Genomic DNA, 144,179 nt, shown 5'->3' on the forward strand with positions numbered 1-144,179 from the left:
TTCACATGAGAATTAAAATGACTTATGCTATAATTGTGTGGCCTTGCTGACCACCAGAGAGCTTAAGAGGTCTAGCCTCTGTGATTGAAGCATACTGGTCGGGGAGAATGAGAGTTCCTGCTCCTGCAACCAGAAATCAATGATTTGAGGTTTTCTAAATTAATTATATGACATGCTGTTAAGATTTTACTAGATAACAATAGAACTAGTAAAATGTCAGTCCACAGCAATCATTTAAACAAAGAACTATTTAAAATTTAAAAGTTTTAATATGTTCACAGATATATATGGGTAGACCATAGCTGACAATTTGATTTCCTCTCAAATAATATTGTCATCAAAAAACCACAGAAAACTAATCTAATGAATGGACTTAGAAGCATCTGGAATGCACTGTTGGTAAAGCAGTGATCAGTAACTTGGTATTGACTCATCACATACTCCCCTAGGAAGAAGCCACAGAGACTCTGCACCCCTGAGTTAAACCGTACAGTTGAAGGCTGCGTGTGACTGGGGTTCTGGAGCTGTGCAGGGTGCAACTCTCACGGCGCTTGGAGCCCTGAGAGCCTGTAAAGGGCTTAATATCAATGTTTGGATCAGTAGTTTTGAAGATAGAAAATGGGATAGTATGACTGTGATATGACTCTCAATTTTATGTCAAGATTGTCCCTCAGTTTGTTAAGAGAAGATTTACTCAGTCTCATTCAGAGAACTTCTAAGTCACTGTTTGTCAAGATCAGCTTTTTTTTTTTTTTTTAATTTAAAAACATTTATTTTATTGAAGTATAGTTGATTGACAATGTTGTGTTAATTTCTTCTGTACAGCAAAGTGATTCAGTAATACATATAGATACACATTCCTTTTCCTATTCTTTTCCATGATGGTTTATCACAGGATATTGACGATAGTTGCCTGTGCTCTACGGTAGGACCTTGCTGTTTATCCATCCTATAGGCAATAGTTAGTTTGCATGTGAAGATCAGTCTTGAAGTGCGTTCAAAATTTTACTTTCTAGCAAAGCACTCAAGTATGTGCAAGATTTGCTTGAAAAATAAGTGACAGTAGATCCAAGAGTCAAGATTCTCCATACAGCGGTGTCCCTTAATCTGCATGGCAGCGTTTCCCTGAGCGGGAGATGAGGAATGACGGCAGCCTGAGCACCAAAGGGCTCTGTGAACCGGCGCCCTGTCCTGTCTGAACCTCACCCCCACTAGACCACGAGCGTGTGGCTCGGGGCACGTCACTCTCCGTGTGGGGCAGACAAGGAAAAGCATCTCTACTCCGAAGAATAAATTCGACGCTCAAATTCAGACCAGTCAAGGGAGCTCAGACCTCAGAGAACTTGTAGTCAAGTAGTGCAGACAGGGGTAAACAAAATGCTGCAATAAAGCATCTAAGTCCTAAAACTCATATGAGCAAAACAGACAAGACGCAGGCTCAACTCGTGTTCAGGTCTTGGGCGTCGAAAGGGAAGACCTCACACATGAGAGGAAGTGAGAGCGGGCGAGGGGGCTGCGATCCAGGACGGTGTCAACACCACTCTTGGCCTGTCTGATCTCTGGAGGGTGAGAAGAAACCTCCATGGAAGGGCCTGCAAGGCCCTGCGGCTGGGGCTGCTCACAACACGTCCGGGAGGTGGAGACGCCTTCTGGGGAGACGTACAGACGCATAAGAGAACGGGGTACAAGCAGGGCCCAAAACGGGGGTGGGGACAACAGAACGTGGTCTCTGACTTCTCCCTGGACCACAGATCAGAGTCAGAGGCTGTTGTTCTCGTGCCTTGCCGAGGCCACCATTTCCCCACTCTGTCTTCTGTCTCTATTCTTTACTCCGTTCCAGTCTCGGTTCTTTATTCCTTGCAGCCTCCACACCAGCTCCACTCATGTGCTTTCGGTTCTCCCGACATGCTGCATGTCCTGTCCTCAGGGCGTGCGCGTATACTGTTCCCTCTGTCAGAAACACGCTTCCTTCCCCGACACTCTGTTCGGTTCCCACACAGCCTCCATATCTCAGCTCCAGCTTCACCCCCCCTGACCACGGCTCCACCTCCCACCTGCACCTGCGAAGATCAGCTTCTCCTTTTCTCATACCTCCCTGCACTTTGCCTTCATCGCACTCGGGCTGTTCTTAATTGTGTGGTTGTTGCTTCCCGTCTCACTAACTCTGGAGCAGTCGGCAAGGTATTAAGCTGTTTTGCTCACCGCTGTATTTTGTTAATGTGTATCTGGTCTCGACTTCATTTAATAAATAAAATGATCACCGACTCAAGCTGAAAAAGTTGTCTTTGACCACACTCCTCCCCTGTGTCTCCTTCTGTGAAATTCCCCGTTTCTGAATCTCAGCATGGAATGCTCAGACCAGATGTTTTAGTCCTTTTCCATTGCACCCTCTGTTCTATAATCTCAAATACCCAAAGGGAAACGATCTTGGCTTTTTCAAGAGCAAGACTTAAGGGAAGAATCCTTAGTGTCCACTTTTTCATCTTTGCTGTTCTTTTGATGTATCTAACTTGACAGTGATAAAAATTTTCTTCTGAGAAAGAAAAGCGCTCTGGACCGCAGGCCTTTCTAATGTGGGGCATAGGAAATCTCTGTCATAAACAGAGGAAGTCAGATGTTTCCTTTTCCATAACTTCTAAGAAAATTATTATTGTTAACATCTATTCTCACCTAGGAATAAAAGTAATTTAATACAAATCAAGAAAATTCCTCATCACAGAAATTGGTTCAAAAAAAAAAAAAGAAAAAACAAGAAATTGGTTCGCTCCATCTAGAGAAGCAGATGTTAAACCACGGTCTTATCAGCTTGATGGGGATATTTGCAGTTTGCACACAAGATAGACAAGCATAATTTACTTATTGACAAGACTATGCCATTTTCTGATAACCCAAGGACATGATTTTATATTTATCAAATATTTGGATCTTGTAATGATAATAGATAGTGAGACTCTGTAGATGAAATGAAAGCATTAAAGTCAAACACTTTTCCAGGGCTTTGTAACTGTAGGTGCTTGAGTCTTCTCATATAACTTATAGTCCAAACCAAGCACTTTTGAGAGCCCAAGAGGATACTAAAAATAACTGAAATTATATGACTTTTGAAATGTTCATTTTTTTCTAATAAGACAGCTTTTGTATATTATGGAGATATGTATTTTTTAAAAATATGTCTATTTTCAAAAGCATTTTCTTCTTAAATTAAAAGTAACATATCTGGACAAACTAAATAAGAATGGTATTTTTTTCTATTGTATATTGACTATCTTGACTATAACATAAGCAGAACTTTCAGTCTCAGCTCTGACAGCTCTAAAGAAATTAGAAGTTATCACTCCCATCTTTTCAAGAAGAAAAAGCTGTACTGGACCAGGGTAAGTCCATGGTCTTCAAAGGATCCCCACGCTTTAGTGGATTTCACATCTAGGAATCCTGTGAAGTTCCAAGGAAAATGCCCTCCCAGCTGTGGTTGTGAAACATGTCCGGTGTCTTTTTCAGGGAAAAGGGTTCACCTGACCCTTATCTTATCTGGAGGAAGGGCATTCCTCTGACTTCAACCTTCCTGCGTAACCCAAGGGAGCAAACAAAAGCTGTGCTACTGGAGACGCATTTGTGCAAGTCCCATCCCACTACACGGCTGAGATTTCACCCTGAGATTATAGAATACTTCTCCTCTCCCCCACTTCACCACCACACCAACAGGGCTCTTGTATAGCAAGAGTGGATGACAGCTGAAATTTGCTGCAAAATGCAGCCCAGAATCAAGAGGAGATAAAAACAAGAACGCTCAAGGAATTTGAAGCCTCTGGCACCTACAGCTAAAGCAAACATCAAGAAAACCCCAGTGCTTCTCATAACATAAATCCTCACACTAAATGCCTATTTTCCTTTGTTTCTATTACTCAGTACAACACGTCCAGCTTTCTCCAAAAACTTACAAGGCATGCCAAAGTCAAGAAAAAAGTCTGAAGAAACAAATGAAGTATCAGAAGCAGACTCAGATAGGACACAGATGTTGGAATCATCAGAGCAGGAATTTAAAATAACTAAAATTAGTACGTTTAGGTGTCTAATGAAGAGGGGACAACACGTAAGAACAGGCAGGTAATGTAAGAAGAGAAGTGGGAACTCTAAGAAAGAGTCAAACAGGGTACAAATGAACTTATCTATAAAACAGAAATAGAGTCACAGATGAAGCAAACAAACTTACGGTTACCAAGGGGGAAACAGGGTGGGGAGGGATAAACTGGGAGATTGGGATGGACACATACACACTACTACATATAAAATAGATAACTAATAAGGACCTACTGTAGAGCACAGGGAACTCTACTCAGTACTCTTCGATAACCTATATGGGTAAAGAATCTAAAAAAGAGTGGATATATACGTATGTATAACTGATTCATTTTGCTGTACACCTGAATCTAACACAACATTGTAAATCAACTATGCTCCAATAAAAAAAATTAATAAAAGGATATTATAGAAATCAAAAAAAGTGTAACAGAAATGAAGAATGCTTTTGACTGATTTATTAGTAGAATATGACTCAGCCAAGGGAAGAATCAGGGAATGTGAAGATTAGGTCAATGGGATCTTTACAAGCCAAAATGTAAAGACAAAGAAAGAATGAACAAAAAGAATAGAACTTTTACGAACTGTGGGGAAATTTCAAAATGTATAACGTATATATAATTGGAACGCCAGAAGGAGAAGAAAGAGAGAACAGAGCAGAAGAAATATATGAAGTCATAATGGTGAAGAACATTCCAAAATTAATGACAGACACCAAATCACTGATACAGGAAGTTTGGAGAGCACCAAGCAGAATAAATTTCAAAAAACTGACACCCTGTCATGTAATATTCAAGTTGCAAAAACACAAAGATGAAGAGAAAATTTTCAAAGAAACTGGAGGGAGAGGGGGAGGCAACACCATGTGTAGAAGAATAAGGGTAAGAGTTACACTGGATGTCTCATCAGAAACTGTGCAAGAAGAAAGCAGAGTAAAATATTGAATGCATTAAAAGAAAAAAAATTCACCAACCTAGTATTATATATCCAGCAAAATGAACCTTCATAAGTGAAGGAAAAATAAAGACTTTCTCGGACAAACAGAAGCTGAAGACATCCACTCCCAACAGACCTGTCTAGTAAGAAATGTGAAAAGAAAGAAACAACGAATATATGCAATGAAGAGAAAACAGTTACAGATATGGTGGATATTAATCCAAATATATCAATAAACATCTTAAATGTGAATTGTACAGATACACTAACTAAGAGACAGAGATTGTATGAGAGGATAAAAAAAGACCCAATTATATGTTGTCTACAAGAAACCCACTTTAAATATAAAGAAACAGATGTTAAAAGCAAAGCAATGGAGAAAGATATATGGTAGTAACACCAATCAAAAGAAAGCTGTAGCAGCTGAATAAATCTCAGACCAAGCTGACTTCAGCACAAGGAAAACTATCAGGGATCTAGAGTGGCTTTTGATGAGCAGAAGAAAAGAAATATCAAAAATTATTGCATATTGCAATGAACTTGAAGGTAGGAAACGTAGAGAAAATCAAACCTAAACATGGTCATTTAAAAAGAAAAAATAAAATTGATAAATCTCTCAGCCAGTCTAATGGGGAAAAAAAATTGAGAAGACACAAATTACTAATAACAGAAATGAGAGAGGGGCTATCATTGCTGATCTCACGGACATTAAAGAATGATAAAAGAATATTATGAACAACTCTAGGCCCATAAATTTGATAACTTAGATGAAATGGACCAATTTCTTGAAAGACACAAATTACCAAAACTCACGTGAGGGAAAATAGATAATATGAATAGACATATCTATCAAAGAAATTGAATAACATTCCAGAAAATAAATCACCAGGCCCAGATGGTTTCACTGGTGAACTCTGCCAAACATTTAAAGAATAAATGATAATGATTCTTTCAGAAAATCAAAACAGAAGGAATACCTCCTAACTCATTCTATGAGGCCAACGTGATCCTGATATTAAAACCAGGTAGACATTACAAGAAAGGAAAAGTACAGACCAAAGTGTATAGTATGGAAAGGGAGATGCTGAATGATGGGATTGTGGGGAAGAAAATAGAATATCTTGTAAAAACTAAGTGAATATGAATACACTTTGGAATTTAGTTAATAATTTATTAATATTAGCTTATTAATTATACCAAATGTAGATATTAATGTAAGATGTTAATAATAGGAGAAACTGAACGTGGGGTATGTGGGAACTCTGTGTACTAATTTCTGAATTTTTCTATAAATATAAAACTGTTTTTAAAAATTAAATGTATTTAAAAACAAAGTTTTGCCCTACAAAAGAGACTATTAAGAGAATAAACAGGTGAGTAAATTTACTTCTTATGACAAACATGGTTTATAACTAAAAGTGAACGGGTAAACTTTTCTAAAAAAGTCATATTCACCACAGAGAGTCAAGGAAAATGAAGAAACAGAGGAATATATTCTAGATGAAAGAACAAAATAAAACCTCAGAAAAAGACATAACTGAAGTGGAGATAAGTGATTTACCTGATAAATTGTTCAAAAGGAGCAAACATCTGGTAGTTATAAAATAAATAAATCACAATGAACAGCATGGTGGCTATAGTTAATAATGCTGTATTTTATATTTGAAAGGTGCTGAGAGAGTGGAATTTAAAAGTTCTTATCACAAGAAAAAAACTGTGTAACCGTGTGGTGATGGATGTCAACCAGAGTTAGTGTGGGGATCATCTCACAATATATACACGTATCAGAACATTATGTTGTGCGCCTGAAACTCATATACTGCTGTGTGTCAACTGAAAAATAAAAGAGCTCAATATAAAGGTTATAAAGATTCTCACCAAGTTCAGGAGAACAGTGGATGAACAAAAGTGAGAATTTCAACAAAGAGGTAGAAAATATAAGAAAATACCAAACTGAAGTCCCAGAGCTGAAGAATACAATATCTGAACGGAAAAACACAGTAGAGGGCTCAACAGCACACTAGATAAAACAGAAGGAAGGGCCGGTGAGCTGGAAGGCAGGACAGTGGAACTCATCCAATTAGAGCCGCAAAAAGAAAACAGCACGAAAGAGTGAGGATAGCTTAAAGGACCTGCGGGACAAGGTCGAGTGGTACAGCTCGAAGCCCTTGAAAATACTGGAAAAAATAAGAATGTTCTTTGCCTGTTTTAGAAAATACAATTAAAATAAAATAGCTTTTTGACATAAAATACAGAATAAATATAAATTAAACTTGTTATATGCACACAGATATAGAAATATTTTCTAGCCTGAACAAAAGACAATGTTTATCCAGTGCTTTCTTTACCTGTTCTCAAAGAACTAGCATCAATAACTGTGTTTTTCTTCTATTAAAGGTGTCTGTTTTTGAAGTTTTACCCTCTTTTCTCAACCTAACTTTAATCAGGGCTAAGTTACAGGTATTTGAGCTTAGAATTTTAATTTCTATTTAATAGATGACTCCTTCTTTTGGTTTATGCAAGCATATTTCTAGTACATATGGGCGAAAGGAAAGAGAAGATTGTTTTCTGAATTTTATCCCACACCCTAACCTCCCCACGATGCTTATATGGTTACAGAATGTAACAGGAAGAGCTGCAGAGATGACGCAGGCCCCCCCTCGCCCCATGTGAAGGGGAAGCTAAGACACGGGGTGTTAGAGAGCTTATAATCTGCTAACAGTGGGTGTCCTGGACAAATTGGTGTGACTGCTGTATGTCGAGCCGCTAACCATAAAATAGGTGTAAAGAAGGGCTCACAGGGAAAAGTTAGAAGTTTTGGAAAAGTAACTGAGCAGCTCAAAGTAAAGCGCAAATGATTTATTGGAAATTAATGAGTATCTGAGGAGGGTACTAGTCTGCAGCGTTCCAAATTAGAGCGGCCTTAATATTGAGGCCACAAGAGGTAAAAGTCACCATCAAATAGAATATGTAAACCAGAAACAGTGGTCGTATATTAGCAGTTAACCGACTGCACTGTGACTCACCATGGTGGTGCCTGCTGTTGCGTTTATGCAACCATGCCGTCCTGCCCCGTTCACATGCTCTGTTATGGTTTCTCTGGTATCTATAGCAATGACTCGTTTTGATACCTTTCCTTCCTTAACATTAGGGAAAGTCCAATCTGCTCTCAATTTCTCTCTCTCTTTTCACTGACCCACAGTTGTGGCTTCAAACACAGAAAACCCTGCTCCCCAGAGACCACTGCCCCTGTCCACCACCTTCCCTTTGCTCCAGCCGAGGCACCCCCAGCCCCAAATCTCCACGCTGCACATTCAGGGAGCAAGAATACGACTAACTGTACATCATGACCCTGACCTCGTAAAGATGGGGAAGAGGCCCCTGCAGGGGAAGACTGGAGAGAGAACAAACTGAGAAAAGAGTCCAGATTCGCAGCATCCCACAGCATGGAAGAGGCTGTGAGCGAGGTGAGCAGAGGCTCTGCGGTCAGTAAAGTGTGTCCCCTTTACTGAGACACACGTGTGTGTGTGTGCGGGAGAGTGGCGCGTGCAGGAGGGGCTACTGATGGGGAAGGGGAGTCAGGGACAGCTCGCCGGGAGAAATTCTCCTCCGTGTCTGCTCTTCCAGCATCATTCTTATCGCACGCCCTCCATTCTCGTACATGACTGCAGTTTAGACAACAAATCATGCTGTCAGCCGAGGATCAATCACCCGCTCCGAGCTTTTGAGGAACTTAAGACAGCCAAGAGTTTCACCTACTAAACAATAACTACCTTGTTTTCCTCCTTTTCCATACTAAAGTACAAGTTAGAGTTTATTACTAAATATGTTAAATTATTTTTCATTGTAAATTATTTCCATATTTCAGCTGACAGTTTTTAAAGTCCCGAAGGGAAAACTAAGACATAGCAACTTTACCACTATTACAATGTTTTTTCATCTAGCAACAATCCTCTAACATAGCACATTTCTAGTTACTTTAATTTACCTGTCTTAACTCCGAAACGAATATACTCATTATTTATAGAAGGAAAGAGGGGAAGCACATAGGTGACCATAACAAGGTTCTTCCTGCTCTGCTATAATGAAAATAATCGACTTTATTTGATAACTTATTAAAAGTGCCTGCCTGGATATTGGCTTTTTACTTTCCATGGTGTCTAGGCTAAAATCATTGTTATGCAAAAGCCATCAGTCTCAGACGATTCTTACATCTTTCGGTCTCTGAGTTAGATTACAAACATATGAGAAAAGCAGATGTAAAGTACTTGGGTTTTCGTAATAGTATTTGTTGAATTATTGAAGATAATATAAAACCATGATTAAAGTGTATGAATATAGCTGTGAATTTTCTTATAAGCTTTTCCCTTGCCCTCTTCATTCAGTTTGTTATAATTATCTAACAATTATGTGTGGCCCTTTAGGCAATTTCTGTGTGTGTGTGTGTGTGTGTGTGTGTCTGTGTTTTCACTGTTGGTATTGTCTGGTAGGTTATTATCACAGTAAGAATTTTACTTCTTTTTCTTTTAAAATACATCATAAGTCAAGAAAGGAACCTGAACCAACCACTAAGCAGTTTATTTCCTGAAATTTGAAAATATGTACCTTAGAAAATTCCAGTAAATACAGTAATATCTTCATCTCCATTTCTCTGGACACCAAATCACCCCTCACCCATCCACCTGTTCAACAAACATTGGCACTAGGAACTGTGCTCTGTATCAGGCACCGTGCTGGGCATCTCAAGACTTCACAAGTTTGCTCAGCCTCTCTGAGCTGCAATTTCCTGGTCCATAATATTGGAATAATAATTTACACTTCCACAGAAAATGACGAGACAACCCTGAATTCCCGAATCAAACATCATCAACTCTCTGAAATGAGTCATGACCATCTGTGGGCTCCTAAAGCATCCTCTGAGCATTTCTATTACATCATGCCTCTCACGGTTTCCCAACTACTTTTCTTTTTTTTTTTTTTTTTCAGACATGGTAGCTTTATATTTTTTTTATTTTTATTTTTTATTTTTTTAACATCTTTATTGGAGTATAATTACTTTACAATGGTGTGTTATTTTCTGCTTTGTAACAAAGTGAATCAGTTATACATATACATATGTTCCCATATCTCTTCCCTCTTGCATCTGCCTCCCTCCCACCCTCCCTATCCCAGCCCTCTAGGTGGTCACAAAGCACTGAGCTGATCTCCCTGTGCTATGCGGCTGCTTCCCACTAGCTATCTATTTTACGTTTGGTAGTGTATATATGTCCATGCCACTCTCTCACTTCGTCCCAGCTTACCCTTCCCCCTCCCCGTGTCCTCAAGTCCATTCTCTACGTCTGTGTCTTTATTCCTGTCCTGCCCCTAGGTTCTTCAGAACCTTTTTTTTTTTTTTAGATTCCATATATATGTGTTAGCATATGGTATTTGTTTTTCTGTTTCTGACTTACTTCACTCTGTATGACAGACTCTAGGTCCATCCACCTCACTACAAATAACTCAATTTTGTTTCTTTTTATGGCTGAGTAATATTCCATTGTATATATGTGCCACATCTTCTTTATCCATTCATCTGTCGATGAACACTTAGGTTGCTTCCATGATCTGGCTATTGTAAATAAAGCTGCAATGAACATTGTGGTACATGACTCTTTTTTTTTTTTTTTTAAACATCTTTATTGGAGTATAATTGCTTTACAAGGGTGTGTTAGTTTCTGCTTTATAACAAAGTGAATCAGTTATACATATACATATGTTCCCATATCTCTTCCCTCTTGCATCTCCCTCCCTCTCACCCTCCCTATCCCACCCCTCTAGGTGGTCACAAAGCACCAAGCTGATCTCCCTGTGCTATGCGGTTGTTTCCCACTAGCTATCTATTTTACATTTGGTAGTGTATATATGTCCATGCCACTCTCTCATTTTGTCACAGCTTACCCTTCCCCCTCCCTATATCCCCAAGTCCATTCCCTAGTAGGTCTGTGTCTTTATTCCCATCTTACCACTAGGTTCTTCATGACCTTTTTTTTTTTTTCCTTAGAGTCCATATATATGTGTTAGCATACGGTATTTGTTTTTCTCTTTCTGACTTACTTCACTCTGTATGACAGACTCTAACTCCATCCACCTCACTACAAATACCTCCATTTCATTTCTTTTTATGGCTGAGTAATATTCCATTGTATATACGTGCCACATCTTCTTTATCCATTCATCCGATAACGGACACTTAGGTTGCTTCCATGTCCTGGCTATTGTAAACAGAGCTGCAGTGAACATTTTGGTACATGACTCTTTTTTTTTTTTAATTTTATTTATTTATTTATGGCTGTGTTGAGTCTTTGTTTCTGTGCGAGGGCTTTCTCTAGTTGTGGTAAGTGGGGGCCACTCTTCATCGCGGTGCGTGGGCCTCTCATTATCACTGCCCCTCTTGTTGCGGAGCACAGGCTCCAGACGCGCAGGCTCAGTAGTTGTGGCTCACGGGCCTAGTTGCTCCGCGGCATGTGGGATCTTCCCAGACCAGGGCCCGAACCCGTGTCCCCTGCATTGGCAGGCAGATTCTCAACCACTGCGCCACCAGGGAAGCCCAGTACATGACTCTTTTTGAATTATGGTTTTCTCAGGGTATATGCCCAGTAGTGGGATTGCTGCATCATATGGTATTTCTATTTTTAGTTTTTTAAGGAACCTCCATACTGTTCTCCATAGTGGCTGTATCAATTTACATTCCCACCAACAGTGCAAGAGGGTCCCCTTTTCTCCACACCATCTCCAGGATTTATTGTTTGTAGATTTTTTGATGATGGCCATTCTGACTGGTGTGAGGTGATACCTCATTGTAGTTTTGATTTGCATTTCTCTAATGATTAGTGATGTTGAGCATCCTTTCATGTGTTTGTTGGCAATCTGTATATCTTCTCTGGAGAAATGTCTATTTAGGTCTTCTGCCCATTTTTGGATTGGGTTGTTTGTTTTTTTCATATTGAGCTGCATAAGCTGCTTGTATATTTTGGAGATTAATACTTTGTCAGTTACTTCATCTGCAAATATTTTCTCCCATTCTAAGGGTTTTCTTTTTGTCTTGTTTATGTTTTCCTATGCTGTGCAAAAGCTTTTAAGTTTCATTAGGTCCCATTAGTTTATTTTTGTTCTTATTTCCATTTCTCTAGGAGGTGGGTCAAAAAGGATCTTGCTGTGATTTATGTCATAGAGTGTCCTGCCTATGTTTTCCTCTAAGAGTTTTATAGTGTCTGGCCTTACATTTAGGTCTTTAATCCATTTTGAGTTTATTTTGTGTGTGTGGTGTTAGGGAGTGTTCTAATTTCATTCTTTTACATGTAGCTGTCCAGTTTTCCCAGCACTACTTATTGAAGAGGCTGTCTTTTCTCCATGGTATATTCTTGCTTCCTTTATCAAAAATAAGGTGACCATATGTGCGTGGGTTTACCTTTGGGCTTTCTATCCTGTTCCATTGATCTATATTTCTGTTTTTGTGACAGTGTCTTGATTACTGTAGCTTTGTAGTATAGTCTGAAGTCTGGGAGCCTGATTCCTCCAGCTCCATTTTTCTTTCTCAAGATTGCTTTGTCTTATTGGGGTCTTTTGTGTTTCTATACAAATTGTGAAATTTTTTTGTTCTAGTTCTGTGAAAAGTGCCATTGGTAGTTTGATAGGGATTGCATTGAATCTGTAGATTGCTTTGGGTAGTATAGTCATTTTCACAATGTTGATTCTTCCAATTCAAGAACATGGTATATCTCTCCATCTGTTTGTATCATCTTTAATTTCTTTCATCAATGTATTATAGTTTTCTGCAAACAGGTCTTTTGTCTCCTTAGGTACATTTATTCTTAGGTATTTTATTCTTTTTGTTGCAATGGTAAATGGGAGTGTTTCCTTAATTTCTCTTTCAGATTTTTCATGATTAGTGTATAGGAATGCAAGAGATTTCTGTGCATTAATTTTGTATCCTGCAACTTTACCAAATTCATTGATGAGCTCTAATAGTTTTCTGTTGGTATCTTTAGGATTCTCTATGTATAGTATCATGTCATCTGCAAACAGTGACAGTTTTACTTCTCTCTTCTGATTTGGATTCCTTTTATTTCTTTTTCTTCTCTGATTGCTGCGGCTAAAACTTCCAAAACTATGTTGAATAATAGTGGTGAGAGTGGGCAACCTCGTCTCAGTCCTGATCTTAGAGGAAATGGTTTCAGTTTTTCATCATGGAGCACAATGTTGGCTGTGGGTTTGTCATATATGGCCTTTATTATGTTGATGTAAGTTCCCTCTATGCCTACTTTCTGGAGAGTTTTTATCATAAATGGGTGTTGAATTTTGTCAAAAGCTTTTTCTGCATCTATTGAGATGATCATATGGTTTTTCTCCTTCAATTTGTTAATATGGTTTATCACATTGATTGATTTGCATATATTGAAGAACCCTTGCATTCCTGGGATAAACCCCACCTGATCATGGTGTATGATCCTTTTAATGCACTGTTGGATTCTGTTTGCTAGTATTTTGTTGAGGATTTTTGCATCTGTGTTCATCAGTGATATTGGCCTGTAATTTTCTTTCTTTGTGACATCTTTGTCTGGTTTTGGTATCAGGGTGATGGTGGCCTTGTAGAATGAGTTGGGGAGTGTTTCTCCCTCTGCTATATTCTGGAAGAGTTTGAGAAGGATAGGTGTTAGCTCTTCTCTAAATGTTTGATAGAATTCGCCTGTGAAGCCATCTGGTCCTGGGCTTTTGTTTGTTGGGAGATTTTTAATCACAGTCTCAATTTCAGTGCCTGTGATTGGTCTGTTTATATTTTCTTTTTCTTCCTGGTTCAGTCTCAGAAGGTTGTGCTTTTCTATGAATTTGTCCATTTCTTCCAGGTTGTCCATTTTATTGGCATATAGTTGCTTGTAGTAATCTCTCATGATCCTTTGTATTTCGTCGGTGTCAGTTGTTACTTCTCCTTTTTCATTTCTAATTCTATTGATTTGAGTCTTCTCCATTTTTTTCTTGATGAGTCTGGCTAATGGTTTATCAATTTTGTTTATCTTCTCAAAGAACCAGCTTTTAGTTTTATTGATCTTTGCTATTGTTTCCTTCATTTCTTTTTCAATTATTTCTGATCTGATCTTTATGATTCCTTTCCTTCTGCTAACTTTGGGGTATTTTTGCTCTTCTTTCTCTAATTGCTTTAGGTGTAAGGTTAGGTTGTTTATTTGAGATGTTTCTTGTTTCTTGAGGTAGGATTGTATTGCTATAAACTTGCCTCTTAGAACTGCTTTTGCTACATCCCATAGGTTTTGGGTTGTCGTGTTTTCATTGTCATTTGTGTCTAGGTATTTTTTGATTTCCTCTTTGATTTCTTCAGTGATCTCTTGGTTATCTAGTAGTGTATTGTTTAGCCTCCATGTGTTTGTATGTTTTACAGATTTTTTCCTGTAGTTGATATCTCGTCTCATAGCGTTGTGGTCAGAAAAGATACCTGATATGATTTCAATTTTCTTAAATTTACCAAGGCTTGATTTGTGACCCAAGATATTATGTATCCTGGAGAATATTCCATGAGCACTTGAGAAGAAAGTGTATTCTGTTGTTTTTGGATGGAATGTCCTATAAATATCAATTAAGTCCATCTTGTTTAATGTATCATTTAAAGCTTGTGTTTCCTTATTTATTTTCAGTTTGGATGATCTGTCCATTGGTGAAAGTGGGGTGTTAACGTCCCCTACTATAATTGTGTTACTGTTGATTTCCCCTTTTATGGCTGTTAGCATTTGCCTTATGTATTGAGGTGCTCCTATGTTGGGTGCATAAATATTTACAATTGTTCTATCTTCCTCTTGGATTGATCCCTTGATCATTAGGTAGTGTCCTTCCTTGTCTCTTGTAATAGTCTTTATTTTAAAGTCTATTTTGTCTGATGTGAGAATTGCTACTCCAGCTTTCTTTTGATTTCAATTTGCATGGAATATCTTTTTCCATCCCCACACTTTCAGTCTGTATGCTTCCCTAGGTCTGAAATGGGTCTCTTGTAGACAGCATATATGTGGGTCTTGTTTTTGTATCCATTCAGCCAGTCTATGTCTTTTGGTTGGAGCATTTAATCCATTTACATTTGAGGTAATTATCAATATGTACATTCCTATTACCATTTTCTTAATTGTTTTGGGTTTGTTATTGTAGGTCTTTTCCTTCTCTTGCGTTTCCTGCCTAGAGAAGTTCCTTTAGCATTTGTTGTAAAGCTGATTTGGTGGTACTGAATTCTGTTAGCTTTTGCTTGTAAAGTTTTAATTTCTCCGTCGAATCTGAATGAGATCCTTGCTGGGTAGAGTAATCTTAGTTGTAGCTTTTTCCCTTTCATCACTTTAAATATGTCCTGCCACTCCCTTTTGGCTTGCAGAGTTTCTGCTGAAAGATCAGCTGTTAATCTTATGGGGATTCCCTTGTATGTTATTTGTTGCTTTTCCCTTGCTGCTTTTAATATTTTTTGTTGGTATTTAATTTTTGATAGTTTGATTAATATGTGTCTTGGAGTGTTTCTCCTTGGATTTATCCTTTATGGGACTCTCTGAGCTTCCTGGACTTGATTGACTATTTCCTTTCCCATATTAGGGAAGTTTTCAACTATAATCTCTTCAAATATTTTCTCAGTCCCTTTCTTTTTCTCTTCTTCTTCTGGGACCCATATAATTCGAATGTTGGTGTGTTTAATGTTGTCCCAGTGATCTCTGAGACTGTCCTCAATTCTTTTCATTCTTTTTTCTTTATTCTGCTCTGCGGTATTTATTTCCACTATTTTATCTTCCAGGTCACTTTTCCGTTCTTCTGTCTCAGTTATTCTGCTATCGATCCCTTCTAGAGAATTTTTAATTTCATGTATTGTGTTGTTCATCATTGTTTGTTTGCTCTTTAGTTTTTCTATGTCCTTGTTAAACGTTTCTTGTATTTTCTCCATTTTATTTCCAAGATTTTGGATCATCTTTACTATCATTACTCTGAATTCGTTTTCAGGTAGACTGCCTATTTTCTCTTCATTTGTTTGGTCTGGTGGGTTTTTGCCTTGCTCCTTCATCTGCTGTGTGTTTCTCTGTCTTCTCATTTTGCTTAACTTATTGTGTTTGGGGTCTCCTTTTCTCAGGATGCAGGTTCGTAGTTCCTGTTGTTTTTGGTGTCTCCCCACAGTGGCTAAGGTTGGTTCAGTAGGTTGTGTAGGCTTCCTGGTGGAGGGGATTCATGCCTGTGTTCTGGTGGATGAGGCTGGATCTTGTCTTTCCGGTGGGCAGGATCACGTCCGGTGGTGTGTTTTGCGGTGTCTGTGACCTTATTATGATTTCAGGCAGCCTCTCTGCTAATGGGTGTGGTTGTGTTCCTGTCTTTCTAGTTGTTTGGCATGGGGTGTCCAGCATTGGAGCTTGCTGGTTGTTGAGTGGAGCTGGGTCTTAGTGTTGAGATGGAGATCTCTGGGAGAGCTTTTGCCATTTTATATTACATGGAGCCGGGAGGTCTCTGGTGGACCAATGTCCTGAACTCGGCTCTCCTACCTCAGAGGCACAGGCCTGACACCCGGCCTGAGCACCAAGACCCTGTCAGCCACACGGAGGTTCTCTTTTTTTCCCAGCTCTCCCAGCAATCATGAAGTCTGAGAAAGCCAATTATGTAGACCTGTGATGGAAATTAACAACTAAAGCAGTGCCATTCGAATTGAACTCCAGATCCAAATGCTGGTCCAGGAACCGTTTGATTCTGGTCTTTAGATGGCTTGCATGAAATAGATTTTTGGTCAGTTACAATAAGGCAGAATGGAGGAGACTCCTTGCCTGACAGCAGTTTTCCAGCAGTCAGATGAAGAGACACATAAGGGGTCCTGAACAAAGGATCTCCTGTCCTCGTGGAGTTTGGGGACCTGCACAATGGACCTAGATGACACTTCTTAAAATTCACAGCAGTTAGGTTACTAGGCAACTAATAAAATATTATTGAATCAAGTGAAATAAGAATTAATTTGTTAATTAATTAAAGCATTAGTATTAAATGGCATTAGTTGGTCTCATGAAATGGTAGAATAAATGTTTAAATGTGTGAACTTAATTAATTAATATGAAATGTAATCAACTGAACTAATGTTTCTATCACCCTTGATGCCTTGAGATTTCTTCATCTACCAGCAGCCCATAAGGGGATGCCCCCTGGCAGAGCTGCCTTTCCTCTCAGCCACCTCCGCACAGTGTTCTTCTCCAACCTGCTCTTTTCCTAATCCCATCTCTCTGTGGCCAAACTTCTATTTAATTAACTCAAAACTGGTGGCTTTATTTACAACTTAGATGAGGAAATTTAATATCCTATAAAAAATATATTGTATTTGGGAATTGGCCAAAAACATACTTGTGCAGTACTTGCAATAGTGTTTTCAAGCTTGGCTCTTATGACAGATGGTCTGTCACCACCTGGGCATCAGCCCCGCCCCTTGCTATGGGCTCTTCCGCAACACAAGCAGGGAGCATGGAAACTACGGTTCCCAGAACCCTTCACCAACGGGGCTGAGACCGGCCTGTGACTTCACTGAGGCTTAGACGGCAGAGAGAAAGAGCAGGCATCTGGAGTCACTGACATCTTCCTCCGATCCCTACACTCCTCGCCAAGGCCTTCCAACAGCTCTGTTTAAAATGCATCAAGGGTCAAGTGATGTCTGTTTTCCTGCAGAAAAACAATCTGACACAGGGGTCATAATAAGACTGAGATATTAAAACAACATCCACGACTTATTGGTTAGAGAGTCGGTTAACTCCCTCCCCACCCACCTTCCCATTCCCGGCCCATCATCCTTCTCTGCTTTATTTTTCTCACACCCCATACCACCATCCGATGTCCTATAGTTTTGTTTGTTCATATTTTTAGTTGTCCGTCATAGTGGAAGCACCATGACAACAAAAGTCTTTGTTTTACACACTAAGTCCCCAGTTTCTAGAACAGTGCCTGCTGTGCTATTGGTATTCAATAAAAATATTTTAATGAATGAGTGATTCTGAGAGAACGTTATTTTCTTCTGGTGAGAATTTGTGTTTGCTTCTGCCAGGCTCCTGCGGTGCTCCCAACACAGGACCACTTTAAACTCAGGGTTCTGCCTGCGGAGTTTCAAGCCACGGAATGTCTATGCGTTTCTGAGCCAAAACCGTGCATCTGCAGGCTTCAGATCAGGAATACTTGGGAGAGATTGTGTTCTCCCCATTCTGAGTCAACACTGAAGAGACAAAACACACCTGCAGGATTTCTATTGTGGTATCATTTCCTGTCCCCGCTGGTTCTGTCTTGTCCCCTTGTATCTGCTTCCACTGGCCCAGTCCTCTGTCCAGCAGCTACAGGTGATGACAGCCGAGGAATTCCAGCTACTCTGCTTCCTACCAGTGAAGCCTTTTTTTCTCTTTATTCCTTGCTGCAGCTTGTTACCCCTTCTGGACATCCGGCCTGCTTAAGCCCTAAAATCGTGCTCAAATTGTATCCAGCACTGCCAGGTGTTCTGTACTGGGGGGGGGGGGTGGTTCTCTGTACATCTCCTGAGGTGCTGCAAAGGGAAGCCCCTTTTATCACTTGCATCACTTTTATAATCAGACCAAAGTAGATGCTCTGGAAAGGAAGAAGAGTTTGGTAAGACACTACTTCCCCTAGGTCATATTGTCGACCGTTTAAACACAGTATTTTATAAATAGAAGAGAAGAACCCATAACTGTCATTTTCAGAAAGTGAGATTTCAACAAGTCTGCCTCTGCACAATTCGCAAGGTGATCCCTTAAGAGCATCTTAGTGTCCTTGGCAGTTTTGAGGTCTACGTGCTTCGTGTTTGCCAGAAGGAGAAGCAAACCTGCAACACTTATGAGCAAGGATCAAAAGAAACGTCTTGTCTTTGGAAGTAAAGGGAAAAACAAAAGCGACAGTGGCACCCTTTGGTTAGATGTTTCTGGCACAGATTCATCGGCTCACTAGTACAACACATCACCAGGGCAAGTGAACAGTGGAAATTATCAGGCCTTCCTCCCAGGGGACTGCTCAGTGACAGGCATATTATTGTTCTCATACCGTATTTTGCAGCCTTAAATTATGTAATATTATATTGGAAGCAGAAAAATGTTTATGTGTTACAATATTTGAAAGGAGAGAGGGCACTTTATTGACTAGAGTATACTTTTCATTCTTTTCACCGGTATCTGAAAAGTTGCAAACATGTCTTTCTACACAGCTGGCTCTTTCCCATAGGTCAGTAGGTCGTGTGACTTTGGAATGTTTCTCTTAAAACTTAAGGGCTCATAGACTTTCCCACATTTGTATTCAAATATAAAAACTCTCCTCATTTGGATTAAATGCATTCTTCTAAAAGTGATATTCTTTTAAGGCTGTGATTTTTTTTAACTCTGTTTCAATTCAGCTAATGCAGGATCCCCCTGAAATAGGAGACTCACATCCTGGCAAGGAAGATGTTTGGGAGCTTCACCTGCAGGAGCTCTGGGGTTACTTCCAAGTCCACTGACCAGACATGGCAGGTGCTAAGGGATTTTCAGCTCTTTGTAAAAGGCATACACGTAATTGATGCTTATTTTCTAATATGCTTTGCCATGAAGGGAAGCAGGGACCTGTCAAGCTTTATGACATTTGAAGAATTGGGATAAGGTTACCTGAGTGTGATTTCCTTAATATTTTCTTTTATAAGCAGCTTTATAAATATACTTCCAATGCTTTGCCTACCTGCTTCAGGAATCTTCCTTCCCCCGCTTCCTTCCTTCCTTCCTTCCCTCTCTCTCTGCCTCAGTCTCTCCCTCTCTTTCATTCTATAAATGCATAAATAAATGGAAATGCATTACTACGATTTAGTTAACCTTGCCATTAGGAAATAAAGCTATTGAAACTCATGTTCTCCACTGCTCACATGTAGCTTAAACAAGTCAGACAAGGAACTTAAAGGAGTATATAAACAGTTTGAAGTACGAATGTTGAAAATCCTATTGCATAACGGTGTCGGGAATGTGTCCCCGCCCAGGGACTTCTACACTAAGACAGCTTTACGACCAAGAAATAGTGTTTCTGATTGTGACCCTCAAATATCAGAATGATCTATAGACACTTGTTAAAATGCAGGTTCCTGGGACCTGCCAGTACCCAAAGAATCTGATTTAATCAGCCTGAGCGGGGCTTTTTGTTTTGCATAATTAGTGAGCTCTTTGCAGAATGACCAGAGGCATTCACACCCAGGGTTCCGAACCAGGCCACCTGAGTTTGAGCCCTGCTTTTGCTGCTTGCTAGCTGTGTGATTTGGGGGAAATTGCTTAATCTCCCTATACCTCCATTTTCTTGCATGTAAAGCAGATACAGTAACAGTGCTCACCTCAAAGGATTATTGGAGGAAAGGAGTGACCCAACACACACCGTGCTTGGAACAGGGTCTGATACACAACTACATCTTGCAGTGCGAACTACTATGGTCCTTTCCTGACAATTAACATTTTAGAACCCCAGAGAAGAATTCATTCATCCTTCTTTTAATAACTTTGCTTGTTGTTGATGTTGTTTTCAGCTCTCCTTTTAAAGCCAACTTTATTGAGCTACGCGTACATACGATAAAACATACCCATTTTAGGTGTAAAATTCGATGAATTTCGATAAATGCACCCACCCTCAGCGCCCCTACCACAATCACGATGTGGAACATTCCCAGCACCAAGAAAGTCCCTTCTGTTCCTTTAGCAGCAATTCCCCGCCCTGGGTCCAGGCAACCGGGGTCTGCCCTCTGTCACTACCAGATTGGTCTTACCCTTTCTAGAATTTCATGTAAATGGAAACATGCCATATGTACTCTTCTGTGTCTGGTTTTTTTTTCCCTCAGCACAATGTTTCTGAGATTCATCTGTGTTGCTGTGTGGGTTGGTAGTTTCTTCTTTTCCTCTGCTGAGTTCTATTTCATTGCATGGATGTACCGTAATTTGCTCAGCCAGTCATTAGTTGCTGGATATTTGAGTTGTTTCCAATTTGGAGTTATTATAAATAACTCAGATAACTTCTTTGTTGGCAGCTAGTTTCGTTTTTCTATTTAAGAAAGAGTAAAGTCAAGGACTCAGAAAACAGAATCTGTCTTCATATGATCGATTTTGGAAAGCCTAGAAGTCTTGCAAGAGCAAGATGCAGGGGAAGAAAAAGCAACATTGAAAACTACGTGCATTTTTAAACTAAGTTAGAATGAGAGCTTAACCTTAGCTGTGGACTCTTTTTTTTTTCTTCTCTCTTTACAGAAAACATATCTCTGTGTGGCTGAACTGCTTTTTTTAAACTTGTCAGTTTTGCTCGTGTGAAATATCTTTTACTCGATAGAGTAAACATGGTTACACTCAAGAAATACCTTTGAACTAGTTTGTCAGATCTTTATTTTGCAGTATCCATTAACCCATTCATCTTCGGAACTTTTCATGTCACTGTTTCTACCTTATGCTTTCCTTTCAATTTCCTCTAGTCAATGCCGTTGTAAGTTATTCCTATGGGGGAAGCACTTTAAAAGCAGCATTAAATATATTGAGATCTATAGGATACCATTTTGGCCTACTTTTTTTTAAATTTTTGTTTATTTATTTTTGGCTGCGTTAGGTCTTCGTCGTGGTGTGCAGGCTTCTCATTGCGGTGGCTTCTCTTGTTGTGGAGCAAGGGCTTTAGGCACGTGGGCTCAGTAGTTGTGGCATGCAGGCTCAGTAGTTGTGGCACACAGGCTTCAGTAGTTGTGGCTTGTGGGCTCAGTAGTTGTGGCTCATGGGGTTCAGTAGTTGTGGCATGTGGGCTTCAGTAGTTGTGGCTCACGGGCTCAGTAGTTGTGGACACGAGCTCAGTAGTTGTGGCTTGCGGGCTCTAGAGTGCAGGCTCAGTAGTTGTGGTGCACAGGCTTAGTTGCTCCATGGCATGTGGGATCTTCCCGGACCAGGGCTTGAACCCGTGTCCCCTGCATTGGCAGGCAGATTCTTAACCACTGCGTCACCAGGGAAGCCCCTTGGCCTCCTTTTGAAGCACAAACAATTTATGAATAGCAGGGTTATGTAATGATATCAGGGCCAAAAGAGTCACTATAATTATTACTCTAGGACATCAAATTAAAATATGGGGATCTGTTGAGTCAATATATTTAACAGATTTTTCAAATATGAGAATTAACAAAACCTCTCAGGATCGCCAAAGCACAAGGACATTATGTTTACCCAGAAAAGGGTGGCACGGCATGCTTAAGCATCCAGAGAAGCTGAGGATTTCCCAAATCACCAAGTCCTGGTTCCTTTTTGCTTCCTATCTCTTCCTTCAAGCTGTCTCTCTCCTTTCACCTTTTACAATAAGCAGCAAGAGGAAACCAGCCTGTGTCTTCAACACATTGCTTAGAACTTGCCTCTGGTGAATGTCTAAGTATTCCTCGTTCCCGCATACCTGCGGACTACAATTCTGCTGAGTTCCTGCCACTGTATAAGGATCTCCTTTCCCCCGTTTTCCAATAACGGGTTCATTTCCAGCTGTGCCTTCACTGGCAGTGCTTTTACCATCCCTGCTCTGCCAGCTGACCATTTGTGACCTGTCAGGGATTCTCTAAGGTGATGGGGGTTTTCTCTGCCGTGCTTCTGACTCGTTGAGAGCAGAATGAACGGCCGCACGTGTACTAACAGTACACTCAAAGCAACCTAGGCTTCCTAACAAATCATGCTCCCCAAGATTCTTCCAGCCTGCCCCCTCCAAAGCTACTTTCACAGTTTAAGGTATTTTTTAGAGCAACACCCCACTTCCCAGGACCAAAATCGGTATTAATTGCCTATCGCTGCTGTAACAAATTGCCCAAATCTAGTTACTTAAAACAACGCACGTGTATTGCTTCACACTTCTGGGAGTCAGAGGTCTGAAGCGGGTCTCGCTGGACCAGATGCAAAGTGCTCACGTGGCTGCCTGGCCTCTGGAGGCTCAGCGAGAAGGGCTTTCCAGCCTCACCCTGTCCAGAGGCTGCGCGCATCCCTAGCTACTCACCCCTCTCCACCCTCAAGCCAGCAATCGCTGAGCAAGTCTTCCTTACACTGCATCCCTGTGACTCTCTCTGCCTCGGACCCGGACTTTCTTGCCTCCATCTTTCACTTAGAAGGACCCCGTGATTGGGCCCACATGGGTAATCTGGGGTAATCTTCCCACCTCAAGGTCCATCGGTTACAATCCTAATTCTGTGTGCAAACTTAACTGCCCCTCGCCATGTGCCACAAAACATAAGCTATTCACAGGTTTCAGGGATCGGGACACGGCATCCTGGGGCCGGGGTGGAGGGAGTGAGGCCATTATTCTGCCAACCACCCTACTGAACGCTGATAAACACCATCTGTTTTGAGAAAATATAATGAACTCTATTTCCGTCCCCACTGGAACCTCTTAAAGCCCACGTTGCTTCGTGAACGTGTATATCAGGACCAGAAATTTAGGGGCTCCGACCTCCTGCATTCTGCTTTCCTGAATTAAAACCTCACATTCCAAAAGAGACGTGGGATGCTAATGTGGTCCCAATGATTGATCACAGGTTACCAAGGCAAAAGACATGTAACTAGGTGCGTTTCAAACAAATTGAAAGTAAATGACCTTAAGGAGGAAAAAAGAATAATAAAGAGAAAAACAAAGATTATGAAGTTTGACAAGTTACCTTGATGTGATAAACCGTACGGTCAATGGTTTGTTTGCTAAAAAGTAAAGAGAAGTTCTACCTCTGACATATTTTTTAAAAGTACATGTACACTAGCGTACAATTTCCTCACATTTCTTCCCTCCCACCCTCTCCCTTTTCTCTCTAAATTCCTTTGGTTTGTGAACTTGTGGTTTTTGTTTATGAACTAGACCAAGAAGCCAAAAAGATGAATCCATTAGTCGCATTAGTTGATTTGAACTGATATGGTAATAAAATCCCAGAAAAAAAGAAAGAGGCTTGCTCTAAAAATCCCCAGGTTTAAACAGATTCATAAAACCCATTTCCAGGTGGAGTATACTTAGTGAGCCGACTGCAGACCAGTGCTTCCAAAACTGTAATATGCATACAAGTTACCCAGGATTTTGTTAAATAAAAGTTCTGATTCGGTAGGTTTGGGGTGAGGCCTGAGGCCTGTATTTCTGACAAGATCACAGGTCATGGAGTTGCTGCAGATACACAGGCCACACTCTGAGTAGCAAGGAGTTAGATCGCACCTCTGATTGCCATTGTCATCTGCAAATGTGAAAAGAATACACAGTTGAATGCTTGTGTGCTGTTGCCAATTGTGCATACAGGAAAAACAAAGCATCTTGGGAAGCAAAACTTGAGCTTTTCTGCCTGAGAGACAAAGTCACGGAAAGTCACTTTAAACTGAATACTTGTCCTTGTTAACGTTTTGATGAAGTTGTCATGACAACTTTCCTATTCTCAATAAAGTGGAGGCAAGTAGGTTTTAACCTATACATCATCTGTAAGACAGAACAGATCTCAAAGATGATGAAATATTCAGGTGTTCATTCATCCATTCAATGATTTTACCGAGTCCCTACTGAGATGCATGTTCTTTGCTAAGCACTTAGGCTGGAAAGACTACTTCCCAGCATCAAGGAACTCTTAGTAATTTTTCAGGGCATATCAGTCATCCAGATTAGAGAATGTCTCTCACAATCACGCTTTGGTGGTTCCTGTACCGCAGGTCGGTTGCTTTTCCCACACACCCTATAGAGAATGGGGGAGGACCACAGGCAGACCTCTTTTTAGTACGCTTCCCTTTATTGCGTTTTTTTACAGATTGAAGGTTTGTGACAACCCTGCATCGAACAAGTCTATCTGTGCCGTTTTTCCCACAGCATTTGCTCACTTCATGCCTCTGTGTCACATTTTGGTAATTCTCACAATATTTCAAACGTTTTCATTATTATTGTATTTTGTTATGGTGACCTGTGATCAGTGATCTTTGACTTACTACTAAGACTTGCTGAAGGCTCATTGATGGTTAGGATTTTTTAGCAACAAAGTATTTTTTTAGTCAAGGCAGATACATTGTTTTTTAGACATAATGCTATTGCATACTTCATAGACTTCAGTGTAGTGTAAACATAACTTTTATATGCACTAGGAACAAAAAATGTGTGTGACTCGCTTTACTGTGATATGTGCTTTATTTTGGCGGCCTGGAACTGAACCCACTATGTCTCTGAGGAATTGCCTGCACAAGATACTCTCTACCTGAGAGCTACCCTTGGTGAAACTGGGTAGGTCCTGGTAGAAAGTACTGAGGTTAAATGTAGTCCTTACCAAGGAGTCTGTGTGCCTTAGAATTTGAGGCTGGTAAAGGCAAGAATGAATGGGTCAAGCAAGTCATGATCCAGGATGAAGGGTATGTTGATAAGAGTAATGACAGTAGAGGAAAACAAAAAACAAAAAAACAGGTTTTATATGAAGCTGCAATGCATGACAACTAGAAGGCGGGCAAATGAGGCCGTCTGGACTCAACTTACCTTTCTACCTCATCTGCCTATACTTTTTTTGGTGTACTTTGCAAATGACTCCCTTTTAAATTTATTTTATTGAAGTATAGTTGGTTTACAATGTTGTGTTAATTTCTGCTATATAGAAAAGTGATTCAGTTATATACATACATATACATTCTTTTTTATATTCTTTTCCATGATGGTTTATCACAGGATATTGAATATAGTTCCCTGTGCTGTACAGTAGGACCTTGTTGTTTATCCATCCTATATATAATAGTTTGCATCTGCTAATCCCAAACTCCCAATTCATCCCTCCCCCACTCTCCTCCCCCTTGGCAGCCACAAGTCTGTTCTCTATGTCTGTGAGTCTGTTTCTCTTTCATAGATAAGTTCATTTGTGTCATATTTTAGATTCCATATATAAGTGATATCACATGGTATTTGTCTTTTTCATTCTGACTTACTCTTAGTATGATAATCTCTAGGTCCATCCACTGTTGCTGCAAATGCCATTATTTAATTCTTTTTGATGGCTGAGTAGTATTCCACTGTGTACATGCACCACATCTTCATTATCCATTCCTCCATTGATGGACATTTAAGTTGCTTCAACGTCTTGGCTACTATAAATAGTGCTGCGAACATAGGGGAGCATGTATCTTTTAGAATTACAGTTCACTCCGGATACATGCTCAGGAGTGGAACTGCTGGATCATATGGGAGTTCTATCAATATTTTTAGTTTTTCAAGGAACCTCCACACTGTTCTCCACAGTGGCTGCACCAGTTTATACTCCCACCAACAGTGGAGGAGTGTCCCCTTCTCTCCACACCCCCTCCAGCGTGTGTTACTTGCAGACTTGATAATGATGGCCTTTCCGACCCTTGTGATCGCCACTCCCTTTATGAACATCAGGGCCCTGCCTTCCTACCTCCAAGCCTTTGCTCACAAGTTTGCCTCTGCCCGGAAAACACAGAAGACAAACACTTCCTCTATTTTATCTTTTCCCAGATATGATCTGTGCTGTAAGGCCTGACTCCACTGCCGTCCTGATATGAAATAGTCTCCTGTCAGAAGGTATCTGCATTTCCTCTGAGCTTTCAAATCATTATCTTTATCTTTCTTAAAATACGATGAAATCCTCTTTCAATTATGCGATACTGGGTACTTCTTACTTATTTGTTTCCTCCTAGGACTTAAATTCTCTGAATACAAAAGCCCTTTTGACCTAAGAGATTATCATGCATCGGGTGTAGAGAAACAGATGGTTTCAGAGATGGCAGAGCCAAAAAATGCACACTTACAGTTCTAGACCAGTTGCCCGATACTAAGGCAAATTTTAGTTAAATGCCTTTTTTTCTTATTTAAATGTCTTTTTTCTTATTTAAATGTATGTTTATTCTGACTGATGTTTGCCTTGAGGACAGCATAGTTGTCAAGGCTGCGAGATGAGTCTAAAATGGAGAGATTATGTGGGTAAGTTTAGGGAGAAATATACGAATTGGAGATAACCACGAACAATGTATCTCAGAGTTCCTGGGTTTGAAGAAAGATCGCATAATAATCATGATTAATTATGAATTCAAAATGAAACAGCATAATGAGCTTTTTTGAGGTCGGAAAGGTGACTCAAAACATTTATATAAGAACTTTTTTTTCTGTTCTGGAATACACACACACACACTCACACACACTGCACACCCAACAAACAGAACTAAATGTACCGAGCCAAGCAGAATCAGGACCTTACTGGAAAGATGTAAATGCTCTGCAGCCATAGAACTGCATTTGCAAAGGAGCTGATCGACTTTAACCTGAGAACCAGGGTACAAAAACCATCCATGCAGAGACATCAGTTTCCCAGCAGAAATGCTGGAGTTTCTAACTACGGAGAACTGAGGTTTTTCCGGCCCAGTGCATAGTGGAAAACATTGTTTTTTAAGTCGGCCAAATCTTCCTTGCGTTCCCTCCCTCCTTCTCCTTTCTCTTCCTTTGTCCCTGTTCCCTGGTCGCCGTCTCCACACAGGAGCTGCTGGGCAGGCGACGGGGCGGCTGGAGGACTCAGTCCCCCTGCGCTAGAATGGTCGCAGAGGGTGACACTCAGCCCCGAGCTGGCTTTCCAGGAGCAGGTTTCGGTGCAGTTTCCCTGCACTTCGGCCGCTAGAGTCCACGCGGAGAGCAGGGAGCCGCGCGGGAGCCCCCCGGCCCCAGGCGACCGACACTCGCGGGGAGGGCGCGCCGCGAGCGCACAGGGGCCCGGCGTAACCTCACCATGGTGCGTTCCAGACGCCGCTTTCTTTCTCAGCCTTTTGGTGCAGGGAAGGGGAGGGGTTCCGAGAAGACCGCAGGGAGAGGCGCTGCGAGGGATCCTTGGGGCTGAGCGGGGGGAGGAGAGAGGGAGGGAGAGCGGGAGAGAGAGAGCGGAGCCCGGGGCCGGGGCTGCCTGAGCGTGGGCGCCGCGCGGGAACCGGGTTCGCTGCGCGCCGCGCCCGCCCCGCCTGTTGAGCGGCAGCCGGGAAGAAGCGCGGCGGCCGCCGGCGGTGGGGACAGCGGTGCAGGGACCGGCAGGTGCCGCCGCCGGGCCCCCCTCTGCCGCCCGCCGCCCACTCTCCTCCTGCGCGGGCGGCGCGGAGCTGCGAGGCGCGCCCCGGAGCTGCCGGCGAGCCGGAAACGCAGCCCGAGGTCGGGACGCCCCCAAGTAAGTGGTCGCCGCGCGCCCTCGCCGGCCCGGGCTCCGGGGGCGGCCCTCTCCGCGGCCCCCCGTCCGGGCCCTCGCGTGCCCCCCAGGAAGCCCTCCTGCACTCCCGGGGCCGGGCCCGGTTCCCACGCCGGGGGCAGCTCCGCGCGCCGGGGACCCGCGGCGGCCGAGGGCGGAGGGCCCGCGGGGAGCGAGGCCGCGCCGGCGTCACCGCAGCCTCGTCCGGCCGCGCTGCGCGTTGAGCGGTTCGCGCTCCTGGGGGCCGGGCGGCTGCGACCCCGGGATCGCTCAGCGGGGCCGCCGCGAACTTCCAGGGGGGCCGCCGGGCTCCGCCGGGGAGTGTGCGTGTGCGCGCGTGCGTGTGTTTGTGCGCGCGCGCGTGTGTCTGTGCATGTTTGCGCGTGCGTGTTTGTGTGCGCGCGCGCGTGTGCCTGTGCGTGTGTTCGTGTGTGTGCGCGCGCTTGTGCCTGTGCGTGTGTTCGTGTGCGCGCGCGTGTTAATTACTGCTTGGGGATCCGATGCCCACTGTGACCGCAGCGCCCTGGGGAGCGGTGGGCGTCGGGCCGGTGCCCGCAGCCTGTCCTGGGTGGGCCGAGCAGCCTCGCGGCGGCACTTGTGTGCGCCCTCCGCTGCAAGTGGTCATGTGATTTCGGGTTATGCATTCCGTGCGTCTTTCCTTAGCTCCCTCGTTTCCCAGGGTCGCGCCTTCATTGTGCACTTGGTGAACAGTGTGTATCTTCTGAAGTAAGCCAGAAGGTTGAACGTGTCACTTAATTGTGACTCGGGCGTCTTGGTTTCCATCACACTGAAACCCCCTGGAATTTTAAGTAGAACAGGTCGTATATACAGTTTTAAATTAGAGCTTGATTTATAAAATACCAGGGTCAGTCCTGTGATAGTGATTTCATCAAATGCTTACCTCCCAACTAGAACTGCTCTTGGGAGGAACATCGTTGACCCTCTGACGACACGTGGATAAGCGTTAGAGCCTTCAGTGATGGATGTAGATTTTTATACCTTGGTTCCTAGTGTGGGACTAATCCGTTGCTTTTCCTAAAACGGCGGTGTTTTTTTGTTTTCTTTGGGAGTTGTCATTTCAGGTACTATATTATGAAGAGTGACAAAAATCAATAATAACAGCAATTAACAGAAATATGATGTCTAAAATTTCGAAGCAAATCTTAATTTGTCAAAAAGCCATGTTAACAGTGTTATGCTTTTGGTGGAGTTTGCCCGTGTAGTCTGTGCTCTCTGTTCAGTTATTACACAGCTCGGTCTGTGGATTGCTTCCGGGGATCCTGAAATTGTATTTAAACGTTTGAGTCTCTGCATTTTTAGGGAGATAATCCAGAGTCCTCAGATATCTAAAGGGATCTATGACCCAACAGAAAAATAAGAAGCACGCAGTTAAAATAAATAAGCTATACTTTTCATGTCAAAACAGTAGGCTCTTTACATAAAGCCTGTAGACATAAAGTAGTAGGAAAAATTCTAGAATAATTATTGGTGCAGTAATTAAACTTCTCGTATAAAACAGACCCACTTGTATGTTTTTAAATGTATCAGGAAACTTAAGTTGCTGAAGTTTATTTAATAGAAATTTGTAATGAATAGATGGGTATTCTGTTTTTTCTTGTGCTGTAGGATCTTTCTTCTAATGTATGACAGAGAAAATAAGAATTTTATTTTTCTCTCTTTGAGACCCAACACAAATAGAAAGTACTTATGCTTGGTGTGGTGTTTCATAGTGTATGAATATAAAAAGCCCCTTTAAGTCCCCGCTACTAGGTATCCAGGTATAAAATAACATGTCCAAGATACTTTTATGTCGTTCTTGAGAATGTAGAAGGAGACGTAGCTTCACAAGGTTTGGTCCTCAAATCTCATGTAACTGTGGCTTATAAAATGATCTTGTGTTAAGGCACTATTTTAAAAAACTTTTAAAATTAATATTGGACTAAAGAAGTAAGTGACCACTCAGAGTGTTATTTCCATTATGAATGTTAGGTTTTCCAGGAAGTTGCTTAGTTTTCCTTTTATTTGCTAGGATATATAACTTTTGTATCATTGATTTTTATACCACTTAATTATAAATATTTACCCAAGCAACTCTCCTTAAACATTACAGTTTATTACTTTTCTGCATATTTGTAGAAACAGTTGCTTTTCTTTCTAAAATATCAATAATTTCACTGGTTTTTAGTCTCTAGGCCATCTAGATGTTTTCAGTAAATATTCGTTAGGTGCCTGTGCAGCAGTTTTGGTTGGGGCTCTCCATCTTGATACAAGAAAATCTTTTGGCAAGTTTTAGGTCTTCAGATGAACCAATTTAGCCACCCATAGATTAGTTGACTCATTTGGCATTGGAGTGATTTTTTGGCTATCCTGACTCACATTTGCTTCCTTTGTTTCTCTCAAACAGTTTGGAAGCGCCTGACCTAGTTCATCTATTTCTCTCTCCCCCAAGTGCAGGCCCACAGGCTTGTTCCTCCTGCAGCCTTCAGGCTTCCAGGGTGTGAACAGAATTATTTGCCCGGAGTGAGGAGCTTTAGGCCAGTTCCAGCCCAGCAGCAGTAGGAGAGTGAGTAGCTTATGAACCCTGAGGGGCTTTGGGCCATGATCCCCCCTCCCCCAGGTCCAGCCACAAAAATGTGATTATCAACTGCGTGTAGTTGCTTGCCTGGAATCCTTTCTGGCCGTTAATAATCTTTTTATTAAAATAAACTCTCCCTTTCAGAAAATCAAAGGCAAGTCAAGTTAATTCACTCGGGTACCACTTCTTCCTTCTCACCACAGTAGGAATTAGCAAGAAGCCAACAGAAGACAGTGGCTTTGGGAGTGAACACCCCAGGAAAGGGGTCTGAGCACGCCAGGAAAGCTTCTTAATCCTCAGTTTTTTCCAGGTCTGACATAACTATGTGTCCCCTTTCACTCTGCTGCCTTACATTAAAAATACCTTTTTAGGGACTTCCCTGGTGGTCCAGTGGTTAAGACTCCACGCTCCCAATGCAAGGGGCATGGGTTTGATCCCTGGTCGGGGAACCAAGATGCTAATGCCGCGCAGTGCGGCCAAAAAAATAAATTAATTAAAAATAAAATTAAAAATACCTGTTCAGACAGGAAAGCCAGAGAAAGACAAATATCCTACGCTATCACTTGCATGTGGAATTGGAAAAAAAAAGATACAAATGAACTTATTTACAAAACAGACTCACAGACATAGAAAACAAACTCATGGTTACCAAGGGGAAAGGGGCGGGGAGGGATAAATTAGGAGTTTGAGATTAGCAGATACACACTGCTGTATATAAAGCAGATCATCATCAAGGACCTACTTTACAGCACAGGGAATATCTTGTAATAACCTATAAGGGAAAAGAATCTGAAAAGGTATATATATGTGTGTGTGTGTATATATATATATATCTGAATCACTTTGCTGTACGCCTGACGCTAACACAGCATTGTAAATCAACGTACTTCAGTTGAAAAAGAAACACCTGTTCAGATGTCTGGATTGCTACCGAACTCAGATCTCCCTCAGGATAGTCACCCTTGGATTCCCGGTACCTGGCACACAGTGGGTGTCTTCCTAATTATTGATTTCAGTTTTTGGTGCCTTGCTGCTGCAGGTGTTCTGTTCGACACCATCTCAGGATTAGTATGTGTTTTGCAAGGACCCTACGTGGACTGTCGTGGTCTTGGTCCTACATGCATGCCTGTGCTTTTCTCCCATGGGGCCTGCAGGCTGTTCAGAGCTGCTTCGAACTGTCAATTCTGTCACCATCGCCCAGCTACCCTTGGTCTAAGTTTACACCCTTCACGGGTGTTACCCTCTCCCTGTGACCGGTGCTCGTTGACTTCCTGAGTATTCCACTTCCCTTGGGAATCTACGCTCACAGGGGATTTGCTTCCTCCACTTTGATCAGCTGTCATCGCTCAGGACTTCATTCGGCTCCGGCCCCCGCCCTCCGGGCCTTCCCATCACGCAGGGCTGCGCAGCTTGCTCAGAACTTCATTCAGCACCTGCGCGCTGGGTCCACAGGACCTCAGCCTGCGCTGCTTCACCTTGGGAAGCCACTGGTGTCCGGCCCCCGCCCTCCGGGCCTTCCCATCACGCAGGGCTGCGCAGCTGAAAAAGCCGAGCCTTCCGTGTGCCCTTTCTGACCCCACCTCCTGCCCTTCCAGGAAGCCCCTCACCCGGCACCGCGCACCCGCTCCTGTCCTGCGACTGCTCCTGGGCCGGTCCCGATTTTCTCGGTTTTCCTCTTTGCTCCGCGCACTGACGTTGGACAACCACGTCGGCTCTGCCCCCTCCCTTAATCTCCTGCCACTAGCCCTGCCAGCACCCGATTCACTCCACCTTCAGCTTCAGGGATGGTTAACGGTGCTCGGAAGTTATTCTAGTCTTTCTTGGATAATTCCTGTCAATTTCCCCATCAGACATGTTCCAGGGTTCTCCAGGTTTTCCAGTCCAAATTATCTTTATTTTTTCACTTTTAGCAGATGATCTTATTTCCAAATTCACGGAGAATATTAAGATCAATTTAGGCGAGCTATTGATCGAGATTCATGTTGAACGCGGGAGGCATTCCTTTATTTGACCTGCTCTGAGCGTAAGAACTCTTTCCTTATAGTGAACGGTACTACTTGCCTCTATAATCTTCATATCCCAGTTTTTACCTCTTAGAGTACTTATACAGAAAGCTTTTCTACATAACAGAGATATAATATGTCTATGATCTCTATGGTAATATTCATTTCCTTCAACTTGTCCTTAATTGGCATAGGTCGAGAAGCCCATTATCATCAAGGAATTTCTCCTTTGGATGAATTCCTGTTTTTCTGAAAGTGTGGTCCTGAGAGCTGAGCAAACAGGAACGGACTAACATCATTGGACTTGTCTGGCTATCTCCTCTGGGTACCACATGGTAAATCACCCTAAAGTCAAATTTGTCCTCTCCCCTTCTATATTTTTGGCATCCATACTGCACTGTTTGATTAGGCATCTTTTTGCATACTTCTCTGCAAGTATACTTCTTTTCCTCAATTTGTACATTTGGCTACTAGATTTGGGACTTTGAAAAATATTTATTGCAATTAAATGTAACCTTTACCTTTCATTAGCCTGTTGTTCCAGAAGGTCAGGATACTTTTGGATGCTGATTCCATGATACAGATTAGCTGCTCTTCCCCATTTAGAGGCATGAGCAGATGTGGTCAGGATGCAGTTAATATCTTCATCCAATAACTGTGCAGAGTGGAGAACAGGCAGGACGTTTGGTCCTAGATGCTGTCCCTTGCTTTGCAGGAGCCCATGAATTAGTGGTCTTTATAAGGCCATTTGGGCAGCGTTATAGTCAAGTGACTCTCCTTCCTCAGCGTTTACATTCCTTCATGTGGGCGGGGCGGATGCATTCTGTGACAGACTCAGTCAGGTTCCTTGCTGGACTGCATTTCCACTTTCTGCAGAATAGCTATGAAGCAACCCTGTAAAAACAAAAAGAAATAGCCCTGGGTTCCTTTGTAATGATGGGTTCCTTTGAGCTCTCCCTAGCTGGTAGGTAACAACGCTTCACATTTTGGGCGCTTACAGATGATAATGTTAAGAATCTCGTGGGAGTCCTGCCTGGAATCAGTGTCAAGCTCTCAAGGCTAAAGTTGGAATCCACCTTCTTTGTTTTGAAAATTGAGACCATGGCTGGCTTCTTTGCTCCCTGTCAACCCTCCCTTCACATAACATTTTAAAAGATGATTGTAACTGTTTCCTTATCACAGCCACACGTGCTTTCAGTACTTTGTGATGAAATTTTTCCAAATTAATGGATTTAAACTCATTTAGAATATTGAACATCATACTATGGCTTGGGCCTTAAATTTGTTACTTGATTTCTGTCTCGCTTTTGCCAGTATGATGACATTTTCTCGAGGAACTGAGGTGACACCAAACCAGAATCGGGTAGTTATGCTGCCCAGTGAGTCACCTTCATTTGGATTTCTTCACCCCCAGCAGCCAGTGCGCTCCTCCTACAGCTGATAAATGCTCTTAGCACCACTGTGCCTGGCAATAATAACAAGAATTAAAAGAGTTTTTTTTGAACGTGTAGTTTTTGAAAGCTTCAGCGTACGTTATGTTTTATGACACACTTTTCAGAGGTTAGCCGCTTTTTGTACCTCTCAGGCTGAAGTGTATTGTAGGTTATGCGTGTTACTGAGGAAGATACAAAGTTCATGACATTCCTGCCTGAAGGGGCTTAAAGTCTGCGTGCGGAGTTAACCACCCAGGAACAGCCTTGGAATTACACATGTCAGCACTTTACCAGGAGCTTAATATTTGTGCCGCAGTTTTAGAAACTTCTCAAGAACTTGAAAAGCCAGAGTCCCACAGGAGGGAAATGCTGAAGGAGGCTTTCTAGGGAAGGTCTGGCGCTGAGCAGAGATTCTACAACAGGATGAGGGTGCCGGACTTCGCAGGACCTGTGGGATTTAAAGAGTGGGAAGAGTGGGGTGTGAGTGTGTGTGAGCGTGTGTGTGAGTAGGTATGAAGGTGTGTGTGAGAGTGTGTGTGTGAGTGTATGAGGGTGTGTGTGTGTGAAGGTGAGGGTGTGTGTGTGTGTGAGGGTGTGAGTGTGAGGTCAGTGTATGTGTGAGTGTGTGTATGAGTGTGTGTGAGACGAACCTGTGGATGGAGAACCGGCAACGCCACTTCTTCTCACCCCACCCCCTGCAGCGTCCCTTTGTGGGAAACACTGCGGCCTCCCCTCCTCTTCTGGATTCCCTGGCCCCTTGCTGGGTCTTTGAGGGCCCGTACCTACTCAGCCTTTACATCTCAGACTAGGCTCTGCTTCCCAGAAGCTCTCCCTGCTCTTCCAGGTCTGAATCGAGGGCCTTGTTTCCTTGCACCTCCCTGCACATCCCCTGTGCTATTATTTCTCCTCGGCTGTAATTTTTTTACTGAAGTATAGTTGGTTTACATGTCATGTTGGTTTCAGGTGTCCAGCAAAGTGATTCAGTTATATATATATATGCATATGTATATATATTCTTTTTCAGATTCTTTTCCGTTACAGGTTATTAAAAGATATTGAGTAGAGTTCCCCGTGCTATACAGTGGTCCTTGTGGATTATCTATCTTATATACAGTAGTGTGTATCTGTGAATCCCAAACTCCTCATTTATCCCTCCTCCCCTTCCCCTCTGGTAACCACAAGTTTGCTCTCTGGGTCTGTGCGTCGGTTTCTGTTTTGTAGACAAGCTCATTTCTGTCACTTTTCTAGATTCCACTCTAAGCGACGTCATACGGTACTTGTCTTTCTCCGTCTTACCCTCCGCTGTAATCACTTGCTGAATTGACTCTTCTCGCCAATGGGAGGAGATGCCATTTCCGTTTAGCCCCCATTCTGTTCACAGACATGTAATAAAAGTGCTCCAGGGATCACGAGCGTTCGGTCAGAGTGTGTGATGTGAAATGGGCGTCTCAGAGCAGTGAGTGCTGGAAAATACCGATCAAAAGAGTTAAGGTTAAAAGGGGTTAGGTTACAACTAGACCAGGATGTCCACTGAACCTTTCTTTGTTAGGTTATGAGGAACCATTTTGTTGTTTAGAGTTTTGGGGAAAGGGTGTGTGGCACATGCATTGCTTTTAATTAGACCTTCATAGTCAATTCCAACCCTTCAGAGTTTTAGATGCAACTCTAGACTTAGGGAAATTGTTTGACTCGTCACATTGCATCAGGTGTTTCCATCCATGAGGTTGACAAACCCTAGAACTTCAATAATGCATATTTTTATTAGAGGAGTTTGGTTATGTTACTAGTCTAATTTTATATGAATGCACTGAAATTGCCAGCTGCTTCTCATTCATTCTGAAGCTTCAGATATCCTCTATTACAAGTAGTTAAATGATACATGGCTCATATGATTAACTTAATTAAACATAGGACAAAGAATTTCAACGTTTCACTAGTATAATATGAACTTCTAAGTTGTGTATTGGTGAATATAAAACTGAATCAATATAGGTTAATTCAGAATTTAGAGGGTTACAAATGTAACGTGGAAGATACTTGGATAAACACAGTCACAGGGTCGAGACTTGATGGGTCAAGATTTGAGGCAAGAGATTCTTACGCTGAATCAACACAGTACGTTTCCAAATGTGATTAGCAACAGGCAATCCTCCCAGTGAAAACTCTGGGTGAAATTTCATTTTTCAATGTCTTAAAGTATTTGCAGTCACTAATGACTAATGACTAACGTTCTTCTTTGTTCGTCTCTACTCCAAGTAACAATATGCCGCAGCCTCTATTTGTGGATCTTTTCTGTGGGGACGGTTTAGAGTAATATTCTTAAGCTCTTGTTGTGTCACCTCATGCTGAAAACTGTTCCTGGCTGTGTGTGAGAGAGCTGTGGCATTTCCTGACACAGCCTGTTGCCTAGCAGGCTGTCCTAAGCTTCTCCTCGTTCCCCGCTCCCTCCGAAGCTGTAAGAGTTTGTCCTGGCTGAGGCCGGTTGTCACCTGCAGCTCACCTGCTGGCTTGGCCAAGAGCAAGAATGTTGTGTATCTCAGGTATCGTGAGGCCACAGCCCACATAAGTTTCTCTCGCATCGGTCCTGCCCTGTGGCCAGCTCATTTGAATTGATGCGGTCCTGTGGAGTGTATCTCTGGAGGCCACGGGGAACTGTTTGACCCAGAAAAAGCAGCACAAGCTTGTTTGTCCAAGAGCAGAAGTCACTGTTATTATGTTGCCTTCTGCCTTCAATCAAGACCATGGTTTCTTGAATATAGACTTTCAAAGTCAAGAGAAAAAGGGAAGTGGTAGACGTCGCAGGTGGGGCTTAAGAAAGGCAGGAGAGTCGGGTGCCTTGGGCACCAGGGCGCTTCAGCAGCAAGGAGGAGGCCTGGGAAGTCCTGGGAAGAGCTGTGCGCTCCCACGTTTTCTTCCCTGTTAGTCTTCTTCGTCGCTGATGAAGAAACGTCTTAACTGGGGGTGGTTAGAACATTTTTGCTCACCAGCCTTGATCAACTGTCCAGATCCAACTGGAGTAAAATCTGTTGAGTTATTCTTGTCGTAATATTGGCTGTGTTTCGGTGCACAGTGGGTGCTGGGAGCTGTGTGCCGTCAGTCTGTTTTACACGCAGTGAAATGGTGTTGGGCTGTGGTTGTCTGCATTAGCTGTCTTTGACAAATAAGCGTCGGTCACTGCTTGAGTGCCGAGAAGAAGTGGTGCCGCGTGTGCGTGTCACACGCCGCGTGCAGTGGTGTAGAAGCGGCGCAGTGCTCACAGCTCCCCCTGGGTGATCTGACGGCCGCACGTCGCCTCTAACTGCTCCCGTGTCTCGGTCACCCTCCTACTAGAATACTGTGTCACAGCCACGTTGTCCCAGCTGCAGTCTGTCACCAAACGCTTTCTTGTTCTGTCTTTCTCTTTTGCGCATACTTTTCTGCTCCTTGGAATACCTCCTCTTGTTTGTTATGCCTTGTTATTTCTTACTCATTCAACAGGGCTCAGCTTAAGAGTCATTCATTTGAGGAAGCACTTAGCAATGTACCATGTCAGCATTCGATGAAGATATTCTGTGTCCCCATCACAACATGTCATGATAGTCCACGCTTCACTGAATTTGTGTGCTTTTATCCTGTTCACCCACCAACCCCTACATGAGACCCTCCTTTAGGGTTTCATGTTGGCTTCTTTGTATTTGTTTGTTTTTGCTTTTAATTCCTGAAACCTCATCCCTTAGAATGTAGGAATAGGTGCTTAATAAATAATTTGCAGGATGTATGAACAAATGAATAAGCGAATGCTTGGATGGATGGGTAAATTCAGGAATTCAGGTAGACAGAAAGAGTAAAGATTTTACATGGGTAGAATAATTATAAAGAAGGGTCTTAAGGAAAGCATCTGTGATAGAGTCCAGAGCAGAATATGAGCTTTAAAGGAGAAAGCTATGGTCTTGTCCGGCATTGGAGAGAAGTGTGCGTTGCCGGATGGAGAGCAGTGTGATGTGAAGGTAAAGCGGTGGTGTGTCCACGGTTAGTGAGATTGAAACTTAAAGTTCAACATCTGTGAGCAGTAACTATGCATTTGGTCAAAGAACCCACAGTCAATATACAATCGTTTGAAGTGAAAAGGAATATGTTTTCTATATTTAACACAGGTTGCTTTCTATATTTTCTATATTTAATTCAGGTTGCTCTAGTGGAAGTATGAAAAAACCCAGCCTTACACTGATGCATAGTTGAAAAGGGAGGAGGGGTTTAATATGTTTTAAGACAACTGTAGATATTCTTTTGGTATAAAAAATTCAAAATTTGAGAGGTGATCATTTCATAAAGGTTACTTGCCACATGGGATCTGAAACCATTAAAATCCATTGTTCTGTGAATGGAGCCTTTATTCCTGCGTGAATTTGGAACATCATGGTCACTGGAAAATACTGGTTCCCCTTGTTTTGCAGGTCTTCCAAATGTTGACAAACTTTACATTTTATATTATACAGTATCAAAATAATCACATTAATTAACATCACCACTGATCTCATCAGTACTGGGAAGCTGTCAGGCTACCATGGCAGATGTACATGGTGCAGCTGTGGGTTGAGGAAGTTTTCCAGTTCCCTCTTTTCAAGCAAAAAATCTGTCTTTAAGTAGAAGAAAAGTATAAATAAATGTTTATCTACATTAGAATAAGTATTATTGAATTCTAAAATAATAACTGTTAAAATGAAAGTTTAAATTTAGAAAAGTTAATATAATTTAATATCATTGCAAAACAAAACCCCAAAGTGTAGTTACTTCTTGTGTTTACATGTAGATGTAAGAAGAACTTGGGAATTTCAAAATAATGATTTATTGGACAATAATGAGGTTACAGAGATCAGAGCAAGTATAACGAATGAAAGGTAGAAAGAACACAATAGAAGTTCGGAGAACAAACGGAGTTAATACCTGAATATACACATTCATACCCTAAACCTACTACGGTAGAAAAGTCTACAGGGGCATACATTTCATTAGCTACATAATGATGACCTTGTAGATGTCATGTAACTTCCAGAAAGCTCCACTGTGTACTTGCGAGAGAATGAGAATGGAAAGGACACATGGTATCCGAGTGCTGTTATGAAAGCAGTTCTGACCTTGCACCTTCTAGGAGAGGCTCTCAGGGCACCCCAGGGTGTGCAGAACTTGGAACCCTTTGACAACTACTGCTTTGTTAACCAAGCCTTGAACAAAGTAGTATCAAGGGGCTAGAATAATGTAAACCTAATTTCAGGTCATAATAGTCAACATTCATTAAGTACATACTATATTCCAAGCATTGTTAAAACGCAATTACCTTTCTTGAAAGCCTTGAGAATGTTCTACCCTTATCATTTAATTTAAGATGAGGAAACAAAGTCAAGAGTAGAAAAATAATTTGCCTAAATGTCATACATTGAATTAGTGGTGGAACCAGTCTTTTTAGCCAGGCAGGGTCCATCCTCTAAAAACTATGCTTTAGGACTTCCCTGGTGGCTCAGTGGTTAAGAATCTGCCTGCCAATGCAGGGGACACGGGTTCAAGCCCTGGTCCAGGAAGATCCCACATGCCGCGGAGCAACTAAGCCCGTGCGACACAGGTGCTGAGCCTGAACTCTAGAGCCCGCAAGCCACAACTACTGAGCCTGCGCTCTAGAGCCCACGAGCCACAACTACTGAAGCCCACGCGCCTAGAGCCCATGCTCCGCAACAAGAGAAGCCACTGCAATGAGAAGCCCACGCACCACAACGAAGAGTAGCCCCCGCTCGCCACAACTAGAGAAAGCCAGCGTGCAGCATTGAAGACCCAATGCAGCAAAAATAAATAAATAAAAATTAATTAATTAGTTAAAAAAAAAACTATGCTTTACCACCTTAATGGCTTACATATAAATTTTTCTGTTGGTTTGTATATGATTTTGCATATAATCAGTAGCATTTGTTTTTAACATAGTCAGATTAGACTCTATAGCATTATGAGCTTTAGAGTTAGGTTTTGATGATCTATGAACTTCCAAATAAAACACATAAAACCAGAAAAAAATTAATACATTTAATACAAATGATAGAAAGTCAGTTAAATTAAAGTATCTTTAAATTCTCCACCAAAGTTATGACTGTAATGTTTAGGAAACTTCTTTTTTTTCATATTCACTCTTGAAGAATATTTTGTTGGATTTATAATTTAAGGTAAAGAGGGTTTTTTTCTTCTTTCAACCCATACATTTTTTTGCATTATCTGCTATTCTCTATTGTCTTGGTGAAACGTAAGTAAAAATCATTTACTCCCTCTTTATTATACTTCTTTTTTTCACCTCTGGATGTTTTTAAAAATTTTTCTTTTTATCTTTGAATTTCAGAGGTTTGATAAGATTATGCCTAGATGTAGTTTTCTTTGTATTTATCATGTGTGGGGTTTAATGAACTTCTTGGATCTGTGTTTGATGCTATCATCAAATATGGAATATTCCCAGACATTATTTGTTCAAATATTTTTCTGCTTCCATTTCCTCTCTTTTTTTCCCTGGACTCTAGATACATGTATGTTAGACCTTTAGATATTGTTCTACAGATTTCAGATGCTTTTCTATTTTATCACTCTTTATTCTCTTTGTGTTTTTGTTGGGGTTATTTCTGTTAACCTGACTTCATGTTCACTGATCCTTCCCTCTGATGTTAAATGGAATTCTTTATTTCCCTTGCTGTGATTTTTCATTTTTAGCATTTCCGATTGTTTCTTTTTCTTTATGTTCTGTTTCTTAATGGAAACTCCCTATTTATGCCTGCTATTCAACTAGGCCACTGGATTCTTTAATATATTTATCACGGGTATTTTAAAGTTCCTGTCTGGTAACAACATCGGGGCCATTTCTTGGTCTCTTTCTGTTGACTGTTTTCTCTTGACCGTGGGTCACTTTTTTCTTCCTCTTCTCGTGTCATCTATCAGGTGTGTGTGTCATGTACCACATACACATATTAGGCTGCGAGTGTGGAGGACCAGCCCATCTTAGCTTCGGGGTCCTTGGTCTAATCTCTCCTCCAGCAGCTAAAAGTCTGATAGACATTTAACTAGCCACTCTTGACCCCAGCCTGTGGGAGATTCTGCCACCTTCCACCACTTGATCTGGGATGAAAATAGCCCAGGTCTCATCTCTTCCACAGCTTCTTATTTATTTATTTTGGAATTTAGTTCATTTAGGTTCTTTTAGTCCTCCACTGAGTTGGTTTTTTTTTTTTTAATGACCTGGCTAAGGTATGACACTTACAATAAACCTCAAATACAAAAAATATACAGTTGGATAAGATTTGACAGGTGTATACACCTGTGAACCCATCACCACAATCAAGACAGAAGTCGTTTCCGTCACCCCTAAACAATTTCTTGTGTCCTTTTCCAATCAGCACCCCTCCTCTATCTCCAGGCAATTGCTGATCTGCTGTCTGTTATTCCGGGTTTGCTTGCAGTGTCTCGATTTTATACAAAGTACTATTATAGTGTGGACTCTTGTATGTGCAGTCCCATCGCTCAGATAATGATTTTGAGATTTATCTTCTTTGTTGCATGTTTCTGCTGGAAAATAGTCCTTTGCACATATGGCTGTATAACATCTTTTTCATTCATTCACGTGATCAAAGACATTTCAATTGTTTCCAGTTTCTGATTGTTACAAGTAAACCTGCTTCATGAATGTCTGTGTTCAAGTCTCTGTTTGTATATGTATTTACCTTTCTCATGAGCAAGTACCTAGAAATGGAACAGCTGGGTGGTATGATAGGGTGTGTTCAACCTCTTAAGAAACCACCAAACTGCTTTCCAAAGTGGTTTGCTCCTCTTTACTTTCCCACCAGCGGTTTACGAAAGATTCCCGTCATTCCGCATCAGCATCAAGTCTCGGCATTGTCAGACTTCTAAATTTTAGACATTCTAATGGGTTTTTGTCTCGTGACTAATATTATTGAGCATAAGGAGCTGTTTATTGGCTAGCATTAGGTTTAGGTGAGGGTGGGAGTGTTGCCGAGTCCAAGCTCGCTCCGCTTGCCACACAACCGGACAATACGTCCAAAGACGCGGTGTTGACACAGGTGATAGGGACTTTATTCGGAAAGCCGGCAGACCCAGAAGATGGTGGACTAGGGTCCCGAAGAAGCATCTTAACCAGGTTTGGATGCTAGTTTCTTTTATAGAACAGGGAGAGGGAGGTGAGGAGGTAAAGCACAATGAAAAAGGTAATAAGTTGTTGCAGATATTTCCGGTTCCGCCCAGACTCCGGAGGGGATGTACGAATTTCTTCCTTCCTGCGGCCGTTCTCAGGTGGGCCTGGTCAGGGTGTTCCTTGTGAGCGGAACAAAGTTATTTTAGCTTAATGCTCATGACCTGGGAGGCCGGGTTCCCAGAGATGGGCCATTATGGATAATTTAAGCTTATAGGCAACTTGATTATAGTGATTAACTTGTAGCAAAAAGCAACAGAACACAAAAGTTAAAGTAAAAGAAGCAGCTCCAGCATGGAGTCAGATGTGTTCTTCCCTGTTACAGGACCTCATGATGGGATTAAGTGCCCTTTTAAGAAGAGATACCTGAGAACTATCGTGCCTCTCTCTCTCTCTCTCTCTTCTCTCTTGCCCCCCTCCATGTGACAAGGTAGGCATCTGCAAGCCACAAAGCCAGCTTTCACCAAAACTCGTCCATGCTAACACCCTGCCATTGACTTCCAGCCTGAAGAACCTGAGAAGACGTGTTAATGTTGTCGCGGGCACCCAGTTACCCAGTTTGTGGTGCTGAGTGGCCTGGCTGACCACCACACCGCCTGACCCTCTTCGGTCTCCCAACAAACCCCTCTGTTTGAACGTGTGTCCTCTTCTTTTTCATTCTCAGCATGCCTTTCTGGTCTCTGCTTCTCCGTCCGAGTCATAACATCCTTCTTCAGTTCTTAAGTATGAATATTTCCCAGAGTCATCCATTTGGCCATCTTCTCTCTCTTTTGCGGCCCTTTGACATTGAACGGTTTGACTTAAAGTCCTGATTTAAATGGCTTCCTCTATCTAGAGGACCACAGATTCATATCTCTAATCTGTTTTACGCTCCTTAATTAAAGACTTCAATTTTCAGATGCATCTCTACCCAGATGTACTGCTAAGAATTCAAGATCCACGTGTACAAAACACAGCTGACCATCCCTTTGTCAAACTGGCTTCCGGGGCCTCTTTCTATTAATGGCCCAACATCCTTCCAGACAGAACCTGAGTCATCCCGCTCCTCAGACCTATTCATTCGCCGCTGATGCCAACTTTAATTTTGTAGTATCTCTAGCACCACCCTTTCCTGCCTTTCCCACAACTTCCTGCATTCCCCCCGCCCCATGCACCTCGCTGTACTTCCTCCATGGCATGCCCTTTTGCTCATGACTTCATGTCCAGTCTCTTGTCATTTTCAGATGAGCTTAGTGAACTTCCTGCATTTCTATGTGTAGTGAGATTCTTCCTTTCCAAAAAAGGTAAACATTAAATAATAAAATAATGAAAGTGATAAAAAAGAAAAGGAAAATAATTGGACAAAAATAGTAAAAACGAATAGGACGGCTCATACAAAATAATAAAGATAGAAAAGGAAAATACATAGGAAAACTTTTTGAAAATGATTTCTTCTCCAGTTGTGTGTTGCTTACATATGTGTATTTGTGCTGCACGTACAGAAGGATCCAGGGAAAATAGAGGGGAAAGACTGAGTGAACCGTATAATAAGGACTTAATATATCTGTATCCCATCCATGTTTATACCAGATGACTCCAAGCCGGTAGTCCTGTCTTTTAATTTCAGCATAAAATTAACTTACTAGGAGCCTAAAGTTAGATAAATTGTGATCTACATTGGCTAGTGAGATTAAGGCTGGAAACATACTTAACTTTCAATTAAGTGGCAAAGACAGGGTAATGAGTAAGTCAGGCTATTTAGAAAATATGTTTAGAGAATTAAAAAAGGACTAAAGATAGCTTCTTGAGAAAGTGCAAAAGGTGATGAGAAAATCGTGAAAAAGAGCCTGGGGAAATGTTTTAGAAACTGTGGACAGCCAAGCCCGTTTCGCAGCGTGTACTGATGCTGGTGCGAGGTGAAGAGGAAGGGCGACCCTCCGACTGGACGAAAAAGGAGCATGTGTGGTAACTCTCAGATCAACAGGTGTGGGACTTGAACTCAGAGGACGGAGCGGGGAAGTTTTCTCTTAGCATCACAGCCATTGCGGGGCCTCCACAGACGGAGGGGGCTTCTCTGCCTTTCAGTTGAGGAGGTGACCAGGGTGTGTGGAGTGATCACGTGGCCTCAGCTTCTGAGCGACCTCTGTCCCTCAGGAGCTTTGGGGTTTGGGCCAAGTCACGAGAACCTGGATTTCTGTTCCGCCACCTGCAAGTGGGAAGGACTGCAGTAAACACCCTCTAAGGTCGCCTCAAGTTCTGAACTTGTGTCATGTAAGTGCCTGTGTCCTTATGTTGACTTTTGCGTAAAAGACACTGAAACGCAGGAGACACATTGTTTGTGTTCGCTGTGAACAGGAAAGTTCCTTCGGACCCTCCCTGTTTTCAGTTGGTCAGAGATGAGAAGGCCTTAAAACAATGTAGTGGTGGTTTGGGGTTTAATGGGAAAGAACTTGCTCTCTCAACATGCCCCTTGGGGTGTCCAGACACACACCTGCAAATCCGTGTTCAGAAGCCAGGTGCCATTTCTGGTAATGATTTCTTCTGAACTGATCCTAATGTAGAAACTCAGAAGGAAGTGAATTTCTGTTGGAATTTGCTGCATTTCTTTGGCTGGCCTGGTTCCAGCATAAGCTTCAAGGCCCGTGTCTCAGTGTCAGTGACAGAAGACCATTTTCTGTCTCAAGAATCAGAAAGAGCTGAACGGAAAACTCTAGAAGGCCCGTGACTGCCCGGCAGCCTCTAACCAGTCAGTGGCCTGTGTACCCCACTCCCCCGGAGCTGCCAGAGAAACCTCTCTCCCCCCGCCCGGGATCTCCAGGACGGGAGCCTTGGGTGAATCACAGAAGAGGGAAGATCTAACTCAAAAATCTAACTCTCTTCTGTGTCAACATTACTCTAATCCAGCTCTTTTTTTTTTTCACCTTTATTAGCCTTTTCCCTAGGATTTTAAAAGAAAATTTCTCAGAAAAATATACTTTCCCATAATTTATTCCTCTCCTTTACAATAAAGATGCTTTAAGTGTGTCAGAGACAACCACAGCCTTTCTAGTTGTCTTTTTTTTTTTAATAAATTTATTTTTGGCTGTGTTGGGTCTTCATTGCGGTGCACGGGCTTCTCATTGCGGTGGCTTCTCTTGTTGTGGAGCGCGGGCTCTAGGCGCGCGGGCTCAGTAGTTGTGGCTCGCGGGCTCTAGAGCGCAGGCTGAGTAGTTGTGGCGCACGGGCTTAGTTGCTCCGCGGCATATGGGATCTTCCTGGACCAGGGCTTGAACCCGTGTCCCCTGCATTGGCAGGCGGATTCTTAACCACTGTGCCACCAGGGAAGCCCCTCTAGTTGTCTTCTGATTCTACTTTGATTCCTAAAACCAAAGAGGCTCAAAGTGAAATTTTGCGCAACGGGGTCTCCTTAGAGTTCACGGGGGTCCCAAGAGGGCCCCTCCCACCTGCGTTTCTGGGATGTCTTCATTCCCTCGGTCCCAGGCCCAAAAGTCTGACCTTCCATTTTAGCAGATAAATTTAACCTTTGTTTTCCCCGACTGTATGTACTGCCAGAACAGTTTGAGTAATAATCACTGTGGTATATAAAAGTCCCCCATTTTTCAAAGTCACCCCAGAGCATTGGCTTTATAACCAGATGGGCCTGGGTTCACCTCCTGTTTCTGCCACTCACTAGCAACGACCAAGGACAAGTTCCTTAATCTACGTTTTAGATTCTTCTTGTGTAACATATGCACACACGCTCCCCATCAGATGGTTGTGAAGATTCGATGAGATAATGTATATGATGTCTTATAAGGTCAGCGAACTGAATCTATAAAGGACCAGACAGTAAATATTTTAGGCTTTGCTGGCCTTGGGGTCTCTGTCGCAATTACTCAGCTCTGCCACTGTTGTTCCAAAGCAGCAGCCTTAGGCCACAGGTAAATGGATGAGCTTGTAAACATTGAAAAGCCCTGTTTTCCTTCTTTCATCAGTACTTCACTTCCGACACCAACTGTGTGTGTTTCTTCCCCAAGAAATTCCCGACACCAGCTGGGTGTCCTACAGTTTCATTCAGTTCTGAGACCGTATCCCATAGATTAAGGGCTCAGCCCCACAAGGCCGCCCCAACTTCAGAGCCTAATCACAAATTCATGCCACAACCAGCTCTAAATGGAAGCTTCTCACGACCCACCCCTGGGTTCCATATTATGCTAGAGGAGCTCCCAGAATTCAGGAAACAGCTTGCTTACTATATTACCCGTTGATGATAAACGGATACAGTTCAAGAGCGGCCGGATGCAAGAGACGCGCAGGGCAGGCGTGGGGAGGGACCCGAGCTTCCATGAGCTCTGGGTGCATCACCTTCCTACACCTCCACGTGTTCCCCAGCCCAGAGCTCGCCCCTGCGCTTGTGGTTTTCTGTGGAGGCTTCGTTATGGAGGCATGATTGACTAACTCATTGCCCATTAGTGATTAAGTCAACCTCCAGCCCCCCCTCCCGCCCCCGAGAGATCTGGGAGGGATGCAAAGTTCCAACCTTCTAATCTCAGGTTGGCTTCCCTGGCAAGGAGGCCCCGTCCTAGGCTGCCCCGGGGCCTCCAGCCACCAGCTACCTCATTTGCGTAAAAAGCACCGTCACTCTGGAGATTCCAAGGGTTTGGGAAGCTGGGTGCCAGGAAACAGAAAAGGGCGAGAGTGGGCAGAGACCACCTATATGTTTCTTATTATGGCACAACATGGCCGTGTTCCAGTGAAGCAGTATTTGTGGACACTGCAATTTGAATTTCATTTCGTGCTCGTTTATCATGAGACATTCTTTTGGCTTGCCTCCATTACGTAATGTGAAGGCCATTCTTAGCACAAAGCCTGGACGGAACTGGGCAGTAGGCTGGACCTGACCCACGGGCCGACCCCGTGAGTGCCCAGTGCCCTGCTCAGGGCTGGTTCAGCTTCGTCTGACCCTCCCGTTGGCTCACCGCCCGCGCCTCCATTGCCGTGCATTTCTTCGGGTCTCCTTGGTTTCCTCTTTGTTGGTGCCTGTGTGACCAGGCGTACGCGTCTTGATTGATTTGTTCTTGGTGAGGCTGGGAAGGTTCTGTCTCCAGCAATGCTCACAGATCTTAAGTTTTTATGACTCTGTTAGTTTGTGGTCTTTTTCTCAAGGATCTTGGGAAAAGTTCCAAGGGCTGGATTAGAAGATTCCAGAGTCATTGTTGTGTCTTCTTCCATAATCTTCCTTCCAAATATGACAGGTTAGAGCCCAGATGATTTGACTTTCTTCCACCATAGAGTGAATTCTGTGCTCGTAAGGTCACCCTTCCTTCCCATCAAGGAGAAGCCACCTTAATGCCCCCTCGTTGTTCAGAATGTTAAATCAGATGCTCCACAGATATGACAGTCAATCCCAGAATGTACTATATTCTTGTCACAAACCCTGTTTTAGTCAGTCGCTGGGTGAGGTACCTTGATTTCACAAATATCTTAAAATTAACATTCCAATAAGTGTCTCACCTCTCCCTCCTCATCACCTAAACCTTTCTACAAAGTAAGTCAGCTTTGAGAAGGTAAGTAGATAAAAGGGTTAACACTGAATCAATTTTGACAACAGGTAACTTATCAAAGTAGTGATAGGAGAAAAAATATTTTGTATAACAAATACTAATCATTTGTCAATCTAGTGTTCTAGGAAAAGAAACTCAGATACCATGGAATTTCTATTCTACCTTGGTTGTTATGAGTTTATTTTGTTTAAAAAATTTCCACATTAGGAGTAATGTGTATTTATTGAAAATAGTATGCACTCCAATGACATAATATTTGCTTGATTGATATAACGAGTTTGGTTTAATGAGTGGAAAAAGAGATTTAAAATCTAGCATAGTTCTTCAATGTTTATTCTAATATTTTAATAAAGAAATTTGGCATGCAACTTATTAGCTAATAGAATTACATAAGATGAAACCAAAATAGCATCTTAGTGCGCTGGGCTGTGCTGTAAACTCAACCAGGGATTGAACCTGGGCCCTGGGCAGTGAAAGTGCCAAGTTCTAACCCCTGGACCACCAGGGAATTCCCGCCTTACTTGTAAATTTAAATCAAACATTGTTGAGAATACAAGCACTTCTTATACAACATAACTGTTCCTAAAAAACTGTGTGTTGCAAAACTACGCACTAAAAATAAAAGGATTTATGGGAAGAAGATATGTTGGGGTGAAACCAGTCAGCGCTTATGGACACTAACAAAAGCTATACCAATCCTAACAAATATACAAGCTTAGTTAAAAAGACAAGCTGAATTCTGATGAAAACCGCGCTACAGTAATTATAGGACTGATTTAAGGGAAAAAAGGTAGCTGGATTGGAAGGGACTATATTATAGGAAAGCACAGAGCCTGCTGAGCTGTAGAGACATGGAACCAATAAAGGAAACTCTGTAACAGGTTTTTCCAAGACAGGGCGTGTGTTCAGACTGAGCTGAGGGGACCTGCAGGGGTGAGTGGGCGTCTTCAAATGTGACCGCTACTTTACGCCGACATTATTCCCCTATTTATTAGTATGAGCCAAACCGCAATACAGAAATACACAGTGTTTATCTGCAAATAGATGAAAACAAAATGGCTTTTTATAGAGTAAAAAGGCCTTACTCGTCTCCCTTAACCCTTCTCGTAAGAATCACTATATTTTCTGTAAATTTTTTTTTTTAATTTAATTTAATTTATTTATTTATTTATTTTTGGCTGCATTGGGTCTTTGTTGCTATGCACAGGCTTTCTCTAGTTGTGGAGAGAGGGGGCTACTCTTCACTGCCGTGCGTGGGCTTCTTATTGCAGTGGCTTCTCTTGTTGCTCTAGAGCGCAGGCTCAGTAGTTGTGGCACACGGGCTTAGTTGCTCCGCGGCATGTGGGATCTTCCCGGACCAGGGCTCGAACCCGTGTCCCCTGCATTGGCAGGCGGATTCTCAACCACTGCGCCACCAGGGAAGCCCCTGTAAATGTATTTTGAAATGACTATGTCTTTGTAAGGAACTATTTGAGCAGTATAACTAAGATGGGGATTAGAGGAATAGCTGGAGATTATTTCATGTGTTTGAGGAACAAAATATTGAAACGTTTATCTGATTTCCTCATGACCTGCCATAAGTGGGAATGATATTTAATTTGAAGAGATAGTAACTGTATGCATTCAGATTTCAGTGGTGATCGTCAAAAGCACAGATATTTAGGATTTATAGTCCCAAAGGTTTTACTCTTTAATTAGTTATAAAGCATCCTGTAGACATTTTGCTGTAACAATTGAGAATCAAAAAATGATCATTCTTAGAGTTAAAAACCTCCCTACTCTAGAGTGCACTAAACTTTGCTCTTACTTCCAGCTTGTCACTGAACTGCCTGCTGAATGCAATAAGAAAGGTGCGGGTCACAGCCGCCTTATTTTCAAGAAAGGATGAATGTAGTGTGTTAAACGTAAGTTACGTGCCGTAGCGTAGCTTTAGTGAGGCAGCTGTTTCCAGCAGGGGATTGCTGGTATGTTGGGCCCCCAGAGCTGAGGTTGCCGTGGTCTTTAGAGGTGACCTCTTAGCTTTGGGGAGGGTGACCAGTACTGGCTCTTAGGAACAAAAATATTTAAGAAACGCACCCTCCACTCTTGCAGAGAGCTAGAGACGCCTGGCACTGGGAGGGTGGGTCCCTGGCCTGGAATCTGAAGGGCGGTCAGCTTGCCCACGTCTGGGCTTTTGAAGAAGGAAGCATTGCTCCCTAAAGGGGGTTTCAGTCGGAGAGTTGCAGCATCCAGCTCCCACGAGGGGTTATGCAACACTGAAAACCGCACATCTGGACTTAGTGATGGCCTAATGGCCAAATCCTGGGAAGTGAACTGCGGACCGTTTTGGTGGCCGTCCCTGGACGCTGGTCGCCCCTCCGCGGGGCCGGGGTATTGAGAAGGTGAGTCCGGGGCCTGTGTGCTGCCTTTCCTTCATCGCCACGTGCCCCCAGGAGACACAGCCTGTGGGTTCTCTCTCTGAAACGCCGCAGGGGTTGATCCACTTTTTATCCTCAGAGTGTCTCCATCATCCCACCCAGATCGGCCGCCTGTCCAACTCTGACCCAGCCCTCAGCCTGCATCTCAGATAATCTTTAAAAAAATACGATCCCGGCCTCACCTCTTAGTCACTCGGCTGCTTGCCCTCGGAAGAGGGCGGTGGCTTGCGCAGCGCGGATCACACGCTCGCGTCTGGACCGTCCTGGCCTCCCCGGGGGCTCCCCGGCCGCTTGCCCCCCACCCGGGCCGGGATTGGTTCCGCTCCCGGAACGTGGCTGGGTCCGCCCTGGCCTCCAAGCGTGCTGTTCTCTCTGGGGCTCGCTTCACCTGGCTCGCGGCCACTGTTCAGCTCGCTGTCTCCTCCTGCTGGGACTGGGTTTGGATCCCTCGTGTCCCTCCTGGATCGCAGTGTGCCCGTCCTTGAATAGCACACATCACACTGGGAACTGTCGTGTCAGGAGGAGTTTTCCTAAAGGAAGCCCTCCTGCGCTGCTGGTGGGGGTGTAAATCGGCGCAGCCACTGTGGAGACCGGTATGGAGGTGCCTTTAAAACTAAAACTAGAGTTGCTGTTATGACCCAGCAATCCCACTCCTGGGCATCTATCCGGAGAAAACCGTAAATCAAAAAGACACATGCACCCCAGTGATCGCAGCAGCACTCTTTACGGTAACCAGGTCATGGAAGCAACCTAATTATCCATCGACAGAGGGATGGATAAAGAAGATGTGGTACGAATATGCAATGGAATACTGCTCAGCCATAAAAAAGAATGGAATGATGCCATTTGCAGCAACATGGATGGACCTAGAGATTATCATACTGAGTGAAGTAAGTCGGAGAAAGACAAATGCCATGTGATATTGCTAATATGTGGAATCGAAAATATGGTACAAATGAACTTATTTACAAAGCAGATACAGACTCACAGACATAGAGAACAGACTTGGATTACCAAAGGAGAAAAGGGGTGGGGGAGGGATAAATTAGGAGTTACAAAAAAAAAAAGAAATAGTTTTTCTGCTGGACTGTAAGCTCCATGTGTCTGTGAGGACTTTTGCGTGTGGCTCTGCCCTTGCGTCTGGAAGAAGGTCCCACACAGTTAGGCCATCCATAAACGCTTGTTGAACAGAATGAAAGTGAACAAATGAAGGAATGAAGGAATGAAGCAGGAAGCAATCCAGTGCATCGAAGAATCCTTGGGAGTGGAGTTTATGAAAAGCAAAATGCCAGCGGCAGGGGGAAGTCAGGTGTGTGCAGAGCTTTAACTTTCAGGAGCTCATGGTTGAATTTAGCAAGGAGGTTTGGGTGACGCGGTGGAAGCAAAGCCAGGGCCTTGTAGGCACAGGAATCAATCTCGTCTGAGGTGGTGAGCGCAGCCCAGGGGCCGTGACCAGAAGGGGAAGCAGAGGGGACTGAGGAGCTGGGAGCAGGGGCCTTCGCTGGCCCTCCCTCCGCCCAGCACTGCACAGACTTGGAAGTTCTCACCAGCTTTTCTACTACTTTGTCCTGCTGTCCTGGTCTATCGCAGGGGAAAGTTCTATAAATATTGCTTACTGCCAGGTGAAAAGAAACACATTTTAAAGGCCTGATTTTTGGATTTTTATCTAATAATTTTTCAGCTTTTGAGGAACGAAAACGTTCGATTTTCTGAACATGAAGCTGTCTTCTTGACGTTTATTTATGAAAATGGTTGCTACAGCTTGGGCCGGGGTTGGCACACTTTATCCTTACCGAGGCAGTTTGTTTTGAAGTTCTCTCTTCTTTCAGCTACTCTTCAAAATCTGGACTTTGGAATTTAATCTTAAAATTTAATCTTAAAACACTTATATTTCTTGAATCACAGGTTTCGGCATGGCTGGGTGCTAAGTCTGGCATATGACCTGTTGGAAAACAGGCTTTCCGTGTGAGAGAGTATGCATAGGGTGCTTTCTTCAGGTTTTTTTTTTTTTTACATGTGGAAACAAGGGTTTTGTGCTTCATTCTCTGCTAGAGGTTCATGATGGAGAATCCCATTACCTGCACAGCAAGGCATCCTCGTTACTTTTCTAAATTTTTATTGGAGTCTAGTTGCTTTACCATGCTGTGTTAGTTTCAGGTGCACAGCACAGTGAATCTGTTATACACACACATAGAGCCACTCTTTCTGCCTCCTGGTTATTAATATGAGGCCAATACATGGGTCTTTATTCTCACCGTAGCGGAGTTAATCACTTACCAGTAAAGGGAGAGAGCAGTCGGTGGATTTGGAGGCCGTTTAATCATCAACCCTGGGGATGGCAAATACCTCTCCGAGCTCCTGACAATCTCTCTCCCACTGCTTGCCAAGGCCCTGTCACCACATTTATCACTTTGATTCACTTGTTTTTTCCTTCCCCTGTCACTACCATCTCTACACCCAGCTCTGTACTGGATTCAGGGACTGACCCAACCGTTTCTGAAGTTGCTGCTAATGTTACACGTAAAAATCATCATTCGTTCTGTTGAAGAACGTGGTCTGTCTTCCTGGCAAACGCAAGGCAAACTCGGGTTTCCAAGGTAGCAGCACTGGGTGCGTCTGTTCACAGTGTAATCTCATCAGCTGAACAGACCAAGGATGCTAATTAGTTTGTTGATACATATGTGATTTAATGGGACTCAACACTTAACTGATGTTGAAGTATGCACAGCTTGTTTCCTGTCGCTGTTTTTACTTTAATAAAAAAAACCATGTTAGGCACATTGGCTGGAAATTAGAGCACTGTGCCATCTCGGAGAAGAAAGAATTTCCAGGAACGTTGACTGGTCAGTTGTATCCTGCTCTAGTGAGGCTGAAGAGAAGATGAGGGTAAAATATCGGGTTTGGGGACAGGGGTTGAAATCCAATTTAAATGAGAAGATTAAGCATAACGGAAGAATTTTCATAAACTACATTATGTCAAACTCCTAGGTCCAATACTAAAATTATAATAGGTACCAGGATAACTTATTTTAGGAAGAAATTCCAGACCTGCATCAGCTCCAACATATAATCTTGTATTTTTTGTGGCCTTCTTTTTTTTTGAGTGCCCTCTTTTCTAGTTATTGTGTTATATGTTTACATAACTGAAACCATGGCATTCAATTAATATGGTTCTTCCTAAAAATTCATATAAAATAATGGTATTATAATTTTTATGAATGAATATTTATTTAATATTATCTACTATACTCTCCTTTATTATCTTCAAGTTGTACAGAACTGGATCCACAGAGGTTCTCTATTTTAGGGGCGGGATGGGGAGAAGAGGTGATGAAGTAATCTGACCCTATAGTCAAAGTTATATTTGGATTAAAGTGCTTCAGTTAATTTGCTCAGCTTTTTGCAAACAGCAGTCAGTACACTATGGCCTGTGGGCCCAGTGCAGCCTGTTTTTATGGGAACACGTCCATGCCCGGCCCTCTGTGTATCTGCTGTGGCTGCTTTCCTGCCAGCGATGGCAGAGTGGAGCCACTGACTGCAGAGCCTATGGCCCTTTACAGGAAGGTTTGACCCTGATCTACGGTGTGTGTGAGGACAGGAATTAGTAAACAGTAACAGTGATGTTGAGATACATCAAAGACTGAGAAACAGACACTTGTAGAATTGACTATTAAACGAAGCCTGCTTGAGAGCCCTAGATCTGCAGGTTTTTCAGAATCCAAGTAACCGTTCCTGCATCACCAGGTTACCTTTGGGCCACTCAGCAGCCCGCGGACAGAGGCAGTGCCCTCTTCTCTGCCCGCAGGGTAAGGTTTCTGCTCCTGAATGCGGAGGATCTTCCTCTGAACCTTCTGAAGATTAGTAAGTGACGTGTGATCACAGACTTGGGGTTTGACTTTAGGAAACAGAGAGTCACTTACATGTGGAACCTTGAAAAAATGACACAAATGAACTTATTTACAAAACAGAAACAGACTCACAGACATAGAAAATAAACTTATGGTTACCAGAGGGGGTAGGCGGGGGGCAGGGATAAATTAGGAGTTTGGGATTAACATACACACACTACTATATAGGTAACCAACAAGGATCTACTGTATAGCACAGAGAACTCTACTCAATATTTTGTAACAACCTATAAGGGGAAATAATCTGAAAAAATAGATACATATGTGTATAACTGAGTCACTTTGCTGAAACTAACGCAACATTGTAAATCAACTATAGTCCAATATAACATAAAAATTAAAGAAAAAAGAAAAAAAGAAAAAGAAACAGAGAGTCCCGGCAGCTTCTTCTGGCCACTCAGCATCCGTCATCTTCCTCAAACCTGATAACCCAGCGACACCCCAGGGGCTGTCAGATGTGAATTTAGCTTCCTTATTTGTCCCAGTTTAGGAAGTGAGTTGTCCATTGTTATAAGCTTGTTAGTAACGTATCTGTGACAAATTACAAGCTGATGCTTATATATATTAGGAACATACTGAGAGCACTGAGGGGCACAGAAAAGACAAAAAAGTAATCGGACTCCAGTTCCAAAGCCTGAAACAGAAGATTTTTTTTTTTTAACATCTTTATTGGAGTATAATTGCTTCACAGTGGTGTGCTAGTTTCTGCTCTATACAAAGTGAATCAGCTATACATACACATGACATAAGATTTTATCCCGGATAATTCAAGCACCACCAGCCAGTGAGCAGGAGAATTATGCTCTTGTTTGCTTTCTAATGTAAACTTGAAAACCGTATCTTTAAGATAAACTAATCCTACTGTATAAACTAAGCCTGATTATTTAGAAGCTAGTCTCACTTGGTAAAATATGAGTTTGGGTTCATCGAAAGGCACTGGCTGTGGAGTCAGATGGACCTACATTTGAACCCTAGTTCTGGCGCTTTCTAGCATTTCCAGTGGAATGACCTAAACTTTGAGCCTCTGGCCCACTGGAGCTAATAATACCTACTCCCAATGGCTGCTGTGCGGCTTCAGTGTAAATACAGAGTTCCCAGCCCTGTACCAGGCACTGAGTAGGGGTTAAGTAATCATGGGTTCTTTTTCACTCTTTTTTTGTGCTTTTTGATTTTCCAAGTATGGAAATAGTTGGTGGACCCAAGTTAATCAAGATCATTGTATTTTTTTGTTTTTGTTTTTAATAAATTTATTTTCTTTATTTTTATTTTTGGCTGCGTTGGGTCTTCATTGCTGCTCACGGGCTTTCTCTAGTTGCGGCGAGCGGGGGCTACTCTTCGTTGCGGTGTGCGGGCTTCTCATTGCGGTGGCTTCTCTTGTTGCGGAGCACGGGCTGTAGGCGTGCAGGCTCAGTAGTTGTGGCTCGCGGGCTCTAGAGCGCAGGCTCAGTAGTTGTGGCGCACGGGCTTAGTTGCTCCATGGCATGTGGGATCTTCCTGGACCAGGGCTTGAACCCGTGTCCCCTGCATCGGCAGGCGGATTCTTAACCGCTGCGCCACCAGGGAAGCCCAAGATCTTTGTACTGTTGAGAAGCTGAATTTACAACCACACGGTTCCACTGAAAAGTAACTAATGAGACGTGGGTTGTGAATTGTGTGGAGACTCAGTCAGAACATCAACAAAAACAAAAGTAAGAGGGAAAGTCGGCCGGAAGGGCCGTGCGTGTGACTTCAGGGACCCCTAGGAAGAGAGGCTTTCTTGGTTTACCCCGGTGTTGTGTGGATTCGGATCCTGAGACCCTTGCAAATCCAATGGCATGGTCTTAGGAATCAGGAGTTCTTTGAAAAAATATTATGTGTTTTTCATTTTGGTGATATATATATATATATTTTTTTTTAAAGGAATTCCTTTATTTATTTATTTATTTTTGGCTGTGTTGGGTCTTCGTTTCTGTGCTAGGGCTTTCTCTAGTTGCAGCAAGCGGGGGCCACTTTTCATCGCGGTGCGCGGGCCTCTCACTATCGCGGCCTCTCTTGTTGCGCAGCACAGGCTCCAGACGCACAGGCTCAGTAGTTGTGGCTCACGGGCCTAGTTGCTCCACGGCATGTGGGATCTTCCCAGACCAGGGCTCGAACCTGTGTCCCCTGCATTGGCAGGCAGATTCTCAACCACTGCGCCACCAGGGAAGCCCAATTTTGGTGATATTTTTAAGTTATTTTACTATTTATAGAGACAAGTATCTTCTTTGCCAGTAATCATTTCAATTAATTTTTTTCATGTAATTCTTTTCATGTAAAAGTCAGTGTTTCAGATCTAATCACATATACTTGGGCCTCATTATATACATTTTTTTCTTTAGGTATGTTTAGGAGACATTAGACATGCTATTCTGATTTTTCAGAAAAGACAGCACAATGAGAATGTAGCAGTACCAGCAGTGACATGACATAGATTGAGACTCAGCCTCTGCCGTAAAACCGTAGTGTTTCACTCTTGTGGAATCACACAGGGCCACATGGGCTATAAAAATGAGAATCAGTAGTCTGTGCTAAAGACATTTAGGAGAAAATTGCATTCCGTTTGAAAAATATTAAAATACTAAAAGGAAGTACTAGTATACCAGGCTGCATGCGTATGAAATAAAGATCTTTACCAGATGTTCCATCCATGAATTGACATTTGCAGCAGAATTTTTTCTTTACTTGAAAATGACATAGCACTGTACGGTCTTTGCTTTTGCACACCTGCCTTTCTCTGTTTCCCTAGGAGTCCAGAGTCGCTCCTCTTTCTGTCCTGACCTTCTGCTGCCCCTGGACGCTCCAGCCACCAGTGTCCCTGGCCCCGTAAGAACAGCCGCCAGGAGGTGGGCACCATGTTTTGCGCGAAGCTGAAGGACCTGCAGATCACGGGGGACTGCCCCTTCTCGCTGCTGGCCCCGGGCCCGGCCCCCGAAGAGCCCGCGGGCGAGGCGGCGGGGGGCGGGCCCGCAGCTCCGCCCGGCCGGCAGGGCGTCTGTCCCCGCGACCCCGGGGAGAAGCCGCCCGCAGGGCCTCCGCAGAGGAAAAGCAGCCGCAGCCGCGTCTACCTGCACACTTTGGCAGAGAGTATTTGCAAACTCATCTTCCCCGAGGTGAGTGCCTGGCCTTTCGAGATTGTACTGATAATTTGAAAACGGCAAAAGGATGTTTTCCTAAGGAAAATGTGAACACTTGCTTTCTCCCTTTCAAGGCTACAGTCGATGTAGACGGTTTCCTGCAAACATGTTTTTTAAAGCAGTCGTTTTCTTAAATTGTGTTTAATTGAACATGTTTAAAATCTTGCATGCCTTTCCAGAGCATCGTGCGCTCTGACAAGCTTCGTGACTCTGAGCCGCTGCTTCTCCCTCTGGCCCCGGCACCCGCACCTGAAACTGGAAACGCTCACGGCCCCTGCTCCCTAGGGCCTGCGCGGGCATCAGGTGAAACAAGCCACAGCTCTCGCCACCCGCAGGACCCGTTGTCTACGTACCGATGCCAAGCTATTTTGTATGGATTCGTTCGCTGTATTTTTAGGGCTAAATTCCTTGAAGGGTAACTTATTCCCTGCTGGGTTTTCCTAAGCGCGTCACTGTCCCCTGGCAGCTTGCTGAGGTGGGAAGACCGCCTCAGCCTGCTGGCTCGGAGTCTGAAGTCTCCACTCGCGCCGGGCCTGCCCGTGACCCCCACCCGCCCTCAGCTCAGACACGTCTCGATGTAGCTCTGTGGGCTGGCCTGCGCCGCCTGATGCCGTTCTGAGGTGTGGAGCGCAGCCCTTAAGGGAATCCTGGAAAGACCGGTGCTGTCAGGTCTCCCTTATATGTGGAACCTTAAGAACAACGACAGCAACCTGTAGAAAGTAGAGACCGGCGGTTAGAAGATGAATGCGTGCTCGGGGGTGGCGTGCGGCGCGGCCACTGCACCCGGCACTGCTGGCTGATGTGTAGGAAAGCCGTTAGGCAAATCCTGGGAGCTCTCGGCACAAGGAGACTTTGGTTTTCTTCTTTCTTTCTGTTCTTTCTACTGTAGCTATATGAGAAGGTGGATGTTAGCTGAACCTATTGTGGTAATTATTTCACACTCTATGTAAATCAAGCCGTCATGCTGTGCCCTGTAAACTTAGACAGTGATGTATGTCAATTATTTCTCAATAAAACGGGGGGAAAAGGGGGGGGGGAAAGAACTCTGGGGACAGAGCATAGACCAGGTAAAATGTCTTTGGAATGGATGGGGCATGTGGAGGGTTCCTTGCCCCCTGGGGTCAAAGAGAAGAGCTACTGAAAGGCTTCATGGTGTGTCTTTGTCCCTCTGTCAGTGTTCACAGTTTTATATAACTTCGCATCAACTGGGAGACCGGGGATTGATGTGATCAAGCTCCAGCTCTCGTCATCCACGGGTGACTTTTAATTGACTCCACACCAGCCCTGTGCCTGTGCGAAGCACTGAAGAACCACAGACTGGTGACTTTTAGGAGTGGAAGGGACGTCAGAGATAAACTTGTTTCACTCCCGAGAAGGACTAGAGAGGCTAAGTGACTTGACCAAAGTCACACAGCTTTGGAAGGATAGAGCAATTTCTGCTGTCAACAATATGGACTCGAGTGACAAAGAAGAGACTTGAACTGAAGCTTGAAGGATGGATAAATCAGAATTAGCAGGAAGTTGAGGGGACTTACGTCAAATATAAAGAAACACAGTAGCACTTTGGTTCGCGGCCTCTGAGTTGGAAATATTTCATTATTCTCGCCCTGCTCGTCACTCGCAGCCGGCTTTGGCTGGCGTGAGGGACGTAGCCCTTCGCAGGCGGGGGGTTGGCATTACAGTCTGGGAAGCGGTTGGTACTCTCATTTCCAGACAGAGGAAAGATGCACAGGGATGGACAGATGGTGAGGACAGACGGCTGGAGACCGTCCATGCTTTCCCGGGGTCTTGTCATTACCATGGTGGCTTCATTATTCTGTTTGATAAATTTTGAGTTCCTACAGTAGAAGTCATGCACATGTTGGAACCTCTTTTAAAAACATTCTGAACACCAAACATGTATGTTCCTGTTTTCCTTTTCTTTACTTAGAAGGATCTGTGTTGTTTGTTCGTGAGCTCACAGGGATAATCATCAAGGTTTGACTGCGCTGTCATGTAGCAGGGAAGGCGAGGATGTAGGCCTTCCAAGAGGCAGGAGGTGACCCTTGGCATCAAGAACCAGGACCCTTTTCCCACAACTGAGGCCATTTTCATTAAAACAGGGAACGTCCCAGGGCCGTGTAGTAAACAACCTAGATTACGTCATCCCCTGTCCGAACATCTACGTGTCGTGTCTTTGATTAAGTAGGACTTTTTTTTAACCGATTGTTTTTAAGTGGACAGATTTAATGCTTAGCCTACTGTTCAATTTCAGTTCTATCAGCAACCCAAAGGAAGAGACTCCAAATAGTATTTGATGGCACCCTAGTTCTTGCTTTCGATAATCAGATTTAACTCCCCAATTATGTTTTATGGGGTGACAAGTATATCCTTAGCAGATTTAGAGTGGGAGATGGCTTTCCAGAGTTGTGGAATCGTAGGTTACAGAAGTCTTTTTGCTCATCTAATGCAAACTTTTCATTAGTTTGAAGAAATTGACACATAAAAGGCCACTTGCTTTAAGTAAAAGATAACTGAGGAGACAAAATGTTCTCTGCACCTCATTCGTAATCTGTTGCTCTTTCTGTTACATTGTTAGCTGATTCTTCTTGAATATTCTCCCCAGTAATCCTATAAGCTCCTCAGGCAGAATGTCTTTAAAGAAATTATGATATGGTATTAGCCACAGTTGTAGCAAATCAGAACCCACTTCCTGAATTGAATCAATTGAGTCAGACATGCTTATATAAAGGATATCATCCCAAATCCAAGACCTTGTGAGATTAAGAGGGTCTGAGGGGACTCCTGAAATCTCTAAATGTGCTGCAAAATATTGGGTTGCAAGAAGCAAAAAGAGAAGCAGTTTTACAGCATCCTTATGCGGGAAATATCCTTGGTCTAGAAAATCATTAAAAACTGTAGAAAACACTCCATCCCAGCTCCTGCCATACTTAAAACCTTTCAATGACTTTTCATTGCTCTAACATAAAAATAAACTTTCTTAATATAGCCTCCAGGCCAAAAAAAAAAAAAAAAAACTGTAGAAAAGTTAAAAATCAACTGAAATAGCAACATATCCATAAACCAGACCAATGAAATTCCATTCAGAGTGTTCCCAACAATATTGCATCAAACAGCAGTTGTACCTGAAGTATTAATATATGAGTATCCTCTAGGGCTGTCCTGCAGTGATTGATTCCGTGTCATGAGGCCTGGGGTCTCAGGAAAGCTGAGTCCTTCTCGTGGATTTCTTGTGAACTGTGTCATCTCAGGGTCTAGGCTCAGGTTGTATTGTAGAAGCCCTAGCACCAAGGTAGGAAACTATGCACCAGCAGCCTTTACCAATGCATGTTTTGTCTGAAAAGCTTGTTGGTTTTGTTTTGTCTTGTTCTGAATTTATAACAGTTTTCCAGAGGTGCAATGCTGGGTGATGAAAGTAGACAGAAAAGCCTGGTAAGCCGCAATATCACCAGCTTATGCTACTACAGCTTGGCTAGGACTTTGGAACTTTCTTCTTTAGAAGAACAAATTCTTTTTTTCTTTTTAATTTTCTTGAAGTACAGTTGATTTACAAGGTTGTGTTAGTTTCAGGTGACAGCATAGTGATTCAGTCATCCATATGCATGTATCCATTCTTCTTCAGATTCTTTTCCCGTAAGGTCATTACGGAGCATTGAGTAGAGTTCCCTGTGCTCTACAGCAGGTCCTAAGTTCTGATTCAACATGGAAAGTCAGGAAGACACCTGCTCCACAAACCCCAGCAATGAGAGAGGGACCATTTCTCCTTTCTTACAATGGCAGCATATATGCTAGGAGGAAAGGACTAGAAAAAGAAGTTCCTGGTGGCAGTGGGAAGGAAATGAAAGACCAGGAAGAATACAGACTGGCAAGGATAAAACCATGTACCTGGTGTTTTAACCGAAAGGTCAAGAGGAGGAGAGAGAAGGGTGGTGTCTCAAGTAGCGCTCGGGGCGAGGAAGGAAAAAGTCTTTGGTGCCAGAATTGGATGGATTCTCTTTTCTCATTGCTCATCCAAAGTTCCTGGTCAGAGCAGCAATTCATATATAAACAAATGTAATCAAATTATTTTAAATTGGAAACAATCTAAATCCATTTTTGAACAAGCGGAAAGAGTAACACCTCTGTACTGGCTTATATCTCCTCACTGATAGAAATGTTATAGACCAAGCCTTCAAGACTGAACAGCTGATGGGGCGTGGGGGCCGGTTTTACGGAAAGATGGATGGGGTTGAGCTGAAACTGGCAGTCTCATATACAACTGATAAGAGTGCCAACTGCTACAAACTTTTATGAAATTAATTTGGAAAGAGCTACTGAAAATTAAAAATCCACAGACTTTAAGGATTTCACTGAAAAAAATATAGCTTATGGACATAAAAAGCAATATATGAGAGGGAAAAAAAGGCCCTTGAGAAACTGAAGATTCTTGAGCACCCCGGCTGATCTGCCTCGTTTACGGTCTTGGGTTTAATGTTCCCTTCCTCCTTCGCCGATTCAAGGACTCTGAGGAACAGGCCCCCATTTCTCTTCCTAAACCCGTTCCCCACCTGCCAGGCATCCGGCCCTTGGTCGGAATCTGCCCACTGTTCCAGCCCTTCTTTCCTCCTGAGGCAGATGTGTCCTCTCTCTCCTTACCGGAACCGTCAGAAAAATGGTTCTACGTGGTAAATCTAAGCTCTCCTTTATTTCTTTTCAGCACTTGCTTTCAAGCAATTTCAAGCAATTTTCTTTCAAGAAATTTCACATTTCTTTTCTAAGCTCTATATGCTCTTTAAAAACCAAAAGTTTTGGGGCTTCCCTGGTGGCGCAGTGGTTAAGAATCTATCTGCCAATGCAGGGGACACGGTTCCCAGGGTTCGAGCCCTGGCCTGGGAAGATTCCACATTCCGCGGAGCAACTAAGCCCGTGCGCCACAGCTACTGAGCCTGCGCTCTAGAGCCCGTGAGCCACAACTACTGAGCCCACGTGTCACAACTACTGAGCCTGCGCTCTAGAGCCTGTGAGCCACAACTACTGAGCCCGCATGTCACAACTACTGAGCCTGCGTGCCTAGAGCCCGTGCTCCGCAACAAGAGAAGCCACCGCAACGAGAAGCCCGCGCACCGCAACGAAGAGTAGCCCCCGCTCGCTGCAACTAGAGAAAGCCCACGCGCAGCAACGAAGATCCAACGCAGCCAAAAATAAATAAATAAATTTTTTAAAAACACCAAAATTTCTTTTCATAACTCGTTTCATTAAAACAGAAGCTTGGTCTATTTTGCTTAACTTTACTGTCTCACTTGACCAGTGGAAATTCCAAGAGAAATATAAATAGTTCTCAAGGAAAAAGGAATTTCACAGCTTGGGATATAGCCAGAGAATTCTCCACTGTCCTCTGGGTAAACTACACACAGAACTGGGGGCTATACACACACATAGATACATATGATCTTTTTACGGAATGCAAAGAAATTACCAGTGCTTTACGTCCACTTATCAACAAGCTGTTAAGAGAGATTAATAGTATTGAAACCAGTGTTTAAAACTATGCAGGCTTATGCACAACTATTTTGCAATCTAGGAAGATTCATGAGATACTCAGAAATCAATAGAAGAGAAGAACACTGCAAGTATTTGGTGAAGATTATTCGTTCAAAGAAAGGAAATGAGTGCAAGTTCGGGGAAATCCGAGATTTGTTTCGATCAGTGATCAACTGACCTTGGTGACAGATTGGATTTAAGGGATAAAAGAAAGGGGAGAGACACACTCGGGAGTTTTCTAGAGCAGGACACGTAAACCGTACATGAGACAGAGATGTGGCTTTGTGGGGAGGGTGGCGGTCACTGGGGTGGCTGTGGGGCTGTGGAAGGAGTGGGAGTCTCTTGGCTTGAACGCCCCTGAGACTGAAGTCCTGGCCACACACCCAAGGGGTTTCCGGCCCCCGAGGAAGGGGTGCCCGCGACTCCTCCCCAGAGGCTTGACTTCACCAAGCCAGGCCTCCCATTTGATTCCAGCTCAGTGGCCGTCAGTGAGCCGCCCACCCAGGGCAAAGCCCACATCCAGACGCGAGTGAGTCTGAGAGCTTTGCTTCTGCCCAAGAGTGAAAAGCCCATAGAAAATCTATCCCCTTTTCCACAGTGTCAATTCACTACACTTATTAAAGTAACTGCTTCTGCTTCTTCATAAGGAGCTTTCAGCACCAATTTTCTGTAAAGTATGTATCTTCAAGAATATGATTATTTAAGGGAATGTTTAAAACTTTTCCTTCAATTTTCAGTTTGAGCGGCTGAACCTTGCCCTTCAGAGAACACTGGCAAAACACAAAATAAAGGAAAGCAGGTAAGTTGAATCATTTAGTTGCATGAATCTCCTGTTGCAGTCGCTGACACAGCTACTAATAGCCAACACTGAGTGACGTATGCGTGTGTTCTGAATCATTTTGGTATGCCGGGAACTGGGCTAAACGTTTTAGCTACCACTCATATGAAAGCAAGTGTATTCATTTTTCACATTTTATATATCACTAAGCTCAGGTTCCTGTAAAATATCTGGGATCGTATAGCTGTTTAGGCAAAGGCAGAACTGAGTTTCAAGCCTGGGTTTTCCAGAGCCCATGATTTTAACCATGTTGCCCTGTGCTGTTGCTTTTAATAAGCTCCCAGAAGGCCTGTTCTTTCCTAGCAAGGGACAGCTTCTGAAATGTTTTACAGAGGTCAGGCATGGGCCAGAGCAGCGTCCTCGCTTGAAGAACACAGCCGAGCCTGGCCCAGCCCCTGTAGCCTCGACCACAGGTTAAGCTTTCCGCTCCTGCATCAGGAGGACGGGAAAGGATACAGGAGCCAGAGGAGGGCCACTCAGGGGTCTGGGGCAGCTGGGGCAGTCCTCAGGGAGGTGTTTCCGCATTTTCCTAACTGGTTCGGCTATACTGGTGTGCGAATACCACTTCCGTTTATACTTTGTTCTTCTACTCTGTCTTTGAAATTTTCTTTAAGAAAGCTTTCTGTAGCGGTTTCATATATAAGGTAATTTTTAAAAAAAAAAAAAACAACCTGACTTTTAGAGTTCATTTTAAAAATACATCTCGGCTCATTTACTGCCGGTGGATAACTTGATTTGGCCTTGTTTTGGTTTTCCTGAAATCAAAGGATTATTTCATGTGCAAATAATACAATAAACACTTGAGTTCAAATTTTCAGAACTGAACTTGGAAGTTTTGCAATCCAGTATCATTGTCGGGAATATTTGATAAGTTCATTCATCTGTCTGCTGCTCAGGAGTGGATAATCTGCTCTGCGGATTATCTGGGCTGAATTTCCCTTGCTGACTAACTGGTCCCAGACTAGGCAGCAGGCAAAGCCAAGAAGGGGTCAGAGACAGGTCCAAAAGAGAGAGTGTGAATCTGTGTGTCTGACAGAAGCTGTGTTTACAGAGTGATATGGAAAGCATTCCAGAACGCCTCTGACCTTAATTCTCAGTCAGGCTGATAAGATAGCCAACAAGTCCTGTAGCTGTGCTACTGTGTCTGTCTGCCTAGGGCTTTGGCAGACAGTTTACTCAGAATTTATTCTCAGGGCCTTGTGTCCTGAAATGTGCCTCAGCTAGATGCAGATATTCAGTTAGGATGTGTTCCCAGAGATGTATCTCTTTAAAAAAAAATTCTCAAAACTTAAAAAAATTATTTTATTTGGAAATTTAAAAAAATCTTTTACCACTTCCCTGACTTCTTAAAGAGTTGATCACACTTTTAAATTGTCCTAATCACTATTCCGCTGTTGAAATAGGATGAAGGACCTTTTTTCTTCTGAGACTGCCTGCTGATATGCTAAATGGCTTCTCTCTGCTTTCTTTCTTTAGTTCTTTGGGACACTAGGCCTTCCTCCCCATCTTTCTGGCAGGTCAGCTGCTGTTTCTACTGCAGTCAGTTTGCTGCCTGCTGAGGGTACCTTAACTGCCCCGTCCGCCAGCTTTGTTAAGTGAATGAGTTTTAGTACAGCCGTTACGGTACCTCTTTGGGTTGGTTGCACAGAGAGCTTTTGGTCTGTTTCTTTTTCTAGGACCTTCTGATCACATCACAGCATCACGTGTGAACTTGTGGCTGGTATGTGTGTCTCTGTGTACAACATAGGCACATTCGCTGGTGTCCATGCAGGCTTACACCTTCTCGTTTTTTAATTTTTTTGAGGGTAAAGAGAGGGAGCTTATTTTGTTTTTTGGGTTTTTTTAAAATAAATTTATTTATTTTTGGCTGCGTTGGGTCTTCGTTTCTGCGCTTGGACTTTCTCTAGTTGCGGCGAGCGGGGGCTGCTCTTCGTTGTGGTGCGCGGGCTTCTCATTGCAGTGGCTTCTCTTGCTGCGGAGCACGGGCTCAAGGTGCACCGGCTTCAATAGCTGTGGCGCACGGGCTCAATAGTTGTGGCTCGCGGGCTCTAGGGCGCAGGCTCAGTAGTTGTGGCGCACGGGATTAGTTGCTCCGTGGCATGTGGGATCTTCCCGGACCAGGGCTCGAACCCGCGTGCCCTGCATTGGCAGGCGGATTCTTAACCACTGTGCCACCAGGGAAGTCCCAGGGAGCTTATTCTGAATCGCACTCTGTGTTGTTTGGATTAGCTAAGCTTTGCTGGGAGTTAGCAGAAGAGGTCTCTGAGCAGCTTTCCTCTCATTCTTTAGAAAAAAAAAAAACAGAAGCTGCTTAAGGGAGAGGAAGGAGCAAATCTAAAGACTGAAAACGTAACATAATATGTAACAAAGGGTTGGGGGGTCTCTAGATTCAAACCAGATGTAATTCAAATTATTTAGATAAGAACATATAGAAATATATATTTCTAGTAACCTAGTATTTTAAATAATTATAAGCAGTATACCTTTATGCGATCAAGTAGCCAACAGAGCAATTTTCCTTCTCAAAATTGTTTCCTTTTGAAACTTCTCTACATGTATCATGCTGTACTGAAGTCTGTTTAACATTTTAAATTCATGCCTATTTCCTCTTGGCTTGTCTAATGGCAAGCCGAACCACAAGTAGAACTTGGGTGTCTTTTAATACACTTCAGTAGTTTGGCAAATTTGGTCATAATCTGTCATCACTATCAGAAATCATCAATTAGGCAAACATGAATCAACAAGCTGTCCAGCTGAAATTACAAAAACCTTCTATCAGTCAAAATGTATGCTATTATATTATCAACTTTTGTGCTACATAAAGCAGTGCAGAAATTGAATAAGGAATAGATTTCTTTAGTTACTAATTTTTATGTAAGATCAAGGATAAAAGTTTAATGTGATGATGTCTGAGAGTTAAATATATAGAACCAAAAACTCAAAAGCAGGATGTACTATGTATTTGCTTTAGAAAATAATTAAGAACTTACTTAAAAGTGAAATACCTCAGTACAGAGAGTTTTCTTCTTGGTTGGGTTATCAGAAAACCCCATGCTGATTTATCATCATCTTTTCCTGGCCATTTCATACCACTGGTTTTCTGCCAGTACAGCCTCTATACTATTAGCCAATGTGAAGTTAGCTTCAAAGGTAAATATACTTTATATGAAATGATGAAACACTCTAAATCAGGTATATTTGGGGGTTTTCCAACATTGTTTTGGGTTTGTACATGTCACTGCTCCTTTCCTGTAAACTTGACAGTCAAGATTTGCCTCTACAGAAAAGGTAATTTAAATTATTTTCCGTCATCATTTCTGTATGTTATAATCTGAAATTTTAGCATTCACTTGTCAGTTTATAATTTAAGATATTGAAATAATTTCAGGAAATCTTTGGAAAGAGAAGACTTTGAAAAAATAATGGCAGACCAAGCGATGGCAGCAGGTAATAGAATTAAGTATATGCAATTAGGAAATAATTATACTTGTAGAACTAATGTTTTACCTGTAAACAAAGATTTTCTATTCCTAGAAAATATTTACCTGGAGAACTAGTACTTTCTTTAAAATATTCATATTTATTGGTCGGTAGCTTCCAGCGTGAAATGTTAAATATCATGTTTTGTGTTAACACAAAGAATAACTCTTTTTCGTACAATATGTCTTTGTTTGACCTCAAGTATTTCCTCTTCTTACAATGTTTATTTGCTGAGAAGTAGATAAAGCTGCGTGGGAGGCTGACTCATAGGCATTCACATGCTTTGGTCTTGAACTTTAAGTGCTCCTCATTTATGCATGAAAAATTCTACTCAGCAAAGTAAAAGAAGTAATTTTTGTAAAGGTTGGAAGCAATCATGGGAAGAAAGGTGAGCAGTGCTCTCATATTAATACCTAGTTTGGAGGAAACAAGCAGATGAGTGACTTTGTCATACTGTCCTTTTCAAAGTTTGAGTACACGGACCAACAGGTTAGATGTTTCTCAAAGTACAAGATATGAAGAACTTGATGATGATGACGATGGCTGACTTGTACTGAGCCCCTCCTCTGGGTCAGGCGCGATCCTAACGTGCCCACCAACCCTGCCACGGCAGTGCTGTGGACAGGGCACTGGGGTTCCCTAAGTCACAGATGAGAAGAATGTGGTACACAGAGTGTAAAGAACAAAGGACATTAGAGGGAGAAGCTGTGGAAAGTAGATAATATATTCCAAACACCTATTCAGTCAGGTAACATCAAACAAGAATGCTATTTTACTCAGAAAAAAATTACTTCATATCATCTCTAAGGAAAAATGACAAAATTGAGTTTCATCACCAGTGATTTAAATTAATTCCTGTATCTGATGCTTATACTCCAAGGGGGCCGGGACCCCTTCACCAACACGTACCACTGTTTCCGTGGTTAACAAGGTGGGAGAGCTTTTTCTGAAATGGACTTGATCCTGTGATTCCAATTGCTCTTTTATAGTTAAGTTTCAGGGAGATACAAAGTCACATATTATACTCAGTTGATCATTCTTTCGTAATTAACTGACTTGGGATTCGTATTAGGAGTTATCCAAATTTTAGAAACTAATTTATGTAGATAATTTACACACGGGTAGTTAATTTTGGTTGGAAACCTTATTAGCAGATATAAAGCAAACTAACTCGTCAGACAGAACAATATTAAAAATAGTCACAGCACACCTCTGCTAAGATGGCGCACTTGATACGGCAGAAAATGTATTATGTGCTTTCAGGAGTCCCAGTGGAGATCATCAGAGAATCTCTCGGTGAGGAGCTTTTTAAAATATGCTATGAAGAAGATGAGTACATCCTAGGTGTGGTCGGAGGAACCCTGAAAGACTTTTTAAATAGCTTCAGCACCCTTCTGAGACAAAGCAGCCACTGCCAGGAAGCAGAAAAGAAGGGCAGGTTTGAGGACGCGTCCATCCTATGCCTGGACAAAGATCCCGATTTCTTAAATGTTTACTACTTCTTCCCCAAGAGGATCACTTCCCTGATTCTCCCCGGCATCGTTAAGGCAGCTGCTCGCATCTTGTACGAGACCGAAGTGGAGGTGTCCTCGACGCCCCCCTGCCTCCACCAGCACTGCAGCGAGTTCATGGACCAGCCCTGCCTGCTCTACTCCGTCCACGTCAAGACCCCTCGACCGTCCCCACCCCCCGGGAAGCCCCCGTCCTCGCTGGTGATCCCCGCCTCGCTCTTCTGCAAGACCTTCCCCTTCCATTTCATGCTGGACAGAGACATGACCATCCTGCAGCTGGGCGACGGCGTCAGGAGGCTGACGAGCCGGAGAGACGTGCAAGGGAGGCCTCATTTCGACGAGTACTTCGAGATTCTCAGCCCCAAAACCAGCCAGACGTTCAGCGGAATCATGACCATGCTGAACATGCAGTTTGTGGTCCGCGTGAGGAGGTGGGACAACGCCGTGAAGACAGCTTCCAGGGTAAGAAGAACGTTACACTCTTGTGAATATGCAATCCATTGTTTCACATTTAAAGACTAGCATTAAAAAAGGTTAAAATATACACATTACTTGAGACGTTTTAATACAGCATTTCTGTTTAAGACAATTCTAAAATACTATGAAGGCTGGAATAAATTTAAGACAAGATTCTTTCTGCATTCATTTGCTTGCTTACTTAAGCCGTCACTGCACAGATATTTGTTGAATGCAGTCTACCTTTTACAATCTTTATGGAGTATTTTATAACTGAATTAGAAAAATATTGATGTAAAAGTATGGTTTCAGTCATCATGAAATAGCTGACTTAATTTGGAATGATAAGAGGAATTCTACAACAAAGAAACAAAAACTTGTTTTTACGGGAGGCAACTAAATGGATTTTTTCAATATTTAATACACATGGAAAAAAATCAATAACTTGTTTGATTAACGGTTAGAGAATGTGGGGAAAAATGTTCTGCTCTCATCTCATAATAGAGAACCATGGTAATGATTTAGAAAAATGTTTGGGAAATCACAGCCGATAGTACAAGTGAGCTCAAAGAAAGGCTTATGACGCATCTAACTTCTGGACACACGTAAACCAGCAGATATGCTGTCTCTCCCCCCAAATGAAAACAGCTTTATTACTTTTTATCATAAAAGTAGTATAGCTAAGTGTTTAAAAAATAGGTAATACTTAAAGATGTTCATTGCAAAATCAAAAACATTAATTATACACATTTTTGTTTAAAACAAAATATACTATTTACAACTTTTTTTTAAATCACTAAACGATATCTGTGGGCCTCCTGCCATGTCATTAGATACCTGTCTATTTCACTTTTTCAAAGGCCGTGTCGTATCCCATCGTGTGGTTTTCCATTTAACCGTTCACTATTGAAGGACACCTGGGCTGCCTTCTTCCGCTTTGCTGCTGTGAACACACATGTACACGTTTGTCTCATTCACACAAGTAATCCTGTCATCCAGGACAAACACATGAAGCCCCCCTCGCTCAGGGCTCCTTGTGCCATCCTTCCTGCCGCTGTCCACAGAATGTAGTAGCAGAAGCCTCAGCGTGCCACATAGTGAGAAAGCCTTGAAGCAAGAATTTTGGGCTCTGTTGATTGAAAATCATGATTTCTGTGTAGCCTGTACTCCAGTATAGTCTCCAAATGTCTGCATGCATTTTAGAATTCATAGTAAATTGCAACGATAAGAAAGCATATTGTTTTTGTTGACAAGTGGAAAAACATCAAGTCTAAAAGTAAAAGGAGGGACTTCCCTGGCGGTCCAGGGGTTAGGACTCCACGCTTCCACTGCAGGGGGCGCAGGTTCGATCCCTGGTCGGGGCACTGAGATCCTGCGAGCCTCACGGTACAGCCACACACACAAAAAAGCCAAAACACAAAAACCAAAGGGATTACCACTGTACCCACCTCCTCACCTTTTGTCTCAAGAAGGTGTTGGGAACTTGAGTAAGCCACAGCGGCTGGCGCCCCTCTCTACGCAGGTGATGGACCTGAAAGGCCAGATGATCTACATGGTGGAGTCCAGCGCCGTCCTGTTCCTGGGCTCGCCCTGCGTGGACAGGCTGGAGGACTTCACGGGCCGCGGGCTCTACCTCTCGGACATCCCCATCCACAACGCGCTGCGCGACGTGGTCCTGATCGGAGAGCAGGCCAGGGCGCAGGACGGCCTGAAGAAGCGGCTGGGCAAGCTCAAGGCCACGCTGGAGCAGGCCCACCAGGCCCTGGAGGAGGAGAAGCGGAAGACGGTGGACCTCCTGTGCTCCATCTTCCCCTGCGAGGTGGCGCAGCAGCTGTGGCAGGGCCGGGCCGTGCAGGCCAAGCGGTTCGGCGACGTCACCATGCTCTTCTCGGACATCGTGGGCTTCACGGCCATCTGCGCCCGCTGCTCGCCGCTGCAGGTCATCACCATGCTCAACGCGCTCTACACCCGCTTCGACCGGCAGTGCGGGGAGCTGGACGTCTACAAGGTAGGGGCCGGGCGGGGCCGGGGGGCGGCGGGGTGGGGGCGGGGCCGGGGGGCGGGGCGGGGCCGGGTGGGGGGTGGGGTGGGGGCGGGGCGCGGCGGGGTGGGGCCGGGCGGGGCCGGGGGCGGGGCGGGGCCGGGAGGGGCCGGGCGGGGCGCGGGGTGGGGTCGGGCGGGGGCGGGGGGCCGGGGGCGGGGCCGGGGGCGGGCCGGGGGCGGGGCGGGGCAGGGCGGGGCGCAGGGTGGGCTCGGGCGGGGGCGGGGGGCCGGGGGCGGGCCGGGGGCGGGGCCCACGCCCCGGAGCAGGCGGTGTGCTCGGCCGTGCGCGCGTCCTCCGGCCCGAAACGGCTCCGAATCCGCGCGTTCCAGCAAGGACGAGCTTGCCCCAAAGAACAGGCACAGAGTGCAGGGGGGACAGAGCGAGGGGCGGGCCGTCGGACCCTCAGAAAGGGGAAGTTGAAAAGACAGTGAGCCTGAGCCTCGACGGTGAGACCCGAGATGCACCGTCAGGGTGAGACGTTTCAAGGTCAGCCTAGCACAGGGAGGACGTATCCTCTCTCTCTGCAGAAGGAAAGAAGCACGAGGACTGCACGAACTGTCTGCGAACGGATTCGTTCAGTACAGGGTAACGGGGTCCTGTTCACAGCCAGGGCGCAGAACCCCAAGTCAGCGGCTTACGGGGTGACTGTACCCAGGCCAAGGGCAGAGGGAGGCCTCTCTTCAAGTCTCCTTTTCTGCCTTATTGGCTTTGTGAGCAGAGAAAGTTAAATAACATTTCTCGTTTCTGAAACAGAGAATATAATACCCACCCACCGAGTTTATATGCATGAATCACATGCATCATGTCCCGTAATCTTCTACAAAGATTACGGTAAAAAAAATAATCTGTCATTCGTCAGCCAGCAGGGTTTACTGAGGGCCTGCAGGCACCACCATTCTAGGCTCTGAGGAGGCACAGAGATGGTCCCTGAAACGTAATAAACTATTTTTTAAATGTAACTTTTGTTAATAAGAGAACCAAGGAAGACATTTTGTGTTCAGCTTATTTCTTTAGAAGTAAAACATATTTTCTTGCTGACTTAAAGTATTTTACGTTGTCCTAAATACCGGCATAAGGAATAAAGCATGCTTCTCATTTATGTGGCTTGAATCATCTTTTAATTTGCCATGTAAAAATCTGGCATTTCAGAGCTTAATGCAACATGAAAATAAATAAATGGTTAAAGAGGAAACAAAGATTATTTATGGGACTCTGTAAGCCCCTCCTTTGTTCCAATCTAGATGCTCGAAGTAAAACTTTCCTTCTAAAAAATTTCTAACAGGAAATTCCAGACAGAGCTATGATTCCCTTAGGAAAAAAGAGGTCCATGTATAATTACAGATAAAATAATTGGCTTCACTTAGGTTAAGCCTGATGGCCTCTTGTGGAATTCACTGTATTTATTTGTAGACAGTTTAGGTCTTGAGAATATCTCCTCTTGGAACCGGGAGGAGGTCTCCCTGTCTTCTGTAAACTGCAGTGACCGCTCGCAGAAGCCGCCCGCTGCTGCACGGCTCGCCCTGTTGCAACTTTAAAGTACGGGCCGTTCCTCCCGAGCGTTCAGAATCTTGCTGCCCACGATGAGGAGGCGGGCGCAGAGACCCGCGGGGGCCCAGCTGCAGCCCCAGCCGGAGAGCCTGCATCCCGGTCTCACCTGCTCTCCGTGCCGGCTCTGCGTGGAAGCACCTGGAGATGCTGTGACTAAACGGGGGAGGGTCGTCACCTCGGAATAACCTTAAGATACAGGGGGTGTTAATCGGGGGCTGACCTGTGCCCGTGGGGCTTCCAAGGAACAGTCAGGCTTGTTCACTCCAGGACCCGACTGGACCAGGACTTCATTCAGTTACATCTCCTTTCTGTCTTTCAATCTCTTGGCCGTTTTCTGCTTATCGGAGGGAGTATTTGTCTGTTGTTTCAGCACATCCTTACTGGTCCTCCAGCGTGGGCCGGCGTGGGACGGGGTACAGTCCCTGTGACACTGGGGACGCGATACCACTCTCACCTCCGCAGGGGCTGCAGCAGCACAGGGGACAGCACCCAACACCCAGTAGGGGCGAGGGTGCCCTTCTCCTGCTTAGTGACACTTCCTGAGCCCTGTGGCAGGTTAGCCGTTAGCCTGAGCGCTTCTCTGCCTGTGGTGCTGAGGAGAGGCTCTCGGGACGCCCGGGCGCCGGGCTGTGTCCTTGGTGAGCAGCCTGGGCCCCAGTGATGGGGGAGTTGACGAGACAGACTCCGAGAGCTTGCGTCCCACTGGGAGAAACGCCGGCACACACAGGCGTAACTGCACAGCGCCCCCGTTGGTGAGCTCTCCTGGTAGGAAACGGAGCAGGTACGGGGCCGTGGGCGGGATCGGCCTTCCTCGCCAGGTGGGTGTCAGCAGGGCCCGAGGAGACCAGGGACATGCCAGGTAGCCACGTGCAGGAGGACTGTTCCAGACCGAGGAGTAGCAAGGGTTTGGTATGTCTGAGGGGAAACAGGTGGCCGCTGGCTTGGAACACAGTGAGCAAGAGGGGGAATTCGGAGATAGATCGGCGGCAGCGGAAAGGCAGGGCAAGAACTTGGGGGGCATGTTAAGGGCCCCGGCATTTATTCTGCATGAAATAGGGAGTCACTGAAGTTTGTCCCCCTTCTCTTCTCCTCTCTCGTCTCCGTCCCCCTAGATTGGAAGCTCTGGATCAGAACAGTGATATGATCTGATAAGTCACAATTAATATTTAGAGGAGAAAAATGTACCTAGTACAAATTGGTGGCTTATTTGTGGATTTAAAGTGACCATTAGCTTTCTGTACTCAGGATCACAGACAGATAAAAATCACTCGTAGCAACAGCAATCATGACAATGATAATAATATACATGAAATTTACAGAAGAGCCTGATTTCCAATAGCTTTCCAGTCACCACTGTCTCTGCCTCTGGGCTTGACGTCTTGGTCTCTACACTTTGTGATTAATATTCATGTGGACAGTTTAGCGTTGCTATGACAACCCCAAATGTCCTTTTGAAAAGCTAAAATGACAGTTTTAACCTGGCACATCCTTATTAAATTCATAGGGCCTTGATTCAGTAGTGACTTTGTTCAGAACGCTGTATTTTATGCTGAGAGGGTATAAAATCACCCAGTATCTTAAACAGTTTAGTATAAACCCAAAGTACGTCATTTGCTTCTACAAAGCCCTTTTACGCGGTGGGGAAAGAAGGAGGTGAGTCGGTGGCGATCCTGGGAGTAGAAGCCCCTCCCGACACCGTGTTCACAGCACGGCACTGCCGCTCACCTTGTGCGTTTCCTGGAAAGGAAAGCCTTTTCCAAGGGTCTGTCATTTGCTCTGATGTTCCATTGGCCCTGAGCGCCGAGGTGTCTGCTGCGTGATTCTTAGTTTCTGCTCTATGATACGCACTGTGACGCTCCCTCAGCTTCCGTTTGTAACGTGGAAAATCCGTTGTGCGTAGGTGGAGACCATCGGCGATGCATACTGTGTGGCCGGGGGCTTGCACAAAGAGAGTGACACGCACGCTGTTCGGATCGCACTGATGGCCCTGAAGATGATGGAGCTCTCTGATGAAGTGGTGTCTCCCCACGGAGAGCCCATCAAGGTGAGGCGGACCACGTACTGGCCAGGAGATGTCAGGACAGTAAATGCTGATTAGTTAGCTCCCAACAGAATGGGGCATCCCTCAGGGTTTAGTGGCAGAGAGCAAATCTCCAGCTTGCTTGACTACGCGGTGTTAAGTGGCTTACAGATCACTCAGAGACCAAAGACGCCATCCGTGGCTTGAGCTTTGAAAAAATGGTACCCAAACCCGCACTTCAGAACCATGGCTTCCTCTGTGACCTGGAAGCTGGTTCCAGAACCACACAGCCACAGCCAGGCAGGGGACCACTGCGCTCGGAAAGCAGCTGTGTCCACTGCTGGCTGCGGAAGAAAGTTGCAGCTACTGTAATTGCATCAGCGATGTGGAGATACTGCATCACGACTCTTCCAAAAGGAGTGACTGGCAACTGGGCTCCCTGCTGAGCAGGGGAGAGAGAACACAAAGGCTTCCCCAGCCGTGCTCACAACGGGAGTGCAGGCAGAAAGGCAGGTTTCCAGAGCTCACGCAAGGGCTTCTGATTCACCACACCTAAGTACATCTAGAACCTTCAAGGGACTTTGGAAAACGGAATGTTTAGTTTTTTGAGCCCTGCAGGGGAGGAATTACACGAGCATGAAGTGGGCTACTAATCCACCAGTATTTTCCAGGACACATAAAATTCCAAAATGTCTAGATGAGCCAGATCCCAGAATAATAATGTCTAATAGCAGATGAGAAAATAAAATTAACATGCTCATAAGCATTGATTTAATAGATAAAACATGAGTGGAATGTCCTTATTTGTCCCACTTGAAGTGAATCTGCCATTTAATTTTTATAGAACAGTCCTCAGTTGATGACCTTCAGAAATGAGCCTTTGAAGTAATATGGAATCCTATGTGGCATGATATAAAATATATAGAGAAGGAGGAAAAAAACTGGAAGCTTAGCCAGGGCTCTCTCCACTGTTAATAGAAGCCGTGTGTGTAAGCCTTCACAACGATCTTCGAAGTCAACTGTCTTCCCAGTTATATACCGATGTGTGACACACTTCCCTAAAATTAGTGGCGTGAAACCACAGAGCTTTGATTCTGCACTGATTCTGTGCGTCGGAATTTGGATGAGGCGAAGCAGGAATGCCTCGTCGTTTCTCACAGTATCTGGCACCTCAGCTGGGAATCTTCAGCGGCTGAGGGCGCGTAGGGTAGCTGGGATTACACCACTTGAACCAGAGCACCGATTCCAAGATGCCGCGTCACTCCCCTGCCTGGTTGCGTGGCTGGGGCTGGCGGAGGGCGGGGCCCAGCTGGGACTGTCAGCCCAGGTGCTCACCTGTCGTGCTCCGGCGGGACTGCCTCAGGGCCGTCCCGCTTCTTACATCGGGGCCACGTCCCGGTGAACAGGTCTGCATCCACTGCATGGCCTTTATGCCCTGGCCTGAGGAGATACACCGTGGCACGTCCATTTTGTCCTACTGGTCACAGCAACCCTAAGCCTGCCCACAGGGGAGAAGACTGAGACCCCAGGTTTCAACAGGAAGAGCGCGAAATAATTTTCAACTGTGCTTTAAAAGCTTCACAGTATCTGACTTTTCCAGATGCTTAATTTCTATAATTTTTTAGAAGAGAATTATGTGGTTTTTTGGGGTTTTTTTGTTGTTGTTTTGTCTTTTTTTGGTGAGGAAACTCATAGCATCAAAGTAAATGCTTAAAATATCCAGGTTAATAATAAAACCAGTGATCTCCACATAAATGGATTTTGTAATTAAGATGTGTATGTTTGGGGCAGGGGGGTTAGTGGTATGATTTTTGATATTTGTAGAAATACACTTTTAGAGTTTTGCGATTGCAAGAATTATTTATAGCTAGTTTCAAAGATAATTACCTGGGTGATAATAGTTTAGCTTTACTGACCTGTAAAGTCAGATGTGAAACTACCTTTTTCTTTGTATTGACCTACAGTCCTAGGAAATATCTGACAGCCTTAGGGGCTACTCATGAAATATCACAGACGCAGAAGTGCAGAGTAGTCTTAGTAGACAGAGAAGCACTAATGTGCATCACAGGGAGCAGATTGTGACTTAAACATCATCTTATTTAAAATCTTTATAACAACATCATGAAAAAGCATCCACAATTCACTGCTGGACAAGAGTAGTCGAGTCTCTCACGGATCCGGGTTTGGAGTCACGTGTTTCTTACCCTCCTGCCCCACGGCATGGAATCACAGAGAAAGAATAGGAAATATTTCCTTTTTTTCTTTTCAAACTCTGTTTTCTCCAGCGTGTCACATGTACAAAGCATCTACGCACTTATTCCTACCGACCTCCTCACCGACGTCCACCCACTGAGGCTTGGAAGACAGTGGGTGGACACGATCTCGTGATGCAGACCAGGGCCAGGCTGAGTCGGGAGGTGCAGAGTGAACTCGGACACAGGCTCTGGGAGCCTCCCTCCCCGCCCCAGAACCCGTGTGCAGAGGGGCTACATCAAACGTGGCCCCAAAGGGGAGACTCCCCAGCAGGTTTCCACTGGGGGCACGATGGGACTGTTGAACTTCGGACCATTTTCATGCTTGTAAATTTGAAAAGTTCCCCGATAAGGAAGCTTTGGGGTTGAGAGTGAGATTCAGGGCTGGGGGAGGGGAGTTGGGGGGCAGGGGAGGAAGCAAAGAGACACTGGCTTCGTCTGCGTTGTTTGGATGTTTACGAGGAGGACGCATTTCCGTATTAATTATGCAATAGAAACAGTAAAATGCCATGATAAACTTGTATTAAAAGCTAGAATGACTAGGTATAAAGAGAGAAACTGACTTAACCAGAAGAGTGCCCAAAGACGGTAAAAACTTCTAAAATTCTGCCTGATATTTATAAGCAGAAGATAGCCTTTTGTCACCTTATTTTATGTGTTTACATTGTTCATTGTCATAGCGTTTACATATAGAACCGTATTCTCCTAAGGAAGAAAAAGCCAGATGTAATAGACATTTATGTTTTTCTGCTTAAAGTAAAACTTGGATGAAGAAGGAACTTTAAAAATAATCCAACCCTGCATTTTTTAGGTGAGGAAAGAGTACAAGGGAAATTTGGAGATTTAGAGAAAGTCAGACTACCAGATGCAGAGAAGAAACCAGCGGTCCCAGAGGGAAGGGGGTGGAGGGAGGGGAACTTGGGAGTGAGGGTTAGATGTACAGACAACTGGGTGTGAAATAAATACGTTACGAGGATGTAATGGACCGCACAGCAAGTACAGTTATTTTATGACAACTCTGCGGGGAGTGTAATCTATAAAATATTGAATAACTGTGTTGTACGCCTGAAACTAATCTAATATTGTAGGTCAGAGTACCAGCTTTTAGCACAATTTTGGTTTCTAATGCAAATTTCCTGATTCATGATGTAGGGCTTTTGTTTGAAAATTTTGCAGAATTCATGATTTGACATGTTATAAGCCAATGATTCTCAGAAGTTTCTAGAAGAGACCTGAAATTAGCAGTAAAACTAGGGCGATCTGGAGTCTTCTGGATTCTAAAGTACATCGAAGTCACTGAGTACTCGCCCTCTGTTTACGACACGCACATCTAATAAAACTTGTTTTAAATGGTCAGCTAAACAGAGAACTGAAAGTAACGTGCATGGCATCTGACTGTCACGTAAAACATCCCCCCTTTAACTTGCTTTGTTGCAGCAGTAATTTAAAATCTTTACCTCCTCTAAGATCAGCCAGTCTTTGGAGCTTCCAGAAGATCCCACTTTAAAACATTGTCTTAACTGCGCTCCAGATCATTGATAACTTTCAGGATGCTTCAACGTTTACCTCAGCGCATCCTGATGCGGCAGGACTCTGGTTTTCCTCGGGTCCAGATGGTTTGGACTGAAGTGGGTGTAGTCACTGTGACGCAGGCGTCAGCAATGCCAGCTTTCCGCTTCCTCCGTCGTTTTCTGCTTAAATATTACCATTCTCTTTCTGCACTTGGTCATTTGAGTAGTGAGGTAGTGTTTGGCGTGAAGTCCTTTTAAAGCAGAACACCTAAAACCCGCCCTCTGCATCCTGAGCACCGGTTTCTTGGCCCCCTCTGACCGTGCTGGGAAACGACTTCTGGGCTCCGGAAGTCAGGTCTCTCTCACCGATGGACAGAGCAGGTGCACGTCAACAGTCCACAGGCGCTCTGGTCACCATGGTGACTGTGGTCCGTTCGTGGGGGGCTTCGATTCAGGTGCGGAAGACGGTTGAGATAAAGCATGTTCTGTGTGAGCAGCGTTAAGAGGCGGGACTGATGCGGCCTAGAGGCTTTTACGTGGCGGTGAGGAGCAGAGGGGAATCGGCTGCAGGCCTGGAGGAAGGAGGGCTGAGGGGAGAGCAAGGGGCCAGTGATTTCGACAGGCGCGCGGCCGGCGCTGGCTAGCGGGAGTGTTTACCCATGACCGCAACGTTGCGTTACTCTTGCTTTCAGATGCGCATCGGACTGCATTCTGGGTCGGTTTTTGCCGGAGTTGTCGGAGTTAAGATGCCCCGTTACTGCCTTTTCGGAAACAATGTCACCTTGGCTAACAAGTTCGAGTCCTGCAGTGTCCCCCGGAAAATCAACGTCAGCCCTACCACCTACAGGTACGCATCCCGTTCAGCGCCCGAAGTCTATGCTTTTCATTCATACGCAGGCGTCATTTTTTTTTTTAATTTTTTAAATTTATTATTTATTTATTATTTTTATTTTTGGCTGTGTTGGGTCTTCGTTTCTGTGCGAGGGCTTTCTCTAGTTGCGGCAAGCGGGGGCCACTCTTCACTGCGGTGCGCGGGCCTCTCATTGTCGCGGCCTCTCTTGTTGCAGAGCACAGGCTCCAGACGCACAGGCTCAGTAGTTGTGGCTCACGGGCCTAGTTGCTCTGCGGCATGTGGGATCTTCCCAGACCAGGGCTTGAACCCGTGTCCCCTGCATTGGCAGGCAGATTCTCAACCACTGCGCCACCAGGGAAGCCCCGCAGGCGTCATTTTTGTCTGTTGGTTTGTTTCATTCTTCATAACTTGGTCTTGCTTAGATCATCTTAAAGGAAAGGAAAAGGAAAGCCATAACTTGTATCATCCTCACTTTAACTTTTTTTTTGAAACTGCTCGTTAGCCTCATGGGAACTTTGATCTCCAGCCCGACCCATGATTCTCCACTGAATGAGACTCGTACGTTCTGACCTGTATTTCTGCTCGGGTGATTAATTGGCCCCTTACAGCCAACGTGATCCTATTAGAACAGCTGATTCCCGGCCCCCCCGCCCCGAGGACACCCACTTCCCACCGGCCGAGCTCCGTCCGTCTCCTGACTGGGTGGTAGGGGCCGCCGTGCACCTGGTTCCTGGGACCAGCACCCTGGGCGTGCCCCCTCCTTCCGCGTGTGTGCCCCGCCCCCGCTGCACATGAGTGCGCTGCACGCGGCGCTCCTCACGCCCAGGCTCCCCTCCACGTGGTACCCACGTTGTCTTCGTGAAGCACAGGCCGGATCCGTCCCCCCGCCTCACAAGCCAGAACAAAATTAAACGTGCCACCCCGGACTCACAGGTTCCCCTGACCAGAGTCCCGCCAGACCCTACCACCGCGGTTTCTTCCGCGCCCTCCTTACTCCTCGGATCTCCTGCAACCCGGCCTCGGTTTATGCATCACACTCGCCAAACCGATTCCTGAGCGGAGGCTGCTTGCTTTGCGTTTCTCTCCCGGGTCACCCCCGGCCTTCCTCCTCCTCACGATCCGACCTTAAGTCAGAGGCCGCGTCTCCACAGACACATTCCTCACCCGCCCCGGACACACCCTCGGGTACTCAGCTTAGCTCATCCTGTGTTTCTTAAGTTCAGGACAAGCGGCGATTCTAGGAGAAGTTATACAAATATGAAAGGTAATTACTTCTTTGCAGAGCTTTATTGATAGTACATTGAATTCAGGGATGGCGTTTCCCAATTAAATAATATTAGGAAGCGTTAACTTCCTTGATATATTTATGAAGCACATGTAACTTTAGGACACAGACTGCATACCCACCACCAAAAATATCCATTTCCTTCAAACTTCCACTTCCAAATTCTGATCAGTAATTTAGAATGTAATGGCAATTAGACATTCCTTTCTCTTAAATGTCATGAGGAGTTTTCTTCTAGGGGACAGTTTCCCGCATTTTTGTTTGTTTTCACTGAAGTGCAGAGAACGCACAAACACTAGGTTCAATACCGTTTGAGTTTGGGGTCAGTGGATTAAAGGGAGGGTTGCGTGCAGTGATGCAGGATCATTAAAGACAAAACTGGCAGGTGCCCCGTGCGGGCGGGAAAGTTGACCAGGAACTCCTGTAGGGACACAGAAGCAGGACTTGAATTCCACCAGGGAACAAGGAGAATAAGGGCTTATGGGACGATGACCGAATTAGGAGAGTTGATGCAGCCACTGGCAGAAAACCGTGTCCGGTCACGAGGGATAAAGAAAACCTCCCTCCACGGGTGAGCATTTGCCCTGGGGCTGTGGCTACTATTCTTGGCTCTTACTCAAGCTTTCTTCTAAATGGTTTTATTTTTCAACCTGTTTTTCTTTACAAATTTGGATCTTTTTAAAAAGACGATTTAATGAACAAAAAATCTGTAAGTCTCTTTAAAAAGCATGGGATCTGTAGGCAGAAGACATGTCCTACAGCACAGGGCTTACCAGATGTGTGATCTGGAGCAAGGCTCTTCATACATTCAAATGATTTGCTTTAAAGCCACTTCTGAATGTCCAGATAGAAGAATAAAACCAGAGAAAGATAGATTCCACTCATACCCTTTTACAACTTGCCTTGAATCCACTCAATACTATGTTTTTGAGATTTTTTTCTTGATGAAATATAAATCTAGGTCATTTATTTACAGTATTCCTAATGCAGTGGTGAGCTGGTAAACCAGCCTGCGGAGTGAAGTGGATACTCCCTGACTTCTGGCATTTACCAGTTTTTAAGGTGTGAATACTATCACCGTGGCAGGTTTCAGGCTACCGATGGTTTAACTGGCTTGCAGAATTCCAGAGTGTTTAACAGCTGTTTCTCACAAGCTGGTACGAGATAAATCTAGCATGTCCCCATATGTGCATGTGACATAATATGTATTCTAGAGTATAAATAAGCCAGTCTGTCTTCTATCCATGGGTAATTAGAGGATTGCCAGTTTTTCATTATTACACAACGTGATTTGATAAATATTCTTACACATACGTGTCTAGATAATATACCTACGAATGGTATTCCCAGATCGTGGGCTATACCCAGTTTCGGCTTTACTAAGCATCAGTTAGCTGTCCAGATTGGTTTCACCAATCTATTGGTACATATTGGTAATATATACCAATAGAATCCACGGTGTCTGAAGGTTTCTATTTCCCAGTGACTGATATTATCAGACTGATTGTTACCAATATGACGGTTGTTATGTGATATCTAATTGATGCTTAATTAATCTTGTTCAATTTATTTAATCTTCACAACTGTCTTAAGAGACATGTTTTATTTTAATCCCCATTTGAAAGGCTAGAAATCTGACATCTTTGCTGTTATTCAAACCTACATCTACCAGACTTTGAAGCTTATACTTTCAATTGTGTGGAATTCTGTAATTTTTCATTATATATTACCAAATACTATGCCTTAAAAATAAAAGGTACTCAAAATATTTACAAATCCATGAGTAAAACGTCATTTCATTAGTCTTATGATTTTGCAGGCTACATCTTTATTGGTGCACTGATAAAAATTAGTTGATTGAACACTCCCATGTATTCTACTTGAGGGCTGTGATCCTGGAGACCTGCATCTGTGTCCAGCGGTTTCCTCAGCACACGGAGGGGCGTCAGGGTCCTGAAGTCTCATGCAGTGTTGTCACTCTTTTCATTGCAGACTGGGGCATGGAAGGGAAGATACAGTGAGAGATTTTCTGCAGAAGCTGGTTTAGAGCCTGTTTCCATCCACGGCCTGAATAACAGATCAGAGAGATGCTTATTAAGTTTGCATTTGACAGAAAGCTAGGGAAGCAAGTGGGAAGAGGAGACAGTAACTTAATCAAAATTAGTTTCAAATGAGTTTATCATCATGGACAAATGCAGCAAATAATAAAAGCCTGTAGAACATCTGAATTTAAGATGAAATTTAATTCTTAAGAATTTAAGAAGAAAATATATTGCAAATATCAGATAGTAAGTAGAGTGTCGATATATACGACTAAATCTCACTTTAGTCCTACTAACCTAGAATTCATAAAAATTCTATTGAGAGATCCCAAAGTTACTCTCACATTTTATATATAGATATATATCTTATATAGAATTTTCTTTCACAAGTTCTTGCCCAAGCTTACTTCTCAGTAATATTTAGAAAATGAATGAATTGACAGACAATGTCTTATCTCTTTCAACTCTTCCAGTTCTGTAACATTATTTTCATGTGTTTTTTGCTATTATTAGACTTTTGCATTGTTTTGGGTTTTTTTCCCCACTGCTGTGAATTGCACTGTTCTATAGATTATAGATGATACCTTTACAAGACTATTTTATAGTTATTTTTCCTAATATGAGTGAACTACATTATTTGGTAGGGCTTTCTGTTATTGTGCATTGATTCCTTGCCGTTCTTCTGTGAAGATGCTTATGATTTTTCCTGTCAGTGACACTGAAGATGGCTGGTTTATTAATATTCTCAGGAATGTTCCTTTAGTTATGCCGCCTTTTCTTGACTAGACAGTTACGTCAGTCTTCAGTTTTATGATTAATATTTGCGTTTCAATATTTCCAGATTACTCAAAGACTGTCCTGGTTTTGTGTTTACACCTCGATCAAGGGAGGAACTCCCACCAAACTTTCCTAGTGACATTCCTGGAATCTGTCATTTTCTGGAAGCTTATCAACAAGGAACAACTTCAAAGCCATGGTTCCAGAAGAAAGATGTTGAGGAAGCCAATGCCAATTTTTTAGGCAAAGCATCGGGAATAGATTAGCCAAATACACACCCAGTTGTTCGTGTTTGGGTCTGAGTCCTTGGGGCGTGTGTGGACCTTCTGAGCGCACCCTGGGACGGCAGCAAGCTGCGGAGCAGTAGTAACATTTCGGGAGCTAAGTCACCATCTGCTTTTCCTTCCACTTAACATGACAGAAATGTACTCACCTCAATATTCAACTCTTCAGTGAAAAAGAAAGAGAGAAAGAAAGAGAGAGAGGAGAAAGAAAGAAAGAAGGAAAGAAAGAAGCCTCAAAAAGTGACTTTGGGGGAATATTTCTGATATATAAGAATAGCTTATAACCTGTACTCAGAACTCAGCGCCTTGTTCATATATCGGGTGATTGTAGTGACCTGTTCAACCTGGTGGAGTCGCCTGCCTTCTGCCCTGGCCAAACACCCTGGTTATCAAAGCCCTTCTCATAGTGTTGGTTGCCTTAAAAACGCTTTTTGAATAGAAACCATAGTCTTGGATACCCTAAGCTCTTTGAACCTTTCAAGTCTGCATTTTGTTACATTTCCTCACTTAACTGTTAGCATACATAACAAAATAGATGGAGGCTTTCTTCTGTTGCACTTTTTTCTTTTTCTTTTTTTAGAGAAAATAAGCCATTATGGGTTAGATGCAATATGAATCTAAAGTAGTTCTTCTGTAAATATCAAAGATGATTTTATAAAAATATTCTCCACAACATAATGTGTCGTAACAATAAATATTTCCTTTTTTGACATTTTAAAAAGTCTATATATGGGAAAGGCTATTTTAATTCATAAGAGCAATTTCATTTCTATTAATTCATTTTTGTGTCATAACCTTCAGGATTAAAGAGGGTTACAGCCTACATTGAAATGCAATAATATTATTCTAATTTACTTTACCCAGAAGCAACATGGCGTAAAGGCAGCATTCAGGGAATGAATCATAACGTACAGAAGTAAAACATTTACACACACAGCAGTAATTTGGACCTGTTCAGCAGACACCCTCCATTGCCAGGCTGAGCCATGTAAAAGTTCCATTAGGAAAATCTAAGTTCAGGAGTGGCAAATAAGACTTGTTCTTTTTGCTGACAGCTTATGTTTTAAGTATTTGTGTTGAACACTTTGGTGTGTATATATGTCCTTGGAACCATCAGGACTCTTTGTCTTAAGTACACATCTGTGAATTTTTTATTCTAGCGAAATTAATTCAATGATATTTTTAAAGAGGGTGTGAATATTGATGAAGAAAATTATGCTGTGATTTCATTGTAGAAATTTCAAAACATTTTTCTGGAACGTGAACTTTTAATAATGTTAGTCTAAGATCTCTGGTGAACTAAGTAACATGCAGAGTTTGGTTGGAGATAAGGATCTGATTTTAAAAAGAACGCAACTTCAAAGCAAGAGAAAGATGAACATTACAGTGTTTAAATCAGTATTAGCAGAGCTATAGATACACTGAACTCTTATTTGGGGATCTGAGGAGTAAGTCAGCTGGAATTTTTAACAGTTATCTCCACTAGTCCCCAGGCCAGGCCATGGTGACCTCAGGAACAAAGGCCATTACTGGCTGGCCTCTAGCATCCCTGGCGTATTACTATACATATCACAATAATTATTATTTACTCAATGATGCTCCAGTGTCTCGAGGTACTGAATAGGGCTCATTAAATACCAATCCTATTATTGGAGAGTATCACAGGCCTTGGGAAAATATAGTTATAGTCTCACAATTATATGAAGTTAATAAGAATATTTAAAAGGAAAGTAAAGACTTAAATACATTTTTCTTTCTGGAAATGAGCCCTTATTACAGGGAAGATATGAAGAATTAAGGGAAATTAAAAAGCATAAAATAATGTGTCTTATTTATCACCTATTTAAGCAGACCCAAATTTGCTAACAATTTATGTTCCAAAAGTTGTAAATTAATTAGAATTCAAAAAATATTTTCTGTGTGTGTGTGTGTAAACATACACACACACACAGACATAGAACCAATGGAGGAAAATGTGAACAATCTGAGTAAAAGCTCCATGGGAATTCCTTGTACTATTCCTGCAACCTTTCCATAAGTTTGATATTTTATCCAAATAAAAAGTTACCCAAACTGTATTTTCTCGAAAACATTAAGCCATCTGTGATAGATTCCCCAGGCCAGCCTGCAAAGGCTCGTTAACTATGGGATACCTCAGAGCCCTTAAGCAAGATGGACATACAACATTTCCATGATGGAATGCGCTCAAAATCTGCAACTCGGGCGCTAAAAACTTTAAGGAATCCCTTTTCCATCTCTGTCTGATCCACTTTGGAGGGTGGAGGTGAGGGAGACGTGTTCATGGCCAGACCGCTGAGGGTAGGCAGGGACGGAGCCCGAGGGTATGTTCACAAGGAAGCGAGGGACCCGGACGGGGGCTTGAGGCTGGCGTGGAGTTGAGGATGCAGAAAAGGATGGACACAGGGTCTCCGGCAGGAGCCAAGGGTTCTGAACCTTACTGCCGAGTGAACTGTCCTAAAATACATATAATGTGGGTCGCAAGACACGTGTTCCTCCTAAGGACGCCAGGAGCCGCTCTTCAGGTGCTGCTGTGTCCATGCCTTCTTGGGCGGGAAGGTTGTCCATCGTTTCACTGGCCTGTCCTCCAAATCCCTCCTCCCTGGCGTTGCGGTCCCTCCGGGGCGGCTACGGTGAGGCGCAGAGCAGGCTGCTTGGCCGGGGCCGGGGGGCAGCGAGGGAAGGAGGGGTGAAGCGGGAGGGGCTGGGGGCAGACCCGCCCTCACCCGCGAGCTACCTGCGGAGCCCCAGCGACCGTAAGGCCGCCTGAGGCTGGGAAGCCCACGTCCCCCCTAACGTCCCAGTGCGAATGGGCCGGTGGGTCCTCGTGGCTGTGAATGGTGGGCTTTACCCGGATGCGTCGTCATTCCTCAGTGGAAGGGACTCCACAGGACACGGCCCTTCCCCGAACCACAGAACGTCCAGAGCTGTCGTGCCTGCTGGTGGCGTTGGGTGCGTTTCCCCCTGGAGCCGGGCGCGTGGGAACAAGTTAAGCAAAGGCCGGTTTGCAGGGCGAAGGATGCGGTGCGACACACGTGACACACGGGCGGGGGGAGGGCGGTCCGGAGGGGCTTGGGCCAGAGGGGTTGCAAAGCCTGTAAAGGAGGACGTAACACGTCCTGCAAAACCAAACCTCAGGTTGCTGCAGAGACGATAGGAAAGTGCGGTCCCCTTGTCCAAACAGAGGCTAAAAGCAGGGACAGCTTGCTTTACTCAGCAGAGAACACCAAGAGGTAAATGTAAACCAGAGTTTACAGTGTTGCGACCTACATTCTCTGCTGGAATTCTTCCTCAGATCCTGGGAAATCTGTGTTCTCTTGGGAGAAGGGGAAGAATCCCTCCCACTGTGAGAGGCGAGAACTTCTGGAAGGGATTAGCCCTTTGCAGTCCTGGTTGCCTTCAGTTTCCTTTTGCTCTTTGCCTGTTTGCTTCCAGACTGCAGAAGTGTGGCTCCCTTTAAATGCTTCTTTTATGGTGTTGGTGACTTGTACGCACTTGGTGTTCGTACTTTAAGCCACCTGCAACATTTTACACTTTATTGCCACCTATATTTCTCCTGAAGCAGCCTTGCCCTTGACCTGTCACACCTGCATCTGTTTCGACCAACTCCCACAATCCACACACTTTTACCTCTAAAACTGTTCTTCCTGTATTCAGTGCCTGCAAAACCAAACTAGCATAGGTTTCATAAACGCATAGCTTTCAAATTTTTAAAACTAAGCTAAAGGGGAAAAAATGTGATATTCTAAACGCTAGGCTGCTTTTACTGTCAGTGCAAATTCTTTTTCATCGTAATAAACTTAGTTTCAGGAAAATGTTAATATCTAAGATTTAAACACAGGCATCGAAATCAGGACAAAATTTAATTTGCAGATCTAGGACTTAAGCTCAGATATTTTGGTAGAAGATTTTCGATAAGGTTGTGCTGCCTTTCAATTTTTTAAGTACTTAACGTTAAAACATTCTGCCATTTGCAACAATGTGGATGGATCTGGAAGGTATCAGGCTTAGTGAAATAAGTCAGACAGAGAAAGACCAATTCTGTGTGCTATCACGGATACGCGGAATCTAAAATCTAAAACAAACAAATGTATATAACAAAAAAAAATATTAAATTGCAACTAAACCTTACAGATCGGGAAGAAGATCACTTGGCAGAAAATGACTTTGCATAATGCCCAAATCTTATAAAGTATCAGCTAAGATGTTTGTTTAGTCTGAAAGGTTGCCAAACCCATCTGTACTGAGGGAAGAGCTATGGGGTCATCTCAGGGAAAATTAAAGCAAAACAAAATGCTGTTACACAAGTTGGACAGTCCATCCTATTACACGCCCGGAATAAAAAGGTAAAGCTGAAGCCTTTGGGAAAGATACAGTGACAAGGCTCACAGAATTCTGTGCCTTTGGAAACAATGATGCCCCAGGAGGCGGCATCCAGGGCTGTTCAATCACAGTGAGCTGCTTTCTTCCCCAGATATATGTCGGAAAATTGAAGTGGATAAAAACGTTTTAGTCTTTGGGAATGTACTGTTCCTTCACGTCCTCCCACATGTAAATTAAAGACGCCCTGCAAGATCTTACGACAGAGCTTGATAGTTAGTAGTCTAGAGCAATGTTCTCCAGACTCTTGGATTCTGCACACCATTAGTAAAATCTTTAGAACACTGACAATCTATTATAAACATATAAAAATAAATTTTATCCTGTAAGTATTATTAATATTTATGATTAATAAATATATAATACGCTGCTCTCAGTCTGATATAATATAGTAATAAGCTTATTTTAAGCAAACATGAATATAAATAGAAATTCTAGTATTTTCTTCACTTACCCCAGTGAATCTTCTTTATATTTTACTCTAGAAACTGTTACAACAGGCCAGTGGGTCTCCACGTTCACTGAGTCACAAATCACTTTGAGAACTGGATAAAAGATAGAAGATATCGGCCATCACCCTTCTAAAAATGTGCATATGCCCTTACACCCCAAGACTGATGTGTATTTCCAGACGTTTGGGTATTCCCTGGAATGTACTCCTAGGCCACCGCAGTGAGGTAGCAGAGACCCTCAGGCTAATAACTTATTATCTAGAAGGGAAAAAACAGCAAATCCTATTTGAAATGAGAAGAGAATGAAGAACTAGACGAAGTCTGTGAACTTTGGCATAGATGTGACCACTTGATTTTTGAGGAGCAAAGGGCGTAAGTTCTTTTGCTCCTGATTTTGTGGAATGATTGATTCATGGGGCTTCACACATGAGCAACTGAAGTTTTCTTTTTAGCGAATGTTTAACGTATCTCTCAATGCATTTTCTCGAGTTTTTGGTAAATGTGCACTGCTCTTGGTATCCCACTGTTTCTTCTAGTTTAAGTACTTCTTTTCATTTTTCCTCTACGTGAAACAGGATAGCTATTGAACCTCGTGTTGAAAACCTTCTTGATACTAACAACACTTCTTTTATGATGACTTTCACAGTTGCTTTAAATTACACTGTTTATTTTGAGTTCTGCTTCTGGCAGAGTCGCAAAGTCTATCAAAAATTTATCCTGTGTCTCAGAAGCTTGTTAGATATTGTTGCCATATAAATATTGTAATAAAAGTGTTAAATAAAAATCTTAAATTTTAAAATGAGTTCGGTTTAAAAAGAAAATGAACCATCAAATCAAGTAAAAACAATATTTAATACATTTGTTCTGTTGTGGGTCTTGCCGTTTCAGATGGAGGAAACCTCCAACACAACAGTGGGGAGAAAAAGGACCAAAAGCTCTTAATTCAGGCCTTTGCTGTGTGTAGGTCAGTGTATCCGAAATCCCTTTTGAAAAAGTTACTGTTAAATACAGTCCCGGTATAACCAGAATACATTTCTTTAGGTCTGTAAAACTCCTACTTCCAACAAAACTCATATTCGAGTTTTTCAAATCACAAATAAAACCAAAACCATAAATTTTTTGAAAACCTAAATTTAAGAATAAAACTGTACTCAGCTTATCCAAGTGTAACGGCGAGTAGCGTGAGCTCTGGGGTCCATTTATTTGGCCGCAGGTTGCTAGGAGACGTTTTTCCATCACTCCCTTGCATTTTGTAGAGAAACAGGAGGACTGGCTGCCTTTGCTTTACACGATCTTTTCAAGAATGTCTGTACAGCAGGCAGCCTTAGCAAACAGAGATAATGCCCTCCCGCAGAGCAAAAGCGCAGCCATATTTCCTGCCTGTTAAGATTTGCATTCCTAAGCTCAGGGCTTCTGTCCTATAATGCAGCCCACTGTGTATGCAGAGATCGCATTGTCCTGTGGAAGTGAGGGCCCAGGAAGCCAGTGCAAGGCGAGGCTGGTTCTCTGTGTCTCTTGACATCGTTTTGAGTGGTGAAGTCTTCTGCCTCTGACCCAGGGATCTCGTGTCTTCTGCCAGAATTCATGACACTATGGCAGTTTAACCTGTTACCTCACAAGTAGAGTAAAATGTCACTCTTCTAGTTCTTGACAGTTTGGCGGCGAGGCTGGGATGCTGACGGAGACACGGCTTCCTAGAAGAGGACGGACGAGGCTCCTGTGGGCCGATCAACAGGATTTGAAGGAAGAGTCCATGGGGTTTGGTAGCAAAGATGGTGACCAAGTTTCGTGTTCCACAGGGTAATAGGTGGTCGTCTGTTTTATTGTCTGCTAGTGAGGAAGGATTGGGGGTGGAGTCTCATGTCATGTACCAGGCAGGAGGTTCAAATGCAGCTGTCTCAGCAGTGGCTGCGTGGTTGCTGACACCCTGCTGGATGAGAACCTTTCTCCCCCGTCAGGTTGCCAGCCTGAGATGTACGTCACCGTCATAACCAGTACAAAGAACAGTCCTGGACTGGAGCAAGGTTCTAGCCCTCTTCAGACAACAGTAACGGAGAGGGACATTTACACTCAGTGAACAAGAAGACGGTCCGCATGCCCTGTGAGCAGAAACCAGGTGAAGCACTGCAACGCTGGCCAGTTCGCCTGTGGACGCATCAGGCTTGTTGGGAAAGGATGGCAACTCCTGGGAGTCTGGGGCCTAGCTCTTCCTGCAGACTGTCACGCCAACCTTAGATCTTTGCAGAGGTGACAGTCAGAGGTCTTGGACTTTTTCCGTAGTCCTGGCTGCTGTAAGGGATCTTGGTTCTTTGGGGGGGGAGGATTTCCCTGAGACACACAAGCTCCCGTGGAAACCACAGATAAGGCACTGCTGTGGGTTGAACTGTGTCCCCCCAAAATCCATATGAGGAAGTCTTGTCCCCAGTCCCTATTTGGGAATAGGGTCATAGCAGGTGTAATCAGTTGAGATGAGGTCACGCAGAGCAGATAGACTAGACCGCTAATCCAATATGACTGGTGTCCTTAGAAAAAGGGGAAATTTGGACTCAGAGTCACCCAGGGAGAAGCCACGTGAAGATGAAGGCAGAGATCGAGGTGAGGTTTCCACAGGTCCAAGAATATGATTTATTGCCAGAATCAACCAGAAGTTAGGTGAGAGGCCCAGGACAGGTATTTCTCACAGCCCTCAGAAGGAACCAACCCTGCTGACACCTTGATCTTGGACTTCTAGTCTCCTGGGTTGGGAGTAAATTTCTGCAGTTGCAGCACCTGGATGCTTTGTTCTGGCAACCCTAGCAAAGTCAGGTAGGCAGTATCTGGACCTTTCATGCCCTGAACTGGATTTACGATGCTGATCCAAGTGACTAGACAGACTGACATAGACAAACGGCTGAAGCCAGACCCACAGCCCTGGAAGACGCCCTAGACCTTGCACATCAGCTGGGCAAGAATTTAAGGATATTTTCTTAGTAATAGGGCAACTCGTGCCCCAGATTAAAATGATCTCCTTAAAAAGAAGTCACTGCTATGCGAGTCAGCCCCTCATCAGCTGGAATGAGCGAGCCCCATGGCCCCGGCTGGAGTCAGCGTTGCTGGGCTGCTGAGTGCAGGGTCCCCAGGCCGAGGTAGACGGTGTCAGTCGTGAGGACCCGGCCTCGTGCTCCAGGGTGCTGGACCCAAGACTTCGGAGGTTCTCTTTGTGGAGCCACGAGCTGGCTCTAAATTACAAGTGAAGGCTCCTTGCTTAGCGGGCTGGGGCCGCCCTCTCCCTCTGCATTCCCTGGCCCTTCCTACTTGCGCCTCTCTCTTGCAGGAGAGAGCCGGTTAGGGGTGAGGCCCAGGTCTCCCTGCCCCTGGTGTGTGTGTGTGTGTGTGTGTGTGTGTGTGTGTGTGTGTGGAGTCACGGGTCTGAATATTGGGGGGTGGGGAAGGGAATTGAGGTTTTACAACTGTGCTGTTTGCAAGTCGCCCTCCTAGCTGGTTCTCTGGTGGGACGGGCATGTGAATGACACTAATGGGGTTCAGGCAAGAATCACAGTGGAAAAGGGACGCCAATGCGCCCCGTGGGGGGCCTTTTAGGCTCCTTCACTGTGCTGTGGTTACACACCTGTCCGAACGTCCATCCGGAGGTAACCTGTCCGCGCACCTGCTTCCTTGTGCCCCAGCGCCCGAGGGGCTCCTCCTGACGGACGTGCACACCTCGACTCCCAGCGGCGCAGGCCCTCGGCTGCAGGTCTCTGGGCTGATGACTCCGGTGATGGGAGCCCAGACAGAGAGAGTCAGCCCTCGCCGCGAGAGTGCCCCTCGAGGGTTAGACCTGTCACCCCCGACAGCGACCTGCAGCCCCTACTGCCCAGCCTTACTGCTCTGCTGCGGCGACGCTTCTGTTGAAGCCGAACGCCTGACCCGGAGGGCGTGGGGCTCGCCAGCCTCTGCTTCCACTGGGGGCAGCTTGGCTCAGTCTCAGCGAGTGACAGGGTGGGAAGGGCCCACAGCCTCCCCTGGTAAGTGGAAATGGCTTGTTCAGGAACACACTAGCCTGGCCCCTCGGCCTCTCCGCTTTACAGGAAACAGTGGCAGCTGTCACCTTGGGGGCAGCTTTACATGCCCTCGGCCACTTAACAGCAAAGCTACTGGTTCAGCCGAGCCCTCGGTTCACAGTGGTTTCCAACACGTCTGGGCCTGGTTCACTGATGGTTCGGCTGATCTGAAACCCAGGGTCTCGCTGTGTTTTCACTTATCCTTGGGTCGCTGCTAATATTCTAGTGCCTTCACAAACCACATAGCAGCAGACTAAAGGCTCCCGTATTTGGGGTCCTGCCGGTGGAAGCACCTCGCAGTTGCTGATGCTATTTGCACCGCTCGTGTAAGTGCCTCTGACAAGGGCCTGTTCTCCGAGGACGCCGCCTGGACTCCCGGGGCTGAATGAGACTGCGCTCACACTCCCGCCGTCACCGCCTGGACCGTCATTGTGCCAAACGTAACACAGCTGCCATCGCAGGCCAGGCGCCACTGTGGTTCGGAGTCGGGGGTTACCCCTGCCGCCAGGCTTGCGATTCCCGCCGAAAGTGGCCCCACTTGTCTCCTGGCGAGAGTGGCCGAATGGCTTGGAGCAACCCCCCCCCCCCAGTCCTGCAGACAGACACGTCACACTTCCGACCCCGCGTGAGGCCACCGGGCTGCACCACCCGTGTTGACACTTTTCAGGTCACAGTGCTTAAGTTCCAGGCAGATCAGCTCACTGATGTCGCATTATTATAGCCCTTGAGAGTAAACTGAATATTGTTTTCAGGTTTTGGGAACATTTACAGTCTAACAATGGTGTATTTTTATTGCAAAATCCACTCAGCTATGTGCTGATAGTTAAGTTCTTGAGCTGGCCTTCCTTGTTTCCTACCACCCACCAGCTGACCACGAGAACAGCCTTCTCAGAAATTGACTAAAATTCCTTTTGGCTCTACCCCCATAACCTCCTCCTGGTGTACACACTTTGATAAGGAAGCATGATTACTAAGTGCAGTTGTCTCAAGAAAGGAATCATCTCCCCTCAGCTGCTTCCTGGGTAATGAAAATGATAAGGATGAAAAAGATAACTAACAGTAGAGCTACCATATGATCCAGCAATCCCACTCCTCAGCATATATCTGGAGAGAACCATAATTCGAAAAGATACCTGCACCCCAGTGTTCACTGCAGCACTATTCACAATAGTCAAGACATGGAAGCAACCTAAATGTCCATCAATAGATGAATGGATAAAGAAGATGTGGTAGACATATACAATGGAATATTACTCAGCCATAAAAAAGAATGAAATAATGCCATTTGAGACAACATGGATGGACCTAGAGGTTACCATACTAAGTGAAGTAAGCCAGACAAAGACAAATATCATATGATATCACTTATATGCAGAATCTAAAAAAAGATACAAATGAACTTACTTACAAAACAGAAACAGACCCACAGACATAGAAAACAAACTTACCAAACTTAGGAGTTTGGGATTAACATATACACACTACTATATATAAAATAGATAATCAACAGGGACCTACTGTATAGCACAGGGAACTCTACTCAATATTTTGTAATAATAATATAAGGGAAAAGAGTCTGAAAAAGAATGTGTATATATATGTATGTATGTGTAACTGAATCACTTTGTACACTTGAAACTAACACAGCATTGTAAATCAACTACACTCCAATAAAAAAGGATAATGGGAAAAATAGACCTAATCTGGAAATTTTGGATTTTGCTCTGAGCTTTTCTGCACAAGATGCTTCTCTCTGTCTCCCAGCAGAAACCAGGCCAGCACAGCTACACAGCCTCTGGGTTGGCAGCCCAGGCGCAAGAAGACCTAGAAAATTCAGACTTAATTCTGGTTCATCCGCCTGGGTTCCCTTGCGGGAGCGACCAGGCTGCAGATCGTAGGGATGAGGGCTCTTGATTGAGCTTCGTCCTGTCAAGTCCCCATACAGTGGCTCACCCGGGCACGAGCGGGAAATAGAACCCATGTCTCTAGGTTTCATAAAAAATGCCCTTGTGTTTCCTGTACCTGATTATTCCAGATGAGTGGTCTGGGCAGAATTAGGGGAGAATTGGGAAAAGGCTGAAGTTACAGCTGCTGAACTAGGACCACAGATTCACGGAGGTCAAAGAGCAGCCATGGTGGTCGGTGGCCCCTGGGGAGGGAGCACCTCGACCCCAGGAGACACGGCAGAGCGAAGGGTATTCATGGCCTTTATCATCCGTCGTCTACCCTGGAGCCTTTCTCACAAAGGAAAGGGCCCCAGGGTGGCTACCGAAACTGTTTTAAATGCATTGAACTGTATTGATTTCTGGGGCTGCCATTTCCTGCCAGACAACTCTGAACGTGATTTAATTACCGTTGCCCTTAACCTGGCTGATTCTATCGGCACAGCAGGGCGTAGCTCCAGCTCTGCAGCTGCTGCACAACCGGCTGTCTTCCCCACGCACTGCTGTAGCTGCTGCCTGCACTCTTCCGGGGCCGAATGGCTGTCCTCGGCTGCTGGTGTGGGTCTGTAGGGCGCGCACGCAGGGCCAGCGGCACTCAGGCAGGGCCTCCGTCAGAAGAGACCAGACTCATTTATTCCAGCTAAACCAGGAGCCCTAACGCCCACCAGCTTGCCGGGCAGGGAGGAAAAGGAAGAAACCCCAGATCTTCAAGTGCTCAGTGCACCACCAGGAGTTGATGAGGAGGCCTGGGCATGGGGACCGGGATCCCTCCAGAGTGAGGCCATCCTTGGCTACTCAGGAAGGGTAACTGACGGATTCTTGATGCATCTACGGCAGGCTGTTACCCCTGCGATGAGAACGGTGCTATGAAATTTTCCCCGGTCTTAGGCGACGTCAGAGACACCACCCAGGTCCTGCAGGCATTGCACTCAGCCTCAGCTCAGCGGTCAGGGCCCTTAGGGATGAGGATAACATCGCCCTGGCCTTTCCCCTTGAGGTCAGTGTGGAGCCCGAGCCGCCACTAACAGGACCAGCTGGAGAGGGCAGGCTTTGGAGGACAGGCCTGGCGGTGGATGGGACTGGCTCCGCCGGCGGGGTGCAAGCGTCCGGGGGCAGGGCGTGGCTAGGGTCAGCCCTGCAGGGCGGCCTAATAGCTGATTGGAGTCCTGTTGACAGTACCTGGAGCTAAATGCTGTACGAGGCAAGTTGAACACATTTGGGTGCAGATCTTTCAATCAGATTAATCCAAGTGCTGTATTGGTAAACTTCACCAGGTGCCACGATGGTGTAGAACTAGGGGTCGATTTCATCGCGAGACAACTCTCCCCGGGCCCCTCATACGTGTGCACATCTTATGACCAGAGGCTCTGACTGCCTTTGGTCCACACTGTCTTTCCAAGCGTGTGTGTATAGCTAAGTGCCTTGGAAATGCAGACAGAACCTCCCCCTAGAGCAGAGGGAGGGATGCTTCCCATCGGTCTACAGGACGCGGCTCCCGAAGCTCAGGGCTGCTACCCTGCAAGAAAGCCCGCTGCGCCCACAGCTGTTCTCTGGCCCTCTCTGTGTCTCCCCGTGGGAGCCGGGACTCGGGAAACTGACCCCTCTGGCTCCTGCCGTGGCTGTGAGGAATGCACTGCTGACCACCATTCCAGGAGTGTCGCGTCTTCTGCCAGGATCCTTGGAACAGCAGCAGGCGAACTTGCCGGCTTGCGAGTGGGACGCGGTTAGGACGGGGCGCCAGCGTTTCTAAACGAGCCCATTTTGCACACAAGCCTAGATCACAGATCTCATTCGGGCATCTCAGTGCATTCGGCCTCACCGTCCTACCGAGGAATATCTGTCCCTGAATCGCAGCTGCCGCATTTGGGCTGGCGAGGCTTCAGCAGCCCACCGGAGTCTCCGACACTCCCTGTTATCTGAAACTTGTGCTAGGGAAGACGGGACTCCACCTTGGAGCCGCTTCTTTTACTGTAACCTTTGTATTCCTTTGCTTTTGCTACAAGTTAAGAATGTTGCCTGCAGCCTGAAATAGACAAGGTAGCCTCTTCTCAAGGCTCTGACCTTTAAAGGTGTAACACTTTACATTCAAATAGGGATAAAAAGTTGCAGAACGGAGCATAACAGCTGCAAAAACAAAGGACTCCGACACCAGGAAGTTTGCAGCAACTAGCCACACGCCCTCCCCTTTTAGTGTAAAACAAGCCTGAATGCTAACTTGGGGAAGACGGTTCTTTGGGAGGGGAGACCACCGCCTTCTCAGTCTGCCGGCCCTCCCAATAACAGCGTTATTCCTGTGCCAGCAATTCGGCTCTCGATTTATTGTCTGTCCAGCAGTGAGCAGTGGAGTTTGGACTGGGTAACAGACCTTCCCAAACTGGCCCATCACTTTCCATTCCCTGCAGCCCCGCGGGCTTTAGAGCCATGGTTCTTGCATACCTCCCTGGTAGAGCAGAACCTGCTCTGGGAGAATTAGGATAAAAAGGACTGTTCACCATGTCAACAGCCCTCCTTTGTCGACTCCCATAGTTCATATTAGGGTTGCCTTAAACTTCTCCCCTTGGCATGACTAAACGTGACCTGATTCATGGTCTTGAGAACTGTGTGCGTCGTCAAGGATACAGGTTCTGTACAGTGAGGTTCGCTTTAACACAGTTCTGCCCTAGTACTGGCAGGAGATAGCTGTGTGTGTCTCTTTTGTAGACGCCACAGTGGTGGTCGGTTTGCATCCTGGGACTGGCCATAGCACAGGATTTAACAGCGCTGGGTTCAGTCCTCAGAGGGTCCACTGCTCGATCGCCGTGACACGTCCCAAGCCCTCTGCCTGACGACTCTGACTGAGACCAGACAAAGTCCCAGCTCACACCTGTGCTTCCTGCTTACGGAAGGAGTAGCCGTCTTGACTGCAATCTGGAGCCCTAACGTGAGGGCAAGGCACAGGCCCACCCGAGTCCGGACGGACAAAGGCTGGGGGAAACGATTTCTCCAGCTTCCTGCCCCCGGGGAGGCTGTGTGTGGTACAGAAAACAGCAGCATGCACAGGGTAAGCAGTCTTCCGTCTGCAAGGCTGCCAGCCGGTACCGTGTTCATTAAGACAGGCGGACCCTCAAACAGACCCCCGAGGTCTGGCGCCCCCAGAGCCGTTTATTTCTCACATAACCAGCCATTCGGGGCCTGACCGACGAAGCGCTCTCCTCTGCAGTGTCCCCCGGGCACAGACACCCACCCGTCGGGCAGATGGGAAGAAAATGGGCAAGTCCCTGTGGAGGGTTGTGTCCAGGGCTGGAGGCGAACAGCCCCTGCGCTGGCTAGAAGCCTAGGGCGCGGCCAGCCTCACCGGAAGGGGCGCCAGGAGGAAGTGGGCTCCCTTGGCTGGTCAGCCCGGTCTCTGGCACAGACGTTCACCCCGGTGCCACTCGGTGCCGGGCAGTGTCTGCACATTGTGCCACACGGTACTGGAAGGTTCCAGAGAACCAGGAGATGAGTGATGTGGGCCAGACCAGGCCCGTCGTCAGCGCTGCCGGAAGCAGTGTAACCCGCAGAGCTGGTGACAGTGAGAGGATCGCAACGTGGCAAACCCACCCGCCGCCCACGGAGGGGGTTGCATGCCCTTCCCTCTCCCGCGTCCGGAGCCCGTGCTGCACGCGGCGCGAAGCGGCTTCCCAGGGTGAGTGTCACACGACGAGCAGGGGCCCTGCCAAGCGACTGCTATGCTGACAGAAGCTCGCTGCTGCCAGCGCTGGACGCCGTCTGCACAGAACTTTCTGGTCGCCGATACGCCCTGCTTGAGGACCTCTTGCAGTTTTCCAGGGGGAGTTCCTGCCGTTCGTTTTCCAACCTTGGCATCAGGGCAGAGAAGCCAGGAGAACGGAGCGTGAGACGTACCCTGGGGACCGGGCAGGGGACCTCTAAATGTGGACCACCTGCTTTAGAATCACTGGAGGAAGGGGGTGCTTGGTAAAGTTGCGGATTCGCGCAAACAACCACAGACCCGTCAATTAGAACGGCAGGGTCGGGGCCCCAGAATCTGCATTTTAACCAAACGCCTCAAGAGATCTTTTTAATCAGTTTTCAATCCCAGGAGCCCCCTGCAGCCCTCCTCAAAGGGCTGGGTAACTCTGCCAGTGTTTACCCACCGATGGCCGGGTCTGCTAACCGCAAATACCTCTCCAGCCGCGTGGATTTTGCTATGTAAGCACAGCAACCCGCAGTTCCCTGCTTCCTGGGTCACAGCCACAGTCACGGAGGTGGAGGGACCTCAAGCTTTCTGGGCTTCTCTCCCCGGCTCAGTAGGTTAGAGGGCTGATCCGCCTGGTCCAGTACCCCGAGTCTAGAGCAGAGGAGATAGACCGTCCATGCTGGACCACATACCATCAGGAAGACAAAGTGACAGTCAGTAAGAACCTGTGCCACGGGGTGGTCACTAAGCCACAGACCAAAGATGAAACAGTAGAACCAGGATCTAGAAACGCCAACCAGTGGGTCCACAGGGGTTTTTTTCCTGCATTTGTTCTCAGTTGTACAATCCGTATCTTCAGCGCAATCCGTGATGAATCAGTTTTGGGTTTGTATTCCCAGGCTCATCCCCGAAACGTGACTCATTTCCTCTGGGTTTTTTCTCTGCCCCCAAGATGAAGAGTTTCATCTGCTTCTCCGCCTCTTCTTTCCCAGCCTCCGAGCTTCGCTGCTGGCTCTTCCTCAGATCACATTCTCAACTCTCAGGATGGCCATCTCCCTTTACATATTCCTGATGTTCAAATGTGATTAAAAAAAACAACAGTGTTTGGAAACAGACCAAGGATTCTGATGGTGAAAAGACAGGCAGGGAAATGCTTTAGACCCTGTAATGCATCTACCAGCACAAAGAACTCCCCAAACCAAAAACTATTAAATAACGCTATATATCCTTGTAAAAAAGTCCCCCCCCCCCCACAATCCACATACTTATGTAGTACATGCAACCAAACTGACTCTTTAGGGTCACCTTTCAAGGAGGAAATGAGTAGAATTACACATAGTTTACGTTTTCCCCACTATTTTCGTAGTCTTCTTCATGATTCTCATTATTCCTAAGTTTCTTTTACATTTAAGTCAGCCACAGATTCTGTTGCTTGCAATACACAACTCTGACTGATGGAGAGACCAAATTCCATGACAATTAATCCTGGGAAACATCCTTCTTTCAGAGAAGGCTGTGGCTATGCATTCCAGGGTGGGTGTCCTACATCATATATAAGGTACATCACTGAGATGTACGTGTGAATCGCAGCACAGCCAACAGGGGAAAAGAGACAGATGCACATAGTGACAGGACATGTGGAACAAGTGGGAGACCTTCCACTGCCATCCACACCTCTGACCTCTGCTTCTACCATCACATCCTCCCTGGCTTTGACACCCCTGCCTCTCTATTATAAGGACCTTTGTGATGACACTGGACCTGCTCAGAAAATCCTGGGTACTCTCTCCATGTCAATACTCTTTTTTTTTTTTTTTTACACCTTTATTGGAGTATAATTGCTTTACAATGCTGTGTTAGTTTCTGCTTTATAACAAAGTGAATCAGCTGTACGTATACATATATCCCCATATCCCCTCCCTCTTGTGTCTACCTCCCACCCTCCCTATCCCACTCCTCTAGGTGGTCACAAAGCACCGAGCTGATCTCCCTGTGCTATGCGGCTGCTTCCCACTAGCTATCTATTTTACATTTGGTAGTGTATATATGTCCATGCCGCTCTCTCACTCCATCCCAGCTTACCCTTCCCCCTCCCCGTGTCCTCAAGTCCATTCTCTACATCTGCATCTTTATTCCTGTCCTGCCCCTAGGTTCTTCAGAACCTTTTTTTTTTTTTAGATTCCATATATATGTGTTAGCATACGGTGTTCGTTTTTCTGTGTCTGACTTACTTCACTCTGTATGACAGACTCTAGGTCCATCCACCTCACCACAAATACCTCCATTTCATTTCTTTTTATGGCTGAGTAATATTCCATTGTATATATGTGCCACATCTTCTTTATCCATTCATCTGTCGATGAACACTTAGGTTACCTCCATGACCTGGTTATTGTAAATAAAGCTGCAATGAACATTTTGGTACATGACTCTTTTTGAATTATGGTTTTCTCAGGGTATATGCCCAGTAGTGAGACTGCTGGGTCATATGGGAGTTCTATTTTTAGTTTTTTAAGGAACCTCCATACTGTTCTCCATAGCAGCTGTATCAATTTACATTCCCACCAACAGTGCAAGAAGGTTCCCTTTTCTCCACACCCTTTCCAGCATTTATTGTTTGTAGATTTTTTGATGATGGCCATTCTGACTGGTGTGAGGTGATACCTCATTGTAGTTTTGATTTGCATTTCTCTAATGATTAGTGATGTTGAGCATCCTTTCATGTGTTTGTTGGTGAGCTGTATATCTTCTTTGGAGAAATGTCTATTTAGGTCTTCTGCCCATTTTTAGGTTTGATGTTCTTTGTCATGTGAAGGAAGATCCTGCAAAATACATTCTAAATGCCACTGTGATAAATACATATGTTTGATAAACATACTAATGGGTACATTCAACGCAGTTATTTTGCTTCAAATGTCAGTGAAATTGAGGAAGATTTTTATCACATCAGCAGAAGATAATTTTCCATTTTTTTACGTTGCTAAGAAAGCACCCATTCCGGAAAAAAGCTCATGCTCTATATGAATGGATTAATGGACAATTTGCTTCCTCTTCACTATTTTTAACTGATGTTTGTTAGAAAATTCATAATATTATTGTATCTTTTAGTTAGGTTTGGATTTAATTTTTAACAAAAGAGAAAAGGACAGAATTCAGGAGATGAAAGGTGGACGCAGCCGAGAGATTGTCAGATTGTCCCTTGTCACCCACCGCTTCCGACATGAGTCCTTGGCTCACTCACTTACGAACTCCAGTCAGTAAGGGGCAGAGTGGGCCATTCTTTACAGTTTGCGAGACGCTTTCACACAGGTCTCCTTTGATCCCCCTGGCACCTTAGCCGAGGAAGGTGGGCCAGGCACTTTGGTCATGGCTATAAAATGGGGGATTGCAGATCCCGGCTAACTCGCCAGGCAGGAAACCAGCAGGGCTGACCCAGTTCCTCAAACCCCCAGGTGTCAGCTCCTTTCACCGTGCATTTGGTGCCCGTGGACACATCACATTCCTATGAGGTGGACACTGTGAGTTTCGCCACAGTAGTGGTTGATTCTAGAAACAGCAACAGTCGATGTCAAAAGCACTGTCATCTAACAGTTTCTGAGTTCTTCAGACCTGCCTTTCACTGCTCAGGCATCACACTTGCATTAAGCCATTTGCTGTTCACAATACACCTGTGAGGCTGGTAATATTTTTAATCTTCTCAACACTGGTGTGTATTGATCTGTTATTGTCCCCATTTGATAAGAGAGAAAACGGTGGTTCAAAAAATAAAGTGACTTGTTCAATGTCAGTCCTCTACTAAATGGTGAGAAACAAGCAGTCTGACTAAAGAATCTGTGTAATTAACTACTACACTATATTTTGTCCCCATAGCTGACTTTGTTCTTTGCTTTTTCACTTAAGAAAAGATCAAAAGTAAGGTATTCAAACAGTTGAATTTGTGGCTCTCGTTCTCCCCTATTTCCTTTTGTATCAGTAATGCTCAGTTGTAACTGAACACAGACTAGAAAGTTTAATGCAGTATCTAGAGGCTTCTTAATGCTGTGGACTGTTTTGAAAAAGACACAGAGCTTAAGTGCTAGATTCCAACCACTAGTGGGTGAGAAAAGAGGAAAGTATATTTAGCTCTGGCTTCATGGGAATCTTAAAATCCTCCAGGGCTTCTGAGGACAATAATTCACTACTTTACTAATTATTACTTCTTAAATAAATGGTTGACATTTAAAATTTTCATTGTTCCCTGACAAAGCAAAATGCATAGAGCTTTCCTGATGTAGAGAAAGAAGGTTTCTACTAAATGGCTTTTCAAATAACTTTCCGAGCTCAAAGTAGATGAATCTTTGACATGTTCGTGGTAGATCTATTTTTATTAAAAAAAGTCTGTAAATATGGACTGCGGCCAAGGTAAGCTCAGTGAGTTTTTATTTTAATCAGTTTGACCGCAGAAGCATATGAGAGCTGAATCTTGTTTTCATAAGCTTTTCTCAGAAATAAAATATATTTTATTTAATTACATATATTTCAGTATAAATATAGGTGACGAGTTGCCTTACCTTTAAGCTTCTAATTATTACAACATCAATACGAAGCATCGTTTCAAATTCTCTTTAAATTTCTTTCCATTTATTTACAGAGTTCGAGCATTTTATGTGTATATATATATATATTCATGTATATATATACATATACTTGAACATATATATGTGTGTGACTGCATTGTTTTGTTTGTTTATAAATTCTGATGGCACGATAAACATTGAAAGGAATTTGGTACAGAAGAGTAACTTCAGAAAGTGCTTCTTTTAATATTCAATAATACCCTTTTCATGTGACTAAACTCACAGTTAATTTGCAAATTAAAAGGAAATCTGAACGTCACCTCTTTAAGAATCTGAATTATTGAATCTCCTTTTTTCCGTTGGTCCAGAACCCCATCACCTAACATGTCATCCAGAACTTACTTTTCTCTTTGCTCATAAGCATTCTGAATTCTCTGCTGTAAGTATTGAAGTGGCTGTATTAGTGAAAATCACAGGAGGGGTGATTACTCTGTGCTTACCCAGCACTAAGCAGCAGAAGCTTCACGGAAGAAAAAAAAAATAATCGGGCTCTGAGCCATACAGATGAAAGAAGCATATGAATATCAAGCAAAACATTGTATAAGGAATTGTTGAAATTAAAGCACACGATGCTCTACGACATGATCCAAAAATAGAAGCCCTAATTCCCTGGTAGGAAAAAAATCTGGCAAAACACCAAAGCATTCAAAAACAACGCACAGACCCGAGAACAGTCCCCCAAGGTTTCCTCTTTATCCCCAACCTAAGGTTCGTTATCTTCCCATCACTGGAAAAGCCTTGAGAACAATGCTTACAATACGCTTAATGTTTAACTTACCCAACGCATTTATTTTTATTAGCTGAAAATGTGAGTCATTTCAGCTGACATTTTGGAAAGCCACATATTGCCTTTTTACTTATTTATTTTTCATGCATTAGACTGATCTTCAAGTAGTTTGCATTGACTCCGGGGGTGGGGGCGGGGCAGGCTAAGCTGTTCCCCAAACGCCTCCTTTTCCTCCGTAGCTGGTTCTCCTCAGTTTGGCCGTCCATAAGGGAGCCCAGTAACAGACTGGTTCCGAGAACACAGCACAATCTACTTGTGACCTGGTTGCTCCGCTCCTATGGCAGCAGTGGCGACAGGGGGTAGGGCGCTGGCAGAAGCCTGGCGACCCGCTTTGGGGCTCTCGTGGCTGGCAGGTTCCCTTCTCTCCCTAAATGTCACATCCTCTATAGTATCCGTGGGCCAAAGGAACATTGGCAAAGTTTCCTTTACACTCAGGTGACTATGAGATAATTAGAAAAGCAAACAGTATAATATACTGACAAATGCAAATAGCTGTTGGACGAAAAGGGCCACGTGGGCGGAAGTGTGAACTTCAGAGAGGGAAAACAGTAGGCAGCGATGCTCATCCCTCACTTCCTCTCCCATCTTTCTCCAGGTGGACGTTCCTCATTGTCCACCACGACAGAGCAATGTTCTCTCCCTTTTACTTGCAGAGTCTAAGGTGCAGGCCACTGCAGCACGTTCTGGACTGAGACACAACACAACCATTGTTCAGAGGAAGACAGGTCAAGATATAACAACAGGTCTTTTTAACACGTTACAAAAATATTACATCTGCATACTTTGATGATGGCTATTCTGACTGGTGTGAGGTGATACCTCATTGTAGTTTTGATTTGCATTTCTCTAATAATCAGGAATGTTGAGCATCTTTTCATGGGCCTGTTGTCCATCTGTATGTCTTCTTTGGAGAAATGTCTGTTTAGATCTTCCACCCGTTTTTTGATGGGGCTGTTTGTTTTTCTGATATGGAGCTGCATGAGCTGTTTGTATATTTGGGAGATTAATCTCTTGTCGGTTGCTATGTTTGCAAATATTTTCTCCCATTCTGAGGGTTGTCTTTTCATTTTGTTTATGGTTTCTTTTGCTCTGCAAGAGCTTTTTAAGTTTAACTAGGTCTCATTTGTTTATTTTTGTTTTAATTACTCTAGGAGGTGGATCAAAAAGGATGTTGCTGCACTTTATGTCAGAGAGTGTTCTGCCTATGTTTTCCTCAACAGTTTTAAAGTATCTGGCCTTACATTTAGGTCGTTAATCCATTTTGGGTTTATTTTTGTGTGTGGTGTTAAGGAGTGTTCTAATTTCATTCTTTTACATTAGCTGTCCAGTTTTCCCAGCACCACTATTGAAGAGACTGTCTTTGCTCATAATTCAAAAAGACACATGCACCCCAATGGTCACTGCAGCACTATTGACAATAGCCAGGACATGGAAGCAACCTAAATGTCCATCAACAGAGGAATGGATAAAGAAGATGTGGTACATATATACAATGGAATATTACCCAGCCATAAAAAAGAACGAAATAATGCCATTTGCAGCAACATGGATGGACCTAGAGATTATCATACTGAGTGAAGTAAGTCAGACAGAGAAAGACAAATATCATACGATATCGCTTATATGTGGAATAAAAAAAGGGTACAAATGAACTTATCTACGAAACGGAAAGAGAGTTACAGATGTAGAAAATAAACTTATGGGTACTGGGGGTAAGGGAGGGGGAGGGATACATTGGGAGATTGGGATTGACATATACACACTACTATATATAAAACAGATAACGAATAAGAACCTACTGTATAGCACAGGGAACTCTACTCAATACCCTGTAATGGCCTGTATGGCAAAAGAATCTAAAAAAGAGTGGATATATGTATATGTATAACTGATTCCCTTTGCTGTACACCTGAAACTAACAGAACATTGTAAATCAGCTATACTCCAAAAAAATTTTTTTAAATAAAATATTATACCTGCGTAGAAAAAAATAAAGAGGTACAGAAGGTCATGATCAAAAAGTAAAAATCTTGGTCCCTCCAGCCACTGGTTCTAATTACAGACAATAGTCATCGCGAAGCTCTCCTAGGCATCTTCCCATAAGGCTATGTTCATAGCAATGTGTGTGTTCTTATTATCCAAATAGCACCTTACTCTATACAACGATTTTATATATAACAAAATTGAAGGTGATTACATACATGTGCCACGTGTTTATTCAACAATGCATCTTTCTGTATCATTATGTATCTAGCTTTTTTATGATTGCATAGAGTAATGGGCTATTTTAATGGTTAAAAATTTGTAGTTAATGTTAAATAACAGTTTAATATTGTAATAATTATATAAGGTATGAAAGCCTCTAATTTATTAAAAAATTCCACCATTAGTGATAGAAATTAGTACTTTTATAGGTTGTTGTCTTATTTGTCTGCTATATAGCATTTCTGTATCAATTACATTTCAACATCCGTCTCTGGGTACAGAAGCCAGTACAATTTTTATTGCTTTGACATTTTTCTCTGTTCCCATCATAGAATCTCATCCTGGCTTCTTGGCTCCACTGAGACTGGTGCCTGGAAGCACGGCTTGCCTTTCCTTCCTCACTCTTGACCTAACGCTGGTCAACCGTGTCCACGCACCGCGGGCACAGAGTGTTAACCAGCAGGCAGTTCCTGCTCGGTCATCTCCCCGCGGTGGAGCTCGGGGCATTAACTAACCTAAGTGCCTGGTAGAACGGAGACCGGAAGTAGATTAATTAAAAGTTTGCTCGTTTGGTACCCGGCCTTTTCCAGTTCAGCAGTTCCCTCGGAGAAAGAGCAACAGAGGCCGAATCGTGGCCAGCTGCGGACTCCCTGGAGTCGTGGCCCCTGGCTGTGGTGCGGGGTCAGGTGTCCCACCCGGATGGGGTCCAGCGCCCCCCGGACCTGGCAGGGCAGTTGAGTAACGGGCAGATCTGGTTGACACGATGCTCATGCAAACTGTGTTACTGAAAATTTTAGCTCTCTCAACTAGTCTCATTGACGAAAAGTGAACCGTGATGAGCGCAGTCTTACTAGCTTTCAGTTTGCCACAAACGATGTCGAGCGAACAAGCCACAGAGGAAACGTCTATCTGCAGCACTACACTGAACAGGAGGATGCCGAGCACGAGGGCGCGTTCCTCTCGAGGCGTGTGCGTTGCAAGATAGACATACGCACACACACCCTCCCCTTGGTCTGCACACACACGCGCACACGCACACGCACACACCCCTCCTTAGTCTGCGCACACACGCGCGCGCGCACACGCACACGCGCGCGCGCACACGCACACACACACCCCCCTCCTTATTAGTCGGTGCTCCCCCCCGGGGCAGACCTCTGCATAAGAATACGTTTGGTGGGAGGACGCAGCGGCTACATCTCCCGCCCCAGAACTGGTGCGCGGAGCCGCTGTGGCTGCTCCGCCGTCCCTGCCGCGGCCTCAAACGAAAGCTCGTCAGCGGGCGGGGCGGCACCGCAGCCGCCGAGCTCCCTGCGCTGCGCGGCCGCGGATTGGTCGGCAGGCGGGGGGCGGCGGCAGCCGGGGGCTCGGCGCGCGGGCGCTGCGGGAGGGGCATCGGGGCGCGCCGGGCCGGGCGCCGCCGCCTGGGTCGCTCGGCCGAGCGGGCGCGGACACCATGGTGAGTGCTCTCGGCGCCCGGGCAGCGCGTCCCGCCGGCCGGTGGGGCCTGGCCGCCGAGGGCACCGGCCGAGCGCCGCGGACGCGCGGGGCCCGGGGCAGCCTGGCGGCTCGCCGGCGTCCGGAGCCGGCAGACCGGAACGGCCGGGGTCGCGGCGCGGGCGGCCGGTGCCCGGCTTCCCGGGGTCCGCACCGCGCGCGGCCTGCCGAGCTCGGGCAGGGGGCGCGCGGCCGAGGCGGGGGGCGCCCGTCCCAGGCGGCCGGGGAGGGGCCGGGCTCGCGTGCCCTCCGGAGGCCCAGCCCGTGTCGGCGGCCGGGGGGTGGGGAGCTCGGGGACCGAAGGGCTCTGCGCGCGGCCGGCGCCGGGGCCGCCCCTCCTCCGCGCCCGCGACCCCCGGCCGAGCGGCCGCCGAGGAGGCAGACGCGGGGGGCGGGTAGCGGGCGCGGCGGGGCCGCCGGGCCCCCGGGCCCCCGGGCGCCTTGCCCCGCTGCCGGTCCCTGACGCTCGGCTCTTCCCGACCCCGCAGTACGGCTTCGTGAATCACGCGCTGGAGCTGCTGGTGATCCGCAACTACGGCCCGGAGGTGTGGGAGGACATCAAGTAAGTGCGCGCCCGCCGCCCCGCTTCCTGCCCGGGGCCGCCGCGCTCCCACGCTCGCAGCCGGCCGGGGGGGCGGGCGGGAGGGAGCCCGGGGGCCGCGCGGCCTCCGCCCCGGCGGGCGTGGGAACGCGCTGCCCGCGGCCCGGCGGCTGCCACGCGGAGGGGCGGCGGGGACGGCGGGGGCCTCGCAAGCGGAGCGAGACCGGCTGGCGGCCCTTCGCACACGTCGCGGGCACGCGCGGCAGGGACGCCTTTCCGGGTGCGGACGCTCCCTTCGGAGCAGCTGTGAGCCGAGCGCGTTTTTCCCTCTGAAACGGGGGGACACCTCTCCCGCCCCCCGCGTCTTTACGTCTGGTTTGTGCCGTGGTGAAGGCTGCCAGCGGTAGGAGGGCCCCCTGCTTTCTGTCCAGAGCTGCGAGCCCAGAGCCGTGCACGTGCGCGGAAATACCGCAGCCGCGGGAGTTCAGACCTGCTGCAGCGACCGGGGCATCGTCCCTGCGGACCCCTGAGCGTTGCAGCCCAGCCGCGCTCTCTCCTTTTCTCCCCCTCACGCTGGTGAAATTCGCGTGTAACGTGTATGCATGACCGCAGCCGAGTCGCCACACCGACACCCCGTTCTCTCTGGATTTGCATCCTGGGACAGCAGTGCGACCGCCACAGGCAGCCAGAGGGAGAGAGGGTGTTTTCCCCGGTGGGCAGAGCACACCTTGCTGTTACTCACTCTCATTGCCTGATGCACACCGATTTCCTTCTGTTACGTCAAGTAGATGATGCTTTATGCTGTTTGCTCCTAGATGTGTGACAGTTAGTGGCAGTGAATGCTAACAGGCTCTATCGTGCAGTTCCGCGGTAGTGATTTCTTCTACAGATCTGTTTCCGTGGAAATGCCCAGGATTAAATATTAAGCAGTAGAATGCAACTTCCCCCCGCCTCGGGTCTGTACCCTTGAGCATTGTTTCAGGTTCCATAAGCCACTTAGGTTGCCCACGGAGCACATCTATATACTATAAAGAGAAGTGGGGATTTGAGAGTTATGTGGTTCAAGCAAATGAGAATCGAGGCCCTAAAGCTTACTTTGGGATTTGAACTTTCTGTCCACCTTATTAATACCTTCATAATTTTTATGTTTCTTGGTAGACAGAGTTATAGAGAAGGCAGGCATCAAGAGTAAGATGTTAAACAGTGTAACCTCAGTGTAGGATTGTTTTTAAGCCGCTTTCTCTGTGAATGTATGAAAGCGCCATGTATATCTCCCACGTGGTAATGTCTCATCTGTAAGCTAGAAATTCCCAAATTTCCCGGTGGATGTGCGATGGTAGTGAATATGTTTAAAATTTTGAGAGCACAGGATGGCTGTTGCGGTGAAACAGTCTTATGTATGTTTATTGGATTTAGAACGTGTGTCTTACCCATTGTCAGTTTCAATCACAGTCAAATACAGAAATGAAAAACAATACCTCATAGGGAAATGTGTCGGAAATTTAAAAATTGAAGTATCGAGTGATTTGTTTACGTTGGCCGTATTTTCCACAGAGAAGGTCAAAAATATCTAAAAATTTACAAATCCCCTCGATGTGAGAACTTAACTCTACCAAATCACGCTAAGAATGTTGTTGCATTTTCCTTTTAAAAAATGTATTAACTTTCAATTAAACATCAATATCGTCTAACTCACGAATTTATTTTTAAGTAGCATCAAGCAGTGTCCTTCATCTGTTTAAGTGCTAATAATTTAAATCATACAAAACATGAAGCCAATCATATGAATCTTTTTCCTACAAAATGCCCTCAAGGACCGTGCGCCCCTGCACGAGAAATGCTGTTAGTCATACTAGTGTTGGCAGCCCGGGTGTTAAGTTTGATTCTCTTCCGTCTCAGCATCCCTCTTGGTGGAGCCCATCTTGTCTTGGATGCGGTTTAGTATCTGGACAGAGAGCCTTGCTGAGCTTCCTGCGTGGAGGACCCCTGAGGGGTCACTGTGTGCTCCCGGGAAGAGTACTTGCTTAGCTCCGCAGAGGTGCTCACCGCGTGGGGGCAGGACGGGGGAGGTTGGCAGGGTTTAAGTTTAAAATGCTCCCTGGGGGATTCTGAGTCCTCCTCTGACCTCACCATCTGCTCCAGGGAGGGTTGCTGCAGTCACTGGTCCAGGATACTTTCAGGCTTACCTTTTTATGGAAACTGAATATATGAAAAAAAACTTTTTTGTCTCAGTGAATTCCAGACTCGTCTAGCTTCCTTTTTGCTCTGTGAGAAACTGTCTAAATTGATGTTTATAAAATTTCGTATAATACTTCTTTGGTTTAGGAGGAAGTGGCCATCCTTCCTTCTTCAGAAAGTATACCAAACATTTAAGGACAAGTAAAATCCTAAGTAACAGATTCCAGACAGAAAATTCTAAGTGGGTTAGAGCCAGAAATGCTTCGTTGTAAACTCCGCATCCACGTACACTATTACCAACAATATAACCATTTCACAACAGTTTTATTTAAATTCCTCTTTGTAAGAAAATGAAAAATTGTCAAAACTGAGGGTCAGCAAACTTTCCCTTAAAGGGCTGAATAGTAAATATTTTAGGTGCTGCAGGCCACGAGTCAATATTGATGATATTATGCATACCTGTGTAACCATTGAAGTGTAACCACTTAAAAAATGTAAAAGCCATTCTTAGATCCCCAAACAGCGGAAACCAGTGGTGGGTGAGATTTGACCCAGAGACTGTAGTTTGCCCCTCTGATCTAGACCATAAATACATGTAAAAAAGTCAAAGAGACCTCTGAATCTACCTCAGATCTTGTTTTGTTGGCTTCCTTTCAGTTTTGAGATGGCCTTTTCTGGAAGCCATGGGTCCTAAGGGATGAGAAATATCAATCGCCATTTCAGGAAAAACATCAAGTCAGGATACACATATTAGAAAGGCACCTAAATACTTGATTTAATAACCATCTCTGTCACCCTCCCATCGGCCCTGGCTACGCTAACGTTGCATCAAATTACTGGGTCCAGAATCTTGGTACGTGATTTGGAAGTGAAGTAATGACACTTTTAGTTGATAAATATTGGAGTATGTTCCTTTAGAAGGCCGCCAGGAAGATGATTACTTCCCTGTGTAAAGAACGCAGACATGTTTGGTATGTGTTGTGAGATTTATCTATAGCAGGGCAGCGTACTTTTTCATTCAGTGATTCAAACCTACTTTCATTCTCTAGTTAAGCTTATTTTTAAGGAGCACAGTCTAGTGCTCGGGCAATGAGGATGGAAAAGTGTTTGACATAATCCTTGCTTTCAAATAGAGTCTAGAGAGATCAGGATATTTCTAATCTTATTATGTCTTGATTTTTCTGCCTGTAACTCAAACGTGGAAGCATTTGGCTGTTGGTTAGCATATTCTGATCTTCCAGTTTTGAAATTAATGCATCTACTTGAACTTGCTAATCACGAATTAATCATTATAGTTCCTATACGCAAATGCATGGCTGTAAGCTAGATATGTGACTTTCCCAGTTGCCTAAACTTCCCAAGACTCAGCTCTATAAGGAAACATAATAACTACGTCATAGGGTTGTCATATGTTGAATGATGCCTGTAAAGTGCTCAACACAGGTCTTGATAAATAACTGTTAGATAAATGGTAGCTGTTAACGATTTTCACTCTAGAGCCAGAGTTTTTCAGCTCGTCCCTTCCGCAGCTCCGCCTACATAAGAGTGATCCGTTGACTCCACATGCCACATCCCTCTAAGTGTGCACTCATCACTCTAGGACAGGTAGTGACTTCTGGTCATTTCACTCCCTTTGCTACTTTCTCCACGCCGTGCAGCCGGTACCTGTCCTTCGCCTGCGAGGTGCCCCTGAGATGCTCAGGTTCTTCCTTCCCGGCTCTGAGCACGTTCCCTTCTTACTCTGATGGCCCCCAGCAGGTTCTCTGCGTCTGACTCATCCCACTTCTCCCCCTTCTGCACATTACAGGAAGACTTCCTTTTACGATGCTCCTTTTCTGCTCAAGCTCTACTTTGGAATCCATCCTACATTGTATTCTTCTAGCCTCCCCTCCTCCAATTCCTGTTTGTTATTTGAAGATGCAGCATATGCTCTTTTAAAAAAACAGTAATTAGTTTGTTTCATTTTTTAGATCCCATATATAAGTGATAACATACAGTATTTCTCTTTCATTTTCTGTAGTGAATTGTTTCACTAAGCGTAATACCCGCCAGGTCCATCCATGTTGTTGCAAATGGCATTATTCCGTTCTTTTTCAAGGCTGAGTAATATTCCATTGTGTATATCTACCGTATCTTCTTTATCCATTCCTCTGTTAATGGACACTTAGGTTGCTTCCATATGCTCTTAATATTCATTTTGTCAAAACAAATTAAAACCAAATAGTGGACCACATTTCGCCATGTTTTAATCAGATTTTCCTATTCCTGAGGCGATATAATTAAATTTCTATACCTTCCTACATTCTTGCTCACGTAGGTTTTAAAATATTAACAGTACTTTTTATTATAAAAGCTGTTTAAAATTTCCAAAGTCCTTTTCTCTCTAATTTCACATGAGTGCCACAATACCCATTTGAAATAAGGCCTTTCTACCTCAATTTTTTTCCCAGCTTTATTGAGATGTAATTGGCTCATAACATTGTGTAAGTTTAAGGTGTGTGATGTATGGATTAGATATACTTGTAAATTGCAGAATGATTCCCACTGTAGTATTAGCTAATCTCCTCCATCCTGTCACACAGTTACTTTTTTTTGTGGTGAGAAAGTTTGACCTACTCTCTCTCTCTCTCTCTCTCTCTCTCTCGCTCTCTCTCTTTTTAAATATGCTCATTGTAGCTACTCCTTTATTTTTTACTTATTTTAAAATTTTGTTTTAGGCCACACTCGTGGCATGTGGGAAACTTAGTTCCCCGACCAGGGATTGAACCCATGCCCCCTGCATTGGGAGTGCAGAGTATTAACCACTGGACGGCCAGGGAAGTCCCTAGACCTCCTCTCTTAGCAGCATTTAAGTGTGTGATACAGGATCAGCTACAATCGCCATGCTGCACTGCTGATCCCCAGACTTGTTCGTCTTGTAGCTGGTTGTCTGTACCCTCTGAGCAATGCCGCCCTGTTTTCCCTCCTCCCAACCCCTGCTAACCACTTTACTCCGTTTCTCTGAGTTTGTGTTTTAGTTTCCACATATAAGTGGGCTCAGGGCTTTTTTTTTTAATGATGAAGTTGAGTCTGTAAGAGGTTAAGTGATATGAGGAAGCTGAAGACTCAGCACTCCAGCTCTGCGCTTCCGATGGCAGGTTTACTGCTCTTTTTTTTTTTTTTAACTTTTATTTATATATTTTTGGCTGCATTTAGTCTTCGTTGTTGCATGTGGGCTTTTTCTCTAGCTGCGGCGAGCAGGGGCTACTCTTCGTTGTGGTGCGCGGGCTTCTCATTGCGGTGGCTTCTTGTTGTGGAGCACGGAGCACTGTCTTCAGTAGTTGTGGCACACGGGCTCAGTAGTTGTGGCTCGTGGGCTCAGTAGTTGTGGCACGTGGGCTCAGTAGTTGTGGCTCACGGGCTCTAGAGCGCAGGCTCAGTAGTTGCGGCGCACGGGCTTAGTTGCTCCGCGGCATGTGGGATCTTCCCAGACCAGGGCTCGAACCCGTGTCCCCTGCATTGGCAGGCGGATTCTTAACCCCTGCGCCACCAGGGAAGCCCAACTGCTCCTTTTAAGATAAAAATAGGAACTAATGTAGTTACATACTGTACAAATGTGAAACCGTATTAATTTTCATACCCAGAAACTTCCTCAGTACAAATAAACAAATGAATGCATAAATTAAAAAAATAAGTAAACTAGATAATTGTTTAAAAGATCAGGACCTTCTTCTGTAGAAGGACCTGACGGTTAGCCGGAAAGAAGGAGGGGGCCCAGTGTGTGCTTGAAGCCGCCTGTGCCCGTGGAACTCGATGCCCAGTGCAAACCCCGTCTCGTGACCCCCCCAGGGGCCCGGGGCTCACCCAGAACCCGGACCGTGTTATGAGCAGTCAGGAGCCTGGGCGGTCAGCCAGCTCGCACCCTCATCTCAGGGCTTCTCCTTGAGGGTCTGAAGTATCCCCCAGACATCAAGCTGGGTCTTCGTTTCCCTTGCATTTGATCATCTTTGTGAAATAAGAAAATCATAGACGCATGTTACTTAATAAGGTGTCAGAGGAGGAGCTTTGTCCATTACAGTGAGCCCCAGAGGAGAAACCAGAGGATCTGTCCTCTCTACCCTCATTCCCAGACCTGCTTTCGGCGAACGTTGACTAGACATTGGTCCTGGTAGCCACGAGCGCTGTCCTTCCCACCCGCACCTCTCTCCAGAGTGAGAAGCTAGCAAACGTTTCTCATCAGTGTGTTGGAAAGTGATAAGCGGGAGTCGATACTGTGCAGACATCACCAGGAAAACACACCTAAGGAAAACTCTAGAATCGGCCCGGCTCGGAGGCTGACACCTGCCAGGACGTGGGGCCTGGGGGCTTTTCCATCACTGCTTTGCCTCTGTTCATTAAAGAGGAAACGGGGGTGGGGAGGGTGGGGAGCGGTTTCTCAGTCTATGTCCGGCCAAGTGAAGCAGCTTTTGCTGCAGTGACACTGAGGTGAGAGGTGTCTACTCCAGGTAGAAGGGAGACGTTCTGATGTATGTATTGTTCCTTCTTGTTGTATCCGCGGCCTTTGGTTGTGTTGGGTATCCTGATGTATTGCCCTTTGTCGTCGTTTTTTAAATTATTTACTTATTTATTTATTTGGCTGCGCCGGGTCTTAGTTGCGGCATGCGGGCTCTTAGTTGCGGCGTGCGTGTGGCATCTAGTTCCCTGACCAGGGATGGAACCCGGGCCCCCTGCGTTGGAGCGCGGAGTCTTACCCACTGCGCCCCCGGGGAAGTCCCTCCCTTTGTTGCTGGGTCCTGAAATACTACGTTGTTCCTCTATTGAAAGTCTTTGTGGTCAGTCTTCAGATCACCCAAACGTGGGACCTTTCAGTCCCCACGGCCCACTTGCTCTCAGCACCCTCATGGGCTGGGGGTCAGTTCCTCAGCCAGGCTGGCCTTCCCCGTCCAGGAGGGGGACGCCTGTGGTCAGTAGGGTCTCTCTCCTCACGCCCCGCTCCGTCCTGCACATGGAAGTACTTCCCAGCTTTGAGATGGCAAGACAAATCTTACTTCTTAAGGGAAGACTTCTTTCACCTCCACAGCTGTACTTTTCCTTCATAGCCCATGCACAAGTTTATAATACTTAATTGTTGTATTATCTGATGAATAGCTGTCTTATCTCACTAAAGTCTAGCATCTATAACTATCAGAAGCCTTCTTTCTCTCTGAATCTATCTATCTATAATATGTATATGAATTATCTTTCATTTTTTAATTTCCAGAGAATAGAGCACGTGCATATTCATCACACTTAATATTTTATTTCTGTAACCAGGATTTATTATGCCAGAATGGTGACATCTTCAACTACTGTTTAATAAAATATAAGCTCCGTTGAAATGGGCATTTCTGCTATTAACAAAGGCAGAAGATGTAGCAGTAAATTATAACGTCTCTTATTGGGAGGGTCAGCGTTCACACATGGATATAATAAAAGGACTAAGAACACTGCTGTTGGATTACCAATTTCATAAACCCCAAGACACTTACTGGGTTGGATTCAGGGCAAGATTGAATCCTTTAGCAAGTGTCTCAAAGATGCTGTTTAAAGTCAGTATCATAGACTGTAAGTAGACGTTTGTGATGCTGAAGTTAAATTTAAAAACCAGATGAGAATGCTCGCCAGGGCCTTCAGTGTTGAATGTAGCTGCTCATACGTGTTGGACACTTACATATGTTCCGCAGTAGTGGTCCTAAAAGCTTTGTACTTGTTAACTCACCTAATCCTCACATCCACCATAGAAGATAGATTCGTTCATTATTCTTATTTCATAAATAAGGGAACTGAGTCTTCAGGACTTTAAACGCCTGCCTCAAGCCACTCATTTGTTAATCATCAGAGCAGAGATTTGGACCCAGATAGGCTTGTAATGATCATATCGTGTGCTTTTCCCCAAACAAGGACTTAAAGAGCTTCTCCTTTCCGATTTTCCAAAGGCAATTTAGCATGGAAATGGGCAACATATATGTGTGTTACTACTACCATCTTTGTTTCTGTTTTCCTGTACTTTTCACGCACTTGCCAGGTGCTTGTGGCTGTTATATTTTTACAGGTGGTTTTATTCAGGAACAGGACCGCTACTAAAGAAAATCAGAGCCTCGGAAATTCTGAGCAGTTCGTGTAGTTTTGGAAGCGCTCTGGGCCGCTGTGCTCGTGAGCCGAGTTCAGGGTAAAGGACACACAGGGCTGAGGGACTCATTTGTCTGATGGAGCTGCCGCCGAGTGCGCCTTTGAAGTGTGTGTGATTGTGTTTCCGGAACTGGGGCAGTTTACTCATGAGGCTGTCTCGTGGCAAGCTGGACACAGTCAGAAGAAAAATACCGTTACGTATCCACAGTGGTCCTTTGCCTAAATCCATGTCACTTGTGAGAACGTGACGGTCACCGTTTCTAGGGCTTGGATGAGTGAAGACGCTGGCTTGAGAGGACTGACCGCCACCAACTGGAAGGGGGCCCGAGCAGGAGGCCTCTCTCCTCCCAACCCCCCAAACTAGTCTCTCCTTCGGGGATTCAGACTGTTTGGGAATCGTCGGGTTGTGCTGTGGAAAACTGAGAGGTAGTTAATGCTTCACAGCCACTCCAAATGAAGGAGTGTAAAGTTTTAATTTTTAGGTGTCCTACATCGCAATTGCCTTGTATTATGGTGGGAGGTTTTAATTTTAATACCGGATGGACACAAGCCAGCCCTGAACGTCCTTACCTGTCACTAAAATGGACCATCCTAGGATTTATCGTCACGACGATACCTGCATACTGTCTGTAATACAGCATGTGCTGGGATAATGGTTTTTACAGGATCGGCACCCCTGGGAGCTGTCGTTGGTCAGGTTGATCGTTTGACGTGTGTTGATCTTTTCTGCCTGAGACCAGACCTTATTTTGAGACTCCTGTATTCAGCCTGTGTCCCACCTAAGAATTCCCGTTTTCATACCTCCCTGGGAAGCTTCTTTACCTACTAGCCAGCAGTCTCTGTAGTATCCTAAACTTCCTTGAAAGGTGTATAATAGCAGGAGCTCAGTGTCAGAATATGCATTCAGTTCTATACATTCACATTTTGAAGGTAAGGAATATCTCCTTAGGTATGGAGTTATGAGAAATGCTGCCTGGATATTTCTGACAACTTTAAAAAATAAATCATAAAAAAATTCCCAAGTTTGAAAACAAACTCTGAACTTCTGCCAGCAACGTGTGATTGTTTGATTTTTGGTAGGGAGTTTGGAAACACGTGGAGGGAACTGTATTTAATTCATTCATTCACTTCTTTTCCAACGTGCACACGTTCACAGAGTGCATGCTCTAATGCAGGCATCTGGGTTAGGCACCGGTGATTACAAAAACAAAACCATAAAACCCCACCATGATAAAAATATCTGCGACCCTTTTGGGAAAGGTAATTTGTGTAAATAAATGATCAGTTTAAATTCCAACGAATAGCCATCTCTAAAAGTAAGTAGGAAATGAACTGCTTGCTACTGGGAACATTTTTCACGTATGCAGACTCAATTTTCAAATACTTCTCATGGCTACAAATATATAGACTAGAGTTATTTCTTGTTTTGTTTCCAGGTGAAAGTTAGAACTTTATTTTTAAAGCTCTTGGGAGAGGTGGAACCTGTTTGGGTTTGGCTATCTGAAGTAATAAATTCTATCAGCTAAGCAACACACTAAGTGCAACTTTGGTTTAATTGTTTGGATGCTGAGTGGAAACCTCTCCCCGCTTCTTCCACTCGCCGTTTCCGTGTCCTCCGCCTTCGTCTTCTTCAGCTACTGACTACTGTCGGTTAGATGCTCGGGACGTTGAATGTGGGAGGCCTTCTCCCTAGATTCTTCTGCCACCAGCACGGCCCCAGGTAGCGCGGTTCTGCCTGTGAGAGGTGGGCGCGCCCGTCCTCAGGGCGGTGCGTGTGGGGTCCTTCCTCTCCGTGATGTGCAAGGGAAGACGGTGACCTGGGATGAAACCAGTTGAGCATCTTTCCATCTGGGTTTACTCGGTGGTCAAAGAAATTGCCTTTTTACCTCACCCCACCTCACTTAGGCAAACTTAGAACTAAACCTTCTCTAAATATTTATTACTGTCTGCTGACCTCTTTCAGGGAGTAATGCAGCAAGTACAAAGATCTAATGCTTAACCCCAAACACAGTTATTAAGTGTACAGGGAAAGATGACACAAACTACGTCAGTCACACTATTTGGAAACAGTGGGAGACTAGTCGTCTGGGTTTATCCGGGGCTTGTTACAGTCATGATGGGAAACAACAGAGTGTAATCACACACACCAAGATATTTGGTGATAGTGTTTTGTCGGTTGCCATTTGATACATGAACAGCGTTGAATACATTTTAATCCAGTTTGCCTATGGCTTGATATGGTCTTTTTTGTCAGCTAAAAATTATTGGGAAAAGAAAAACATGTCCAAAGTGTTTCATTTTGGGGAAAATTTTCAATCATGTTTCTCAGAGAAGCATGTGTTTTCCTCACATGTAAACCGCATGTAATTTATATAACGGGAAATTATATAATTGTCTTGTGTAACGCAACATTCTAAACAAAACTGATGCCCGAAAATATATTCTGAATAATGAATGAGTCTAGAAAATTTGGTCAATGTGCATGGCTGAATTTGGGTAATCTAAGCATAAAAGGAATTCTACATATCAAGAAGATAAATCAAATATTGTTAGAAATGTTGTATGTATATATTTGAGTCATCCTTTACTTTGCTTATAAGGAGGAAAAAAAACTTGAAAGTTATGGGGTGACAAAGTGAGGGATAGAGAATTGTAAGGTGACGTTACCTGAGTTATGCGCGGTGTTTATGTGACCTGAATAGCAGCTTACTTCCCAACCTTTCTTTCATTTGTTGGTCACCGTCTGTGATCTCAGGTAGCTGGTGAAAAAACATTTTCTTCCCTCAAAGAACAGGTAGAGCTGAGAGATTATTATCACGTCTGTGCTCTCTGGAGGCCAAAACATTTGCCAGCAAGGAGTCTGAACGAACCTAAGTTTACCTCAAAGTTAGAAGAAAAGCAGTGTTGAGAATTGAGAGACATTCACTCAAAATGTCTACTGGCTTCAATGGCCATATTGCCAGAAATTAATTTTTTGGCTGCTTTGGCTCTGTAAATTCTCCTGTTCAGTGTAATGGAGCAGACCAGTTGTCAGTAAAGTGTTTGCAATATCTCCAGTTAGCTTTTACCCCGAAAAGGGAAGAATCTGAAGAATGGGCTGCAGAAAGACGTGTGTTGGGTCCAGAGAGATGAGGTCCCAGACGTAAGTGTTGCCTCTGGACCCTTTGCTGAGACGTAGCTTCAGGAAGCCTCTGTGGTCACTGCTTAACCCTGCATCCTGCCCCTCCTCCTTCGCCCTCCCCTCACCCGTTTATCCTGATCTCCTTTCTTTTGTAGCATTTATCACCTCGTAATAAATTATAAAATGTGCATATATATTATGTAAACATAACAATATATAAATATGATAATACACGAATATAATGATACATGCTTGTTTGTTTCCATCTGCTAAAACGCAAAGCTCTTTGAAGGCAGGAATCTTCATGTGTTTCGTTCATTCATCTATTAAAAGTGCTCAGGAAAGTGCTTGGAGCATAATAGGGGTTCAGTTATTTGTGGCAAGACTCGTCCCCCGGGGGAAAAGGACCCAAAGGGCGACCCAGAGTTCCCAAAGATTTCTAAGACACATGTAAATAAGGAATTCTAAGCATTTTGAATAATTTATTGGAATTCAGTGTGAGATTTTTGAGAAGACGATTATTTCCTTTCATGTACTGCTGTTTAATTTATATCTTAGCCTCCCTCCGGGGAGCATGTTGGGCTGATTATTCCAGGAAATAAAGCTTAAAAGATAAAGGCGCTTATTTTATTACAGCAAGAGAAAGAAAAGAGGGAATGCATTGACTCATGGTTAGGGGATTTCTAGGGAAATGGCCATTTCTCTATTTAGTGCAGAAGAACTTTGTATTCTGTTTAACGGTTATGAATTGGTGACTGTTTCTGAGAAACTGAGTTCATTACAAAAACTTATGTCGTTTGATTTATCTCAGTTGGAAGAAAAAGAATAGGGCATAGTGAGAGCATGAGTTAATTTGTCCTTTATTATATATTTAATTCAAATTTATTTATATTTTATTAGAATGCCCTAAATCAGAGGCTTCAAAATTCCAATCTGTAGACCAGTGCTGTTTCATAATAAAATGTTAGTGACAAAATGAGAAAAATTAGACTCTCCATATCCTGCAAATCAGCAATTTCTTCTCTAGGAATTTATTCTAGAATAAATTAGAATTTAATTTAATTCTAAATCTAGAATTTTTACATAGAAATACAAATACTGCTACAAAGATGTTCATCACAACATTTTGTTTGGACTTGTGAAAAAATAAAAGGAATTTAATATCTACTAAAACTTCAGTGTGCCTAACCAATGCAATTTTATGTAGTCAAGGTATAGAAAGGTATATTTATTGACATGAAAAGATGTCCATCAAACAGTTAAGTCACTAAAGGAGGTTTTAAAGCATTATGATCTGGTGTGTGTTATACACGCAGTTATTTTCAAGCATAAGGAACCTGAATATAATACCAGCGGTGGTTGTCTCAGGATAGTGGAGGATTTTTTTAAGTTTTTCATTTCATATACTTTATATTTTTATACAGTTAGAAATTAGAATGTGTAAGTTACACAATAGCATTTATCAAAAGATAAGTCAGTGTTTTTACATTCTATTTTCATAATTTGGGGATATTTCACTGACTTTTGGTATTAAAAAGACTTGAAGTTTTGAAGATGTGTTCCTTTCATTTAACAGCAGCGTATGTTCAGCCAAAGGGAGGGTTTCACAGCTTGTATGCAGCTCTTTGATTTTTTTGAATATATAGACATGGCAAGCACTGCGGTCACCAGTTATATATATAAAATGCTTCAGCAGCTTAGAACACACTTTTGCACTTTCTCTCACTACAGCTGTGGAAGGTGGGTTATATTATTGCTCCCATTTTAGAAGAGAGGGTTTTAAAAAAATTTTTTATTGAAGTATAGTTGATTTACAATGTTAATTTCTGCTGTATAGCAAAGAGATTCAGTTATACACATATATGCATTCTTTTTCATATTCTTTCCCATGATGGTTTATCACAGGATATTGAATATAGTTCCCTGTGCTCTACAGAAGGACCTTGGTGGTTATTCATTCTGTATATAATAGTTTACACCTGCTAACCCCAAACTCCCAATCCTTCTTTCCCCCGAGAGAGAGGGGTTTTAATGCTCACATGCTTATGTGATTTGTCCAAGTTCATTCGACCAGGAAATCCTGGGCTCTGAAGTTCACGTCTTCGTGCCCACCAAAGTCATGCCTTCCCCCCACATGCACTGTTACGTGTAACTGCAGGCAGATAAACGGACTGCTCCGAAGAACACAGGGTGTTTGGAGAAATGTCCATCCTCCCTGGACCCAAGCTGTGCTGCCATTTGGAGCAGACACTGGTGTCACAGCCACGGGCAGCCCCTGTGATGGCCCCACTTCCGAGGGAGAGGAGGCAGGAGGCTGCCAGGCGGTGAGGAGGAGCTCTCCCAACCCCTGTGGTGAAACTTCACCCAGTTATGTCCTCCCTGAGCTGCCTGTGTTTGTGCATCTCACGTGGACATGGTGCCTGGGACCTCGGCTGTGCTCTTCCAGGGCAGGCAGTGTTTGGAACGATGGACTTCTCCTCCCGTTTAGACACTAGTTTGAGGAAAACAGTCTAAATCCCATCAAAGTAAATACATAACCATGACAGCTATTTAACTGATAACTGCGATTTCCTGTCACTAATCCTGCGTCTATTTTGAGTCACTGCACTTGATACGCTGAGGATGTGCTGGAAGACGTTACCTGTGCACCGGGCACCGCAAGCTTCACGTGTTTAATACGGAGCTCTGGGCCTTACCCCTCGGCCCACGGCCAGCCGTCTGTCCCAGTTCAGCTCCTGGTGACAACGTCCTTCCAGCTGCTCCGGCCAAAACCGCAGTGTCATCCTTGTGTCCTTCCCTTCTCTCACGTCCTGCGTCCATTTCATCAGCGAGCCATGTGGAACCTTCATGTACACCGGGATCTGGGCCACTTCCCTCCCTCCACTGCTTTCACCCCAACTCAGGTCACGGGCCTTTCTCGCCTGAATGTCCCGGTGGCCTCTAACCTGCTCTCCTTGCTGTGACTTTGCTGTGTCCTTGCTGTGACATTGCTGTGACTTTGCTGTGTCCTTGCTCTGACCTTGCTGTGACATTGCTCTGACCTTGCTGTGACATTGCTCTGTCCTTGCTGTGACATTGCTCTGTCCTTGCTGTGACATTGCTCTGACCTTGCTGTGACATTGCTCTGTCCTTGCTGTGACATTGCTCTGACCTTGCTGTGACATTGCTCTGTCCTTGCTGTGACATTGCTCTGTCCTTGCTGTGACATTGCTCTGTCCTTGCTGTGACATTGCTCTGTCCTTGCTGTGTCCTTGCTGTGACATTGCTGTGTCCTTGCTGTGACTTTGCTGTGTCCTTGCTGTGACATTGCTCTGTCCTTGCTGTGATATTGCTCTGACCTTGCTGTGACATTGCTCTGTCCTTGCTGTGACATTGCTCTGTCCTTGCTGTGACATTGCTCTGTCCTTGCTGTGATATTGCTCTGACCTTGCTGTGACATTGCTCTGTCCTTGCTGTGACATTGCTCTGTCCTTGCTGTGTCCTTGCTCTGACCTTGCTGTGACATTGCTCTGACCTTGCTGTGACATTGCTCTGTCCTTGCTGTGACATTGCTCTGACCTTGCTGTGACATTGCTCTGTCCTTGCTGTGACATTGCTCTGTCCTTGCTGTGACATTGCTCTGTCCTTGCTGTGTCCTTGCTGTGACATTGCTGTGTCCTTGCTGTGACTTTGCTGTGTCCTTGCTGTGACATTGCTCTGTCCTTGCTGTGATATTGCTCTGACCTTGCTGTGACATTGCTCTGTCCTTGCTGTGACATTGCTCTGTCCTTGCTGTGACATTGCTGTGTCCTTGCTGTGACTTTGCTGTGTCCTTGCTGTGACATTGCTCTGTCCTTGCTGTGACATTGCTCTGTCCTTGCTGTGATATTGCTCTGACCTTGCTGTGACATTGCTCTGTCCTTGCTGTGACATTGCTCTGTCCTTGCTGTGTCCTTGCTCTGACCTTGCTGTGACATTGCTCTGACCTTGCTGTGACATTGCTCTGTCCTTGCTGTGACATTGCTCTGACCTTGCTGTGACATTGCTCTGTCCTTGCTGTGACATTGCTCTGTCCTTGCTGTGACATTGCTCTGTCCTTGCTGTGTCCTTGCTGTGACATTGCTGTGTCCTTGCTGTGACTTTGCTGTGTCCTTGCTGTGACATTGCTCTGTCCTTGCTGTGATATTGCTCTGACCTTGCTGTGACATTGCTCTGTCCTTGCTGTGACATTGCTCTGTCCTTGCTGTGACATTGCTCTGACCTTGCTGTGACATTGCTCTGTCCTTGCTGTGACCTTTCTGCATCCTGTATGCTTTCCATCCACGCTCAGTGCAGCCCCAGGATCCGTCCCCTCACTGAAGCTTCGGCCGCTCCTCCAATGCCCTGGACGGCCCCCGCCAGCGCTTTGCACCTACTCTTCCCCCGTCCGGGGCTCCCAGTCTGCTCAGGGCTCCCTGCAGAGAGGCTTCACGCTTGACTCCATTGCCGGCTTCTCAGTGATGCTTCCGGCTGTCGTACTTGAGTCCCTTACCCCCTTGCCCAGCTTTATTTTTCTCCGAACTACTTGCCATTATTATATATATATATGTGTGTGTGTGTGTGTATATATATATATCTTAGTTATATCTTAGTTTTATGCCTCTTCTCTCTCCCCTCCTAGAATACATTTGTTCCAAGAGGTTGGTACTCTCTCCTACTAAAGGCTGTATCCCTAGTGCCTCTAACTGTGCCTGGCACATAGAGGGACTCAACCCATATTTGCTGCCCATTAATTTAACCAAAAGTTATTTCGTGAGTCTATTTAATATCAGGTATAGTATTGGGCATTAGAGTACTATACAAATGTGAATCTTGTTAAAACATACTTAAATATATCATTTTTAATTTGGGGAGGGGGATGTGAAATAAGATCTTTGTAATCACTAGACTTTTAGGTACCTGTCACTGATTTCACCAAATTTGCCAAAAGTAAATTCTGTTCCAGATATGCAGCCATTTCTTACATGGTCATTGTAGCTGTTCTTTTGTTTGTCTGTCTTGTTTTTGTTTTCTAGGAGAGAGGCACAGTTGGATGAAGAAGGGCAGTTTCTTGTCCGAATAATATACGAAGATTCTAAAACGTATGATCTGGTTGCTGCCGCGAGCAAAGTCCTCAGTGAGTTACATGTGACTCTCCTTCTTTGGCTGAAGCCACCGTAGACGTCCAGAGGCACGCGTGGCCCGAGGTCGCGGCGTGAGCTGCGCAGGGCGTGTGCTGCCCGGCCCCGGCCGGGCCACAGGCACGTGTAATGTTAGCCTCAGGCCACACTGAGTCCCACTACTCTTTTCACAGACTCTTTAGAGAAGAGAGGAGCTCTCTGCCCCTCCCCGCAAAGAGCCATGTGTTGAGGAAGGAAAAAAAAGTATTGATACTTAACGTAGTAAGTTCATAACGCGATAATAATTTAATGTTGCCATGTCAACAGCACAGTAATTACAGAAGTGTAGAATGCAGGAAATATTACCTCCAAATCTCTTTTGTTATCACAGGTTTTATTAGGTATTGGTAAAAGAAACAAAAAACTGAGGTCTGCATTAGACAAAACTGATGCAAGGAAGGCAAAGTCCAAAAGAAAAAAAACTTCATGGGAAAGATGTTGTTCTCAGAGTAGTATCTCACATCTTCATGGTACTTAATTTACAGCTAGGCTACAGGTTGGACAGACTAGATGTATGCTTTTTAGCTTTGTCAAGTATAGCTAGGAGAGCAAGTGCTACCTTTTGCAGGGTACAAGAATTACCAGAAAAAAGCATGGTAAATTGTTAATAATAATAAGAAAAGTATCTTGCCTCATTGGTAATCAAAATTGACACAAATGTGAAATAATTTTTATACAAATTTGGCAATTAAAAAAAGTTAAATATCTAGTGTATTCAAGGGTAGAGTTAAAGGGAAAATTGTACACATTTAAAATCTGATGGTAAGATAAGAGTTTTTGGAGAATAATTTTGCGTCATCAGTCAAAATCTTTTAAAAAAATGTTCAAATCCTTTAGAAATTTTTTGTAAAGAAATGATTAGATTTATTAACATTAAGATTTATGGGTGTTTTCATTTCAGAGTTACTTACATTATCAAAAATTGGAAAAGCCTACATTTTGAACAAGCGGGCATTGGTGAAATAAATTGTTGCATATCTGTGTTGGTTAAAATAGTGATTAAAATTGATATTAAGAAAAAATTTTAAATTTTAGGAAGTATTAATAATTGAATATTAAGAAAAACACAGGATCTTAGGGTACATACTATATGCAACTGAGTTATTAAATATGCATATTTATATAAAGAAAAATAATGGTGCACCACAATATTATCATGTGCATTCTTGATGATTTTCAAGATCCTTCTGTATTTTTTGGAAAAAGTAGGTTATACCTTAAGTATAAGTTTAAAAAAGCTCAAAATTTTGTCATGCAAGCTGAGAAACTGCTTTGCTTTAAGTACCAACTTACCCTGTTAACACGTCAATATGCTGTCTTCTCAGATTTCATTGTATTTTCCTGGCCAGATGTTTTTCCTGTGATCTGTTCACTCTGCACAGAAATTGAGGATATTTAACATTTTTTATTATGCACTTGTCTTCATTCCTCCCACTAACAGTTTTCCATCTCTAATATATTTTCTTTCTGTTGCCTCTCAAATCTATAAACTAGATCTCAATGCTGGAGAAATCCTCCAAATGTTTGGGAAGATGTTTTTCGTCTTTTGTCAAGAATCTGGTTATGACACAATCCTGCGTGTGCTGGGATCTAATGTCAGAGAATTTCTGCAGGTGAGCAGTTTGAGGTCCTGGAGCTAAAAGTTCTGAGTTTTTGATTTTCCAATGTATTCTCTAGAATCCTTTTGTTCAGCCAGCTGGATGAGTGTCTAGCTGCTGAAATGGAATCATAGTGACATTTTTCCTAATGCACGTAAAATAATAATTATTGGATGGTCTTGAATACATTTTAGCATTTTTCCTTCATATTTTTTCTTTAATTTTTGGTACTGATGCTGAATACTCAAGTTGTAAACTAGTGGTCTCTGAAAGACTCAACATGTTGTGATCTGTGCAGCTGCCTTTTAAAAAATAGTCCTTTGTGCTAGTAGCTGTGGTTTTATGTATATAACATGGGCTTATTTTCTACTTGTAAGTCACTCCGAGTTTGCATAGCGTAATTAAATAGTACATCAGTATCTGTGATGTTCTACCTGAAGCTCGCTGTTTCGGAGAAAGCGCCTGCCACCAAAACAAATTTGAGAATCATTGCTCCCGGTTACATATTAGTTAATCTACTCTGGAGAGGAAAATAGGAAATCTTCCAAAGTCAGTCTCAGGTGAAGTCAAAGATAAATAATGTCGTTAAAGGCCTTTGTCTTCTTGTTAAAATTACCTTATTTTTTTTTTTTTTATTATACTAGCAAATGACACATTAGGTGGGAGACTATTTTGGGATTGACTGTCCTATTTTAAGCACAGGCATTTGTGAGACCCTCTCCTTGAAATGTGTTAACATTGAGTGTTATGTGGTTGTTTGTAAAGGATATTTCTAAACTGGCAGCTGAAAGCAGCCAGATCTTGCTGGAAAATGATGTCAGTGCAATACTAGCTGAACCGGAGCCCAGTTTGGGGGGAATGTAAACTACTTGCAATCCAGCTGCGTTATTGATTTAACAGCCAAAATAAGAACTGTAGTGTTTAATCAAAATGTTGGTGGTTTACATAGTGACATTTTTCTTACAAACTAAAAACAGCATTAAATCAAGATGGAAACTGGTTTGTGGTTCCTGCCATGGATTTACGAAACTACTGGTGTCCAAAAAAGCTGCCACTTCCAAATGAAGTAGCTGCCAGGAGATATTTAAATTAACCTTTAACAGGTTGTATTTAAATGGATTACTTTACATGGATTAAAGTTTGAGATGTGAAAGTATTTTGGGATTTGGGGGTTTTGAATACATTTCCATGTTTAATACTTCTGTTGACTGCTGTCACCTCAGCTAAGTTTCTGTTGTAGTTCCTCTCCCTTAATTTTAACATTGTCAGTGGCCACATATGTGTCAACAAACGGTTTACTTTTTTTTTTTACCCTTTACTCCTTGTGACCGACTGCTAAGTGTGTAGTGGGACAGCAGAGGATGGGCAGCTCCTGGCGGTTTCTCCTGTTCTAGAGCTGCCCTGCCCGGCAGGGTGGTCTCCACGTGAATGCTCAGCCTGTGAAACATGCTCTGGGTAAAACACACACCAGGCTTCAAAAAGAATGCAAATAGCTCACACCTATTTTATGTTGATTACATGGTGAAATGATAAAATTTTGGAAATACTGAGTTATATAAAAATGTGTCATTAATGTTAATTTCACTTGGCTCTTTTTCCTTTTTTAAACATGGCTACTAGAAAATTTAACATTACATGACGACTAATATTTGTGACTTGCCTTAATGGCTGTTAATGCCTTTTATTTTCCCTGGGCAGCATTATTTTAAATAGTCCTGAGTCTGTTTTCCTCAAAGTCAATAGGCAGTTTTAGTTAATATACCTTTAAATTACACACGATTTTATTTTATTTTTTTCTTTTGGTGCAAGTGTGAACAATGAGGAAACTGGAAAGTTAGAATACTGTAAAGTTTTCATCAGTATTGTCTATTTTTGATTGAATTGTTTTTTTCCTGGTTTTGAAATTAAATATCTTAATGGCAAATTGGCTACATTAACATACTGCTTTTCTTAAAAGTAGATATTTGTGTTATGAGTAGGCTAATTACAAACAAATGGACCGTTTTTCTGTGAAAGTGACTATGAAATAAAGCAACTGATTTTCTTAAATTGTTTTAAGATCCTAGCTCGCATTTAAAAATTGACATTTTTCATTACATAAAATAATAAAACATTCTTCATGGTAGACTTTAAAGAGTTAGATAAACTGGGCCTTATTCTAAGGATAGTTAGAAGACTTTCTTTGTCTTTCACCACCTGACTTTAACCAGTCACTAAATCCTTAGACTCTATGTCATAAGTACTGAATTTTCAGAATCCTACCACTTTTCTTCATTTCCCTACCCTTCCGTGGGACAGTCTACCATTATATACAGAACGGGTCGGTTTCCCCATCTCTCTGCATGACCCCTCCATCTCCTCTCCTTTCTATAACTAGTGACTTTTCTGAAATGCAGATAAATCTCCTCCCATCAGTTACTTGCTTAAACCCTTCAGTGATTCCCAGTTGCTCATTGGAAATGTAAAAAGCAATTAAAATAATTGAAACTACTCACATCCCCGTCTATCTCTCCTCTTACTCTCCCCCAGCCCAGCCAAACAGGACTTCTTCCAGAACGGTGTTTTTTTTTTTTTTTTTTTTTAAACTTGCTCTCTCCATCCTCTGAGCTTTTGCACCTGCTCTTCCCTTTGTCTGGAACACTGTTCCTGCTCCTTTTCACCTGGACCTCTCCTCTTCATCCTGAAGTAAGAAATTACTTCTTCCAGGAAGGCTCCACTCCTCTCTCTGGCTCTACCCTATTTGAATCAGGGAACTGACATTTCTCATGTTTTCACAGTACATCTATTTCCTCACCCATAGGAGGTCTCACACCGTAGATCATTTCCTGTTTGGGGCTGGAATGTAAATGCCATGAGGCCAGAGGTCGTGTGTAGTCTCTTAATGATGGTATCATCACAGACATTATCTGGGAATGAAAGAACATTTTTTAAAATGAATATTTGATGTTTATACAAAAATAGGAAGCAAATACCCAATAGCTCAAGATTAATTCTTTTATTAAGAATGATAAAAATCCATTTTGAGTAAGGCTATATAACTTTGTTTACAGATTGATTATAGATTGAAATATAGACGAATAGACACACTCTAGACCAATTACTTCTTCATGTGGGCGTGGCAAATTACTGTTTATTCATTAACATACAGGTGACATTACTTGTATCTATTGAAACTTTTAAAATATTTGTCCTAATATTTCCATCTGAGGCTCTCAGGCAACAATGAAATAGCTACTGAGATTGTAACGTGGGAGACCACTGGCCACGCGTCAGGCTGGTCTCCTCCATCCACTCCCATCCTTCTGAGGAGGGCTTCCTTGGGGGGTGTCTCTCCCGGCCTCTCAGTGGGATACATTATTAAGAGTGACTCCCTATTAAATATACATATTTTTGCTTTTCTTAAAATAATTTTTAAGTTTTCTGAGTACCAGGCACAGCATATAACAGGCAATCAGTAAAGAGTCTTTAAATGATAGAATTAGTTAATTCTGAGTTCTATGTGTATACTTTTTATTTGGCCCAGGCTGTTTTATCCAGATAATACCTCTGTTCCTTTATACACATTTTATACTCAAGGAGATGCTGTATAGATAGTATCAGTAGTTTAGTTCCAGAAAAATGTTTGTTTCTCTCTTGGATTTTGTCATTTCCTTTGATTAGTGAACTTAAACAATTTAACAATTTACCAACTTGAATAATGGGCAGTTCTCCTTTGAAAGACTTTGCTGCCAATAGCAAATTCCCGGCTCTGCTTACACACTCTCCCTTGCATTTTCAAAGTCATTTTAAGAATTTTTACATCATGCCTATTTTTAGTCTACCTCAACACTTTCATGAAAAGAGCTACACATCTTAAATGGATAATGTAATAAAATATAGGTTTTAGAGGAAACTTTTTAGAAACATTATTCTTCCAAAGACATTACACAATTTGGAATTGATTTTTGTTAAATGTCCTGTGAAACCATCAGTTTGTGGACTATTGATAAAAGTAGATAGTCCTTGAAATTAATTATTATCCTTTTGCTGATTTAGTAACCGAATACATGATTTATCAAAAAGAGTTAAACAAGGGACTTCCCTGGCAGTCCAGTGGTTAAGACTCTGTGCTCCCAATGCCGGGGCTGTGGGTTTGATCCCTGGTCAGGGAACTAAGATCCCACACGTGGTGTGGCCAATAAAATAAAATAAAATAAAATAAAATAATAAGTAGAGAAGAAAAAAAAGAGATAAACAAGAATAGGAAGACATTTTGATTTAGATTTTTGGATTTTACACATTTTATCTGGATTTATTGTTTTAAAGGTAAGACTATATTTCAGCAAGAATTTTTTCTCTATTCTGTGACTTTCTTATTCTTAACTTAGGAATAAAGTGTGGTTTCATGCTGCTGCTGTAGTAAATTTCTATCTGAAGCTTCTACTGTATTGATTAAAAGAATGCAGAGAACAGATAGGATTTGAAAGCTCCATAAAACATACAGCTGGTAAGGAATGTCCAATCTGATGGTATTCCCAGCCTAATCCACGCTCCCCTTTACGTTCTGATGTCCTGTTGCACTACTGCAGATTGTGTTTTCCCCAGATCGCCACACTAATATCTCCCATCTCACACGCTCTGCTGCAGTGTGATTGTGCCTCTCCCCCGTGAAAGGGTGGAGTCCCCTTCCCGTGGATCTGGGTTGGCTTTAGTGATTATTTTTATCTATTTATTTATTTATTTTATTTATGGCTGCATTGGGTCTTCGTTTCTGTGCGAGGGCTTACTCTTGTTGCGGCAAGTGGGGGCCACTCTTCATCACGGTGCGCGGGCCTCTCACTATCACGGCCTCTCTTGTGGAGCACAGGCTCCAGACGCGCAGGCTCAGTAATTGTAGCTCACGGGCCTAGTTGCTCCGCGGCATGTGGGATCTTCCCAGACCAGGGATCGAACCCGTGTCCCCTGCATTGGCAGGCAGATTCTCAACCACTGCGCCACCAGGGAAGCCCCTTAGTGATTATTCGACCAGTAGAATATGGCAGAAGTAACATTCTGATACTTCCTAGGCTAGTTCATAAGAACTCTCGAAGCTCCCATCTGAGTATCTGGGAGCATTTGCTCTTGGGATGTTCCCTGTAGGAACCCAGCCCGTGAAAAGAGACGCCCGGGCCACAGGAGGGGCCCGTGCAGGCCCTCGGACAGCGCTGCTGGCTGCGTTCTCGGCTGTTACGATGCGTCCGTCCCAGCCTCCGTCTCACTCCAACCCGAGGACTTCCCACCTGAGTCCAGATAGCCCACAACACCATGAGAAGTAATACTAGTGTGTTAAGCCAACAAGTCTGGGGTGCTTTGATAACGCAGCGGTGGATAATTGGAACAGCACTCTGTGTGTTGTTTTCCCTTTTATTTTTTGTGTCTGTGTTAGTGTGTGTGTGTACATGTGTACATGTATTTACGGATGGGTGAGCAGAGCTTTGGGCTGTCCATGTTTGAGGAGATAAGATGGTATACGGCCTCTGGGTCTGGAACCCAGGTCAGTCCACAGCAGGGCTACTGATTCATTTTCAGTGGTGTCTTGTTATTGATTATGTTATATATTTTTTACTTCCCCAGTAATTTTACAGAGGTAAAATGAAACCTAAATGAGCGTGGAAAGCTGACTATTGAAAAATAAAGGAGCAATTTGCAATCTTAGAGACCAGTCAGGATTTAAATTAGGAGCCTGCTTAAATATGCATAGGCATCTCAGTGGAATAAGCAAACAAATATTCCGTCATCGTTCGCTGGAAACACTGGCTTCTTCCACTACTTTGGGTTTGGTGGCATTTTCACTTACTTTCCCAGTTCATAGACCTAAGAGTCTTCTGCCAGGGCCTTTGTTCAGCCTGCAACGGGATTTTCTTCAATCCGTGTCGGCTCCAGGGTTTGGCTTCTAAAAGACCACGCTGTAATTTGGCCAGCCTGCCAGGAGCAATCTGGGGTTGATGGCTGATCTGAAAGTCTTAAATGTTTGTGCAAAGTGTTATTTCGGGAAATAGGATTTTTCCTGAACAGCTGTGAAATTCTAATATTTCCCTAAATTATTTATAATGTTTCTTAGAAAAAAATGCACCATTCATTTTATTTTTAACTTTTGAATTTCAAAAAGAGCTTTTCTCAAAATCCCAAACACCAATTTCTATAACCTGTGCCTCCCTGAAAAAAACACGCACAATGTAAGAGCCATGAGTTGAGTTGATTCGGTGTCTTGCTGAGGACTGTAGCCAGGGACGCAGCCTCTCGGGTGCCTCTGAGAAACCGTGGCGCAGGCGAAAGGGGCAGGTCGGTGTGTGTGTGGTGTTGGTGAAGGGGTACGACGTGCAGTCAGGCGCACATCTCGGTACCAGGTGTCTGCTGGCCACCAGGAGCAGGGATCTTAGTTAATGGCTTTAGTGCTTTTCTGAGTGGGGGAAGATGCAAGAATCCAGGTTCATCAGAATTTCCTAACTACCTGAGGGCCTGTTCTAACATTTTTTTTCATCCCTGAATTCTTTCCTGGGTGTATTGAAGGTCAGCAACTGCAGGGGCTCAATGACTAAATTCTTGTAGAACCGGGTGAGGAGTGACATCCCTTAGTTGGCATCTGCAATTTTAAAGTTGACACGCTAGAACTCTTGAAGGAAGATAATATTTTAGAATTTTAAGAACTTTTTCTTTGAATAACTCATATATATTTTCACAGTTTTACAAAATATTGGTTGTCAGAAGTTGTATATGAACGAGATTTTTTAAACATGAATTTAAAGGCAGTATAATAAGTGAAATAGCTTACACAGGTAATTCTATGATTCTTTGCCTTTTTTTTTTTTTTAGTTAAATTTTCTCTTGAGAGGATGGTAATGATAACTATAAGTAGTTTAAAAAATATCACCATTTAAATATTTTTAGTGACTCCGGTACAATTTCTTTTTAAATAAGGCCTTATTACATTATTTCTTTTAAAAAAGATTCCCTGTAGCTTTTCGGTCGGAAGGCTATTTCTCAAGGAGCAGCTTTAAGTAGAAAAGGCACAAAAGTATCGTTAAACACTGACCCTTACTTGCTATGAACTTATGCTACTCACACCCGGACTTAGGGCTTCCCATTATGTAGGGGTGACTTCTCCACTTTATCTGCATCTTGCTTGTTTCAGTTTTTCACATTCAAATTCTAACATAACATCTTTCTTCTAAAACTTAAAATGCTTTTCAAATTGCATGACTCACAAGTAAATATTGATGTTGGTCTTGCTTTTCAGAAGTGTGACAAATAAAGAGAAAGGAAATGTTGTCCCTCATCGTCTTAAAAAAAGGGAGGTTTGCAGTGACTGATGTTTAAGATTGTTTCCAGCTCTAGACTTCAGTAATGCTCTCAAGTAACACAGACAACTCTCTCCCCATCCGCTAGAATAAGGATTCTTTTTTTCTTGTAATTAGTTAATTAATTTTTCTTGGCCGTGCTGCTCTGGCTCTGTGTTTGCGGGGTCTCAGCTCCCCGACCACGGATTGAACCCAGGCCACGGCAGTGAAAGCCCGGAATCCTAACCACCAGGCCACCAGGGACCTCCCTAGAATAAGGATTCTTGAGCACTGAAAAACCTCTCTCTCTCTCAACACTTTCAAGGCAAGGTTTTACTATACCCATTCATGTGCATCATTTAGGAATTTTTAATTAGATGCCCTGGAAACAGGGGAATGAGGTAGTTAATTCCCGGAAACTTTGCCTCTGTGAGTATGTATAAGCTTATTTGTGCCATGCATATTACAAAGAGAAATTTTGCATTTATTTTGAAGCATTCCAAGATCTTTAAAAATATGGAACTTCAAAGTAATATTTCTCAAAGGATTAATAAATTCTCTTTTGGTCCTAAATCTGTGGGGTGTACTAAATCCCAGGACACCAGCACTAGTTTTTTCTTCTGTAAATGATAAAGGCTGGAGGACTTACAAGTAGCAGAATTCCTGAGAAACAGTACATTCATCTTGCTTGTAGAAAAAGCAGTAAATGATACCAGAATATTCAGAGAAATGAAATGAAAACCTCAGACCAACCTTTTGGCATCTTGAGGCAAAATAGATGAATGAACCTGCTCTCTGTTCCTTTCCTGTTTCCTAGTGTCATAAAGCTAAGGAGAATGATGTGAAAGGGTGTTTGAGGTTTGCTTTACTGTTTCCTGGGAATCGACTTGTGCTGAAATATATGCATTTACATTTTTTTCTTTCTCTTATTTGTGTACTTCTTTGTAACTAGCCATTCAGCTCTTTTCTTTGTATAGCCACCTCCACGGGTATATTTAGAAATAAAACAATACCAGTTTTAATTGAAACTCTTGTTCTCCAAAATATATTGCTACAACCATGTGGACCAATAATTAGCTTTGTATAGATGGTGTTGTAAAATGTAGACAGACAAGGTTTTTCTCTTGGCTATTTTGAGTATCTTTTTTGTGGCCTTTGAGGTTCCTGCAAACAATTATAGTCTGTGAAGAAAGTACATTTTTAGCAGTACAGATATACTCAGTTGAAAATAATTTAATATATAATCATGAATTCCATTTCTCATAATAGACAGGCAATGGTAATCACTTCAATTTTGAGAGAGTAAGACCCAGTAAGGGAAGCTGTAACTAAAGAAATCCCAGGAGTACTTTTTATGGTTAGATACTGCCTAAAGAAAATCAATATTACATTAAGTGGTGTTAAATCTTTTATGTTCCAGGAAAGCACTTTAGTTGTCTAATTAATAGCCAACTTGACAAAACAGTCTTTGGAGAGTTGGTTACCACAAAGACTTAAAAGATGGACATGACCTCATGTGTCTCGGTTTCCCACTTGCTTTGAATTGATAAATTTAAGCAACATTTTATTATTAATACTTTAGTATTAACAATACCTTTAAGGCAAATATTAAATTAAAATGACTTTATTTAATTAAATTATTTAAATTAAAATGTCCCCACATTTAGGGAGCAGTGCCTGTCCCTGTGTGACTCCTGGCCCATCTTTTGCTTTCTTTAGCATCAGTGATGCAGAGAAAGTGAATGGTACCATCGGTACTGCTTCCTGCCATCTGCTTACCTGCGTATAGAAATGTGCTCATATAATATGACACAAGATGAAAACAGATGAGTGTGAAAGTAATCTAGGCATATTGACTTAAGATGTACTGTGTGTGAACATTTTATAGAAGAGAAATTGAAAAAAAATAAACTACATATTTCAAGTTACTGTTTGACTCATTTTAAAATGTTTTCATGAAAGTGAGCCGCAACACAGTACCCGGGCCTGACTACATTAGGAAATTATTTTAGGAACAAGAACGGCAATTTAACCTAGCAGCAACAGGCTGAATTTTGACTGTGCGGGAAATACACATAAAACTCTCTCGATGATCTTTTTTCTCAGCAGATTTTCTGTGACAGCATTTTTGCAGCACCAGCGGACGTGTAAGGGATCTGGCAGGGTTATGAGGAGTAGCCTTCATGTCTCCCTTCCCAGGAAGGGATTCCCGTGGGAAGGCCTCGTCATAGGAAAACCCTCTGTGTGACCTAGCAAGTGAAGCAGTCTGCGGCCTTCAGCTGCTCGAGGTTTCTGTGAACTCTCCGTCCTTAGCATCTGCCGTGTTGGGTTCCTTCTACCTGGCAACGGCAGCCTGTGGAGCCATCAGGACCACTTGGTATTTGAGTCAAGAACTGGCCTGACTTGATTATAACAGGTGGAACTGGGGGGCAGAAAACCAAATTTTAGCCCTAGGCCTGAAGGCCTTTCAAAAAGAAGCCAGATTCGCCAGTTGAGGGGGCTTGAGCCATCTACCCCAATCAGAACGTCAGCCCAGTTGAGGGGGCTTGAGCCATCTATCCCAATCAGAACGTCAGCCCAGTTGAGGGGGCTTGAGCCATCTACCCCAATCAGAACGTCAGCCCAGTTGAGGGGGCTTGAGCCATCTACCCCAATCAGAACGTCAGCCCAGTTGAGGGGGCTTGAGCCATCTACCCCAATCAGAACGTCAGCCCAGTTGAGGGGGCTTGAGCCATCTACCCCAATCAGAACGTCAGCCCAGTTGAGGGGGCTTGAGCCATCTACCCCAATCAGAACGTCAGCCCAGTTGAGGGGGCTTGAGCCATCTACCCCAATCAGAACGTCAGCCCAGTTGAGGGGGCTTGAGCCATCTACCCCAATCAGAACGTCAGCCCAGTTGAGGGGGCTTGAGCCATCTACCCCAATCAGAACGTCAGCCCAGTTGAGGGGGCTTGAGCCATCTACCCCAATCAGAACGTCAGCCCAGTTGAGGGGGCTTGAGCCATCTACCCCAATCAGAACGTCAGCCCAGTTGAGGGGGCTTGAGCCATCTACCCCAATCAGAACGTCAGCCCAGTTGAGGGGGCTTGAGCCATCTACCCCAATCAGAACGTCAGCCCAGTTGAGGGGGCTTGAGCCATCTACCCCAATCAGAACGTCAGCCCAGTTGAGGGGGCTTGAGCCATCTACCCCAATCAGAACGTCAGCCCAGTTGAGGGGGCTTGAGCCATCTACCCCAATCAGAACGTCAGCCCAGTTGAGGGGGCTTGAGCCATCTACCCCAATCAGAACGTCAGCCCAGTTGAGGGGGCTTGAGCCATCTACCCCAATCAGAACGTCAGCCCAGTTGAGGGGGCTTGAGCCATCTACCCCAGTCAGAACGTCGGCTCTCACCTTCGCTCCGCGCCTTCGGACCCCGTCCTGTAGTCTGACCCTGACCCTCGTAGGCCCCCGGAGCCACTCTGCACGTCGGTTTGTGATCTAAGCCATGCACTGCCTAGAGTCAGGGCCCGAGCGGTGCAGACCTGGGCCGGCCCCGCCCGCTGCCCCCGGCTGCACCGCACAACCTGCGTGACACGCGGTGCACGGGTGAGCGTGTGGCGACACAGGGCCGCACGTGCCCTGACGGGCCGCCTCATACCACGCTCGCGCCACGTCCTTCCTGACGTCTTACTGGATCCTTGTTTCCCTAAACCGGCCTCTTTGACACATCTGGAACGAGAACCGTCCTTCCGTTTTGGCCCCTTCCCACACCTCCTTTTCAGACGTGCTCCTTGAGGCCCAGGGCATCCTGAGACCGTTTTGCGTTTCCCATTCTCTTTAGCAATAATCACCGGTTATTGACAGGTTCCTATTTGGTGAATTAGCTGTTTTATTGCTACCATGACAAATGCCCACAACCATAAGTGCTTAAAACAACACACATTATTATCCTGCAGTTGCGTTGGTTGGGAGGCCATAGGGGTCTCCCTGGACCATGGTCAGGGGGCCAGCAGGGCTGCGGACGGGGGTGGAGGATGGGGAAGGTTTCCTCGCTAGTTCAGGTGTAGGCAGAATTCAGCCCCCGTGGCCAGACGTAGGGCTGTGGACCAGTTTCCTTACCGGCCGTCAGGGGGGCTCGTAAGGCCCCAGGCTCTCCCCAGGCCCTGCGTGCGGCGTCCTGTTCCTCAGACCCTGTTTCCTCCTCAGTTCCCACATCCCCCCCTGCAACCAGGAAAGGTTCTTGGCACCTAAGGACTCAGTCGCTCATGGGATTAGGCTGGGTCCCAACCATAATCTTCCCAAGCAAGGTCCATAACCTTAATCCCATTTGCAAAATCTCTCTTGTCATGTGAGGTAACATGTTCAGAGGGACTAGGTCTGGAATCTTGGGGACACCATTATTTTGCCTGCTACATCTGGGGTGGGCTCATGCTTTATATACCTCATTTTAGTTATTTCCATTTTATCAGAAGAAATCAAGCCTTAGAAAGGTTGGGTACGTTGGCTACTTTATCATGAAATGTCAGTGTCATGATTTAAATCCAAGTCTGCTTGATTATTTTTATTATTATTATTTACTTATTTTTTAAATAGTTGAATTTTTTTTTCATTTTTCTTTTTTTTTTGGCCACACCATTCAGCTTGTGGGATCTTAGTTCCCCAACCAGCGATCTAACCTGGGCCCTCGGCAGTGAAAGCATGGAGGCCTAACCACTGGACCACCAGCGAATTCCCAAAGTCGGCTTGATTTTTTTTTTTAATAATAAGTGATTAATTTTATATTTGGTGTTTTTAAAAACATCTTTATTGGAGTATAATTGCTTTACAATGGTGTGTTAGTTTCTGCTGTATAACAAAGTGAATCAGCTATACGTATACATTATGTCCCCATATCCCCTCCCTCTTGCGTCTCCCTCCCACCCTCCCTATCCCACCCCTCTAGGTGGTCACAAAGCACCGAGCTGATCTCCCTGTGCTGTGCGGCTGCTTCCCACTAGCTATCTGTTTTACATTTGGTAGTGTACATATGTCAGTGCTACTCTCTTACTTGGTCCCAGCTTCCCCATACCCGCCGTGTCTTCAAGTCCGTTCTCTACGTCTCCGTCTTTATTCCTTGTAAAGCCACCTTGCTCTTAATTCCTGTACCATGCTATGCTATGTGTGTGTGCTACTATATTTGTGCAACACACACACACACACACACACACAACACGCATTATGAATTAAGTGTTGGGAAGCCGTGTTGCACCAAGTCGGTAGTATAGTTTGCACCATTTCTTCTGGTGATCTTTAAACCTTTTATTTTTATTTTAATATTAGAGAGTAATACAAGAAAGTGGGAAATTTGGTACGTTCTAAATTAATCACAAGGCTATCAGAACAGAAAATATTTATTTGCAAATTTATTAGTTTTCCAAGACTTCAGTTTCAAAAGGTTCAATTTCACAGGTTAGCTATGAGGCTGTACCTTGCTTGGAGACTATAAATGAACATGAAATTATACTGATTTAATTTCCAAAATGATTTTAATTACTAAAATATTATTTCACAAAGAGTATGCTTATATTTTCATATGCTTGTAACTCTGATGTCGTTTTTGAATTAATAGTCAAGTTTTAGGATTGTAGTGGAAACAAAGTGTAATATGTGATCACTTCGGGCGTTCCATGCTGGTTATCATAACATAAGTATACAGCTGCCCCAAACTCTTGTAAATATGCATACCTTTGTCTTAGTCATAACTGTGTTTCTTTTTTCTGCTTCAGGCATCCGTTTTACACCCCCTTGTTTGTTTACCTTCCTTAAAATGTTTCCACTGTTAACAGTCACAGATGTTTTTCTTTTTTTTAAATTATGGTAATATAGTTGATTTACAATGCTGTGTTAATTTCTACTGAACAGCAAAGTGATTCAGTTATCCATATATATACACATTCTTTTTCATATTCTTTTTTTTAATGCAAAGGTTTATTATTTATTTAGTTATTTTTTAAAATTTTATTTATTTTTGGCTGTGTTGGGTCTTCATTGCTGTGCGCGGGCTTTCTCTAGCTGTGGCGAGCGGGGGCTACTCTTTGTTGCGGTGCACGGGCTTCTCATTGCGGTGGCTTCTCTTGTTGTGCTTGTTGCAGAGCACAGGCTCTAGGCACACAGGCTTCAGTAGTTGTGGCACATGGGCTCAGTAGTTGTGGCTCGTGGGCTCTAGAGTGCAGGCTCAGCATCTGTGTCGCACGGACTCAGTTGCTCTGCGGCATGTGGGATCTTCCCAGACCAGGGCTCGAACCCGTGTCCCCTGCATTAGCAGGCAGATTCTCAACCACTGCGCCACCAGGGAACTCCTCATGTTCTTTTCCACTGTGGCTTATCACAGGGTATTGAATACAGTTCCCTGTGCTGCACGGTAGGACCTTGTGGTTTATCTGTCCTATACGCAGTGGTTTGCAGCTGCTGACACCAAACTCCCGGTGCATTCCCCCCCGCCCCGCCTTGACAGCCACAAGTCTGTTCTTTATGTCTGTAAGCCTGTTTCTCTTTCGTAGATGTGTTCTTTTGTGTCATATTTTAAATTCCACATACAAGTGATGTCATATGAGTGTCATATGAGTCATATAAGTGATGTCATAGTTGTCTTTGATGTACTTCACTTAGTATGATCATCTCTAGGTCCATCCATGTTGCTGCAAATTGCATTATTTCATGCTTTTTTATGTCAGAGTAGTATTCCATTTTATATATATATATATGTGTGTGTGTGTACCACATCTTCTTTATCCATTCACACAGATGTTCTTCTTAATTTCATCGCCTTAGTTTCAAGTTCCCCGTGGTTCCTGCCTTACCGACGTGCGATGCCGCAGGGGAGGATGTGCCCTGTGCACATTGGCATGGCCAGTGGGCCCCTGAGCTCGGACCCGAGCCTGCTTCCTCAGCCTCCTCTCCGAGGGCAGCTGCCACGTGGGAGCAGGACTTACTCATCACTCTGTCCTCTTCCTTGCAGAACCTCGATGCCCTGCACGACCACCTTGCGACCATCTACCCGGGTATGCGGGCACCTTCCTTTAGGTGCACCGATGCAGAGAAGGGCAAAGGGCTCATCCTGCACTACTACTCGGAGAGAGAAGGCCTGCAGGACATTGTCATCGGGATCATAAAAACGGTAGCCCAGCAGATACACGACACTGAGATAGACATGAAGGTAATGGTCAGTAACCGGGGCTCTTCTGGGCACAGATGGCATGCGGGGTGTTAGAAAGGTGCTCTGAACGTGCCCCTGGTCAGCGCTGCTGGTGGCGCTCGGCAGAGGTAGATACCAGCCGTAACAGTGGCAACACGGGCAGTCTTCTATATTTGGCTTGGAATGCATATACAGGGTAGTTTTTCCTCGTGGGAGCAGATTTTTCTTTCTAATTATATATATTGCTCAAGGCAACGGGAAATTTAATTTGCATTTCCTGTGAGCTCCCACTAGCTGGGAAGCAGGAGGATCTGTGTCTGGCTGAGCTGTGGCCTTGAGGATACAAAAAACCCTGTAACATGGACACATTCTAAAATAATACGAAATGAAGTATTATTTTACTGGGTCTTTTTGTGTGTGTAGATTTTTTGGTCTGCCCCTTAAATGTGGTTCGAATATTTCATTTTTGTAGGCTAAAACTTTTGCTTTTTTTTTTTTTTTTTAATTAGATCAATTGGTAAAAGAAGCCGGTCTCAGACTTTAAAAAATGTGTTGCTATTGATAATTCACACTGTCACTTTTGAGTGATAAATTCAAGGTATTGGTACAATAGCTGTGCAATAAAGGGAGCCATCATTTTTCCTTATCTCTGATCCAGAGGGTCACTCCCAGGGAGCTGTGTTTTCTGTGCTAGGCGTATTCAGCCCCCAGAGACAGTTTTCAGTGGCCCTAGGTTTGAGAAACGTGGGCAGAGGGTACCCTATTTCAGTTTTCTTTCTTTACAGAAAATCTAATAGGCGGTGCTTTCTTAGATCTGTAGTTACATTCTAACATGTGTGGGAAGCCCAAACCTTAAGTACAGTATTACACAAATAGAAATTGTAACATTTAAATTGATTAATTTAGAAAAGTATGCCATATATTTAATCTAGTAATGTCACATTAGATTTCACGGGTGTTTTTTCTTTCAAGAGTTGGTGTCATTTTTTACGTGATCTCCAGGTGCATCCTTAGTTTTTCTACAACTAGAAAGTGGGAGTATGGGTAACGTAACATTATCAAATCCAGAGACATTTAAAAATTAAAAACTTGGGTCAAGGATTGAAATTCACCCGTGATTAGGAATCTCACTGGAATTCAGTTAAAATTGTATATGCCTTTCATTTCCAACTTTGGATCCTGACACCGAACTAACACTTCACTTATAGTACATGAGCCTGTATCCAGGGGGTTGTAAACACTGGGTCTGCTCTTGCTTTGTTCGTTACGTAGCCAAGCTGAGCAAGAAGTAAGGGCATAGAAACTTTAGGAAAGCAACATAAACTGGGGCACCCTTGGAAACTGCTGTTGCCATGGTTATTAGAGCCTTTGGTATGGGAGGTTGACAGCAGTAGCACTCTGTGTAATTATGGGGTTCACTTTATACATCCCACTTATACAATGTGGGTTGTCTTGTGACCTTCATTTATTCAGGTACTCCAGACAATATAGACGTCTGAAATATTTGCATTTGGTATATTTAATGTTTTTCAAAGGCACTGTTTTAATTTCCTGAGGTATTCTTATGTTGAATCCCTAAGTTTAATAGGTCCAGAGCTACCAGACAACTTAACTACTTCAGGAATATTAGACCATGTCATGAAGGTGATATACGAAGGAGAGGGTAAAAATATGATCAGAAAAGCTGTTCATTTCGCAGATTTAACCAAAGCAAAAGGGTATAATTGAGGAATTCATTAGTAAATTTAGGTTGCATATAATTCAGTTCTTCTAGCTGAAATGGAAACACAGCAGAACATCAAAATTTTAAGATTGTTTTGTTTTGTTTATGAGACTTTAGGGAAATCACTCTTCACGGGGCAGAATTTTCCAATCATAAATAAGAATACTAATCTTTCAGCAGTGTAGTAGATTAGTGTGACAGTTTTAGTAATAATATCCTGATTTCACCATGAAACTACATTTGGGAAAACATATACGATAGCGTCCGTATTAATTGAGATTTGTTCTTAAGTGTCAGAGGTTGCTGCAGTGAACTAAGGAAAAAAGTGAAAAAGAGCAATGTTTTGCCTTCATTTAGCTGCAACTGAAGAAATACTCATTCAACTGTTTCCCATTTTGATCTGGCTGCAATTTGAGATACGGTTTTTTCCCTTTATAAGAGGATATGTTGGTTGCAGTTTCTTAAACTCGAAAGGAAAAATCTTTTTTAAAGCTTAATCATTTATTTGCCTGTGAATAACATTTAGAAATGTAGTTATTCTTTAAATTAGAGAGCTTCACTCATGATCATGATTACTCCCATAGAATCAAGTCCTAGATTTGGAATTAAATCAAAAAAGGTAATTTGGGGAGGGGGGATTTTTATGCATTTTGTCGATCTATTCTTCAGAAAGGTTAGTCAAAATACCCCCATTAGTGGCATGTGAAATGACTCTTCTTCTGTATCCTACCTCATTTGGTACTGTGATTTTATATACCTGCCAATTGATGGATAAAAAAAATGACATGGCATATATTTTTAAATATGTATTTCTGTCATTTCATTTCCCTGTTTGTGCATGTCATTTTTGATCATATTGAACGTACCACTCTGTATGATGTGTAGGGCGTCTACTGTACGTGTGCCTGGCTGAGGGGTGCTGAGCCCACCAGGGCAAGGGGGTGCTTTCCCCCAACTTCTACCAAAGAGGCTGCATGGACATGGACCGCCAGGGGACTCGTTCCAGATTTGCTGTCTTTCTGTGAATTTACTTATTCAGTCTTCAAATTTCATAGATCAATGTCCAGAAACAGTTTTCTATTTTAGGCGTGTATAGTGTTTGCATATATTAAATTTTTAAAATTAACCTGCTAAATGCAGTTCTCATCACCAGTTTCTTAGGTATTTAGGTTTTGTAACTAAATGCAGACAATGAACACCATTTCCCCTTTTGGCATCCAGGTTATTCAGCAAAGAAACGAAGAATGTGATCATACTCAATTTTTGATTGAAGAAAAAGAGTCAAAGGAAGAGGATTTTTATGAAGATCTTGACAGATTTGAAGAAAATGGTACCCAGGAATCACGCATCAGCCCATATACCTTCTGCAAAGCTTTTCCCTTTCACATCATATTCAACCGGGATCTCGTGGTCACTCAGTGTGGCAATGCCATCTACAGAGTACTTCCCCAGGTAAAAGTACATCACACTCTCTTGGGGCCTGAGACAAAAGGCCACAAAGACACTATTGTTACAGGTGACCATTCATACCTTTAACTCTTTGCTTATGTATCAGGTAACGTGGAACACACTGTACGTCACAGAAGTTCTGTAACTGTAAACTAAGTACGTTTGAGCATACTGCAGCTTTGCCTAGGACAGCTACTTACTTTTTTCTGTTTTAATCACAAGGGCAGTGGGAGAATTCTGTGGGAATAGTGTACTTGTTTTAATGAGGAAGTGAGTAACTTTCCAGTAACAATCAGTTTTCACTTAATTTATTCAACATGGAGCAAATAGTCA

At 44.1% G+C, this 144,179-nt stretch overlaps 2 protein-coding genes across 4 annotated transcripts in view; both read left to right on the top strand.

The window, feature by feature from the left end:
• The first annotated feature begins 21,809 nt into the window (after positions 1-21,809).
• On the top strand, positions 21,810-85,925 carry GUCY1A1 (guanylate cyclase 1 soluble subunit alpha 1). 3 transcript variants are annotated; one of them, XM_082463129.1, is made up of 9 exons: positions 21,810-27,769; positions 57,039-57,402; positions 63,684-63,745; positions 67,173-67,231; positions 68,528-69,237; positions 70,754-71,239; positions 74,724-74,867; positions 79,299-79,453; positions 83,628-85,925. In XM_082463129.1, exons 2-9 carry the CDS (start codon positions 57,145-57,147, stop codon positions 83,827-83,829), a joined length of 2,076 nt encoding a protein of 691 aa, XP_082319255.1. In that variant the 5' UTR covers positions 21,810-27,769; positions 57,039-57,144; the 3' UTR covers positions 83,830-85,925. The 3 variants fall into 3 exon arrangements, with proteins under 3 accessions (XP_082319255.1, XP_082319256.1, XP_082319254.1); XM_082463128.1 differs by lacking the exon at positions 21,810-27,769 and adding an exon at positions 27,809-28,192; XM_082463130.1 differs by lacking the exon at positions 57,039-57,402 and having other exon boundaries at positions 21,812-27,769.
• Positions 85,926-107,235: 21,310 nt separating this feature from the next.
• The window catches only part of GUCY1B1 (guanylate cyclase 1 soluble subunit beta 1), a 52,405-nt gene continuing 15,461 nt past the window's right edge, over positions 107,236-144,179 (top strand). Inside the window, exons 1-6 of the mRNA XM_082461739.1 lie at positions 107,236-107,423; positions 107,950-108,023; positions 124,482-124,582; positions 126,120-126,238; positions 140,498-140,695; positions 143,619-143,849. Of these exons, the coding sequence (XP_082317865.1) occupies positions 107,421-107,423; positions 107,950-108,023; positions 124,482-124,582; positions 126,120-126,238; positions 140,498-140,695; positions 143,619-143,849 (726 nt within the window). The 5' untranslated portion in view covers positions 107,236-107,420. The remainder of the gene's footprint in view (positions 107,424-107,949; positions 108,024-124,481; positions 124,583-126,119; positions 126,239-140,497; positions 140,696-143,618; positions 143,850-144,179) is intronic.

This window comes from Balaenoptera physalus (genome assembly GCF_965194825.1).
Source record: "Balaenoptera physalus genome assembly, chromosome: 5".
NCBI classification, from domain to species: Eukaryota; Metazoa; Chordata; class Mammalia; order Artiodactyla; family Balaenopteridae; genus Balaenoptera; species Balaenoptera physalus.

Coding starts and splice junctions, on each gene's coding strand:
- GUCY1A1 (XM_082463129.1), top strand. CDS start 57,145: ATGTTTTGCGCGAAGCTGAAGGACCTGCAGATCACGGGGGACTGCCCC. Junction 57,403..63,683: donor GCAAACTCATCTTCCCCGAG/GTGAGTGCCTGG, acceptor TTCAATTTTCAG/TTTGAGCGGCTGAACCTTGC. Junction 79,454..83,627: donor GTCAGCCCTACCACCTACAG/GTACGCATCCCG, acceptor CAATATTTCCAG/ATTACTCAAAGACTGTCCTG.